This window comes from Trematomus bernacchii, unplaced genomic scaffold (assembly GCF_902827165.1).
Source record: "Trematomus bernacchii unplaced genomic scaffold, fTreBer1.1, whole genome shotgun sequence".
In the NCBI taxonomy this organism is placed as follows: Eukaryota; Metazoa; Chordata; class Actinopteri; order Perciformes; family Nototheniidae; genus Trematomus; species Trematomus bernacchii.
Window position 1 is genome coordinate 5,548,458 of NW_022988043.1, and position 109,181 is coordinate 5,657,638.

Below are 109,181 nucleotides of genomic sequence, written 5' to 3' on the forward strand. Positions count from 1 at the left end.
ATATCTAGTGTGTAACTGACTGCAGATGACAAAAGGGAAAAGTACACGACAAATCAGTAAACACACCTAGAAATAAAATGTTCATCGTCAATAGTTCCAGTAAAACACCCAAAGATTTAGGTATAAGGAACCAAGGTTTAAGGTTTTCCTTTGAGAAGTGATCTTTTTCTGGAGGCGTGTGGTGCAGTGGGTTGAGCGTTGGTGTTGGGATCAGGGGGTCACAGGTTCAAACCCCACTGCAGTCAGCATGTCGTTGTGTCCCTGGGCAAGACACTTCACCGCAAATTGCTCCTGTGGGGATTGCCCACAGTATTGAGTATGTAAGTCGCTTTGGATAAAAGCGTCTAACAAGTGACATGTAATGTAATGTAATCTTCTGTACTAATTCCCATGCTATTGTAAGGTTGCTGTAAATAAAGGATAGAGAAAAGAGGTCAAGGTTCCCTTTGGAGTTCAGTCTATTGCTGTAATATCAGGACTATTTTAGTCAAGTGGATACTCCTTTAATAAAAATACCCTGACAGTTTATGAAAGCAAAAGGGAGGTGGAAGAAACCTCACAGCTACATCGACTTTAACACAATTTGGGATATCCACACGAGTAAATCTGCTTTACGTTTACCCTTGTGGCTGAGATAAGATAAAAGGGCCTCAGTATAAAAATAATTTAGAGATGGATATGAGAGAGGGATCCCTCAGTATAAGTTCAGGTACAGATACTTGTTCCAAATCATTCTAACAAGCTACGTCTTCAGTGGGAACACAAGCAATTTAAAAGATACATAGACAAGTTAGTGGGAGAGGAAATGTGTGGAAGGGAAAACGTGTTTCTCAAAGTCTAAGTCTCTGAAAAACAAATAGAGGATGAATGAGGAATTTTGGTGAATTGTTCAAGGTCTGTATTGAAATACTTTGTACAGTCAGAGAAAGTATACACTCTCCCCTGTTACTTTAATTTAATTGGATCCATTCTAGTAAAGTAGCGTGTTGTTTGGTTTTGGGTGTGTGTGGTTATGCGTGTGTGTGAGAGAGTGCTCAGGCCAAAATTACTACAAAACCAGCAAAAAGATATTACCAAAATGGGTAATGTCAAAATTCCTTCTCCAATGTATTTTTTTACATCACCAACAGGAAAGGATGGTGCACATGCTTTTCAAAATGTACATTTTATTGTCAACTGCAGATGGTAAAAACTACAGCTCATACTTAGGGATCGCTATGCTGCCCGTCCAGTAAAGAACTAGATACAAAAAGTGTTAAAATCAGCTGAAATGATTCTATGCACATCTGTGCTGTGCTGTGAGAAAGCCAGCTTCCTCAGTATGAAAATACAGACACAAAAACGAAGTTAAAGGAATATTTAACAATTCAGAACAGTCCAATGCAACAGAACCACAGACTACAGTCTAAACACTAGTTTAGAGCTTTATGAACACTCTGGCAAAGTCAAAATTAAAGCAAAAAAAATAAAACTTATGGTGGGTGTATTGATATCGATTTCATTGCATTGCTCTCTTATTTTGCCCACCCTGTAACTGTTTACAATATGTTACTAGCAGACAAAAATGATGTTACACATTCAAATATTTATTTTTAATATAATGCTGACGCTTGTGTAAAATGTAAAATTGTTACTTGGGGTTGTTCAAAAGAAAGGAGCATGAAAATATTTTCTGGTTAATAATTATTTATTTTCTTCTAGTGACAGTTTTGTTGTTGTTGTGGAAGTTTGAGGCCAGAGAGGTTGCCAAATACATGACTGAAAGCTTCATTTGTAGAATACTAGTCATTGTGATGTATAATGATAGTTTTACCTTTACTGACTGAGATAACTCTTGAAGGCAACAGGCAGACACGCAGCAGCTTTGATCCATTAGTGCCCATTTTGCTCGCTCTTTTATGGGGAAACTGTTGTATTTTTCCTCTAAATAATTTCCCATTACACGAGTAAGGCTTACAGCGTCTGCAACACAGTCCTAAACTGGTTTAATTTTCCATTGAAAACAATAGGCCTCGCTAATTGATTTTAATTGCTCTCTCCGCGACGATGAGCCCCTTATGACTTGGAGAGAGGTCTTTAAGATTATTATTATTAGTATAATTGCCATTACCCCCACACTTTCCCTTTGCGAATGGGAGACAGAGAAACAATATCTTTGCCCTTAAGCTGAACAAATAATTATTAGAGACAGGAAACAAACAGACGACCGTCACTCACACGCACTCACACACGCACACACACATATAAACGCTCCACCTTGCATTAGACCCCCTCCTGGCGACCCTCATTCCCTCCGCCGCCCTCTTAGTGCAGCATGCCGCTTGTAATTTATGCAAAATTAATTGATACATCTTTTATAATTGATGTGCTGTAAACTTAATGAGTAATTTATGTAATTAGTCAATTAAGGATAATTCCAGCATATGTTCCGTATGCCCAGAAGGTGTGCTTTACAACTAGTTATTTGTCCAGGAGTTGGGTGCAGGCGAAGACTGCCATAGACTACCTAATTAATTTTGTTATGCAGATCAGCCACGGTGTCTATTTAACAGCCCCCTTTGTGAAAACAGATTTAATATTGATCTTTCCCGGGCGTTTAAAGAGGATGCTTTTACCCGCGTTGGCCTCTGAGGGCCTCAGAGTTTCAAAACGAATTTTTCAGGCGCCAGGAAAACAATTATGCAAAAAAAAACACAAGCAGAACAACGACTATCTTTATTTAGCTATGAATATATGTTCACTCTTTGTCAGGCAAAGTGGCAATAAAAAGAGCTTTTCATCACAATTACATGATCTCTTTAAAATATGCTCTCCGTCGACACAGTTGACCTTTTGAGTGGGCTTGAAGGACTGGGGCATAACGGGAGATACACCGGCTAATTAATTGACACAGTTTTGAATATTCATACCTATAACAGCAAGCTTGCCCTTAATTACATTGTTGGACTTCTCTCCTAGGAGGCTAAATCACGAAAGGCTTAATTATTGTAATGTATTCGGGGCCCCACCGGGGCACCAGGGAAGACAGGAGCCGTCAAGGACCCAGCCATGACACCTGGCTCGAGAAGAAAATATACTGGAAGGGGAGCAGCTTTTGTTGTTCTCCGCTGAACAGAATTCAGAGCAGGGGAGGAAGTTTGTTTACATCCTTGTAGGATTCACCGGAGAGTGTTTGAACAGACAGACAGCCGCCGGACTCCCCTCTCAGCAATTAATCAACAACAGCCCCTCCCTCCCTCTCTCTGTCTGTCTGTGTGTGTGTGTGTGTCTGTGTGTGTGTGTGTGTGTCTGTGTGTGTGTGTGTGTGTGTGTGTGTGTGTGTGTGTGTGTGTGTGTGTGTGTGTGTGTGTGTGCGCGCTTGTGTAATTGAGAGCAGAGGAGTAGCGCACTGATGATTGTGCGCAAAGGAAGACATGATTTATTGTTTGCAAAGTCTGAAAGTGCAGTCGAGCAAATTTAACAAAGAAGTTGTATTTATATATTCGCTTCTTTACTATATACAGTATTTCCTCAAGTAACATATGCTAAGTTGGCAATTAAAAGCCACATTGGTTGTGTCAATCATATCTCAACACAAGATATCTTGATGTTATTAATAGACAATATACTTTCTCAAATGTTTATGACACCGCAATCTAAGCAAAGCAAAGGAGCTCTCATCATAACATGCAGATCCCATTCAAATTGAAAATTGAATTGAGAGGTTTTGTAGACAGAGTTCAAAGGTCAGGAGCAGGCTTGTAGCTATACATTAAGCAACATGCTGAAAGATATTGAGTGGTCCCTTTAAACAAAGTTTAGGTTAAAATCAGTTACTCTCTGTCACAGTGATACGCAGGACTCGTTGATTGGCAAACAGGAGATTAGAAGCAAACGCGTCTTAAATGAACCACCCACTCCACCTCATTTTTATTCATCTCTCTCTAACACACACACACACACACACACACACACACACACACACACACACACACACACACACACACACACACACACACACACACACACACACACACACACACACACACACACACACACACACACACACACACACACACACACACACACACCCCTCTGCTCTCCCCTGACGTGTCCCCTAAGTGTCTGGATAACAGATAATAGAGCAAGCGACCTGCGGGGGTCTTACAAAAACGGCGCTTGGCGAGTGCGAGCATCGCACACGAGGAGAGGAGCACACACCGCACACTGGCAGCGGAGCAAACTGGCCCCTCACATCCTTCAAGGGAAGAGAAAACGGGAGGAAACTGAGAGGACCTCTTAACTTTTACGCACAGAGACTGACTTTTACGCACGACGACAAAAGCATAAATTGAAAGATAGTCTTTATAAGAAACTTTCCTGGGATGCAGGAGACTCTCACGGATCATACTTGACAGCAGCGGGCCTCGAGGCTACTGTATAGAAATAACAACAATTTACCAGCTTCTTATCGGATGGCACAGCACTTTGGATCAGATTCGTCAGATGGAGACTGAAATTAAAACTGTCAAATTAGCTACTTAAAATATAGCACTTCAAATATATCTTAAAGGCTGTTTTATTTAACAATTTAAACTTATAGAAAACAGTATCCAGTCATGCCTCGTCCTGGGAAGAACTCTTACAGCGACCAGAAGCCTCCATACTCCTACATATCACTGACAGCGATGGCTATCCAAAACTCATCCGAAAAGATGCTGCCACTGAGTGACATTTATAAGTTCATCATGGACCGGTTTCCTTATTATCGAGAGAATACTCAACGATGGCAGAATTCCCTGCGACACAACCTGTCCTTTAACGACTGCTTTATCAAGATCCCTCGGCGGCCCGATCAGCCCGGGAAAGGCAGCTTCTGGGCTCTCCACCCGGAGTGCGGTGACATGTTTGAGAACGGCAGCTTCCTGAGGAGACGAAAGCGCTTCAAGGTGCTTCGGGCTGAGCAAATGGCCTGCAAGAGCTCCCCGATGATGCATTACTTTCACCATCACCACCACCACCCGGGAAGCAAGCTGGGCACAGCATCCGGCCATCATGAGCACCCAGCCGGCCCGGCAAGCACCGTGGGTCGAATCCCCCACTTTCAGGGTTATGGGGGCATTACGTGCGCACAGTCCGGCGGGTTTAAACATCCATTCGCCATCGAGAACATTATAGGAAGGGACTACAAGGGTGTGATGGCCAGCGGGCTCCCCCTCACCTCTGTCATGCATCACCTGGGGTACCCGGTGCCCCCTCAACTCAGCAGCGTGGTCAACTCCATGTGGCCGCATGTCGGGATGCTGTCGGAGTCCATGGGTGGCGTGCACATCCCCGCATCATCTGAGTATGCACCCTTCAGTGTGTCAGCGAAGGGCCTGTACCACAATGCCAACGGGCAAACCCTTCCCGCCGTACCTCTGCCAATAAAACCCACCCCATCCCTGGGGCCCATTCCCAGTTTGACCGGGCTTCAGAGTGGCCCTTCCCAGCTTTGCTCAGCGGTCTCACTGATGGAGAAAAGCGACCTGCTTGAAGGGAAAGGACACCCGCTTCACCCGGCTCTCCTGCTGTCCTAACCGGGTAAATTGCGGGTCATTTTTGAAAAGTAACGCAAACAAGAAGGACATTGTTATTGCATAAAGTAAGACAGAATAGGCCTATCAGTGGTGCAGCTGTGGGAGAGTTGTACAAACTAAGTAACATTGTGCTGTGAAATGCATTTTTCATTAGACCCATGTTGATTGAAATCATAATTTATTTGCACAATTTGTGAGGGCATTTACCACATACTGTAATGTGGCACTGATAAATACAATCAGACAAAAGACGCTGAACCCAAAGAAGTCTTTGATTTAGGAGACAACAATCTAAAATGATTTACAATGCAAGCCAACAACTCTGTTTATATATCGTTTGCTCTTATTCTATTGATTCTATTTTAATCTGGCATGCCGATTGGTTGAAGACAAATAGCTCTTCGTGTTTTGTTTTTTTAAAGGCCTGTTGCACTTATTTTGTGTGTTATTTAATAGTAAATTGAAAATGTAATGCTTGTATTATAACAATATTTATCTGAGAATATTCATAAAGAACTTAAAAACAAATCTTTTTTGGTGTTGTAATTATTTAAATACTTGGATTAAGTGTCCACACGTTTTTCGGGGATCACTTTTCACGGATCGTAATTGAAGTCAGTCATAGATGTATTTCATTAAACGGGGGCTTTCTTTTATATTACATTGTGGTGAGATAATGTGATGTCAAAGAAACCACACAATTTCAAGTGCACTCAATAACAATTTGCAGAGTTAAGTATGTTATATATTTTATTTTAACACACACTTATTAATTATTGTATATTATGTATGTACTTAGTTGTGATAATTTTACATTCTACAACATTAAACAATAACAGCACAACCAGTTGCTCTCAGAAATTCATAATTGATGACTTTATAAGTTTACCTTAATTCATACCAGGAGTTTTTCAATACAACAACCATTTAATTAGGACCACTTATTATTTAAATGTAAACTATGCTTAGGCTGCAACAGCAAAGGGGTCATACAGTTATAAGAGGGAAGTCTGGGAGTAATTTTGCATTTTCAAAACATGAAAGTCCCTTGAGCTTTTAAGACTTTGAATTTACTATAACAATAGTTTCTCTTTTGAACATCTAACTATGAGTTGGAGGAAATGTACATTACATATTAAACAATTTAGCAAGAGGATGGAGTAAATGTTCATAATTTTAACATGAAATGTGATTCGACAAATTCAAGATAAAGAAAGTACCTGAGACAAACTTTACTCAAATAAATATTGAGACTAAAGTCAAGCTATCGTCTTCCACAATTAGTCATTAAGTATCCACATCATGACAGCGACACCTTGACATGAATCACATCTTGAATTGGCATTTGGGCTAATTCGTGAGGTGCATATGATCTTCATAAAATGCATATGAGCGGCTTGATAACTTCAAAAGCAAGCAGGGTTATCGGATCAAGTTATTCTCTTTTGTTTGCTCTGTTTAAAAGTAGCTTTGAAGCTTCTCCTCTACAGCCAGCACAAAGCACCAGGTCCAGCCCTCTAAAAATGACTTATATTAAACCTCCTGTCCCCTGTTTAGCATCCCAAAGGCTCCCAAAGCCGACACTATTGTCACACCAGCGTCTGAACAAATAATTGAGATGCACCAGTGGAGGAGAGGCGTGGGAGTGAGGAATTAATATTATTATTAACCTATTTTTGCCTCATTGCTAACAAGCAGGATACATAGTGATTACACATATCTTCTTCTCTCATCTTAATCATCCAGTTTTCTTCCTAATTTTCTCTACTTTTCCTCTATTGCGGCAAGATCTCTAGGTTATCTCTTCAAATCTATCACTTTCTTTTATCTACATACACACATTTTCGCACACACTTTCACTACAGGGTGCCTGTGATTCCTAGTTAAAAGGAACTATTTTTTTTTTGCGTCATGACAAAAGTGGTTGTAAAAAGTGTGTGTGTGTGTGTGTGTGTGTGTGTGTGTGTGTGTGTGTGTGTGTGTGTGTGTGTGTGTGTGTGTGTGTGTGTGTGTGTGTGTGTGTGCGTGCGTTGCTTTAATTCCCCAATCAGCAGGCCTCTATGTCTTTAATAGCCCTCACTGCATTAGTGTGTAATTAAATGCCACTAATTAAGACACAATAAGAGGAGTAATAATGCAGCCATTATTACCCTCCATGATCCTCTGTCCTCACAACACCGTAGTAAGATGCCTCTGGAATCAAAATATCACATGAGGTCTCCTAATGGGCACATGTGTTTATGCACATGCTAATAGGAGGTATATGTGCAGTTTTATTTTAATAAGGGTAGACACTGTGTTGGTTATGTCAAAGCATTTAACAGCATATGTTAAATGACTTTCAGGAAAATTAGATATAAGTGTAGATGCTCTTATTTTTTAAGGAGAAATATTATCGTGTTAAATCCATAGACTGTATATGTAAAAGTTAAATCCCACCCTGTGTCTGGATTTGTGTGCGTTGTATACAATATACAGATTTCGGGAGCATGTGTTCTTAAAACATTTGGATTAAACATAACTATTATTGAAAACAGCTGCATTTGGAAATGATTTGTACCATGAACAGGCATGCACACTTAAAAAAAAAATCTGATTCAAATGTAATCATCAGTTACTGTTATTTCTTATTAAAGGATCAAAACAATCTTAACTGAGTGGAAATAGGCCAGCTCAATAAAGCTTCACTTCACTTGAAATTAATCGGATCTGTAAATTGGATGCGCAAGACGTTTTTGTAGATATGAATTTGAATTAGGAGCTAAATGTCATGTCAAACTCATGTAAAGCATTTTAGAGGAATTACAGTAAATAGAAAAAATAATCAAAACTACAGAGCATTGTTCAGTGTCGTGTCTCACTCCAAAATTAATATCACTACTGGTTATCTACTTTAAAAAATATAAAGATTTAATATAAAATCACACAGACTTCTTAGACAATATTGAACACCACTTTTCAATCACCCGCTTGTGACTATTCTCTAAATATATTAAGATGTTAATGTACAAACGGAGGATCAGCACTTTTTTGGAACCCTTACATCAACACGATATTAGCTTTTACAATACATTCTAATGCACCCAAAAAAATCAGAAGCGAAGGCTTGTAAAAAACATTTACAAAACTAGTTTGGTTACTAAAGCAGGCATACAATAAACAATAACTACAAACTGATAGTGAAAAACATTGATGACTAATGAAAAATAGTTAAAAATGTGTCTTCTATGAGGCGTCAGTTATAAAGGCTGACAGTGATGATGTTTCATTTGAACAATACAAATATAATATTATTCTATATGAACTGTTAGCACTTACAAAACTGTACGGGATATTAATATGAAAACTGTTAATCATGTGAAATATGACTTTAAAATGAATAATAGGAGTCTTATGAATAATTGAAACATTTAGGTCAGAGGTGTTTCACTGTCGCCCTCCGAAACGAAACGTTATGTTCTTGAATAGGCGATGATACATTAGTGGTAATTACCCACACTTCATAGGGGCCAGGATGGCAAATTCTACATGCGTTTTTCTTAATGACCAGCAAGAGCAGGCCATCATAATGAGCAGCTTAATTCATTGATCTGATCCGCTCACTAAATCAAGCACACTGCACACTGCACACATTCACACACATGAACATGAGCAACCTTAAATATTATTCTTTGTTCCAGAGAGCAATCTTTTATTTAATATATTGGCGACATTAGAAAACAGAAGTGTGTTCTAATTTCTTTAAACCTATAATTGCTGTGCAAGGATTCCTTGTTCAGTGGAGCCATTTCAACAATTAATGGAGGCAATAAACTGCATTACAGCAACTACTAACTTTGTTTAACAGTTTTATCAGAGATCAGACATCTGCCGAATTAACTTCATAAAGCCCTTAATATTAAAAGTTTAAACGCATAAAATTGTTTCATCATTGGTTGAAAAGTCTGAATAGAGCGACGGAAGCAAATTAGAAAAAAACTCTCACTACTTGAAATGGGCTCAGGCTTCCTCACATTTCTAAAAGGAGGTAAAATAAGCAGAGACAGTCAAATAAAGAGGGTGAAAAAGAAAAGAAGAAAGAAAAGGAAAGGATGAAAGGACATTGTGAGAGAGAGAGATGTACGGCTATACAAGGTCATTAGCTCTTGATAACCTCTTTCAAAACTAATGAAACTGTAATATTCGTAAGAGGTTTTTCTTTTGTCTCAGATTACAAGATGACTGCTGACCTCCTACTGCAGTCTGACAAGATTTGTACACGAGGAAGAGGCAAAAAGACAGACAGAGACTTGAGAGAGACAAATTACCAAATGCGAATTTATTTGTATTTAATTGATTACGATGTGATGATAAATATAACATGAAAAGGGGTTGAAATTCCTCCCAGTCCAGCTATTCACATTTTCATGGACTGGATATCTCATTGTATTTTTATGTAATGACACTAGTTCAAACTCATAATTGATCTTTTCTTCTACTTTCCCTTTTTAATGTAGGAACTCACATTTTTACCATACAAACACTTATATTTTAGTGTTTCTAAAAATATCTAAAATAAATTACAAACTATATTCCTAATAAAGTAAGATCCAAGTAAGTTATTTGAACTAAGATCTCCCATTATGGGATGCAAATGGTAACACTTTATGGTAAGGGTACATGAATCATCATGAATTCATGCATGACTTAATGCATGAAAAAGCATGAATTCATTCATGTAGTACGTCATGAACTATCAGTAATGTACAAGGATTAATAGTATCTCATGCATGACTTAATGCAGGAACAATACCTTAATTAATGCATCAACTGGTATCTCAATCATCATGACTTCTGAGTTATTAATGATGTTCATGTCTTCTTCATATAGATCTGCAGTTAAAGTGACAGGCCAAAACACTGACCAGTCACAGCCATTCCAAGTGTTGTAATCATGATTAACTAAGCATTATTTTGTCATTACTTCATCATGTTTGTGCCCCTTCAAATAAAGTGGTGACCCGGTCTGTCGGTCACAGCAGTGCATGTATTCTGTTGAATTCAAAGTGTTGTAATCATGATTAACTACAAATCAATAATTTGGCGGCTTAGGGGAAACCGAACTGAGAAACTTTTGAAAGAACATCTTATAGAATGGACTTACTGGCTAGGAAACAGGCATAAGAAAGACCTCTCGGTCGTTGACTGAAGGACATTCAGGCCATGTTTCCCTGATTGAACAACCAAGAGCTCACTGACTTCAGATATGAAGAAGATGGACGTTTCAAGATAGCCCCTGTTCGTGCCTCACATCTATTATCATTACATACAGTATGAGTCAGGTGGTTTTTTCTGAAAGATAAATCCCTGATGATCTATACGCAAGTAATTTCAGTGCATTTTATCTGTTGTGGTCAAGTTAAAATCACAAATAATTCAACAATATAAATATGGTATGATTTACTATTAACTTACTATTGCCATGTATCTTGTGTCTTTGCCGAAAAATGTTATTGCTTTCTTATGTGACATGATATGTGAAAATGTGATCTTGTTGGCTTTGGATTATAAATTAAAGTAATCCTAACTAAATAATTGATAATTGAAATTAAGTCCAAAGTTATGATCTAATTTGCATTTGTAATATTGCCAAATACATGATGCCTAAATAGACATACTGTAAGGGCTGACTTTATTTGAGGGATCACAAAGATGATTGATGCATGAGCACCAAATGGTTAATAAAGGTGATTTCACATAGGCCATTAATCATATGTTATATATCAGTGTAAACGACGGAACAGGTCACCACTTTATTTGAAGGGGCACAAACATGATGAAGTAATGACAAAATAATGCTTAGTTAATCATGATTACAACACTTGGAATTGCTGTGACTGGTCAGTTTGTTGGCCTGTCACTTTAACTGCAGATCTATATGAAGAAGACATGAACATAATTAATAACTCAGAAGTCATGATGATTGAGATACCTTAGTTGATGCATTAATTAAGGTATTGTTCCTGCATTAAGTCATGCATGAGATACTATTAATCCTTGAACATTACTGATAGTTCATGAAGTACTACATTAATGAATTCATGCTTTTTCATGCATTAAGTCATGCATGAATTCATGATGATTCATGTACCCTTACCATAAAGTGTTACCATGCAAATAACTAAAATAAAGAGAGGATTTAAGAGTCTCTTCAAAATATAATCTTCTATCAGATGTCCCGTTGTTATGGAGTTATTGTGTGTGGTGAAAATGTTGTTGTTTGATGACCATATTCATGTGGAAAATAAGTTTGTCTATGACCATAGTTTATATATCGTTTTAGTTTAAATAATCAATATGTAGATCCATGTTTCACCTGCTGCTGCAATTATCTTATTTATGTGTGTCAATGAAATATTTATAGACTTGTTTCACTATATGTAATCAGTTTGTTGATAGAAATACATAAAACATAATGGAGAAATTGTGCTAAGTAAGTAATTATGCATTTTAGTAAACCATTAGCAAAAGTGTTACACAAGGACAATTAATGTGCTATTAATTATCCTATTATTCTGTCTTGAAATTATCATAAGGTTATTATCTCAAATGGCTCTGTATTTTGAAATTGTAATCTTTGTTAACCAATTTGCTAATGTGTCTGCAATTGATATTCCATAACACAAATAATTTGACTTTTGCATTCATACATTCACTTTCATCCAGTTTAATTAAGTTAATTTAAAGACCTGTAGTGTGCCGCACTAAATACTAAAGGTCAAACCCACCATGCAGTAACGCCAGATGCTATTGGTCAGCTAATTAGAGCTTTTTACTTATAACAAGAGATTATGAGCAGTTAGTGAAAGTTATGAATACTCAAAATGTAACTTTATACACCCCAAAAACAGTATGTCACTGGATTCCATTTTGGATTTTCATCAACCGTGTGAATATTGCATTAATTAAACACCAATCTTAAAATATAAATTGTATTTAAACTCATTATTTTAGTGTCACTTGCTGTTCTGATCTGATGGATGCTGAGCAGCTTTACTGGAGCCGTTGGGGGTTAAGCACTTTGCTCAGGGCACCTGGCTATATGAGGGAGAGGCTCTTCCTCCCAAAATGTGCGCATGCAGGTTTTTTTAAATATGGGAAATCAGGGTTAGTGAGCAGTAGAAAACTGTTAAATCTCTCTTTCCAATCTCAAACCAGAGTTAGTAATTGTTCTAACAGTTGAAAGATGGTTTTGATGAGTATTACTTTGTTTCTGTCAAGGTTAAATTAGGTTTTCTTACTATATTACTATTGTTTCTGTAAAAAGACTTTTCATCCAATGTACCACAATCAGCGAGCCCATTTAGCTATCCGTTTCCATCACTTGCTGGAGTTGGACATATATGACAACTGTACTAAGGAATGCTGAAAGTAACCTTTAAAGACAAAAGCCAGATATTAGTGTGTGTAAATGTTTTTTTTTGGCCAATAGGAAAGGGGCTTTATTGGTATGTTGTATTGTCGTGGTACATGTGACAACTTTTATCTGTATATATATGATTCAGTGTTAGCAGGCAGCTGGCATACGGCTACATCTGCTCTTATTTTCGTAATGGTCGCTTTGCCATAATCAGTGCTGTGGTCTTTAATAGTGGGATGAGGGGTCATCAGGGAGATTAACATATTGGCATCAGGCCTGGAGACAGAGAGAAGATGTCAGCGGAGCAAGTCCTACGACAGGTCACTTTGGACTACTGCACATTGCTGTAACTCTTCCTCTCTGTATTTTCTCCATTATGTACCAAATTCTCGTTTTCTGATTATAACTCAAAACATTCATTTTTCTCACTCCTTAATCTGAATCTTCCGCGTCTTCCCTGTCCTTCTGTTTGGTTTCCTCTCTCCCCTTACCTTCCTGTACCCTATCTTTTCAGCCAGTCTGCTCCCCCTTTCTCCTTAATAATTCGACAATGATTCACAGATCTTGGGTCAAATTTTATCAGCCGCCTCTGGCTGAAGTGAATTGTCTCTGCACTGTCCTCGAAGTAAGGTCTTCTCATATCATCTTTAATCTGCCATCTAACTTTATAGGCCCAAATTATTACACTTTATTAGCCTTTTTTACATTTTACTATCAAGTCAAAACAGGTCAATGGTTCAGCTATTCTGGCCTCCTTCCCAATATTTCTCCTTTCAGACTTCCCTGCTTTCTCACTTTCTCTTTTGGAGTTCAGACAAAGAAGTTATCTGGCCAAAAAACTTCAGCAATTTCATCAGAGGTTAAGTGCTTTGCCCATAGCCTCATGTGGCTGCTAAATAACAGTGATTAAAGTGAAATGGAAATGAACAAAGTGTGCCATCAGCTTTTCCACTGTTCAGAGTTTGTACTTGAATTTTAATTCTCATTTCACAATGTCAAAACATAATAATTGGCAGTCTTACAGAGAGAACCATATAACAAAGGTTTGGCTTCCTAAAACTGCTTTGGATCAATGTGGTTACATGAACGTATACAAAGTGACACACTGAGACTATGTGTGAAGAAGGGAATATAAACATGTGCTTTATATGTTTTTGACCAAACATTTAAGCAATCTAAAACACTTCAAATACATACAATTATATATAAGAGTAACTAGTTAGGTTTACATTTCACGTGATGTATGTTAAAGTAATATTGAATTTTGCATGTGACACATGAGGCATGTTCTTTTTCTTGTTTACGCTACTAACTCACAAGAGTGTATAATATATATATAGGCTTTCATTATACCCATTTCTGAGGCTTTTAATATATTGAAATACATTAAACTTCATAATCTTGACTAAAACTGTGTTCATCCTAAATAATGCATGTTTGTTTGGTTTCATAATATAGGTGTACAGTTTTGCCAATTATCTTTCTAAAAGATATTTGAACAAATCATTAGGAGAGTTTAAACACAGAAAGTTTGAAACTGATTTATCATTTGAAATTGGAGCTAGAGATGCTTTAAAGGAAGATTAACCTCATAGAATGACCAACAACTTGGTTTACTGATCTTTCCTGTACCATTCACCACTCAGAACTGAATGACCACACACAGTTAGGAGTAATTCTTCTAACCAAGAAAGAGTCAACTTCCATGAAAATAGAGACAACGTTTCCATTGTGCTTTCTTTGTTAAGGAAGGCTAAAAGTCATTTTTAGCTCTGGGCGGGTGGTTAGTTGGATGAAGTTACAGCCTGTACATCAATTATCATGTAGGCAAATGCAGAGGGAGGTGTGGTTTCATTTTAGGACCTTACTGCTTAAGATTTCTCATGAGACTGTTGCTTAAACTCAGCCACAAGTTGGTTGACCTGCTCCCTAAATAACGCATATCAGGCAAAGACTGTAAATATGTGTTTCAATGAATGTAATAATTATGCATGTAAGCAAGGGTGCAAGGGCTTGGTTGTTAAGTGTAACTATAAAGAAATAATTAAAAAGTCATGTGTTAGGTTTCGGAGTATCACTCTACCAAAATCTTCACTACAAGTTAGTTGAATAAAATACCATTCAATAAGACTTAGCATTTTGGTTGATTAGTTCACGTTTTTTTTTTTCTACACAAAAAATTAACAACAAAAAAAAGTCTTATTTTAAATGCAGAGATCCAGAACAAAAAGGTTTTAACACTAATTCACTTGACAGCGGTTAAGCGTTGGCGACAACGCTCTGTTCTCTTGTTAGCGCTAATTGCAGCTGTGACAGTGGTTAAAGGCAAAGGTCCTTCTCTGACTCCCAATCATTTATCTCTCCATTACAGAGAGCACTCTACTTTTTTATTGGTGTAATGAAGTCGATCTTCACTATCATGAAAAGCCTCCTGACCCTGTGGTGCTCTGGGGGCCCCGGACTCCTTATGAAAATATAACTTCGATGTCACACACACACTGCATGCAAACAGGCAAGCATTCAGGCAGGAATATTGTTTTTCTATTACAGTTTAATTAGAACAAAAGGAAAGGATAATTTCAATGAAGCAAGGAAAATGTGGACTTGGAACAATTTCACTTAAACTTAGATTTTCCTTTCTCTAAATTATTTTTTAGAAACTATAACATTAATAATGTACATACAATATGCAATTTCATAACTATTTCTCACTGATGTCTAAGGTTGCCTGACAGTTAATCTAATCCTTTTACGCCCTCTTGTGGTGGAAGTACTCACATTGTGTAAATGGCCTTCAAGTTCGGCAACCTGGCCTCAGCTGTGTAGAGTCGGAGTATAAAATGCCAGCGTTCGATAACATGAAATAAACCATTACTCACATAGTGAGGTTTAGAAAAAGTCTTACCAACATGACAGATGTTGTTGGATAGAACTGTCTTATGGATTAGTGGATTTTAGGCAATATAACTGAAACAACAAAATCATCTAGACTAGATAAAATTAATGTGGTAAGAATTATCAGAAATACATCATCATAATTTATCAGAACTTCCACATTAAACAAGATGAATGCAATTTAATGGATTCTGAATTCAATTTGGAAGACAATTTATCCACGAGTGCCAATAAAAGACAGTTACAATTTTTGCAGAAAGTAGTAACAAACAAAAACGTTTTGAGGTCACATTTCTTTCTGCTGGGTGTAAAGGAGCCAAGTATGCACGTCAATATAATATATTTACATCTGTCATGTTCAAATAATAATAAAAAGGTGTTTGTTAAACTAACTATAAATAGTATTGGTCTCATTAATACAAAATCACATGTTCCCTGAATTATTTGAAAATATGTGAAAGATTTTTTTACAATAACTTGTTGCCTGGTATAAACCACGTGAGTTATGTGTCCGGACGGCCAGCTGTTTTAAGGTCAATGGGTCTTTGAGGTGGGGGGTGTTCTCTGTGGGCCTGGCACGCTCCTGTCTTTGAACCGCCTTTGAACAAGAGGTCAGCTTCTTTAAAAGCAGATTATACTTCCGCTTCATGGTAACATCAAGTCACACTTCAATGTGTTTTAAGCTAAATAAATAAAAATAAGTAAAGGAAAGGAACGTATAATGTCATACTATTTAATCTTTTAGTGGTGTATTATTAATATTAAAACTTAAGATGTCCTTACATTTGGACTGCAGATGTAAAAATGTAATTATATCAAAGTTTTAACTTGCCAATATTCAAATAGTATTTTAAATGTGAATGCTGCATGTTAAAGTGGAATTTAAATAAGCACAACATTTGCTTTCTTTTCTTTGTGCTGTTTATTCAGTACAATAGGCACATTTCAGTGTTGACGTAAATTCTATCAATGGGAAAGATGCCACTACGTTCATGAAGCATGGCTAAATGCGTATCAATGCACCCGATTCTGATTTCCCACCCACCCACCCAGTCTCCAGCAGACACTGAGTGACTTGATACACTGTGTGTAGTTGTGTGTATGTACGTGTGGCTTGTTTTCTGACGCAGGCAGAGACAGCGAACCAGTGATGCAGAGCCTCACCCTCACCTTTAAAACCATCGTTGTCAAGTCACTGTCACAGACCCGTCACACGAATACAGATCTTTCTTCAAAGGTGGACACATCGAGACCACAGCAGGTAAGGAGATAATGTCATTTCACCATTTAAAATAAACTTTAACTTGTTCTAGTTCTGAAATATGTGTTCTGTTTTGTGCACTGTTTGGTTGATTTACCAAAATAATATGTTTCATTCTAGTTGCAAAAGGAAAACGGATTGGACGTCACTTCGTACGAAATCATCAGAAAATAAATATGTGGGTCTTTGAGAAGATAAGGGAGAGCATGGAGAGCATTCCTCTAGAGCTGAGCCGGTACATGGGGACGAGTGAGGAGGACATATTTCTCTCTTCTAAAGCCAGTCTCTCTCACAATCTGCACAACAACATCCTCACACCAGACAAAATCCCAGAGTTCTGCCTGCCCCCTAGGCTTTGCAAGAGAAGCAGCACCTTGTCACACTCTTCATATGTAAAGACAGAGGACCTGAGGAAGAAGAATATAGATGCATCAATGGCTTGGAGGAATATAAAGAAACCGTTGCCATTCTCTGCAGAGGGGTATGGTCTGACTGGAATATTTGAGAGCCCCAACACTCGAAGAAAGGAGTCTTTGTTCCACTCAAAGCGCCCTGTTTACTTGTTTGATAGAAGCCGTCCTACTGCACCACCCAGACTGGCAAAAGTGACAAACCTGCCAAAGAAAACGTTATTGGGATTTCTCCCTCTGTTCTCATCCAAGAGCCTCTCAGAGACAGGAAACACAGGAAGTGAAACACCTTCTTCCAGTGACTCCTCTCCCCTTAGTTCACCTTATAGTCCTAAATCCTCCCTCTACTTACCACCAGGCAGAGGCCATCTTAAAGGAGCAAAATCCTGCCCGTCGCTGATTAACAGCAGGGAGACCAGAGTGAGATTGAAGAGGGGGGGTTTAAGTTTAACAACATCACACAGCAGCCCTCCGAGCTTAGAGGGCAGCTCACTCACCTTAGCTCCACCTGCTCTCTTCCCGCTGGATGTCCTGCAGTGCCAGGAAAGACCTCAGCACGAACACGTCCTCACTTTGCAGGGCAGAGGAAGAGTGCACCTCTATGCTGAGCACACCACATTCTCCACCAACACGTTTTTATCCCTTTCCACCGTCAGAGTGCGTGTGGAGTCTGTGGAAGGCCTATGGGATGATAGTGACCGACGAACCCTGAACTGTGCAGTGAGTTTGTGTCTGATCCCAGGGAAGCTGCAGCAACAGGAGGGCGCCACCATCAGGAACTGCCGCAACCCTGTGTTTAAAGAAGATTTTTTCTTTACAGAGCTCAGAAGAGAGGATCTGCAGGAGCTGCAGCTCAGGTTGAAAGTAGTGGGTAAACCTGCAGCTGGTGCGATGAGGAGAGGAACAGTCATTGGAGCGGTAACAAAACCACTGTCTGAGTTACTTCCTCTTAAAAAACGCATAGATGAATAACTCATTTTGTGTAATTTGGAGAGTGGACAGCACATGATATAAATATGACACAGTGTACAAAGAAAGAGGTTAAAGAGAGGGACGTTAAACATAAAATAGTTTGTGAAGGTTGTATGAGCATTTCGCAGCTGTTGTGTTATAATTTCCAAGATAGTAAGGCTACCACAAGGGGAAAGTATTTGATAGTGTATACAGTATATAATGTATTTTTGGTATTAAACCATACATGTAAGTCAAACTGCAGTGTCAAATATAGCATGTTTATGTGAGGTTACCTTGTTTTAGATATCCGGTTTCACCTGTCTCCCTAGCAAGAGAAAATGTTCATAATGTTTGACAAATTAACATAATTATTAGACGTTTAAGTTCTTGTAGAAACTGTCCTGAAGGAAACATGTTGCTGTATTGCACAATGCTTGACATTAGTGGAATGTGTTATTGATATCACTGGTATGTCCTGTATGCCCATCTCCTTTTACTATTTTGCTTGTGTTGCTTTTATGTGTTCTGTGTTCTACACTAAGTATCGCTATGGTTCTAACATGTGAAATAGTTTTAACGTGAATGTGTATGCTGCCGTCTTGACCAGGACCAGAAGTGGGAAGTAACTAAGCACATTTACTCAAGTACTGTACTTAAGTACGATGTTGAGATACTTGTACCTTACTTGAGTATTTCCATTTTATGCTACTTCGTACTTCTACTCTAAAATTGTGTCCTTTTACTCCACTACATTTATTTGATACCTTTAGTTACTTTGCATATTTGGATGATTAATGTGAAATATTAACAACACTTATACAATACTTTAGTTACACCTGGAGTACATTTACAAGCTACCCTGCAGCATACAAAGTCATTAAAACTAGCTGAACTTTACCAGCTTTGATAACACTTTAATGCATCAACAATAATAATGAAAACATATCATATTATTCCGAAATGGACCAATTTGCCTAATAAGTACTTTCACTTTTGGTACTTTAAGTATATTTTGATGCTAATACATTTGTAGTTATACTTTTACTTGTAACAGAGTGTTCCTTCACTCTGGTAGGCTATTTCTACTTTTACAAAAGTACAAGATCTGAGTACTTCTCACCATGTAATGCCAGACGCTAACAGGACCTTTTGGCTTAATAAAGGATAAAGACCAAATAAAAGAAAAATACATGATTTATTTACTTACAGTTTATTTACCTCAGTTCCCTCTTTCCCAGTGTTGCAGGCAGCAGTGGGTGCATTTGCAAACGCTTACCGCGGGACATCCTGACGTAGCCTACGTTTTTTTTAAAAGAGTGGCATGGATAAGTAGGCTACACACAAAGTAAGAATTTTAAGAAAACTGGATACAGCAGCATAGGAGACAGTTTACCGTTCATTCCTTTAGCGTTTTTCATAAACCCCGCCTTATATTCATGCCTCTGCCAATCCGCCTCTTCCGGCAAACTAAAGCAAAATTAGTCTGGATTCAGCTATTACAACTTTTAGGACGGAATCATTTAAATAAGGGCTATTTAAGTGTTGTACTGGATGATGAATTTGAATATGACAAGTTAATTGTATGTGACACTGATTACTTATGCTGCATTATTGACCAGGACACCCTGGAGTGGAGAAGGACACCTTTTGAGTCAATGAGAACTTTCTGGCTAAATAAACAAAGGATAAACAAATACAAATGTATTTAAGGACTGCAACTGTGGAATAAAATCCCACATAAAGCCACTTAGCCTACTGCCTACTTATCCTCATGTCCCCTCTTTCCAAGAGTTGCATAAGGGAGTGATCTTTCTAGAAACCAATCGTATTGCAGGTACGGCATGACGTAAAAGTCCCGCCCACATCGGGACGTCCTAATCTGGCGACTGGGCAGTGTGCAAGCAAGCGTCTGACAGAATGTAAACATGGTTACAAGTAGATGAGAGAAACGCCAACATGGTCTTCGAAAGCTTGGTGGTTGATGTCCTCAACCGATTTTTAGGGGACTACGTTGTCAACCTTGACTGCTCACAGCTAAAGCTTGCCATATGGGGAGGTAAGTGGACTAGCTCGCTCGCCAAGCTAGCTAGCTAATGCTAACAGACGTTAGTCACCACTCTTGTGAGGCTTCCAGCTGTCAGCGTCAGTCTGGGTATTTATTTGTTAACTGTCCACTATGTACCGGTATATCAGTCAACAGTGTTCATTTGTGAATGCTACAATTACCTTTTTGATAACGTACCTTGTTTTCTACGACAAGGATGTTTGCTTAGTGGTAGTTTCAGAGAAGCAGTTCGGGGTCACACCCTTCCACAGAGCCAGGTGACAGTCTGTGGTTCAGACTGTGTTTCATACTGACTCCGTTTCAAAAGCTCAACCATCGAGTCTGATACTCCCAGCTCTGCACACTTTCCGAGCCAAAGCTAAACATGTACAAACTTGTAGCAACTAGTAGACCAGCTTAACCTCTGTGTATACTCTCGTTTTACCAAACCCTGCAATGAAAGGCTTTTACGTTTTCTGAGCGTTGAATTAAATCGATACTAAGGTCAAATACCGCTCTGTTGATCGGACTGTGTTTCTATGAGCCACAATTCAATACTAATCTGTGTGTTCATCAGAATGTACATAGTAACAATCAGTTAACAAATACTCCTTTGATCACAGGTGATGCTATTCTTAAAAATCTTGAAATAAAGGAAAATGCCCTGGTAAGTTGCTAATAAATGTGCAAAATGAATCTGTTATTTATTCATTATGTGTTATGTGCGTTAGTAAACTGTTTATTTTTGTTACAGAGTCAACTTGACATTCCTTTTAAAGTGAGAGCCGGTCATATAGGTGAGATTGTAGTTGGCGTCCCGATTTAAAACATTCCTTTCTATGGAGAAGAAGGTTTTCTCACTTTGTGTTTCTGTTAACAGGACGGCTTGAGCTAAAGATCCCATGGAAGAACCTGTACACACAGTCTGTAGAGGCAACACTGGATGGGGTCTATCTACTCATAGTCCCCACAGCAAGTAAGATGAATAGCATACATCAAATATGAGATTTAATTCATCATCATAGACATTATAGTGTACTGTGTATACTGATTATTACCACCATTTCAGTTGACCAATACAGTTCCTAAAGGATATTAACTGCTGTATGTCAATGTCAAAAGGAAAACACAGTAAACATATTTGCCTCTAAATGCATTTAAAATATCAGTCTCATCAATGTCAACCCTCCTGAATGACCCTTATGACTAGCACACACAACGCACTGTAGAACAGAAGTCAGACAAAGAGGGTCTCTGACTTATTCATGACCCTAAAGTACTTGTCAGGACAAACAGGAAACTCAAGCACCACCTTCTACTGATTCTATAATTTAGGGTGCATTTCACATCAACAAAACAGTACAAAGAAAGTGTTCTTTCTCAATAGAACAATCAGTGGTTCAAGTTAGTATATTCTTCAGTGTAACATATCCACTAGTTGCAAAGCTTAAACATCTTTTTATTTTATTTTATTTTAAGGGAAAGGATGTTTTCACTACTCAGTTTGTCAACTATGTTACGGACAAACTTGATGTCATTACAATCATTTGATTAAGTCCTGCACTTCAAGTAAAATCACATTTGAAAGGCTCTTGAGGCTATTCTACCATATATCCAAAGATTTTTTAAAGTTTAAAAAATAATTGTATTAAAGTTTTGTTTTTTCATGTGATATGTTCAGCACTGTCATTAAGTTTAGGGATATTTTGTATTATAAAACTACCATACAGGTCATTTTGATAGTTTTAAGAGATGTCATGTAAAACTCCAACCTGTGTAGATATACATTATACTATAAAGGATATCAGAAGCACTATTTTAGATATTTTAAATTTGAAAAAATGAGGTGCAACATAGTTGACAATGAAAGTCAAACATTTGACGCAAATAAAATAGTTGACTGGACACATTATTAACCATCAGCACTATGTTCATTTCAAGGCAGAAGTGCAAAATTCCATTGATAATGATGTGTAATGACGTCTACATGTCCTACAAATTGTCAACTAGGTTACCTGTCAACTAAGTTACTACAGTTATTACAGTACTGGGTAACTCAGTTGACAGGTAACTTAGTTGACAATTTCCCTATTTTGACCCATCATTTCAATGGTAGGCCTTGCTTGGATGACCACATGTCATTTTCTTGAACAGGTTAACATCACATTTGAACATATAATTGAATTAAAATCATTAAACAATTGTAAACCATAACAATGTACGTAACATTGTTGATTGTCAATGAGTATATTAATTGACCATGTGCTATTATACATAAAATATTGTAAAAAATTAGAGGACAATCACCACAGTGTGTTCAAAATGTCTGCCAAAGAGGAACATGGCATCATGTGATGCTGGTGACATGGTATTGGGACAAACCATTTTTGAGTTAAAGGGGGAAGTTCTCTTAGTAACATAGTTGACAGAACTTTTGCGGACATTCATATATTAAGATATTTAAATTATTTAAAGGAGGAAATCAATTAAAAAGATGTTATTATTCTTTAGTATTTAGACTTTTGAAATAAATGAATACTTTTTTTATTTACTTTAATGGTTTTTATTCATTATTTTGAAACCAAGACACCCTCAACTGAAAAACGGACAGAGCAAAAATTGACAATTTAAGAACATCATGACACATTTCAAGCTAAATAAAGCATAGGATACACATAATGTTTGTGTGATATTATAACATGCTTTCCAATAATAGGCAAAATATGATATTTTTGAAGAAAATACTTAGAATAATTATAATTATCATCAATGGACATCAATGGACATGGAATGTACCCTAAATTGTAGAATCACTCAGTTCATTGTTTCCAATGTGCAGATGGATAATTATTTCTATTCACCCAATTCTTTCCAGGCATAAAATATGATGCAGACAAGGAGGAGAAGCAGCTACAGGAGGCTCGTCAGAGGGAGCTACAGCGGATAGAGGAGACAAAGCAGAAGGCTGCTGAGCAAGGTGTGTGTTGGCGTGTGTGTGTGTGTTTTTTTTGTCAATGTGTAGGTGTTAACTTCTAAAAATAGAAGTTAACACCTACTTATGGTGAGATGACATGTTGTATTGAAAAGCATTGTTAGAAGGTTTTATATCATTATTGTGTTACATTGTTATCAGAGAGCATGAGGTCAGAGGTCTGTTTCCTAAAGTTAAGCTTCAGGTGCGTTGCAGGACTCGTTAAGGTCTCATATTGACATAACATTTGTTTCTGTTGGACAGAGAATCCAGATGTTGAAAAACAGGACACCTTTGTGGAGAAGCTGGTCACTCAGGTCATCAAAAACCTGCAAGTTAAGATCTCTAACATCCATGTGCGCTATGAAGATGATGTGAGTATTCAAACCTGAGTTACCTCACTTATGTGTATGACTGTACAGCGTTGCTCACGTTTGTTTTTGTAGGCAGTAATTGATAAGCACAGAGAGAAAGACGTAATCCCCAACGGTTTTCTTTTCCACAGGTCACCAATCCAAACCGCCCCTTGTCATTTGGAGTATCACTTAAAAACCTCAGTCTTCAGGTAATGTTTTTTAAGGTCCCTCCTTTTAGATTGTATCCTAATAACATTCAGTAATTAAGGCGTTACTAGTCGTGAATTTTTTGTTCAAACTTAAACATTATATAATACAATTTTAACACTGCTTGTTTGACTCCTCCAGACATGTGATGAGAAATGGAATCCCAGACTTTTGGATGAGAATTCCCGACTTTTCTTCAAGGTGAGAAATTCAACCACGTAATCAGATGAGCTATATCTGTACCCAAAAAATGTATGCAATTTAGAAACCGATCATATTTACTAATAACCCCACTTTTGGGTCCAAACCTTTGAAATCATTGTACACTGTCAGATATGTTTCTTCCTCATGGTAAGCATCTGAACTACTCTAATTGCCTTTTGTTTACCTTCTTCTCAGTTGGTTCAACTAGAGAACTTGTTTGCCTACTGGAATGTCGACTCTTTACTCTTCTCCAATCACAATGCAGAGGAAGCCTTGGTAAGTATCACAATTAACGCTGTGTTGTACATTGCCTACACAAGCCTGGCTTTAGTCAAGCCATAGTCTGTTTTATTCAGCATTATTGGAGGCATAAATAACACTCTTAACGGGCCAGTCGTCACTTTCAAGCAGCAGGATAGATTCAATGTAGCATTTTTTTTTTCTTAAATCCTTTGAAAGCCTTTGCTTTTAAATGTTCTTGGTAGAAATGTCAAAAGACTTCTGCAAATGCTTCTGAGTTTGATGCAGATTAAGTAAACCTTTCATCTAATGCACAAAGACTCTCCCTAGAATACGGCCAATGGTAATTATTGTTTTGTAGTGATGATTTAATTCTGGATGTTGTTAAGGCATTAACACATAGAGATTCAATGAGATTGAAGAATATGAGTAATGATAACATATGAAATGTAAATGAAGTTCCTTTACCTTTGTCTTTTTGTAGCAATGTCTGCAGAGCAGCATCGACGCACAGAACTCTCTTTCAATCAGCCATGACTTCAGTGAGTATCTAACTGTATCTAAATGTTTTCACTTTGTATACTGTTATTTAATATGCACACTTTGAAAATGTTGTATAGCCCACCTAATGAAGCCGCATTTGACTACGCACACATACATCAGTAGTTTTCTTGTAAAATGTGAAGTGGCTCTTGGGATGTAATGGCCTGCGCTTACACTGTGGGCCACCAACAATGTGTGAATCACACCATCAACACCAACATATTTGAGCACTTTTGAGTTTCTATTGCTGGCACAAGCTTTTGCATTTTTGAAGGTAGAACTTTGCAATTGAAAAAGTATTTTAAAAGTTTATATCCCACTAAAATACAGGTCCATAATTCAATGTACAAATGTAAAGTTGCTAAGAATATCGTTAATGTTAACAGTTTGCTTCTAATAATCATTTTGATGTTGCTGCTCCACAGTTTTTCATCCTATCTCAGCGGCCGCTAAACTGCGGATGAATCCCAGGTCAGATGTGGACTTTTCCTCTCCTAAAGTGGACCTGATGGTCCATCTCAGTGAGGTGGCCATTGAACTCAACAGACCCCAGGTAAGTTTGTGTGTAGTGTATAAACTTGTCTATGTAAAAGGCAAAGCCTGTTTTAAAAAAACGTTTTTTAGGGGAGAGAAAGGAAGAGAAATAGAGAGAAGTTAAGGAAAATAAAATGAATTCAAAATGTCAAGGGGTAAATCGTTAAAGAGCTGTTCAGTGATGATAACTGCATATCTGTCAGGACTCTTTGCACATGTGTAATGGCTACCGTCCTCTCTTTCCAGTACATTAGCATCCTGGAGCTGCTGGGCTCAGTGGATTTGATGTCTCGCAATCTCCCGTACAGGAAGTACAGACCCGAGGTCCAGGTTCACAGAAATGCCTGCATATGGTCAGAAAACACTTTTAACATTTGACTTTGGTTTTGAAATGCCAAATGACATGTGACATTTTACAACTTTAGTATTGTCGATTGTGAAGTTGACTTTATGCATCGATGTTCCCTTCTTGCAGGTGGAAGTACATGATCACTAGCGTCCTGGAGGTGGATGTAAAACCTCGTCTCCAGATGTGGTCCTGGCAGCACATTCGCATTCACCGGCAGACGATCAAGTGTTACAGAGAGCTGTACAAGGCCAAAATCACCTGCAAGAAACCCAGCGAGGACCTGCTCAAGGCACTCGAGGTGAGAGAGAGCTGAACAGATCTGACAGGGGGAGGAGGGGGAGATATCAAGTTCTCTATTTTTATCTCTTAATATCCTCATATTTGAAGCACTGACAGCCTCATATGATTTAAGGAGTATTTTTCTTTCAATGTTGCCAAGTTCTAGATAGAAAGTAGTTTCTCCCTCATCCAACCTCTTTTCATGCATCATGATGCATTGATTTCAGCAAGATACAATTATTACATTTCTTCCATAAACCAATCTTATTTCGTCTGTTTTTAATGTCTCTGCGTGTGTGTATACAGTACATCTTTTTTTTTTTTCGTGCTTTAAAAAGTCCTTATCTGTCATGCCACTAAGTATTTTTTAAATTTAAGAAATTTGAAATTAGTAATGGTGAGGTTAGAGGCCAAAGTAGGAAGAACATGTAATTGTAACTTGATTATATGTGTGACCTTGAATTATAAACCTATTTGGCTCTCTAAATGTATTTCTTTTGGGAAAATACTTCCTATTCAAGTTCAGACCTGCAGTTTCTGCCCAAGTGTACACTGACAATACTTACTTGGCTTCAGTGACCATCATTTATTGCCTGTATGAAAGGTACATGTAATATAATATGCAAGTAGTTAATTACAAGTATATTACCTTCTCAAAATCATTCAAGTGATGCATTGTTCTAGCCATAATGACCCACTTATCTGGTGTTCAACCCTTTTAGAAGGATTGATCGAATTGCATTTGAGGTTATGTACTGCAGAGAGATACATCTCTAAATCTAAATGTATTTTCCGCTGTCTCTTCTCTGCTCTGCAAGCATAATCTCCTCCTGATGTGATTAATAATGAACAATACGTAATCAATGCATTCCTGCATGAAGTAGCAAGAAGCTGCTAAAACCTAATGAGCGTGTCTTGTATCTATTCTCAGGGGCCTGAGAAGACCTTGGATATTTTTAACATCACGTTGGCCAGACAGCAGGCGGAGGTGGAGGTAAGCTCTGTTTCACCTTGTGAACTGTATTCTACTCTGTACTGTATCTGTAGCGTAAATTGTAATGTCTGCAGCACTGTAGCTAACAAATTATGCTAAACTGTTAAGATCCTTTCAACCGTTATACCCCCTATATTCTACTTTCCACAGATACAGAAAAACAGTGATGAATACATACATTTACAATCATGCTAATGGGTTACAAAAGACATATAAATTATACTCTGTACTATTAATTATTTAAAAGCAAGTTTCAACCATCATATGATCGAAGTGATGCAAGAAGCAGGCACGGCTGACAGTTATTGCCACTGGCATCTTGTGGTCTAAGCTTAGACTGAAGTGCTGAAGGATTATGCACTCAAGATGCACCTGTGAGTTTTACATAGTCTTAGCTTTACTGAACCTATTTTTGCTATAGACTGCAATTTTGCCACAGAATATTTCAAATACAAAATAGGTTAGGTAAGTTTGAGAAACCGGCTCGAGATACACTTTTTGTTATATTCTATGGAATGCTCTTAACATCCCGATAGCAATGAATATCTTAAGTGCTTTGACAAACAATCCATAAAAAAATGTCATCTGTGGAAGCCGTAATACTGTAAAAAGCACGACCAATCATTTTAGCCGGCCCGGCTAAAATAACTGGATGGCCTACCTGCCTGTCAGCCTTTCATCTGTGCACAAACTTATCTCGTGCCCTCATTGGTCATGTGCGCGTTCGTGTGTGTTGGAGGAGGGGCTCTGTAAGGAAGTGGCAGATTTTTTCCGGCTGTGTATTTTCAAATTCTAGAGCACTCGAGCTGGCTTCTCCAAAATTACCTACCCCACCTTTAATATGACTCATAATGCAATTTGTACTGCCAACATTTGAAGAAAAATAAATAAATATATATTATATTTAAAAATTGTTCAAGCTGTCAACTGTCTTTTTTTACTTTCCCAGGCAAGCAAAGCAGGTCTACGAATTTTCCGTCCAGGGCTTAAGATGGAGGAGGAGGAGTCTCAGGGCTGGTTGAACTGGATGTGGAATATGGGAGGAGAGGCCGAATCAGAAACAAAAGAGGTCAAGACTGGAGGTAACCCATTAAAAGAAAAACCAGCAAAACATTATAAAAGATAATAATAACAGAACCAAAGCAAAGTGCTCCAGTGTATTTTTGTAAAAGACTCTATGTTGTTGGCTTTTCTTACTCCTCACATTCTTTCTATTCCATGTATTCCCTCTTGCCCTTTCTCTCCGTTTAAGGTTTTGATGAGCTGTTAACCTACGCTGAGAAATCCAAACTCTACACTGCCATCGGATACAGTGACACCGCTGCAAATCCCAACCTGCCAAAGAACGTGAGTCTCTTCCCCCTGACACCCACCAGTCAACGAATAATACACTAAAGTCTGGCTCTCCAACCCACACAAACAAAGATCAAATAGCAGAAACTGTATCAGATACTTTAATTATGAACTATGTTGTTGTTTATTTATAGTTTGAGGACATGAAGGTCTATTTCCACATGGAGAAGCTGTCTGTGTCCATCACTGACAACAAGGACAAAGATGAGATCATCAGGCTGACTGTGGGAGAGCTCAAGTCCACATTCACTCAGAGACCTGGAGCGCAAGCCATCAAGTGGGTCCTTTTCTTTTGGGTGGGGGGGGGTGTCTTTCATAACATTGATTGCATTTGTACTTAATGTTTTAAAGAGCCTCCATTGAAAAACACCATATTAATTCGATTTTCAGTAAAAAAACATTCAGCACAAGCACCTTTTGTTTCTGTTTCAATACAAATAAAAACAAATATATATATTTAAAGGGCCGGTGTGTATGATTTATTGGGAGTGGGGATTTATTGGCAGGAATTGAATATATCATTTTCATAACTATGTATTCAGTCGTGTAGAACTATCTGGAACTAATAATCGTTGTGTTGTGGCCCTCACATGCAAAGGGCCACTGGCTCCCGAGCTCTCAGTTTTTACAGTAAATCTCATATTTAGGATCCTGATGTTGGTGAAATCGACATTTATTATCTTTTTCTTCATCAGACTCACAGCCCAGCTCAGTTTGTTTGAAGTCACCGGCCTGGCCAGTAACCGTCCCGCACCGACCCTCCTGTCGTCGAGGAAGGCCGCCACAGGAGAGGGGACCCCGCTGCTCTGCATCCTGTTTGAGACCAACCCGCTGGATGAGAGCGCCAACCAACGGCTTCATGTGGAATCGCAACCCTTGGAAATCATCTATGACGCTGTGAGTGGTGTCTGACGGCATGCATGTACCAGCATTATATAATAAAATAACATGAAAAGTTGTAAATATTATATATTTCTGGTGGGTTTTGTCTCTGTAGATAACGGTGAACAGCATGTCAGTGTTCTTCATGCCCCCCGATGACCTGCAGCTGGATGAGCTCACCAACGCAACCCTCATGAAACTGGAGCAGTTTAGAGATCGCACATCCACCGGTCAGTGGCACATACACACACATGAACAAACCTCAGGAACTGATCCTAAGCCTGGTCTCAACTCTGATGGGCAGATATGTCCATTCCTCGGCCCCTCTTTTAACTGGGTCATTTTCCTTTTCCCATATGCTTATCCATAGCCTGCGGGCCTCACCCTCTAAGTCAGTTGAATTGTGGTGTTCCTGTTTATTTCCTTGTTTCCTGAGATTGTTTGCTGAGATTTTAATCTTGTTTTGCTATTACAAATAAACAAAGCAAAGCTACCCTTCCTTTAAACAGTACAACTGTTAGAAATGTTGAAATGGGAATAAGTAATTAGGTTAAATATATTTAATGTATGTTGCAGAAACATACTGTACTCTAGCATATTTTACACATTATGCTGAGAATGAATGTTATCAAGATTTTTTTTATAACAAATCATTCTTGTTATGTCATGAAAGTCTTCTGTATTTGATCACCGAGCTGATCCCTTGTTTGGCTTTTCTTGCTACAATTAAGTTAACTTCTTGCTTTTGTTTTTAGGTCTGATGTATGTGATCGAAACACAGAAAGTTTTGGACCTGAAGGTGAACCTGATGGCCTCCTATGTCATCATTCCACAGACCGGCTTTTACAACGGCACTCAAAACATCCTACTTTTGGATCTTGGACATTTCCAGGTCAGAGAGTGTAAAACGTAACAGTGGGCTGAACGTGCAACCTGCACACAACTGTATAAAAGAGCCTTCTGAGGGTTTTTTCCAAATATTTAATTTTGAAGACTTTAGAGTACTAAAAGTTTAAACATTTCAATTGTGTTTTCTTTTCAGATGTCCAGTCAAAGCAAGAAGAATCTGCCTCAGCTGTCAGTGGGCACCAGCAACATTGAAGACATTATGTCCAGAGCATACGACAGCTTTGACATACAGCTTAGCAGCCTGCAGCTCCTTTATAGCAAACCAGGTACACACAGGAGGACATGCACCTTTCATGCATACTTTTGTGTATGATTGTGTGTAGTAGGTGATTAACTCTTGGAGCCTTGTTGGTTGTTGTAGCCTAGAAAACAGAGGGATGATTTTAGGACATTTAGTATTGAGCGATCATATATGAATGGAGGAAATAAAAGGAGAATAGGAAAAGTATGAATGCTCTGTTTTCAATTTTTCTGTGAAATATAAGGAAATGCTTATCATTTTCTGTGTTTGTATAGATTGGGACTGGAAAATGGCTCGTAAGCAGAAACAGTCACCGCTGCACATTCTGGAGCCGGTGGATCTAACGGTGGTTTTCAGCAGGGCGATGGTCGTCACAGACTCCCGCATGGCAAAGTCAGTTTGAAGTTTTTCCATAACATCCTGTTATTTCGTTTTCTGTGATGTAGGGCTAAAGATTCTGAGCACACTAAATCTTTTGTTCCGATGTCTGCATCTGTGTTCTAGGTTTAAGATGTCGGGCGAGCTCCACCTGCTGTCTCTTCGTATATCTGATGTTAAACTTCGAAATGTTCTGGAGCTAGTTTACAGTATCCCGCTGCCTGAGAGCATACCTGCGGCAAACGGCTCTGCTTCATCCTCCAAGGTAAGAACTGTCCAATTATCCCTAAATGGTTCTGTTCACATTTTGTGTTGATTAGATGAATTACCTAACAATAAGTAATGGTTTTGGGCAGAAAACATGATGTTTTGAGCTCAATTGTACACATGTTAAGTGTCAATGATAGCTATTATCGTTATAGTGAGACCATCTTCAGAGACAAAATTATTAAGAGGGATCTTTTGATCATTTATACAAATCCACCAGTGGAAGAAAATTATTAGATTTAGCATCAAATCTGAGACCTAATGCAGCATGGTCGTGTCCATCATATACTTCGATCATAATGTTCTAAGCCCTTTCAAACTTTAACTTACCTATTTCCATGGGCTCCTAACAAAAACACAACACAGTGTTTATTACAGATTTATGGACAGAAAAGCTTGACACACAGTGCTGATCTCCGTATCAAAGTATGTGTTTAGGTTTAGATGATGAACACCACCTCTATGGGGCAGGTACTGTCCTCTTTAATCTAATCTTGAAAGTTCACTGTCCCACACCCCTAACACTCTTGAAGGATGTAATGGTTATGACCTAATAATAACAAGTTGTAGAAAATGAAGTATGTCTCATGTTTTGGTGTTTTTTCCTCCTCAGCCGAAGCAGTCGTTCACCCCACAACTCACTCCCAGAAGACCTCTGAACTTAGCCGACCAGCGCTCCTCTCTCATGTTCGAGTCATGTGAAACCATCAGCATCACCTCGTTGGGTAAGACGCATTCTTTAGCCATTTCCTCCACGCTGTGCAACACGTGTAATCGTCGCACTACATTCTTTGAGTGTGTGTATTTCAGTATAGCAGATATGTCATTGTGTGGGTTTTTGGATTTGTCGCCCCTCAGGTTCAGAGGAAGATTTGTTTTACGATGCTCCCAGCTCTCCCGTCGGTGATCGACCATTCTTCCCAGATAATCCGATGCCGCTGCACTACGCAAAGTTTAACAGAAGTAAAAGTTCAGAAGCTCAGAAGAACATGACTGACCTCATCTTGAACTTTGAAATCAGTCAGGTATAGAGAGGTCTTGTTCAACAAAGTTACAAAAAAACATTGTCTTTCATGCTGTTTAAATTCTCTAATTGTCTTTCCATTATTCTAATAGTTATTTTTTCTTTGTCGCTCTGCATGTTCTTCTCCTCTGTCTCCTCTTTGTTCTTCTAGTTTTCTGTTCAGTTGTGTCGTCTTTCTGGAGATCAGGAGGTCGCGGTGCTTGACTTGGACATAGAGGGTCTGGGCACTGAACTGAAACTACGCACCTTTGACATGACTTCTAACACCTACCTACGGGAAATCTGCCTCAAGTGCCCTGAATACATGGGTCAGTAGATGCTTTCAGGACTGAGTGCCTCCTTAAACAGTTCAGGAGACATTATTTATAACTCAATTTGGGGGTTATGAGTCTTAGCTGCACTTTTTATTTGTCATGTGTTAATTGTTTCCTCTTTGTTTAGATTCTGAAGAGCAGCAGGTTCAACTGATCACCACTCTGGACAACTCAGAGGTTGACCTGCTCACCCTGGAGTACATTAAAGTAAGTTGCTAACCATTGTTGAAATTGATTATTTTTAGATATATTTATCTCCAGTTTACAAATTGTCAGTATTGGAATGTATGTCTTCCAAATGGTTGTAAATGGCTTTCTCATTATGGATTGTGTTTTTTTTTTTTAGGCTGATAGGAATGGCCCTGAGTTCAAGTCTCAGCACAACAATACAGAGCAGCTCATCAAGGTGAAGGAAATGTTAAATACATTATTTTCCACTGTATTGGAGTACATTCATTTCTTGCACCAAGTTTCACCATCAGCATTTTATGCTTGAAAAATTAGCAAAATACATAATTTAAAACCAAAATATGTTTAGACTGTTGCCAATAGAAGAACAAAAGCAATATTTGATGCAAAAAATAAAAGATGCCATTGTTTTTTTCTCCATTAAAATGTTGACGTTGCATTCCCATACAGGTGACCTTCTCATCCCTGGATGTTCATCTGCATACAGAGGCTCTACTCAACACCATGAACTTCCTCACCAACCTCCTTCCTCCATCCACCAAGAAAGAGGGAGTGCAGGAGGAGCTCCCCATCATTCATGAGGAAGAAGAGGCAGAGAAGGAGGGAGAGAAGAAGGAGGAAACTACTGTAACCAAGAAAAAAAGTACCTAATAAATCCTTTCAGAATTAAATTCAATGTTACTTTCCACAGCCGTCATTCTTCTGTGGTTGTCTTCATCAGTATTCAAAGACTCACCTTTTCTTTCTCACTTCCTCTTGAAGGTACAAAGCCTTCAAAGTTTGCAGATGTGGTGAACTTGCATATCAGAGCTGATCTCCGCTGTCTGAAGGTTTTCATTCGGGGACAGAAAGCCAGGATCTCTGAGATTAGTATTGAAGGTATGAAATGGCTGTGAAGCTCTCTTGCTTGACCCTGAAGATATTAAATTCAGCCCTTCTCCAATGCACTTTTGTGGATATTGATTATGTTATTGTTGCCACTTTTTAGTTATTTATCTGTCTTATTATGCAAGCTCTCTGAATTGGCATTTCATGGAAGTATACCATTAACTGAGAAATGAACACTTTCTTACTGACTCACTTTCTCAACCACCCAGGTCTGGTTTCTGAGGTTCTGATGAGGAAGAAGGGGATGGAGGTTCTGGCCAACCTGAAAAACATTGTGATCCTAGACTGCGACAAAGATGCTCTTTACAAGAAGGTACAATCAGCAAGTGACCCTAAAGGACTCAATGCTCATCTATCCCTATCGTGGCCTATGTCTCTTTGTCCAATACAAATCTGATTCTATGTCTATAGGGTCTATATTTATACTAGTCTTTATTTCATAAATGTGGACCACTATGCATGAGACGCTCTGTAAAGAAATAGAGGTGATTCTGATTTGTAATGGAGTAAGAGCTCGAACGCGATTGAATCGCCTCGTAAGGAATTGCAGGTTTGTCTTGTGCTCTCATAGAAGGGCAATAATAGACAAAGAGAGACATCAGATTTTAGGTCCAAGGTCAGGTGGCGAAACATTAGTGTGCTATTAAGTTTTTTGCCTTTAATCTGTGTGCTCTATTAAACTTTTGACCTAATATCTGTCCCTATAAATTATCTCCTTAATAATTTAGATGTGTTTGCTTATTGCTCTTTAATTCTTCTTGCCTTTCATTCATTTCTCAGGCTGTGTCTATAGCAGATAAGGAAGTGTTTGCCTTCCGCATGGTAAACTATACGGACGCAACAGAAGGAGACGCCTATCTGGACATGTCTAATGTTGACACTGCTGTCACGCTGACTGTGGGATGCATTCAGGTCATCTTCCTCAACAAGTTTGTCTCCTCCATACTGGTAAGTATCGCATATCTCTGTCACAATCCTACACTTGTAACAGTTGGGCTTTTCTAATCTGCGGGAAAAGGCTGATACAGCCCTGCATGCAAATGTATATATACTTCGAAAGCATGTGGGTCTCTACATTTATTGTATAAGGTAATGATAACATTTGAACTGTACATTTTGAAAGTGCCATGAATTTAAATTCAATATGGTGCCATAAAGCTACATATACAATGTAACACTTACTAACTCATTTAAAACTGTGGATAGATAGATATTGTCATTTTTAATACTTTTTTCCCTCCCAGGGATTCATCAATAACTTCCAGGAGGCTAAAGAGGCGCTGGCTGAGGTGACAGTCCAGGCTGCAGAAAAAGCAGCGTCTGGTGTGAAGGAGCTGGCCGAGCGCAGCACTCGTATCAATCTGAACGTCCACTTCAACGCACCCGTCATCTTCCTGCCTCAGTCCTCCTCTTCCTCCAATGTCATTGTAGCTGACCTTGGTCTGCTGTCCGTCAAGAACCACTTTGCCAAGCAGCCCTCTAAGAGTGATGCCACGATCCCGCCTGTTGTGGATATAATGACCGTGAGGCTGACTGACCTCAAGATGTACAGGTCAGAGAACGGCCATCTTTAGGAAATATGATTCAATGTTAACTTATCGAAAGAAGCTGTTTAGCAAAGCAGTAGATGATGTCACTGAATGCAATAATCACATATATTTTCCATAACTTTTCTCATTTTGTTTGTGTTGTTGCCGTCTTCTGTCTTCAGGACCACATATAAAGATGAAAGTTTTCAGGGAGAGACCCAGCTGTTAATGCCAGTCAGCTTGGACTTGGAAGTGCAAAGAAATCTTTCATCCAACTGGTACCACAGCATACCGGACATAGAGATCACCGCTCATCTGAAACCCATGAGTGTAAGTACATGGGAGGGAAATTACTGATTTATAGCAAATGTAGTTTTTCTTTAGACTACATTTGGGTTGGGTGATATGTCCAAAATCTTCTTTCCAAATATGTAGTCATTTTATATGTTAATAAAGATATATCAGAATAAATAGTCTAAATGAAATAACCACATGGTAAGGCCTATTGTGTACCTTTTGTGAAAGTACTGAGTATTTCCTCATATCTTTTATAGGCAATTTTCTGAAAATCTATGGTCAGTTTTAGCTTGTTATCAATTCAGACTATGTTATTGTGGATTGCAATATTGTGAAATATATGATTTTTTGCTTGTTTATGTTATTCCATTGTTTTGGTTTGAAGTTTGATGAATGACTACATAATAAACTGTTAGACTGTTAAATTATAATTGTGTTAGTGATAATCCCTTTAAGTCTGTCCAGTTAGAGAAATGGTGAAAATCAAAATATGAATCAATCCTGTGTCTGTCCCCTCCAGCTGATCCTCAGCCAGGATGACATGACGGTGGTCCTGAGGACTCTGAGTGAGAACCTGACAGAGAAGTCTGATGCTGTTCCACCTCCAGCTCTTCCTTCTCCCTCCACTGATCTATCCTCCGACACCGTATCCAACAAAGTGTCCATGGGCTCTGGAACCACCGGACCAGCCAGCAGTAAGCAGTCTTAGTTCAGCATCACAATGTATTTAGTAATTTAAAACATTTGAACATTGGAAGAAAATGCTCTATGGGCAGATAATTACATTTGTGTCAGTCCTCTAAATGAACATTTACAATTTTAGCTCAGAGTTTAAAGGGTTAAGGTGAGCCTTATACAAAACAATCCTAGAAAAGTTAAAGGTAGGGTAGGTACGTTTGAGAAACCGGCTCGAGATCGCTAGAATTTGAAAATACACAACCGGAGAAAATCTGCCACTTCCTTATAGAGCCCCTCCTCCAACACACACGAATGCGCACATGACCAATGAGGGCACGAGATAAGTTTGTGCACAGATGGAAGGCTGACAGGCAGGTAGGCCATCCAGTTATTTTAGCCGGGCCGGCTTTTTACAGTATTACGGCTTCCACAGATGACATTTTTTTTATGGATTTTTTGTCAAAGCACTTAAGATATTCATTGCTATCGGGATGTTAAGAGCATTCCATGGAATATAACAAAAAGTGTATCTCGAGCCGGTTTCTCAAACTTACCTACCCTACCTTTAATGACATTCAAAATGTTTTTTATACTTTAAAGGGGACATATAATGAAAATCTTACAGCTTCAGTGCTTGTGTACATACATTTTGAAAAAGAAATGTGGCCAGCCTAGGTAAAAAAAACAAGGGATAAACAAACATATTTCTCTTCCTTTCCTCTGTCAGATACAAGCTCTTTATAATAAAAATAATCTCCACTTACATCTTGACACCTTCCTTTGCAAAGGTTCACCTTATTTTTCTTGCAAGCCAATCAGACTGGACTTTTCTGAGGCTTAAAGAGACGGGTGCTAAAACAGAGTGATTATTCAGACAGAAAGTATGAGAGAAATAATGTGTTGGTTGTTTTTACATTAGAGAATCTAAACATGTTCTAGAATCTAGTAGAAACCCCAAAAAATATATAAAACTAAAACTGAAAATATAATGTGCCCTTGTTAAAAAATATCTAAAAACGAATCAACCTCTTTTTAAAAATGTTTGTTATTTGTGCTGTGTCATTTTTATAGGCAACACAGTGGTGACGGCTGCTGTTGTGGAGCCCAGAAAAAACAGCAAGCTGAAGAGCACACTGAAACTAGACTTCAAGTTCGACTCAATGACACTTGTCTTGTATAGCCCTAATGGGAATACGGTAATGCATACACATACACACACTTGCATGCACACACGCATGTATACATACCAAGTGATGTATGAAATGAGGCTTGTTTGACCTAATTTTACAAAACCTGCATAGCGAACTTGTTCTAACCAAAAGTTTATGTCACTATCTAGTTACTAACGCTAGATTCACATGATGAGCAGCTGAAGTTGGCAGAGTTTACTCTGGGCACCATCTCCACCTCCGTCCACATGTTCTCCGACAGCTCCATGAAGGCCTCAGTACGACTGGCTGCCTGCCTTCTAGATGACAAGAGAACCAGAATCAAAATGGTCACCCCGAGGTACTGGGAAACACACAACACAAAAAACACATCGCACACACACACATACAGTATCTCAGTATAGATAAAATGTTTTTTACATTGAGACAGAGCCTTTACCATCGCAGCCCCCTTCCTCTGGAATTCAGAGACGGCACTGACCTACCCACCTTCAAAACACTGACAAAAACTCACCATTTCAGACTGACCTTTCATGAGTGACTCATGTTGTGTCCTTCTGCTAAATTGAGAAGAAAATGCAATTATATTTCATTTGACTTTTTATCTTATTTCCTTTACCTCTGTAAAGTGTCTTTAGGCTCCAGATAAAGCGCTTGATAAATAAAATGTATTATTATTATGGTATATTTCATCATGCCTGTGAAATATTTAGTTACCATTTCACAATAATTGTAATAAAGTATTACACAATATTATAATAATAATAATAATAATTAAGACAATATAATATAATATCCTCGTTTGATTGATGAGATTTTATAGTTGTCGGTCCCGGGATGGTTTGTGTGATCTTATGAAGAAAACTTGTATACTGAATATAGAAAAACATGATAAGACGTCTGAGTCTGTAACACATGAATACCATGCCAAAGATATAATTTAGGTCAAATTAAATGTAACTTTGTTTATTCCTCTCGTACTTTGTTTTCTCTAGGATGATTGCAATGCGTCCTGGTGCAGAACAGAACATGATGGTGGAGGTGAACTATCGTCAGGGCCGTGAAGGCACCACTCTGGACACGCTGGTGCAGGACGTGTACCTGTGTGCCAGCATGGAGTTCCTTCACATCGTGGCAGACATCTTTCTCAATGCCACCCAGCAAGGGTTTGCTCAGGCGCCACAACCCAAGACCAGTACTGGACCGGGAGAGAGAAAGAATATAAACTCCTCTACAACCTCTAAAGAGTCCAGTGAGTTTACCATATCAGTTTTAATTAAGTTTAAGTTATTTTTCATTCAGCATCATTACTCTATCTGCAATGTATCAGATACAGCAAAGTGGTGAGCATGTGGATGAAATAATAACCTTTTTTTAAATAAGAATTTAAATAATCTGACTTACTTTTACCCAACTTGAACTGATGTGTACTCCATGATACTCTCTGCCGCTGTCAGCTGTCGCTCCAGCTGTGGTTTCAAAGACAGAGATCAATGTTATGGTGCGCAACCCGGAGATTGTGTTTGTGGCTGACCTGACGCGCGCCGACGCTACGGCTCTGGTGATGACCACGCAGTGCGAACTAGTGATGAAGAGTAGTGCAGAGGGATCACAGATGACTGCTGTTATCAAGGAACTCAAGGTTTGTATGAACATGTTTTATGTAAGCCGCAAAATGCAGGTTAAGTCTGAAGTGCTCTCGTATGCAATATAAATGTTATGGTTGTTACTGTAGGTGGTGGCGTGTCCGTTCTTGAGAGAGAAGAGGAAAAACAACGTAACGACAGTGCTGCAGCCGTGTCAGGTTTTCTTCCAGAGTTCTCAATCCCTAACCTCCCCTCAGGCTATGGAGGTCTCCATCAATGCTCTAACATTAAAGGTAATTATTTTATTAGTTAGGCTACCCCTTTCAGAATTATATTTGTGAAAGGTCTGTTGTTTAAATTATACTTTTAAAGTGTTTTTTTCAGTACGTTTCCGTCTAGACATTGTCGATAATAAATTACTTATTAGGAAATGAATTGCTTTTTCTTACATAGTAACTGACAGAAGTGAATAGATCCCTACCTTAACAGGAGATCAATTTGTTTCCCTTTTTATCCAACTACCTTGTATGCATTCATTTTATCAAAGAGCGCAGAAAGTCAACCAGTATGTCTGGCTACAACATCATAACATCGTTCAAGTTTCCTTTTCAAGTTATAGTACCATCTCCAGACAGTATTGTTTAAGGAGTAGCATAGAGTTTTAAAATTGGCATATTGTCTAATAATTGATGCAGGTTAGGCACGATACGTTTGTATCAGCCAACAGAGATGTAAATTGTGGCATCAAGTCAAAGAAAAGATTGAGGAAAAGAAAGTTGACATTTTGTATGATTAGAAACGTAGCTTTGAACTATGTACTTGGTATAAAACATGATGTGTCTGCTGTCTGAATCTCTGCCCAGGTATCTCCGATCATCATCAACACAGTGATGACCATCCAGTCTGCGCTGACTCCCACAGCGGAGACCCCCGAGGAGCTGGCCAGTCCGGTCCCTGTGGACCTGTGGAAGAAACGGGGCTGGAAGGAGCTTAAACTGTGGTTCCTAGAAGAAGAGGGGGATGAAGACACAAAGTCACTGGCCCCACTGATACCAACTGGAGAGTCATTACAGGTATGTGGCTGCATTGACGTAAATAATAATACCTTATAGTTGTATGCTATGATGTTTTTTTTGCAGTTTTTATTTCTTTCTAATTGTTTATTTCTACTCTTTTAATTTCTACTTATGTGCAATGCCTTGTTTTTTATGCTGCTGCAACACAAACATTTCCCAATTTGGGATCAATAGAGTACATATTTTCTAATCTGTGATCACAGTCATACCAAAAACTCTTGATCAGTGGTTTTTGAATCTGTACACTGAATAAGAGTTTGATGCATTATAACGGGTTATGTCATTTCATGGCTATCCCTGCAGGTGACCATCAAATCGATCTGTCTGACTCTGGAGGCTGGAGTGGGACACCGCACGATCCCCATGCTCCTGATCAAGTCCTCCTTCCATGGAGACGTGACAAACTGGTCCACACTTATTAACTTGCACAGCGTGCTCAACCTGGAGGTAAACCACACGGACACTATATTTCTTTAACCTTATCCCAAGACCTTATCATAATTCTAAAAGTAAAAAATAACTGTAAAATATGCTGTTGTTTTCTGTCTTTGGTTAGGTTCACTATTACAACGAGGTGCTGGGAGTGTGGGAACCGCTGCTGGAGCCCTTAGAAGATGAGAAGGATGGTTTTAGATCATGGACTCTTAAACTGAAGGTACTGATAGACTGTACATAAACACAAACAAACCCAATATATATATATTCAAACATGCGCACAGTGTTTAACATTTTTCTCTTTCCTATAACCAGATGAAGAAGGCGCCAGTGAACTACATAGGTTCAGATGAGGTGGATTTTCATGTCCCAGACTATAAGACAGTCATTGTCATCAGCAGTAAAGACCAGCTCAACATCACCCTCTCCAAATGTGGGCTGGCCATGTTGAGTAACTTGGGCATGGTAAGAGAAGGGATGTTAACATTTTAACAGGAAGTCAAAGGATAGGCGGTCCTCTTTAATGTGTTCTTGTCTCTCTCTCTCTCTCTCTCTCTCTCTCTCTCTCTCTCCAGGCATTTGCAGAAGCTGCCAAACAGACAGCTGACTGCTTCCAGAAGGATGAGGCTCCCTTCATAGTGAAGAACCGCCTCGGCCTGCCAGTGTCCGTCCGCCACAGTGAGATGTTTTGTCCCATCGGCCAGCAGGGCACCAACCGCACAGTTGAGTTGGAGGATGGGCAAACCCTCGGGTTGGACTATTTCACCACAACAGACACAGACCAGTTCTCAGCCATGATTTCCTTGAGTGGAAAAGAGTACTACATACAGCCCAGTAAGTTAACCCGTTTATGGAATTATACTGTAAAAAATATTTTAAAGTCAATCATTATTTGTTGCGATATCACCAGTTACACATTATTGCCAACAGTCTTTAGTTCTACATACTGATATACACCTCAACATCAGCAGGAGAGGACTCTTTAAAGTAGAGACACTTCATACTGATATACACCTGAACATCAGCAGGGGAGTACTCTTTAAAGTAGAGACACTACATACTGATATACACCTGAACATCAGCAGGGGAGTACTCTTTAAAGTAGAGACACTACATACTGATATACACCTGAACATCAGCAGGAGAGGACTCTTTAAAGTAGAGACACTACATACTGATATACACCTGAACATCAGCAGGGGAGTACTCTTTAAAATAGAGACACTACATACTGATATACACCTGAACATCAGCAGGAGAGGACTCTTTAAAGTAGAGACACTACATACTGATATACACCGGAACATCAGCAGGGGAATACTCTTTAAAGTAGAGACACTACATACTGCTATACACCTGAACATCAGCAGGATAGGGACTCTTTAAAGTAGAGACACTACATACTGATTTACGTCTCAACATCAGCAGGAGAGGACTCTTTAAAGTAGAGACACTACATACTGATATACACCTGAACATCAGCAGGGGAGTACTCTTTAAAGTAGAGACACTACATACTGATTTACGTCTCAACATCATCAGGAGAGGACTCTTTAAAGTAGAGACACTACATACTGATATACACCTGAACATCAGCAGGAGAGGACTCTTTAAAGTAGAGGGACTACATACTGATATACACCTGAACATCAGCAGGAGAGGACTCTTTAAAGTAGAGACACTACATACTGATATACACCTGAACATCAGCAGGAGAGGACTCTTTAAAGTAGAGACACTACATACTGATTTACGTCTCAACATCAGCAGGAGAGGACTCTTTAAAGTATACACAGACTAAACGGTGTTTCTCAGATTGGGGTCCAGGTCAGGGTCCAGTGTCACTTATAGTAATTATAGTTTATAGATTATATTTTATTCAAATCTAATAAATCTATAACTCTTAATGTACAATCTTCGACTTTTAAAGACCTGTCAAACATATTTGTAAAACATTTCTCTTTCTTTTTTCTTTTTCTATAACCAAGACTAGAGAGGTGTAAAAAGTATGCCTAATTCATTTATAACAAAGAAGAGGACTTGTATCTTGTAAGGGGTCTTTTCATTTTAAAATGATGACCTACTTAATTTCAGTTTTTATATTTGAAAATGATAATATTAGAAAAATGTCAAAATAATGCTTTAAAAGGTAAGCACTGATGAACTGCTCTTATTTCCTCTGCCCTCTCCAGCTCCGATGGGTCACACCTCAGCCAGCGTGATCCCCCTGATCAAGGTGGGCCAGGGGATGTACAGTGTGATGCACACAGACTCAGGAGTCACTCGTTTCCTGGTCTGTCAGATTTACACTGTGGAGGGCAGCAAGTACGTCAAGATCCGCTCTCCATTCCAGGTACTACACTGATGAACGTATACATATTCCCCTCAGTTTTATACTTATTATGTTTATCTCATCTGTAATAACTTCCCTGTTAACTTCATCATTGAAAATAACTGATTATAAGCAGCAGTCCCAGCCGAGGTTGAACTTTATGTATTAAAATAGCATAGGATTTAAATTGAAATACAAGAACATACATCTCCAAAGCCTAATTCTTTCTCTCCTCTTTATGCAGATCATCAATCATTTCTCAATCCCATTCAACGTTTTTGAGGGATCAACATGTCTGGGTAAAGCTCTCCCTACTGAAGAGTTCTGTGTGCCTTTGGACTCGTATAGGTGAGAGCAAACACTTCTCTTTCCCTCTGTCTCTCCTTATCCCACTCTCACTATCGTAGTACACACTCCCTCACCCACATCTGCTCTCTGCTGCCTCTCAGGTCTGAGCTGAGCCTTCGGCCGATAACAGAGGAGGACACTGATGATCAGGAGGAACAGTACGAGTGCTCAGAGGGTTTCAGCTACGAAGACTTCCACAATCATCAGCCCGACACATGCCTGCAGCAGACCTGCCGTCGGCGTGGAGATCAGGGTGGTGTTCTGATGGTCAACATGGTGCCATCGAGAGACGCTGTGACATTCAAACACACTGGAGGTGTTGGGGAGAACTTCGATGCTCCCTTTGTGCTTCATCTGTGGCCTTCCATCCTGCTGCGCAACCTGCTGCCTTACCCCATCTCTTACAAACTGAAGGTATGATGTGTCTGGTAGTGACCTCTCCAGTGGGCCATTGGAGATGGAAAAGGACTATATGGCTTGTATGTTTTAGCACAGTCCAACATTTTACAAACTATACAGATTTTATGTATTGGTATTAATGCAAGTATAGTATACAAATGTTGGATGTCCGATCCAAGGCCGGGTCATTTTATATTAAGTATCTGCTGATATCGAGCCCCGACTTCTATTTTCCTCATCATACAGCTGAACGCTGCACACATCAATTATTGTCCAATATACTCTGTACAGTATATGCTTGACAACTGAGTAACTCTGCATTCCATTTAAAACTTAGCAATACATTAAGCATCAATGAATGCACCAACAAGGAAGTCCTTATAAACTGCTTGCAATTGCATTGATGCATGGTAGTTAGAAAACCCTAAAAGTCTGAAAACAGGCAATGCTTTCAAAAATGAATGGTAGTAATGTGTCCACACTTTGAAAGCAAGATTTGCAAATGTAATACAAAGGCTACACATGATTAAAATATATATAGTTAATATTTATCTTCGGATTTGTCTACCTACCATCATGTGTTGTTTACAGACTCAAAACAGAATGAATGCTGAGCTTTTTGGCCAATGATCTTACTAAAGTCCGTTACCTCAGATTCACGGTTGATTTCTTTGTTGTTTTCTGCCTGCTGCTCAACAGGACAGTGGTGTCTCTGCCCCTGAGGCCACTCTGAACCAGGGCCACTCTGCCCAGCTTCACACTGCGGTCATCAACCAATCAAGTCTCGATCTGTGCCTACTGAACTACTTGGATCAGGACTGGTCTTCTGAGTACAGGTTGGACTTTGATGTCATTCATTGTTGAAGTTTTTTCCCATCGTTATTTTTGAAATGTGATTATGTTCATGGAAAGGCCATACTGTAGCTCCCAGAGTAGTATGTATTTAAAGTCCACAACACAGGCTACCTTATCTATTAACATACAAAGTATAAAAGACAAGTCAATAACGTCTAGATTTCTGCAGCATAATTTCCCCTCGGGTTAGGCAAGGCAAGGCAAGGCAAGGCAAGGCAAGGCAAGGCAAGTTTATTTATATAGCACCTTATATAACACAAGGCAATTCAAAGTGCTTTTAAACACATTATCCTGTCATTTAGTCTCCACAGTGACCAGGAGGAGATTACCTTCATCGTGTTCCAGTCTCTACGAGAGTATGACGAAGAGGATGGTGAGGATACGGAGAGGAAGAGACCTGAGTTGGACATAGCAGTGCATGTTGAATATAACCAGGGACAAACGGTGGTGGCTATCCACTCTCCATATTGGATGGTGAACAAGACAGGCAGGTTGCTGCAGTACAAGGCCGACGACATCCACCGGAAACACCCGCTGGACTACGACATGCCCCTGCTCTTCTCCTTCAAGCCTCGCTACTTCCTGAAAAACAATAAGGTAAAGGGGTTCATATATTAAACATTTTATAACATTATAAAAGCAAATAGTTTATGTGATATCTTAAGATTTTTTTGTAATGGTGAAGTGTCCTAAAATGATAAGACAGATTATAGTAATGAATGTAATATCTCTCAGAAACAAAGATCAAAAGAAATTCTTATTAATACTCGCAGTGAAGAAGTCTATTGCTTATTTTTAGCAGGTTGTCCGTGTTTAAAAGAACTGTATATACGCTTTAATTTCAGTTGAGAATGAGTATTATTACATAATATTGTGGTCATTCTTTTCATCCCTCAGGTCCGTCTCATGATATCAGACAGTGACCTCTCCGATGATTTCTCCCTGGATACAGTTGGTAGCCATGGAGATGTGAAATGCAAAGGCCGATACAAAGACTACTTGGTAAGATTTCCCACATAAGAGTAAGATTTATTAGAATTTGAAATGACTTTGGTCTGTAACTCTTATTGGAAATGTACATGAGTGTCATCTGTGTATTTGTGTGACCTCAGGTTGGTGTGAAGATTGACACAAGCAGTTTCAGTCTGACCCGCATCGTGACCTTCGTGCCATTTTACATGCTGGTCAACAGAACCAAGCACAGCGTGTTCATTTGTGAAGAGCGGCAGGACAACTGGACCGAAGCTAAGCCCCTACAGGTCAGAGCCAAACCCATCATTGTTTGCGTCTGTGTTTCCCTGCACATGCTTTTTTATGGTGTGAATAATACTACTTAAATGCTAATTACACAATGAGAGACTTTAGCTTAACTGACTAATGTCCAGTACATTTAAACCCATGTTAATATCCTCAGGGATCATAAAACTGCTGTTACTTATTGCAATTTACTTTTCTTTTACATTTATTTACCCTCCCTTTATTTATATTTAGCCTATATGTGTTTTATATTTTGCTTACAGTTCGTTGTTACTGTACTTTGTAACTTGCAACTTGTATATTATTCTTTTGTTGTGCCTGTGGAAAACCAACCTCTTTCCTCTATCTACTGTACTCTCCTGTCTATAGATGAATGCCTCTCTTAAACATGTTTTAGTTTTATATCAAAGGTCTAGATTAGTAAGCTACATCAATGATTACAGATCTAAAGGTTAGGTTTTTTTTAAACTGAATGATTTACTGTGTATACATTTCAGGTGAAGCCCACACTATACATGTTATTAAATATTTTTGTTTTATTCCGTATTTAGTCAGCCATTCCCTTTTGGCCTGAGAACGACACCAAGCGGCTGAAGATCAAAGTGCAAGGTTGTTTGTTGCCTCCTCGGACGATTGACTTCACACAACCAGAAAACTGCCTACTTCTGCACCTGGACAACTCTGTAAGCACTCACTCACACAAATGCACAGTTATAACTTATTTTCTTCTTACAGAGCATTTTGAAAATACCTTGTACTTTATTCTAGTATGTCAATTATGATTTTCTTTCCTGCAGGTGGGTGGCATCACTGTAAATGTGAACTTGTCCGAGCACTCGGCCACGATCCGCTTCTCTGAGTATCACGACGGCGCAGCCCCTTTCCTCATCATCAACAACACAAAGGACCAGACACTGCAGTTTTATCAGAGGTGAGACAATAGGAGAAAAGGCAGGGAAATAAACGTAACATTTTATACCGTGCAGTTTTGTTTCAGCAGTAAGTGTGGGATATATTTGGAAAAAGGTTGAGAAGTTAAATATTATAATCAGGATGGATGAAGCTTGTGACTACGGATCATCATGGGATCACTGGGCTCTTAAACTACCACAGAAATACAAAATGTACAGTAGGTTAGGACTGTTTGGATGTAGAACATTTATTGTAAGACATTTCCTACTGCTTTATCTTATAATATTTCAGTACTTTGTTGGTATAAGTGTTGTCTATAAATGTGCTTTCATAGTGCTCCAACTTGAATCATCTTGTGGATGCATCACACTCGCCCTAATAAGTGTAAGTGTGAAGTACACAGTGTGAAGTGCACAATGAAGTGTAAACTGAAAATCTCTCAAAACCCAAAGTAGGATGTTTGCCGTGACAATGATTCAGCCTTTGTGTTTTATTTTTGGTTCTGAATGAAGTCTTTTCATATAACTCACTTTGTGATCAGCAGGTCAAAGTTTTAACAAAGTGGGATTTATTCATGTTCAACATCTACATTTCATTGTTATGTACTTTGCATATGTGTTTAATGACGCTCTTTTCTCTTGTTACAGCAGTTTTAAACAGCTAAGTCTATGATAACTAACAGCGTGTTGCTGATAGCCATTTGTGTTTTTGTGTTGTGGGTCACGCAGCGCTCTGACAGATTCCCATTGGGTGGCTGACGAGCTACTCGACCTCTCCTTCTCAAAGGAGGAGGAGGACAGGTAGAAAAATATGGAAAAGGAAAAACTCTTCTGACACACTTTGAACTCAGAAAAATACACATGATTAAAAATAGGGGGAAAAGAACAGCCTCAGATAGCTAGTATAACAGCTCTCTTGAGCAAATGGGGAAGGAAGGAGGCTGTCACTATTTGGTAAAACTATATATGAAATGAAAACACAACTCCAAAGGTCCATAAACAATTAATGGGGCAGGAAAGAGGGCACAAACAAAGACACACAGTTGATGCAGCCCCTCAATATGATTTGGTATAACATTACAAAAATGCTAGTCATTTTAATTTGAGTTCAACAGTGGAGTGCAAAGTGTGTTCAGATCAAGAGTGCAGGTAAAGATATGTGGAAGAAGAATACAGCTTTGGTTCTGGTTTGTCTGTGTAATCTGCTCCTCACCTTTACCAATGACAGATACATATCATCCAGGCCTTGTCCAACATTTTATCATCAGAAATCATTTTGCTGTCATCATTAGACTAGAATTTAATCTAAATATTTTACACACAACTATTTACACAGGGATTCAACTTTGTTTGAAAACTGGATTTCATTTTTTGACAATGTTTCCAACATTATTTATTTAAGAGGCAAGGCAAGTTTATTGATATAGCACCTTTCAGCACAAGGCAATTCAAAGTGCTTTACCAAAATGAAAGGCATTAAGAAATAGTGTATCAGAAACATATTATAAAATGGCATTTAAAAACACTCAGCGTTGCTTAAATACACACCTTTCTATTAACGCTAGAAATGCACACTGATAGACCATTGGGCCAGAGTTAATGGAGCAGGTTAGACGTCAAAACCCATTCTCGTGTATTACTATGTTTCTTTGATCTAAGCGTTAAATCATCCCTACTTGTAGACATACTAGTTTTGAATGCTGCCGTCTGGATGGGATTCTGCCGGTGGAATCACACCTCCTGCTTCTTCCAGTAGTTCTGTTGCTGACTCTTGTTTTCCATCCCCATCTGTAGACTTTGGCTTTTTCCATTGTCTAATGTCTGCTTTGTCTCGTCCGAATCGAGATCAGAGTGATCATGCATATATAAACTCTATCTCTCCAGCTGAGGTATTGGGGGCTCTTTCTGTGTTTGGCCGTCCTTCCGTCATGCTGTCATGTTTCTGTCCGTTGATGGGAGTACTTTGTAATGTCGGTATATTCTTGGTGGCTGGGCTCTGTTATATTGTCCTCTGGTTTACTGTGCTGTAGTCTTGCATATCTTCATTTCTATCATCTCAAATGAGTAGAATATTATTTCCTAATTTTAGTTGTTATCAGTAATGTTATTGACGTATACGGTATGTGTGTGTCTGGGTGTGTGCAGCTCTCAGAAGGAGGCAGAGCACGAGGGGCTGGAGGCTGGGAGAGCGGTGCATTACACCTGGACCGAACCCACCGGGTCCCGAGAGCTCTGCTGGAAGTGCGGTGCTTACAGTGGGAAGCTGAAGAGTGAGGAGGTACTGTGAGACATAAGACTGTTTGTGGTTGAGGAATAATACAGTATGTATACCTTTATTTATAACAGTAGTTCCACATATTTGTAGGTGATACCAGCATAATACTGTCGGTGCATGCCATTGCTAAATTGACTAAATGCCAAAATGTGTATGTTGGGTGATAATACTGAGACGTATTAAAAAAAGAGTTGTTGGTTGATAATACATTTTATAAATACAATTTACAATGTCATAATAAACTGGGGCACAGTCTTTGTTGTGTTTAACAAAATGATGTTACTTTTAAACAACACGTGTTTGTCTGCTCTTCCATCTTTAGGACCTGCGGGTGGACATGAACAATGAGGGGAAACTATTTGTGATGTCCTTCTATGAAGGTAAAGTACAAATAGTTTAAAACACAGATCTCTTAAATGGATTCTGCCAGAAAAGCTGCATTTCTGGACAGCTCATCTCTACAACTCTAGTTCAGTTTGATTACGCTGCCCTCTCCTGGTATTTCTGATTATCACAACACTTCAGAAGCAAACTTCAAAAGGCTAAAATAAATAGATTAGACTATTAAAAGTTATCATACCCAGCTTACAAGAGGTAAGAGGTTTGTACAGCTTTTTGATTAAATAGCTTAATCGTTAAGCATGTAATTAGTACATCAGTACAAAGTAACAAAGCATATTTCAATTAATTGTTTTAACGTTTTATATTTAAGATAATAAGAGCATGTAGACACAGCTACCAACATTTCTGTCTTGGTTTGCTTTATCTTGTGGTGTGATAAGTGTTTATTGTTGATCCAAAGGTCTCCAGCGAGTTGTGCTCTTCACTGAGGAGCTACGCATTTACGATCTGCTCTGTGAGAGCGAAAAGGCTCAGCTGGCCGAACAGGAAATCATCCTGTCGCTGCAGAACGTGGGCGTGTCTCTGGTCAACAACAGCAGCGGCCAGGAGATCTCCTTCATTGGGATCACAAGGTACAGCAACATACACATGCGCATATACTGTAAACTAAACATGTCTGCATTTTGGCTTTTTAATGCCTGTGTGAAGTTGTATTTGAATGCCCTTTTGTGCTGTGTTTCCTTTCCATTTTGTTTTGATGGTTGTTTCAAAGCTCTTTGAATCGCCTTGTGGCTTAAATGTGCTATTTAAAACCAACTTTCTTTGCATTTCCTAATGACCTTACACTCTGCGTTGTTCTTTGTTGCCTCAGCTCTGATGTGGTGTGGGAGTTAAAGCCCAAGAAGAAGAATCGGTGGAAGTCTATGAGCGCTAAAGAAGCTGAGATGCTGGAGAGCAGATTCAAAGAGTACATGGAGTCTGGCCCCGTAGACAACGCCATCGCAGACCTGGATAACAACTTCCAGGTTAGAGACTACATTTATTTGTTTATTAAGCTTCTCTTATTTGAACCCGGGTCAAGGGAATGATAAAGTGACTAAAGTTGTCCATTTCATGTGACTTAGAGTGTATACTCATAAAATGTAATTTAAAAAAAGTTGCAGCTGCAGGTGGTTGATTATTGAAAATTATCCTTTGTCGCTGGCCTTCTTGTTCAATAATTTAACACAAATGTAAATCTCCTCCAGGTGTCCTTTACTCCCAATGGCCAGGGTATGCAGATGTTCCAGCCGTGTGATGCTCCTCTCAGGAGGCACTTCCTGCCTGCAGTGAAGGTGGAGTACAGCGTCTCTCCACGACAGAGTGCCTACCGTGTCCAGATCCACCGCATTCAGGTACAGCCACATATAATCAAAATGTACTCTTAATATCAAGTGTATATGTGTATGTCCTAATTACAGGCGTACAACTCATCCAAATGCCTTCCTCAGCATTTGTTCATCAATACATTTTGATTATTATTTATTAGCTTTAAGTATGCATCCTTTCCTCCTGCAGATCCAGAACCAGCTGCCCGGAGCCATCTTCCCGTATGTGTTTTACCCTGTGAAACTGCCAAAGTCTATCACCATGGATGCAGGTCTGCTATTCCTCTTGTACGTCATGTTTAGTATTATGTGCTGTTTGTATGCAGTGTTTCAATTTGTAACATTATTTTATTTTTATTTTGATTACAGAACCCAAACCTCTAACTGACATCAGCATTGTTACCAGAACAGCAGGGCACTCTGATATCTTACGCATCAAGTAATTTTGACTTTTAATGATTTTCTGACTCCTCCCACCTCTTCAAGTGTCTTTCCCCTGTCCTTTATACCGTTTCTGTGCACAGTCTTACTCCTTACTCCCATACTCTCTAATATTTCATTGATCTCAAAACTATTTTCTTTTAAATATTTTCCTGGAATAACTGTTTTCTTTAATTCAACTTAAAAACTGTGATGGAAATGTTTGTCCACCTCAGGTACTTCAAGGTGTTGATCCAAGAGATGGACCTGAAGCTCGATCTGGGCTTCCTGTACGCCATCCTGGACCTGTTCACTCCTGAGAACACCAGCATCATGAGCTCACAACAGGAGGTCAGATACTCTCATATGAAGAGTCTTTTGTCCAGAATCTGGGACACACAAGTTACATCTAAAGAGTCATACATTCTGACTTTTGTTGTCTATGCCAGTATAATAATGCTTGTTTTATTCCACTAGGTGGAACTGTTCGAGAAGGACATAGAGTACATAAAGACAGAACTGAACCATGTCTCTGCTGCTGACACCTCTCCCATCAGCCTCTACGAGTACTTCCACATCTCCCCCATCAAGGTTTGTAAATTGTATACTACAGTATAGTTAGGAAATGCAAAAACACCACTGTTCCACCACAAGTGATGGAAAAGTCAAATGAAATAAATCCTTATCAAACATGAATACAACTGCATCAACATCTACAAGACTGCAACAAATTCCACAAGACCCAGCTACATAACGTGTTTCTGTTGTGACTTAACCTCCATAAACAGCCAGGCTTAGTCATGTTTTGTTCTTTTTTTTGCAGCTGCACTTGAGTTTATCTCTGAGTACGGGAGGGGAAGACGGCATGAAGGAGAAGAGAGACAAGGAACTCATCCCTGTCCAGTCCCTGAACCTGCTGCTGAAGAGTATCGGTGCCACGCTCACAGATGTGCAGGACGTCGTCTTCAAGTAAGAATCATTTGAAGGCCCAAATAAGAATACACATAAATCACGTTTTGTTTTTGTGTGATTTGTTGCTGAAGGAGTCTTAATATTTGATTTCAGGCTGGCCTTCTTTGAGTTGACCTTCCGGTTTTGTACCACCCAGCAGCTACAATGGGAGGTCATCAGGCATTATTCCAAGCAGGTAACACACATTCACTCATGCACAAGGACAAAAGCCAAGATTATAAAATGTTTTCAGATTGAATTTATTTTTAAGTTCCTCAAGGTTTTATTGAATAACATGATTAAAGACCAGATCCTGGCTACCATTGAGCTTACCAGTTTTTATCTTTGCTTATTTCAGGCTATTAAGCAGATGTATGTGCTGGTGCTGGGCCTGGATGTACTTGGAAATCCTTTCGGGCTGATCAGAGGACTGTCGGAGGGCGTGGAAGCCTTCTTCTATGAGCCGTATCAGGTAGGAATGTAATGCTAAAATAGGCTATCAATGTTGAGGCATTCAAAACCAAAAGCTTACTTTGAATTCTTATTATTTAAGGGGAACATTTACACAATACTCTAACTTTGAATATATGACTCTGGAGATTGTAAGCAGCTATTAAAAACCTATTGAATATTTAAGATGTGGAATGTGGAAAAAAATGTGGTTTATGTTAACATTTCCAAAAGTGTGGCTGCTTAAAGCCCCAGCAGGGGAGATATTGTCTTTAAGTCTTCTTCATGTATAACTGTTATCTGGGGTTCTTCAGGGAGCCATCCAGGGGCCCGAGGAGTTTGTTGAAGGAATGGCTCTGGGGGTGAAGGCTCTGGTGGGAGGAGCTGTAGGTAAGTACGGCGCGCTTATAAAAAAAGTATTTTGAACGCTTTAGCAGAAATCTGAAATGGATATCTGCGGTAAATAAAGGGATATTTAAACACGTTATTCCTCCTTTTGTCAGGAATTATTCAATGTTTTTGTGTAGGCAAATTACACATTTTGTACCGGTACTTTTGTTATTCGAACGAATATGAGATGTATGATCTCTCACTACTGTCTACATTCAAAAGTTAGCTTAACATGTTTCTTTTTTTCCTCAGGCTTATGATTAATTATTGTGTGTTTGTGCTACTTTGGGATGGGTTAGCCAGGTTTCACGTCTCATTCCTGCAGCACTCTTGAATGTTGACCTGTTAAGAAATGTGCTATTTAAATTAAATTCCCTTGCCATATGAACAGAAGATGAAGGGACAGTGAAAGAAGAAAATAGTAACGATATCTCCCACAAGAGATGTTCAAGAAAAAACAGACATATAAAAGAAATAATAACTATAAACACTATTCTGTGCCTTCCAGGGGGAATAGCAGGTGCAGCCTCCAGGATCACAGGAGCCATGGCGAAGGGTGTCGCTGCCATAACGATGGACGAGGAGTACCAGCAGAAAAGACGAGAAACTATGAACAAACAACCCAGTGGCCTGAGAGAGGGGCTGGCCAGGGGAGGAAAGGGATTAGTGTCTGTACGTACTCAAACTTGTGTTAATGAACCAGAAATATACCTTTTGACGTGAGAAAATGTAAAGTAATGAATGATCTGCTGCCACTTGGTAATTGTGTTTTGTTTCCCCCTTCAGGGTTTTGTCAGTGGCATCACGGGCATTGTCACCAAACCTATCAAAGGTATGTTGAGTTTAACCGAGATCCTACGGCACCTGCTGATATGAAAACGTATTAGCTGAAATGACATAACATCTAAATATTGTTGTTGTGGATTCTGTACTTTTACTGGAACAGTGTACCAGCTGTGTTTATGTCAGGATATCTTTATATCAGTTTCCATGAACTTGATGATGTCTGATGATGTGTTATTTTTCAGGAGCACAGAAGGAGGGTGCAGCAGGCTTTTTCAAGGGTGTTGGGAAAGGTCTGGTTGGTGCTGTAGCCAGACCTACCGGAGGCATTATTGACTTGGCCAGCAGTACTTTCCAAGGGATCAAGAGGTATGTTGAACACTATAATGTTTTTTTAAGGTCATCAACATGTCAACTTGCACTATAAAAAGATAAATGTTCTTATTCCACTGCGTATTTTGGGTATGTTTAAGAAAAAAAAGTATGCCTAACATTTGTGTTCAGTTCAATGTTCAATAAGATAATGTTCAAATGTATTTCCTTTTAATTGTTTTATTCAACACGCATTGTTTTGTATTCAAGCAGTTGACTGAAAGCTGCAGATAGGCACAACTGAGTACATTTTATAATTTGTACATGTTTTTATCGCATTTTAGATCGTTGTAGCAATAATCAACAAAATTATCGCAATTGTTCCTGGTATAGTGCAGCCCTAGTTCATTACTGTGTGTATTTATTCAAATGGATGTGCTACAGTATTCATGTTTTTACAACACCAGTGTTTGCATATTTGCACGTACATTGGACATGTGGATCTGTGCTAAACTCACAAAAGAGTTTAACACCAAAACATGTAAGAAGATAATTATTTGAGCCTTGCTTGTTTCCAGAAATAAACCATGCTCAGTAGTTGTACAAACAAAAACAGCTTCATTACAGCTGCTCATTGGGCCATGGCAGGAGCTCTTTAGGTGTGTGTGCACATCTAAATGTTTGCCATAGCCATTGTGTGTGTTTGCAGTTATGTAGTATATATATCCAGGATTTATGAGTTCATAAGACAGTTGTTTCTCTTTTTCAGGGCAGCAGAGACTTCACAAGATATCGCCTCTTTGCGACCGCCGCGTTTCATTCACGAGGATGGAGTCATACGCCCATATAAGGAGAGGGAGGGGCTCGGCAGCCAGATGCTGCAGGTAGGACACAACCTCATCCTGTCCTCAGTCAGACCTGGGCAAATAACATGGAGCTAATATTTGTATTTCATTAAGATTAGGAAAAGCTCTGTGACAATCATTTTAATACAACGGAATTTTGTAAATGTATTCAATGACAGGGAACTACATCATAAATGTGTTGCACACCCACCCACACTCACACACACACAAATTGCCTAGGTCGGCTAGTGGGTGTGAGCGTTAATGAAGGCACAGAGATTGATTGATTTCTTTTTTTTTTTAACCATGACCCTTTTTGTGTAAGATCTTTAAACTTAATGTAGCTCATATATCCTAATATAGCTCAGTTATCATTGATTCATTCACCTTTGTGCCTCTGTTATGTGTTTTTAAGAAGGTCAAATTACACATGTTCAACCAAAGTAAATAAGCATGAGCAACAATAGAGAGACATTTCACAACTATTTCAGTTCCAAGGCCAAGATTTACTGAGATTTACTGAAATATGTTTTGTATTTTACTGCAGCAAAGCCTCTGTGCAGTGTATCTACCTGTTCTTTCTCCATATTATTATTGTTGTTAGTGTTTTGACATTAGACTTATTTTGTTTGGCAAATGATGCTTCATTTGGATGCCCTTGCTGTCCTCAAGGTTTAAACAAAGTACCTGAAGCAGCCATCTGGCTAACCATATTGTTGACGGCACTGAACAGCTGAATGTGGTTGGGAGCTGCTGTTTCCGTACAATGGGTCTCGTGTTTGGACATTTTAGTGAAGCTTTGAGGTGTTTCAGTTCTGCTCCATTAAGCTATATTTAAATTGTGGCTTACTTCTTTTGTGCTGACTTCATGTAGCGGTCGAGCTGGATGGAGTGGGTGGAAGTTTGTGAATATGAGTTTCAGGTCAGAGCTACACTGTTTGGCGTATAGCTTTACAGAAAGGTGACAAATTAAAGAGCCTTGGTGAAGTTTAGGGTCACAGCTAGCCTCCACAACATGTATGTTGGTATGTTGGATGATGATAGTGGAGAGTCCAAGACTTCAGTTTGGTAGAGGTCTATGAGAGACAATAGCCGTGTTCACACCGCAGTACTTTTCCCACTTTAGTTCCGATATAGTTCCGAAATGTCGCGTTCACACCAAAAAGAGCTGGAACTAAAATTAGTTCATCAGAACTTTTTTTACCCCCTTTTCCGTCAGTTTTCCGTCCCTGCTAGAGAGCAGGTACTTTCGTGGGAGAAAAAGGTTCCTATGTCTGATTGGCTGGGCGGAATGCAAACCACGCCCCGTAAAACTCCAAAAACGTTTTGTGAAGACGCCATTTTATTATCCTCGCATTAGCATTATTAGCATTAGCATTAGCCCAGCGCACAAACGCAGAGAGACTAACTTATGGCAACACAAAATAAAACATGGGAGCGGTGGAGATGAGGAGGTGTCGGCGTTCTGGCGATTTACTCCCCAACTCCGGGGACTTCCGGCCGGGGACTTCGGGTGGCAGTATGCGCCGTGAAGTTGTTTGCGGCCTGCCAGTAAACCCAAAGCAGAAGAAGAAGAAGTGACGTCACGGTGTGAACGCGATCTGTACTTAGTTCATGAGAACTTAGTTCATGAGAACTTAGTTCTCATTAACCTTTGCGGTGTGAATGCGCCTATAGTGTTTGATTCACATCATTTTCATTCTCATGACACCATTCAGTGACCATTGACCTCAATCATTCATACAGGTTTTTCCCTTTAATTTGTCGCCCATCTGTATCACCATCTTTAGACCTAGCCTAGGTTTGTTAAGCTTGTTAGTAATGTGCTAGAAACAGGTTTCATGCTTATGTTTCTGTTGTAGATAGGCTCAAAATAGTTTTTGCCTGAGTTTTATACTGATATACTGTATTTTGGGTGAGAAAGTCTTTACAACAAAGCAGTTGGAAAGAAGCAAACATTTGGTATTTACACCAAAAAAAAAAATAGATGATATTTACAACAGAATAACTATTTGATAGAAGAGAGACAAATGCACACACTCACACCTCGGTCTGAGTGGTGTTCTGCCTTTAATCTGCTGTGACAGCTGTCTGTGTGTAGCTGCGAGTAGAAACTGTTGTTCTCTGACCTTCACTCTTCTCTCTCGTCGTGTCCACAGCGGAGTCTGGCCTACTGGGAATGGTATAGAGCTGGTGATGAGGAAGAGGAAGACTAGCTAGAAGATAGCTGTAGTGTAGCATTAGTGTACATAGTACAAGTTTGATTCAAGTTAATTAACCAATGAAGAGCCTCTCAGTAATTGAAGAATATGTGTTTTATATATTTAGTTGTTTATTAAATGGATGTGAGATTTCTTCATATTTGAGTGTCTTTATCTTTTATCATTTAAAACCCATTCTTTTCATTCATGATTTTCTCACAAGCTACAAAACAAACCCTCTTCTGTTCATAGATGTATTCAACACATTATCATTTTGTTTTAATGTGTCTTTTTCCTTATTTCTTTATGTTGGTTTTATCATTCTGTCTTTCATTGCCCTCTTGTTCTCAATAAAATGTTCACATTACAACTTCTCCCTGCCATTGTCTTTGTCTTTGTTTCATCCCATTTTTCCTCGTCACCCCTCAACATTTTCATTCATTGAGCAGAGGACCAGAGTAGCTCATGCTTATTTACAGTATGCAGTTGTTTGGAACACACTTTTATACATTTCCACTGAGCACAGATATCTTGGAATCTATGTTTCAGTATAATTCAGATTCAGTTGTTCTTTGGTCTTGCTGTTTGCTAATATACATTCTCACTTTTTTCTCTTTTTCTCCAGAAAATTGAGAATGGACGTTTTGCCAAGTACAGATACTTTGCTCATGCCAAGGTCAATGATTCAGACTTCTTCATGATCACCAAGAGGTGAGTGTGTTTCTGCATCCTGGTGAGAAGAATAATTTCCGGCTGCTTTCTCATATCAGGTTGTTCTAAGATAACGTTTTATTTTCCTCTCGCTTTCACAAACATCCCAGATCATCTTCACTGGATGTTTTGATACAGTGTAAACCTCGATGTGTGATATACGTTGCTTTGTCCAACCCTTTTTATGTGCTTTCTTTTCCAGGGGAATATTTTTTGTGACCAAAGGCACGTTTGGCCAGCTGACCTGTGAGTGGCAGTATCTGTTTGAAGAGTTCACCAAGGATCCGATGATTGTTGAGGACCGCCGACTTCGCATTGAGGCCAAGGTACAAAAGCAAACACGATATTGAAATCCACATCAGAAGCTTGATGCTCCTCCATAGGAAACCTTTGTTTATACTGATTCATAGCTAGTTTTAAACAATTATTATAGCACTAAATGTGTTGTCTTGTGCACTTCAGGAGAGAGTGAAGTCTGTCTTCCACGCTAAGGAGTTTGGGAAGATCATAAACTTCAAAACTCCTGAGATCGCTACTGTAAGTTGACAACTCGTACTATAATGCTCGTGTATGTATATATATATATAAATATATCCATCAGCCTGAAGTCACAGTAAAGGATTGTACAAAATGTATTCCCAACTTTGGTTTGCTTTGATTTTCAGTGGGTTCTGGCCAGATTGGACGATGCAAGAGAGAGTTTGCATAAATACTGACCAACGAAGAAGAGCGAGAAATGATAAAGAAAAAAAGAGCACACAAAGTCTGTGTGTGTCAGTGCCTTTGTTCTTCACCGCATGCTCATGTTGTTTACCTCCCTGTGTGAGTCCAATTACACGAGGCTGTATGTTGGTGTGTGTCGGGACGAGTGACTGCGTGATAGTGTGTATGTGTGCATGCTTACAAAAGTGCTATATAGACGGCTGACGTACATTTATTTACCACAGAAGCTCTGAACTCACTCCACTGTCTTCGCTCTGATCACACTCATTTTGCTCAGCTGATCTTTAATGATTTATTTTATTAAAACTGACGCACATTTAAAAATACAGCTTATCTGCTTGGGCCTGAATAGCTGTTGAAATGTGGAAGATTTTCATAGTTTGCCATTCTCAATCAAACACATTCAGTTAGTAATTTCCTTAGCTCTCAGTTTTATTAAACATATTAAAGATGTCTTGTACATGGTAGGAAACAGCCTAAATGACATTGAAGCCAAATCAACCACAGTTGTAGCCCATTTAATGTTATATGCTGTTTTTTTTTTTACTGGATTATATATAAGGGAAACTAATATACATTTGAGATTGGCTCTGTAACACATATAATTCAAATTGTGCTCAAATTACTGTTTTATTTTACTCTAACACTCTCCATTTTCCTCGTTTTTTATACAAGATGAAGACTGCTCAGTGTATGATTGAGAGCCGCATGCTATTTTTATATTCTTGTGTATCAATCTGCTGTATATTAATCTCATATGGTATCTACTGTATATACTCATCCTCACACACTAGTCTGTATTATGGCGTTACAGATTGTACTTTTGTGATTTTTATGTTTTTATACCACACATATGCAATGCCAACTATGTTGATGAATTATGCAGAGAAAAGTATATTTAAAAGAAATGAATGCTAATTATTAACAGCTGATGTTTACTCTGGTGTATATTTGAAAGGATTGCTTTGGGTTTGGGTTGTATCGCAATTTAGTTAAATATTAACAGACTTAATATTTCTTTTGCCATTAATGTGTGTTATTTTGAGCATCAACTGTTCACTGCAGTGGTTCCATTTTTCCCCCATATGTTCCAAAAAAATAAAATATGTGTTTCAAATGTATCTCTTGTACCAAGGAAATGTCCACTTGCACTCTTTATTAATATCTTTAATTGTTTATTGAAAATGTCCATAAATATATCCATTTCTCTTGAAAAGTAACATGTGAGTAGAGTCCTCCAAAGCACAACTTGGATTATTTACATCTAAACAAACTCATTGTTTGTTTGACTGTCCTGAGTAAATAAGGCACTTTTGAGCAACAGCCGACACATGTGGCTCAGTGTTAGAAAAAAGATTCCACATCATATTAAATCAAAGACTTTAGGACTAAAGGGACTCACAGCGATTGCGTGAACATAAATGATTTACTTGGATCCCTTTTCTGAAAATATATAAAAACTAATAAAATAAGTAGCCCACACAATAGGTCAAAGATATTAATTCACACTCATTTTCATATATAAACTTAGTACAACACATTTCTATAAAGGCTCCAATTGAAACTACAGTACACAAGAAAACAAACAATGCATTTCAGACACTAAGCTACCGAGACATTAGTTTAGGTATGTCTGTTAAATGTTCATATTCTCTTAGGCTGGCACAAAAGATTATTTTTAAACCTTTGGATTAAAGAACCATTCATCGATCAGTGTATCTAACTGTTAAGAAAGCCAAGACAATTGACTGTGAAGTTTTGTTTTAATGTAATTCTCTTCTATCATGTGTCGTCCTGCCGCTCTACACCAGATTGAACTCCTTCAGGTTGTGTCTGAGGATGGTGTCTTTGACGGCGACGAAGACGAAGCGGATGTTCTCTGTGTCCGTGGCGCAGGTGAAGTGAGGGTACAGCGGCTTGCCCTTGTCCGGGTTTTGTTCTTGGTACATTTTCAGGATGAAATCTTGAGCTGCTGATTGATCCTGCTTAGCTCCTGTAATTCAAGGTCGGTAATATTTCATTATGTTTTCAGAAAAGTCGACAATTATTTGTTTAAGATTTAAAAATAAATAGACCAACCTAATCTAAAATATGTAACAAAACAAGAGACCAAAATTAAATGGATGCTGGTCTTCAGATTTTTCTCTGTGCACAGGGTGTGTACCCTCCTGTTGTGTTCGGGTCAAATCTGACCGATTTACTACTTTCATCAATCATAACTTTATTGTTTTACATTCGATTGCATTAAGGCTTTATGATATCCTTCACAGTAGACATTTGAACATATAAAATTGCTGATCTCCACTTTCATTGAATTTTGGATGATTTAGTCAACTTTGTAACACCCATGGTGTTCCCGGTCAAAAATTACCGCCATAAAGAAAAGGAATTAGTAACCATCCGGATCAGATAAAACACACACACAAACACCCACACACACACACATACTCTAGATGTGTTTTCCCCACTTATGTGCCCATCCCCCCATGTGAATTACACTTGGCACAAACACACACACACACACACACACAGAACAATTTGATACATTTCCTGCTCTTATGTGCCCATCCCCCCCACATGGATCACACCTGGCACACGCAATACATGTTCAGTGTCTATTCTTTGTATATTTACTGCAGTTTTTCATGTATACCAGTAGTCTAATAGGTACACCCAGCTGAAACTACCAGTCTAAAATAAAAATGCAGATCTATCTTTATGAAGGTTACAATGTTAAGTTTTTGTTTAACATTTTTTTTTAAAGGATGTGATTTTTGGTGCTGTTGTGCTTCATCATACAGAGAGGTTGTGCAGCCTTCCCTCATTGATATACATGGAGAGAATACATGATATAATCAGACAAATAATAGTAGGCCTAATCATACTCAGTATACTGTAGTACTTTTGTATTAGACTGCATTCATTTCAGCTACGTGTGCCAATAAAGTGGCTAAAAACTAACTCACCTGTGAATTCCGGGAAGTAGTCGCCTATGTGAGAGTGCAAGATTTTCTCCTTGAGGATGTCAGTCTTGTTGAGGAAAAGTATGACGGAGGAGCGCTGGAACCAGGGGTAAGTTATGATGGTTTTGAACAGGGCCTTGCTCTCCTCCATACGGTTCTGAGATGAACATTGCAGCATAGAAAGAAAGAAAAAGGACCACACATTTAAAATGTTTAAAGTCTGGAACTTGATCTGCCAATCACTGAGCTGAATTCTCACCTCGTTGTCGCACTCAGCCAGGACCTGGTCGTACTCGCTGAGCGCCACCAGGAAGATGATGGAGGTGACGTTCTCAAAGCAGTGGATCCACTTCCTCCTCTCTGACCTCTGACCTCCCACATCCACCATCCTGCCATAACAACAACAGAAAAGGTACGCAACGCCTTTAATGCTTATTGTTCCAATGCATCGTGTTTAGCCGTTACCTGTTTTTAATGGAGTGTTATATCTCACCTGAAGATGACATTCTCCATGTCAAAGGGGTATTCAATGATACCCGTGGTGGGCACTCGGACTCTGAGGATATCCTGCAGGTCAGGCAGATAAGAGGGTTGAGAAATCCGATCCAGGTCCGTGAGATAGCTGAAAAATGAGAAGAGAATGAGATCAAGGAGAGGATGAAATATGGATAATACCTGACATGAAGGGGATTTTGTGACTATTAAAACAGGTAAAAGGGGCATGAGAAAAAACCTGATTGATCTTATCACATCAAGTGGTGGGATTGGTGGAACAAGTGTAGTTAGGGAAAGTGGAAACCATTCGAAAAATAGTTTTGCTTTAAGAGAGAAGTACAACGATGTAGTATTTTAGTTCACAGTGCATTTACATAGTTAAAAATAGCATCCAGAAGCTAAAAACAGTTACTTTTCTTATGCCTTTTTATCTAAAATATCAAAGCTTCACAAAGCTCTGAATTATTTGTTATGTTAATTTGTGTTCCATTACGAGCAGGTACATCTCTTTGTGCTCAGAAGGGACACCTCCTGTATTATAGTCAAATAGAAAAGAGCAAGGTACAGATAAATACCAATATTAAGATCTAAATGCCCAAAGCCTTCAAGGAATACGTGAAGAAATACACAATCCTTGTTTTCTTTACTTATTTGTGTTGGTCTTAATGTAGTCAAATGGCAATATTCTAAATCGATGTACTGTATGCATTAATAGCATAAACAATATCCAAGTGTGAATGAGTGTCTAATTCTCACTATTTGGTGGAGTCGGACAGCTGGTACTCCCTGCGCCGGTCATAGCATTTCTGTATCCCGCCATCGTCCCACAGACATCTGACGGCCGCTGCAAGGTCTTGATCAAACTCCTCCAGCTTGTCCACCTCCACCTCAAGGACTAGGTTGGCATGGCTCTATAGACACAAAGACAGAGGGGATTTGACTAAAACACGGTAAACGGCTCAAATGTTGAAAAAGAACATTATTTTTCATAAACTGTCTGTCAGAATATACCTGTATTTTCCCGCATCATTAAAAGGTGCTAAACACATTTAAACAAAAGAAAATCCATATCAATTTGGCCAAAATCAACCCCAGACTTTGACGTTAATAATAAGTTCTCACTGATTTCAAAAGTTGAAGAGCCAGTTTTAGTCTGTCAGCAGTACCTGATTATTGGGATCAGCTAAATGTATCCCAAGCGCCTCCATGGCTCGGGTCATGGTCTGCATGGAGGTGAGGATGTTCTGGAAGACCAGTTTGGCGTAGCTCCTCTTGTCCTCCTCTGTGTATCCTCCTCCATGGATAATCCTCATCTGTTTGATAAAGGTACTCTTCCCACTCTCTCCAGTGCCTGTCGGATACAGTGAAGATTAAATCAAGTTGAAAAAAAATGAATGTCTTATATTTATTCAAACATGCCATGGAGCAACAGCGCAGTGTGCGTTTCCACACACTTTAATGGAAACGCCGGTCATTTACTTATGATGAAATAAATTATAAATGCACTAACTCATATGTATTAACTGTCTTAACACACACCCACACATTCCTCTTTAAAACACAAAGTCCAAATTTCTCATTCAGACCACATGATGCAGAATACATTTGTTTAACAAATGTGTGTTTGTGTTTGTTACCAGACAAATTATTGAAAGTTTCCGTGTGTGTGTGTCTGTGTGACTGTGTGTCAGCGAAGTGGGTTAGAGCTACATTGTGTGATGACTTTGAGTGGTGCCTGCAGTGTTCTGGTTTCCTGGCTGTTTTGCATGACATCACGAATACTTGAGTCTTTCCATCTTAGCAAACAAGGCTTAGACAAATGTCTATATTTGAATGCATCTTGTTTACAAGTCAAGTTTCTTGAAAATGAGGGGGGTTAGAGCAAGACAGATAGGTAAACTCTGAGAAGGAGGCAAATGATCCCGCACATCTCCTGTGTCCGACTTGTTTTAAGAGAATCAGCTTTAAATGAGAGGCCTCACTTTTTTTAACATCTGTGCCTCCTGGTGTTAAAGTCCCTAGAAGGAGTCATGTGAGGTTATTTAGTTATTCTTCTGAGACATTAATGTGGAATTGTATGTAGTTATTTCAATGGCTCAGATCAGACTCAGCATATGCCATGTTATAGTATCAAAACAGAATGACATACATGGTCTCCAGTATTTCTCGCTTTGTCAATATTATTTACTTATTTGTTGATTTACAGTTGATTTATTAACTTCCTTATGCTGTAAAACACATACAGAAGTCATACAAAAAGTGTGCAGCAACAAGCATACAAGTGTTTTGAGCACACATTTCTAAACTAATATTATCAGTAAATAGTTATACCTCAGTGGACACAAGCAATCAAATTGAAGGAATATAAAACATATATAGTTTATGTCTAGTCTTTGATCAGGGACATCTTAGTTTGAGTTTGGAAAGACTCAGTGAGAAAGATAATGTGTGGTACTATGGGTAAGTAAAACACAAAATACATTACATTTTTATGCTCTATTTTGGTGGTAGGTCAAATGTTTATGTACATGAATACTGTACGTGTTAATTTGCCTACATATGTATCTCTGTGTATGTCTGCATCTAAATGTGATTCTATTTCAAAAGTGGTGCACTGTGGTGATTTACAGTTGGATGAATGCTGACCACCACAGATATATCTACACACACACACACACACACACACACACACACACACACACACACACACACACACACACACACACACACACACACACACACACAGAAAAAAGAGAGTCACTACATAACACACAAACACAATTAAACATAAACACAAGCTCACACCGACACAAACTTCCTCGTCACGACGCTGACTCTGTGAATTAATGTGGTGTTAATGTTGTCGAGATAAGAACTACTATAACTTGTCATGCTCTGTCAGATCACTTTTTTTAAGTTAAACTAACATGGCAGGGGAGGATTGACGGAAATTAATGGTACAAAATAAATCACTAAACTACAACAAACTGAATTTCATCACACAAAACCTTCCCTGTTATATGCCAGGCATATACTGTACATACATTTTGTCAATGTACTTGTTTAGCATGGTCTATATTTATATCTTACAGCTATAGTATACGTTTATATTCCATTTACTCTTTCTCTTCTGTTTCAGTAAAAAAACAATTCAATCACAATAAAGACTTACAGCAAATAACATGTTTTTACAAATGTGTTGCCATAATTTGAGAGAATGATGACTTTTCTGTCCCTAGAAAAAGTCCTGGATCTTTTTTTTTAAACTTGTGTAAAACGGGAGCCAAAGCAAAAGTGTATTTTTTGTGACTGCATGGTTGTTAGTCTGTAACCAAATAACCAATACTGTATGTATAGAGTATTGTTGACTTGTCCTACAGGCTTTTATGTCAGATTACTGAACGGACAGAAGAGGCCGAATGTGTTCGTGTTGATCTTTCATTCTGCTTCACTCCCACTCATCCTCTCCGGGGGCCCAAGTGTGACCATCTAATGACCCCCACTGAGACCCCTGTGTCCAGGTAAATACATGTTATTGTTTAATTACTTTCAGAAGGCTGCACATCAGTTCAGGAGGTTCTACATAGTGTGTTAGCATGTCGAAAATCAAAAGTGACAATGAATACTGAGCTTTGATGACTGAGTTGCTGGACACATGATACATTTGTTCCTGCTCATCAGACAGCTAAGCCCCTGTTCATAATTTCACCAGCCTGTTGACTTGTTTCTGTGTTCTCTCACTACACACACATTTCTCAGATTTCCCCAGCAACTCTTTTAAGTATCTGTGTCATCATTGGCAGCAGTGAACTTAAGCAGCGTGCACTGTACCAGAATCTTCCTGATGCTAAGGCCTGCCTCTTTTTCAGACGTTAGGGATTTGTCATTCATCTCACTTTTAGTAAAGATTCATTTTCAAAGCAAGTTCAATCAGATTTATAATACATTCAATGGAGCCCTTTCTAAGAGAGCAGTGGAGGCAAACCTGCTGTACGGCTCACGTCCTTCTCTGGGCTGGATTTGCATGACTTTTGCATGAGGCGCACCCGCAGCAGCTAGTTATGGCTTTCTAACACACCACTGACCGAGGGCCTTATTGTTCTCCCACACTGCTGCTGGGATATAGGTGGTGTCAGAGCACTGTTGGAGGCATGGATGCTGTGCGATGCCAGGTCAAAACCCCCTGCTCCGTCAACTGTCCCCAAAGACATGCAGTTAATAAACACTATATCATATAGCACTGAAAGAACAAAAATGGGGCTCAAGCTTTAAGCCATTTCTCAACCAACATCAGACCTTCTGTAGTCAGTGAACTCATACCAGGAAGTGATGTGTGTGACAAAAATGAAAAACTTTTACGAGCATCCGAAGCTTTAGATTATTACCATCTCCATAAAGGCTCCCATAATGTTCAAACATCACTTTCATGACACTCCCATAAGTAAAGGGCAGTTGGGTTACTCACACTGTCCATCACATTCATATTTCCCTCTAACAATTGTCCTTTACTATCTTTTTTCCAAATAAAAAATAAATAAGGTTAGAGTAAATGCCAATATTAGAAGAGAAAACGCCCACACTGATCCACTCCACCATGGAGCAAATACTCCGACGGTTTCTATAGAAATTTAAGCTAGAATCGAGCTATCGTCCAAAAACACAATATCATTTTAAATTGTCAAATCTTTCTTTGCGTGTGACTGTTTTCAGTATTTCGTAGGCAGATGGGTATTAAATTATTCCGGTAGACTCGACGAATCAAGGTTGAAAACTCTCCACAGTGCGTAAAATCAATGAATGGCACGGCTATGGCGCGCAGCTGCTCGGTGGGAAGCCGGAGCGCACTGCACCCCATCCGTAGACCAGAAAGAGCAATGAGGAGAAAGGAAATGTAGAGAAAAGTTAGATATGAAAGTTGTGCCTCCCCATGAATTAGATCCTTGATGGCAGTCACAAATATTCAAGCCATCAAGAGCCTCAAAATATAGAGAATAAATGCCCCGTATATAAAGTGGCTGTTTATTCCTGCATTATATTATCATTTAAATTCAGTTTAATGGACAAGCTGTTGGGTGCTGCTCCACCTGTCATGATAATTGCATGTCCAGGAGTGATCAGGAAATACTCCATCAGAGGATCATTTTTTAGAACTTTGAAATATTATTGAATGACATGTTGGCCGGAAATGTGGCATAGTAGAGATGAGGATGGAGTTTCCCTTTTAGGAACACATTTTCCGGTCTATTATTTACCCCAGAATTGTACTAACTTTGGGTTAAGGGACAGCTAGTTTGTGTGAGAGGTATTATAGACAATCAGAGGTATTGTTAACCCCTCCAGGTTTGATCCCTGCTCAGAGTTTCTCACCTAACAGCAGCAGCTTCAGCTCCCTGCGAGAGTCCTTCTTGTCTCTGCGTAGCTGCTTCTCGATCTCCTCGTTGATCCTCTGGTTCTCTTTGTCCTCCCCAGACACACAGCATCCAGCCATCGTTCACACTGACCTGCTGCCTCTCCAATAAGCCCTCTGCTGTCGACGTGAAAATCCTGAAGGCTGTGGAGTTGTCTTCTCCCTTTGGCTTCACAAGATCAGTGGGAAAACACGCAGAGCATCTTTAAAATGTCCCTTTATGAATTACAAAAAATTATGCTATAGAGTTTTTTCTATAATTTGAAGAATCCGCGTTTATTAACAAAGAATCCTTCTTAAAATAAAAAGTCCAGATATAAGAATACAACGCGCTGACCCTCGTTGGAAAGGTGCTGCGGTTGGTCTAAAGCAGGAGGACACTTGTTGAACTTTATCCAGCCTGCTCAGAAGGGCGTGGCTGGCTGCAAATAGAAAGGGATAAAATGGTAACATCAAGAGCAGGCACACTGTGATGTCTGTACCGCACAGAGATGACACTGACATGATATTCAAACTTTAGTAGACTTTTGGGTAGAGGTACGGGGTACGATTAGATCAAAGAAAGCTGCAAAATAAATAAAATAAAAAAGCCAAAAAAAGTAACTAATGACATACAGTAAAACTAGTGCTGATGACATGTTTTCCAGCTTTAAATAGATTTGTTTGCAAATGTAATTAGCCTATATGTATGAAAAGGGGACGGGTTAAGGACGTGAAACACGCTACGGGGAACGGGGAAGTGAAGTATCCTGCTTCAGTGCATCCTGTGACGGCCACCAGGGGTCAGGAAAACCAACTGTTAGTGCATGAATGAATGAGTGTTTGAGTCATAACCAAAATAAATGTATCCTTACACATCTCAGTGACCACATGTCTATTGCCTCAGAAATAGGGAGGCCCAACACTTCTGGAGATCTATGGGAATTTTAAATTCATCAATGCCAGACTTTTACATGATGTTACTTGCTTTTAAAAAGCCAAATGGCATTGTTGCTCTTGAAATATACCAAACTGTTTTTAAATATGATTGAGCTGAGCTGTTACCGGCCTCTGAAAATCAATTTAGAGTGGTTCTTTTTAATGGTCATATTCAAAGTCAGCCATCTTCAGCCTTCAGCCAATATTTTCCTTTCGTAACTTTGGGTGTAAAAAATGATTCCAATGTAACCTCTGTTCAGTGTACCTATAGAAGGAAACAAGTACACTTTTAAAGGGCTTGATTTATGAAAGACTTTGCAGGAATTCTTAATTTCTACTTAATTCCCAGTAAAAAAATGTTATCATGTATTTACATTTAAATGTTTGCATTTTTATTGAACAGAGTAGCATTATAACAAAGAAACCTTAAAGCCCATGTCAGTATGTCATAGGGCTTACAAGTGAAAGATTAACATCAAAACATTTAGAGCAGGGGTATGCTGCAGGATTTCCACCCCGTGTAGCGAGTTTTTCTGGGTAAATGAAATGCACAACATTCATTGAGTGCATTTTTGACTTCTGATCAATTTGCTGGGAGAAATGTTTCAAAACATGGAAACTTCGTCTGAAAATGCTGATTCATGTTGTGTTATCCAATAATACACACAAGTTCAACTGTATATTTTATGTGACTCTTTATTTGGTTGGGCACGTTGAAAATATCACAGAGCTACCATGCTGGCATACCTGTCGTACCTGGGTGACGACACTGCACCGCGCCCATAGGGCTTCATACTATTGGCTATTTCACAGTAACACACACAATTACACCACAACCCTTTTTGGAATCAATGGGTTGACTGCCATAGATTCAACAGACCTTTTAGGATTATTCTGCCTCTATAGCTGGAAGGTCTGTTCCTATCTGAACAATCTGAAATATATATATAAGTTATTACACGGCTTAGTTGTATACTCGATTCTGATTGGTCAATTCAGAACATGTGAGAGGTTGTTAATACAGTAGTACAGACACTGTCAAGAACTGTAATGACCGTTGCTAAGGAGGATCAAGGGAGATAACTCCATGAAATAATTTCAATTAATATTGGGAGTCAAGTCGTTAGTTTCTTAGTATCTGGCCGTGTAATTCGCGTCGGGCTCCGTGATCCCCTTTTGGTGTTTTTTTCCCCCATAATGACCGCGTGCTGCACATTATTCCTTTACTTAACACCACATCTCCCCTTTTTAGAATCAATGGGTAGACTGCCATTGATTCAACAGACCTTAGAGGATTATTCTGCCTCTATAGCTGGAAGGTCTGTTCCTATGTGAACCTTATTATATATGTATATAGTTATTACACAGCTTAGTTGTATACTCGATTCTGATTGGTCAATTCAGAACATGTGACAGGTTGTTAATACAGTAGTACAGACTGCTGTCAAGGACTGTAATGGCCGTTGCTAAGGAGGATCAAGGGTCAAGTTGTGCACATTATCCCTTACTCATCTCCCCTATTTAGAATCAATGGGTAGACTGCCATTGATTCATCCGACCTTAGAGGATTATTCTGCCTCTATAGCTGGAAGGTCTGTTCCTATCTGAACCTGAGATAATAAAATAACATTTGACCTTCATGAGCCATTATGTAACCTTGGGATATTTCTGTGTTAATACACCATGCTAATGGCTCACATGGAACTGTAAACGATTTTCCTTCTAATGAACAACACTTTTTTCTCCTAATAAACTCTCTAAATTGTCACTTAAATTGTATAAGACAACGTAGTCTTTCCTGCAGTACTTTGCTCTTGAACCCATCTTCTGATGAGGAGTCCATGGGGGTGAGATGACGGCGAGTTGGTCTGATTTCCCATTGGTCCCTCTACGATGCAGAGCTACAGCTTCACTGTTGGGAAGAGCAGGATCCAGCAAGGTCGGTAATGTTGGCACCATCGTGCAAAGCCTTCTCCCCATGAGAAGTTGAGCTGGACTGTACCCGTTCTATAGTTGGGTGGCTCTACATAACCTGTATAACATTATTTTGCATTTATCCCTGACGTAACACCACATCTCCCCTTTTTAGAATCAATGGGTAGACTGCCATTGATTCAACAAACCTTAGAGGATTATTCTGCCTCTATAGCTGGAAGGTCTGTTCCTATCTGAACCTTATTATATATATATATATATATAAGTTATTACACGGCTTAGTTGTATACTCGATTCTGATTGGTCAATTCAGAACATGTGACCGGTTGTTAATACAGTAGTACAGACCGCTGTCAAGGACTGTAAGGACCGTTGCTAAGGAGGATCAAAGGAGAGAAAGGAAAAGAGGTTAAAAGACGGAGCGCTGGACGTCAGTTAAATGAACAGAAGAAGGAAGACAGGAAGTCAACACTAACAGGAACACGGTATGGGCTCTGGAGTGTTTAAGGACTTGTTAGTGGATCAGAAACTGTGAACAGACTTGGACAGTGCTGCCGTACAGTTGTTGTCGCAGTTCCAGCCGTTGGTGCGCCATGGAACAGAGTTTTTAGTTTCTTAGCGGAAGAAATACGATTGTTTTTAAGTCATTAAAATAATTTCAATTAATATTGGGAGTCAAGTCGTGCACATTATCATTTACGTAACACCAGATCTCCCCTTTTTAGAATCAATGGGTAGACTGCCATTGATTCAACAGACCTTAGAGGATTATTCTGCCTCTATAGCTGGAAGGTCTGTTCCTATCTGAACCTTATTATATATATACATATATATATATATAGTTATTACACGGCTTAGTTTTATACTCGATTCTGATTGGTCAATTCAGAACATGTGCCAGGTTGTTAATACAGTAGTACAGACTGCTGTCAAGGACTGTAATGGCCGTTGCTAAGGAGGATCAAGGGTCAAGTCGTGCACATTAGCCCTTACTCATCTCCCCTATTTAGAATCAATGGGTAGACTGCCATTGATTCATCCGACCTTAGAGGATTATTCTGCCTCTATAGCTGGAAGGTCTGTTCCTATCTGAACCTGAGATAATAAAATAACATTTGACCTTTATGAGCCATTATGTAACCTTAGGATATTTCTGTGTTAATACACCATGATAATGGCTCACATGGAACTGTAAACGATTTTCCTTCTAATGAACAACACTTTTTTCTCCTAATAAACTCTCTAAATTGTCACTTAAATTGTATAAGACAACGTAGTCTTTCCTGCAGTACTCTGCTCTTGAACCCATCTTCTGATGAGGAGTCCACGGGGGTGAGATGACGGCGAGTTGTTCTGATTTCCCATTGGTCCCTCTACGATGCAGAGCTACAGCTTCACTGTTGGGAAGAGCAGGATCCAGCAAGGTCGGTAATGTTGGCACCATCGTGCAAAGCCTTCTCCCCATGAGAAGTTGAGCTGGACTGTACCCGTTCTATAGTTGGGTGGCTCTACATCAGCGACGTGCAGTCAGTGGAGGCAGGGGAGGCAGAGCCTCACCTGTCATACTCCAATGTAACGGAAAAACAATTAAAGAAAAACTAAATAATAATAATAATAAAATGTCTCCACTGATCTTGTGTAAATGTGATAAATGTGTAAATATGATTCCAATCGCATTTTATAGTCAAAATCAGCAAATTTGCCGAGCTCCGCTACGGGAGCGATGAGAAGTGAGGCAAGCACGAGCATTGCCTCACGTAAGCCCGCAGTAACTTGCTGGAGCGCGGGCACTAATTTAGCGGGGCCACTTATTTTGTGAGCGCGCTCAAGCCATTTACTGTGGGGTGACGCATTCTGAGGAGAGGCACAGATGAGCTCTGCCTCAATTCAGAATGCATCACCCCACAGAAACTGGCTGGAAAGCGGGCCCTAAGCGCATGCCTGTTACCATCTCACTGTAGGTCACCAATGTGATGTTTGTAGATCCCTTTATTACATTTATCCTCGCCATCCATAGTCTCTAAATAACTTATTTCACGTATATATCATATTTAGGCTCGCTGGTCTTATTATACAACGGCAATGAAACAATTACATGGGGAGGCAGCCATAACCTCTGCCGCACTGAAGGGGGCGCACGTGAGCCCACAGGTTCTTGTTGCTACTGTTATTCTACCGCAAACAACAAACAAAACTTTTGAAACTACAGGAAGATACGGAGGACTTTTACAAAACAGTAATAGAGATTGTTGTCCAGAAGGATAGCATGGACTTCATCTTCAAGTCAAGGTAAGACCACAACTGTAATTAAAATGGGATCTTACTTAGAAAGAACAATCCAATATTTAGATTTTGGGTATCCTTTTGTTGATCGGTCTGTTTAAAATTAATCATAGCATCAGACTAAAAAAGCTTTTGAAAATAACAGAATATTTCGATTAAGGTCAAAATAGGCTATAATATTTGTAAATCTGACTGAAAGAGTCAGTGCCTCACCAGCCATGAACCTCACCGCACGTCACTGCTCTACATAACCTGTATAACATTATTTTGCATTAATCCCTGACGTAACACCACATCTCCCCTTTTTAGAATCAATGGGTAGACTGCCATTGATTCAACAAACCTTAGAGGATTATTCTGCCTCTATAGCTGGAAGGTCTGTTCCTATCTGAACCTTATTATATATATATATATATATATATATAAGTTATTACACGGCTTAGTTGTATACTCGATTCTGATTGGTCAATTCAGAACATGTGACATGTTGTTAATACAGTAGTACAGACTGCTGTCAAGGACTGTAAGGACCGTTACTAAGGAGGATCAAGGGTCAAGTTGTGCACATTATCCCTTACTCATCTCCCCTATTTAGAATCAATGGGTAGACTGCCATTGATTCATCCGACCTCAGAGGATTATTCTGCCTCTATAGCTGGAAGGTCTGTTCCTATCTGAACCTGAGATAATAAAATAACATTTGACCTTTATGAGCCATTATGTAACCTTAGGATATTTCTGTGTTAATACACCATGCTAATGGCTCACATGGAACTGTAAACGATTTTCCTTCTAATGAACAACACTTTTTTTTCCTAATAAACTCTCTAAATTGTCACTTAAATTGTATAAGACAACGTAGTCTTTCCTGCAGTACTCTGCTCTTGAACCCATCTTCTGATGAGGAGTCCATGGGGGTGAGATGACGGCGAGTTGGTCTGATTTCCCATTGGTCCCTCTACGATGCAGAGCTACAGCTTCACTGTTGGGAAGAGCAGGATCCAGCAAGGTCGGTAATGTTGGCACCATCGTGCAAAGCCTTCTCCCCATGAGAAGTTGAGCTGGACTGTACCCGTTCTATAGTTGGGTGGCTCTACATAACCTGTATAACATTATTTTGCATTTATCCCTGACGTAACACCACATCTCCCCTTTTTAGAATCAATGGGTAGACTGCCATTGATTCAACAAACCTTAGAGGATTATTATTCTGCCTCTATAGCTGGAAGGTCTGTTCCTATCTGCACCTTATTATATATATATATATATATATATATATATAAGTTATTACACGGCTTAGTTGTATACTCGATTCTGATTGGTCAATTCAGAACATGTGACAGGTTGTTAATACAGTAGTACAGACTGCTGTCAAGGACTGTAATGGCCGTTGCTAAGGAGGATCAAGGGAGAGAAAGGAAAAGAGGTTAAAAGACGGAGCGCTGGACGTCAGTTAAATGAACAGAAGAAGGAAGACAGGAAGTCAACACTAACAGGAACACGGTATGGGCTCTGTAGTGTTTAAGGACTTGTTAGTGGATCAGAAACTGAACAGACTTGGACAGTGCTGCCGTACAGTTGTTGTTGTTGTCGCAGTTCCAGCCGTTGTTGCGCCATGGAACAGAGTTTTTAGTTTCTTAGCGGAAGAAATACGATTGTTTTTAAGTCATTAAAATCATTTCAATTAATATTGGGAGTCAAGTCGTGCACATTATCATTTACGTAACACCAGATCTCCCCTTTTTAGAATCAATGGGTAGACTGCCATTGATTCAACAGACCTTAGAGGATTATTCTGCCTCTATAGCTGGAAGGTCTGTTCCTATCTGAACCTTATTATATATATATATATATATATATATATATAGTTATTACACGGCTTAGTTTTATACTCGATTCTGATTGGTCAATTCAGAACATGTGCCAGGTTGTTAATACAGTAGTACAGACTGCTGTCAAGGAATGTAATGGCCGTTGCTAAGGAGGATCAAGGGTCAAGTCGTGCACATTAGCCCTTACTCATCTCCCCTATTTAGAATCAATGGGTAGACTGCCATTGATTCATCCGACCTTAGAGGATTATTCTGCCTCTATAGCTGGAAGGTCTGTTCCTATCTGAACCTGAGATAATAAAATAACATTTGACCTTTATGAGCCATTATGTAACCTTAGGATATTTCTGTGTTAATACACCATGCTAATGGCTCACATGGAACTGTAAACGATTTTCCTTCTAATGAACAACACTTTTTTCTCCTAATAAACTCTCTAAATTGTCACTTAAATTGTATAAGACAACGTAGTCTTTCCTGCAGTACTCTGCTCTTGAACCCATCTTCTGATGAGGAGTCCATGGGGGTGAGATGACGGCGAGTTGGTCTGATTTCCCATTGGTCCCTCTACGATGCAGAGCTACAGCTTCACTGTTGGGAAGAGCAGGATCCAGCAAGGTCGGTAATGTTGGCACCATCGTGCAAAGCCTTCTCCCCATGAGAAGTTGAGCTGGACTGTACCCGTTCTATAGTTGGGTGGCTCTACATAACCTGTATAACATTATTTTGCATTAATCCCTGACGTAACACCACATCTCCCCTTTTTAGAATCAATGGGTAGACTGCCATTGATTCAACAAACCTTAGAGGATTATTCTGCCTCTATAGCTGGAAGGTCTGTTCCTATCTGCACCTTATTATATATATATATAAGTTATTACACGGCTTAGTTGTATACTCGATTCTGATTGGTCAATTCAGAACATGTGACCGGTTGTTAATACAGTAGTACAGACCGCTGTCAAGGACTGTAAGGACCGTTGCTAAGGAGGATCAAAGGAGAGAAAGGAAAAGAGGTTAAAAGACGGAGCGCTGGACGTCAGTTAAATGAACAGAAGAAGGAAGACAGGAAGTCAACACTAACAGGAACACGGTATGGGCTCTGGAGTGTTTAAGGACTTGTTAGTGGATCAGAAACTGTGAACAGACTTGGACAGTGCTGCCGTATAGTTGTTGTCGCAGTTCCAGCCGTTGGTGCGCAATGGAACAGAGTTTTCAGTTTCTTAGCGGAAGAAATACGATTGTTTTTAAGTCATTAAAATAATTTCAATTAATATTGGGAGTCAAGTCGTGCACATTATCATTTACGTAACACCAGATCTCCCCTTTTTAGAATCAATGGGTAGACTGCCATTGATTCAACAGACCTTAGAGGATTATTCTGCCTCTATAGCTGGAAGGTCTGTTCCTATCTGAACCTTATTATATATATATATATATATATATATATATATATATATATATATATATATATAGTTATTACACGGCTTAGTTTTATACTCGATTCTGATTGGTCAATTCAGAACATGTGCCAGGTTGTTAATACAGTAGTACAGACTGCTGTCAAGGACTGTAATGGCCGTTGCTAAGGAGGATCAAGGGTCAAGTCGTGCACATTAGCCCTTACTCATCTCCCCTATTTAGAATCAATGGGTAGACTGCCATTGATTCATCCGACCTTAGAGGATTATTCTGCCTCTATAGCTGGAAGGTCTGTTCCTATCTGAACCTGAGATAATAAAATAACATTTGACCTTTATGAGCCATTATGTAACCTTAGGATATTTCTGTGTTAATACACCATGCTAATGGCTCACATGGAACTGTAAACGATTTTCCTTCTAATGAACAACACTTTTTTCTCCTAATAAACTCTCTAAATTGTCACTTAAATTGTATAAGACAACGTAGTCTTTCCTGCAGTACTCTGCTCTTGAACCCATCTTCTGATGAGGAGTCCATGGGGGTGAGATGACGGCGAGTTGGTCTGATTTCCCATTGGTCCCTCTACGATGCAGAGCTACAGCTTCACTGTTGGGAAGAGCAGGATCCAGCAAGGTCGGTAATGTTGGCACCATCGTGCAAAGCCTTCTCCCCATGAGAAGTTGAGCTGGACTGTACCCGTTCTATAGTTGGGTGGCTCTACATAACCTGTATAACATTATTTTGCATTTATCCCTGACGTAACACCACATCTCCCCTTTTTAGAATCAATGGGTAGACTGCCATTGATTCAACAAACCTTAGAGGATTATTCTGCCTCTATAGCTGGAAGGTCTGTTCCTATCTGAACCTTATTATATATATATATATATATAAGTTATTACACGGCTTAGTTGTATACTCGATTCTGATTGGTCAATTCAGAACATGTGACAGGTTGTTAATACAGTAGTACAGACCGCTGTCAAGGACTGTAAGGACCGTTGCTAAGGAGGATCAAGGGAGAGAAAGGAAAAGAGGTTAAAGACGGAGCGCTGGACGTCAGTTAAATGAACAGAAGAAGGAAGACAGGAAGTCAACACTAACAGGAACACGGTATGGGCTCTGTAGTGTTTAAGGACTTGTTAGTGGATCAGAAACTGAACAGACTTGGACAGTGCTGCCGTTCAGTTGTTGTTGTTTGTCGCAGTTCCAGCCGTTGGTGCGCCATGGAACAGAGTTTTTAGTTTCTTAGCGGAAGAAATACGATTGTTTTTAAGTCATTAAAATAATTTCAATTAATATTGGGAGTCAAGTCGTGCACATTATCATTTACGTAACACCAGATCTCCCCTTTTTAGAATCAATGGGTAGACTGCCATTGATTCAACAGACCTTAGAGGATTATTCTGCCTCTATAGCTGGAAGGTCTGTTCCTATCTGAACCTTATTATATATATATATATATATATATATAAGTTATTACACGGCTTAGTTGTATACTCGATTCTGATTGGTCAATTCAGAACATGTGACCGGTTGTTAATACAGTAGTACAGACCGCTGTCAAGGACTGTAAGGACTGTTGCTAAGGAGGATCAAAGGAGAGAAAGGAAAAGAGGTTAAAAGACGGAGCGCTGGACGTCAGTTAAATGAACAGAAGAAGGAAGACAGGAAGTCAACACTAACAGGAACACGGTATGGGCTCTGGAGTGTTTAAGGACTTGTTAGTGGATCAGAAACTGTGAACAGACTTGGACAGTGCTGCCGTACAGTTGTTGTCGCAGTTCCAGCCGTTGGTGCGCCATGGAACAGAGTTTTTAGTTTCTTAGTGGAAGAAATACGATCGTTTTTAAGTCCATAAAATCATTTCAATTAATATTGGGAGTCAAGTCGTGCACATTATCATTTACGTAACACCAGATCTCCCCTTTTTAGAATCAATGGGTAGACTGCCATTGATTCAACAGACCTTAGAGGATTATTCTGCCTCTATAGCTGGAAGGTCTGTTCCTATCTAAGAGCAGGATCCAGACAGGTCGGTAATGTTGGCACCATCGTGCGAAGCCTTCTCCCCATGAGAAGTTGGGTGGCTCTACATAACCTGTATAACATTATTTTGCATTTATCCCTGACGTAACACCACATCTCCCCTTTTTAGAATCAATGGGTAGACTGCCATTGATTCAACAAACCTTAGAGGATTATTCTGCCTCTATAGCTGGAAGGTCTGTTCCTATCTGCACCTTATTATATATATATATATATATATAAGTTATTACACGGCTTAGTTGTATACTCGATTCTGATTGGTCAATTCAGAACATGTGACAGGTTGTTAATACAGTAGTACAGACCGCTGTCAAGGACTGTAAGGACCGTTGCTAAGGAGGATCAAAGGAGAGAAAGGAAAAGAGGTTAAAAGACGGAGCGCTGGACGTCAGTTAAATGAACAGAAGAAGGAAGACAGGAAGTCAACACTAACAGGAACACGGTATGGGCTCTGGAGTGTTTAAGGACTTGTTAGTGGATCAGAAACTGTGAACAGACTTGGACAGTGCTGCCGTACAGTTGTTGTTGTTGTCGCAGTTCCAGCCGTTGGTGCGCCATGGAACAGAGTTTTTAGTTTCTTAGCGGAAGAAATACGATTGTTTTTAAGTCATTAAAATAATTTCAATTAATATTGGGAGTCAAGTCGTGCACATTATCATTTACGTAACACCAGATCTCCCCATTTTAGAATCAATGGGTAGACTGCCATTGATTCAACAGACCTTAGAGGATTATTCTGCCTCTATAGCTGGAAGGTCTGTTCCTATCTGAACCTTATTATATATATATATATATATATATATATATATATAGTTATTATACGGCTTAGTTTTATACTCGATTCTGATTGGTCAATTCAGAACATGTGCCAGGTTGTTAATACAGTAGTACAGACTGCTGTCAAGGACTGTAATGGCCGTTGCTAAGGAGGATCAAGGGTCAAGTCGTGCACATTATCCCTTACTCATCTCCCCTATTTAGAATCAATGGGTAGACTGCCATTGATTCATCCGACCTTAGAGGATTATTCTGCCTCTATAGCTGGAAGGTCTGTTCCTATCTGAACCTGAGATAATAAAATAACATTTGACCTTTATGAGCCATTGTGTAACCTTAGGATATTTCTGTGTTAATACACCATGCTAATGGCTCACATGGAACTGTAAACGATTTTCCTTCTAATGAACAACACTTTTTTCTCCTAATAAACTCTCTAAATTGTCACTTAAATTGTATAAGACAACGTAGTCTTTCCTGCAGTACTCTGCTCTTGAACCCATCTTCTGATGAGGAGTCCATGGGGGTGAGATGACGGCGAGTTGGTCTGATTTCCCATTGGTCCCTCTACGATGCAGAGCTACAGCTTCACTGTTGGGAAGAGCAGGATCCAGCAAGGTCGGTAATGTTGGCACCATCGTGCAAAGCCTTCTCCCATGAGAAGTTGAGCTGGACTGTACCCGTTCTATAGTTGGGTGGCTCTACATAACCTGTATAACATTATTTTGCATTTATCCCTGACGTAACACCACATCTCCCCTTTTTAGAATCAATGGGTAGACTGCCATTGATTCAACAAACCTTAGAGGATTATTCTGCCTCTATAGCTGGAAGGTCTGTTCCTATCTGAACCTTATTATATATATATATATATATATAAGTTATTACACGGCTTAGTTGTATACTCGATTCTGATTGGTCAATTCAGAACATGTGACCGGTTGTTAATACAGTAGTACAGACCGCTGTCAAGGACTGTAAGGACCGTTGCTAAGGAGGATCAAAGGAGAGAAAGGAAAAGAGGTTAAAAGACGGAGCGCTGGACGTCAGTTAAATGAACAGAAGAAGGCTGACAGGAAGTCAACACTAACAGGAACACGGTATGGGCTCTGGAGTGTTTAAGGACTTGTTAGTGGATCAGAAACTGTGAACAGACTTGGACAGTGCTGCCGTACAGTTGTTTGTCGCAGTTCCAGCCGTTGGTGCGCCATGGAACAGAGTTTTTAGTTTCTTAGCGGAAGAAATACGATTGTTTTTAAGTCATTAAAATAATTTCAATTAATATTGGGAGTCAAGTCGTGCACATTATCATTTACGTAACACCAGATCTCCCCTTTTTAGAATCAATGGGTAGACTGCCATTGATTCAACAGACCTTAGAGGATTATTCTGCCTCTATAGCTGGAAGGTCTGTTCCTATCTGAACCTTATTATTAATATATATATATATATATATATATATAGTTATTACACGGCTTAGTTTTATACTCGATTCTGATTGGTCAATTCAGAACATGTGACAGGTTGTTAATACAGTAGTACAGACTGCTGTCAAGGACTGTAAGGACCGTTGCTAAGGAGGATCAAGGGTCAAGTTGTGCACATTATCCCTTACTCATCTCCCCTATTTAGAATCAATGGGTAGACTGCCATTGATTCAACAAACCTTAGAGGATTATTCTGCCTCTATAGCTGGAAGGTCTGTTCCTATCTGCACCTTATTATATATATATATATATATAAGTTATTACACGGCTTAGTTGTATACTCGATTCTGATTGGTCAATTCAGAACATGTGACCGTTTGTTAATACAGTAGCACAGACCGCTGTCAAGGACTGTAAGGACCGTTGCTAAGGAGGATCAAAGGAGAGAAAGGAAAAGAGGTTAAAAGACGGAGCGCTGGACGTCAGTTAAATGAACAGAAGAAGGAAGACAGGAAGTCAACACTAACAGGAACACGGTATGGGCTCTGGAGTGTTTAAGGACTTGTTAGTGGATCAGAAACTGTGAACAGACTTGGACAGTGCAGCCGTACAGTTGTTGTCGCAGTTCCAGCCGTTGGTGCGCCATGGAACAGAGTTTTTAGTTTCTTAGTGGAAGAAATACGATCGTTTTTAAGTCCATAAAGTCATTTCAATTAATATTGGGAGTCAAGTCGTGCACATTATCATTTACGTAACACCAGATCTCCCCTTTTTAGAATCAATGGGTAGACTGCCATTGATTCAACAGACCTTAGAGGATTATTCTGCCTCTATAGCTGGAAGGTCTGTTCCTATCTAAGAGCAGGATCCAGACAGGTCGGTAATGTTGGCACCATCGTGCGAAGCCTTCTCCCCATGAGAAGTTGGGTGGCTCTACATAACCTGTATAACATTATTTTGCATTTATCCCTGACGTAACACCAGATCTCCCCTTTTTAGAATCAATGGGTAGACTGCCATTGATTCAACAAACCTTAGAGGATTATTCTGCCTCTATAGCTGGAAGGTCTGTTCCTATCTGAACCTTATTATATATATATATATATATATATAAGTTATTACACGGCTTAGTTGCATACTCGATTCTGATTGGTCAATTCAGAACATGTGACAGGTTGTTAATACAGTAGTACAGACTGCTGTCAAGGACTGTAAGGACCGTTACTAAGGAGGATCAAGGGTCAAGTTGTGCACATTATCCCTTACTCATCTCCCCTATTTAGAATCAATGGGTAGACTGCCATTGATTCATCAGACCTCAGAGGATTATTCTGCCTCTATAGCTGGAAGGTCTGTTCCTATCTGAACCTGAGATAATAAAATAACATTTGACCTTTATGAGCCATTATGTAACCTTAGGATATTTCTGTGTTAATACACCATGCTAATGGCTCACATGGAACTGTAAACGATTTTCCTTCTAATGAACAAACACTTTTTTTTCCTAATAAACTCTCTAAATTGTCACTTAAATTGTATAAGACAACGTAGTCTTTCCTGCAGTACTCTGCTCTTGAACCCATCTTCTGATGAGGAGTCCATGGGGGTGAGATGACGGCGAGTTGGTCTGATTTCCCATTGGTCCCTCTACGATGCAGAGCTACAGCTTCACTGTTGGGAAGAGCAGGATCCAGCAAGGTCGGTAATGTTGGCACCATCGTGCAAAGCCTTCTCCCCATGAGAAGTTGAGCTGGACTGTACCCGTTCTATAGTTGGGTGGCTCTACATAACCTGTATAACATTATTTTGCATTTATCCCTGACGTAACACCACATCTCCCCTTTTTAGAATCAATGGGTAGACTGCCATTGATTCAACAAACCTTAGAGGATTATTCTGCCTCTATAGCTGGAAGGTCTGTTCCTATCTGCACCTTATTATATATATATATATATATATATATATAAGTTATTACACGGCTTACTTGTATACTCGATTCTGATTGGTCAATTCAGAACATGTGACAGGTTGTTAATACAGTAGTACAGACTGCTGTCAAGGACTGTAATGGCCGTTGCTAAGGAGGATCAAGGGAGAGAAAGGAAAAGAGGTTAAAAGACGGAGCGCTGGACGTCAGTTAAATGAACAGAAGAAGGAAGACAGGAAGTCAACACTAACAGGAACACGGTATGGGCTCTGTAGTGTTTAAGGACTTGTTAGTGGATCAGAAACTGAACAGACTTGGACAGTGCTGCCGTACAGTTGTTGTTGTTGTTGTCGCAGTTCCAGCCGTTGGTGCGCCATGGAACAGAGTTTTTAGTTTCTTAGCGGAAGAAATACGATTGTTTTTAAGTCATTAAAATAATTTCAATTAATATTGGGAGTCAAGTCGTGCACATTATCATTTACGTAACACCAGATCTCCCCTTTTTAGAATCAATGGGTAGACTGCCATTGATTCAACAGACCTTAGAGGATTATTCTGCCTCTATAGCTGGAAGGTCTGTTCCTATCTGAACCTTATTATATAAAACTAAGCCGTGTAATAACTATATATATATATAGTTATTACACGGCTTAGTTTTATACTCGATTCTGATTGGTCAATTCAGAACATGTGCCAGGTTGTTAATACAGTAGTACAGACTGCTGTCAAGGAATGTAATGGCCGTTGCTAAGGAGGATCAAGGGTCAAGTCGTGCACATTAGCCCTTACTCATCTCCCCTATTTAGAATCAATGGGTAGACTGCCATTGATTCATCCGACCTTAGAGGATTATTCTGCCTCTATAGCTGGAAGGTCTGTTCCTATCTGAACCTGAGATAATAAAATAACATTTGACCTTTATGAGCCATTATGTAACCTTAGGATATTTCTGTGTTAATACACCATGCTAATGGCTCACATGGAACTGTAAACGATTTTCCTTCTAATGAACAACACTTTTTTCTCCTAATAAACTCTCTAAATTGTCACTTAAATTGTATAAGACAACGTAGTCTTTCCTGCAGTACTCTGCTCTTGAACCCATCTTCTGATGAGGAGTCCATGGGGGTGAGATGACGGCGAGTTGTTCTGATTTCCCATTGGTCCCTCTACGATGCAGAGCTACAGCTTCACTGTTGGGAAGAGCAGGATCCAGCAAGGTCGGTAATGTTGGCACCATCGTGCAAAGCCTTCTCCCCATGAGAAGTTGAGCTGGACTGTACCCGTTCTATAGTTGGGTGGCTCTACATAACCTGTATAACATTATTTTGCATTAATCCCTGACGTAACACAACATCTCCCCTTTTTAGAATCAATGGGTAGACTGCCATTGATTCAACAAACCTTAGAGGATTATTCTGCCTCTATAGCTGGAAGGTCTGTTCCTATCTGCACCTTATTATATATATATATAAGTTATTACACGGCTTAGTTGTATACTCGATTCTGATTGGTCAATTCAGAACATGTGACCGGTTGTTAATACAGTAGTACAGACCGCTGTCAAGGACTGTAAGGACCGTTGCTAAGGAGGATCAAAGGAGAGAAAGGAAAAGAGGTTAAAAGACGGAGCGCTGGACGTCAGTTAAATGAACAGAAGAAGGAAGACAGGAAGTCAACACTAACAGGAACACGGTATGGGCTCTGTAGTGTTTAAGGACTTGTTAGTGGATCAGAAACTGTGAACAGACTTGGACAGTGCTGCCGTACAGTTGTTGTCGCAGTTCCAGCCGTTGGTGCGCAATGGAAAAGAGTTTTCAGTTTCTTAGCGGAAGAAATACGATTGTTTTTAAGTCATTAAAATAATTTCAATTAATATTGGGAGTCAAGTCGTGCACATTATCATTTACGTAACACCAGATCTCCCCTTTTTAGAATCAATGGGTAGACTGCCATTGATTACACAGACCTTAGAGGATTATTCTGCCTCTATAGCTGGAAGGTCTGTTCCTATCTGAACCTTATTATATATATATATATATATATATATATATATATATATATATATATATATATATATATATATATATATATATATATATATATATATATATATATATATATATATATATATATATATATAGTTATTACACGGCTTAGTTTTATACTCGATTCTGATTGGTCAATTCAGAACATGTGCCAGGTTGTTAATACAGTAGTACAGACTGCTGTCAAGGACTGTAATGGCCGTTGCTAAGGAGGATCAAGGGTCAAGTCGTGCACATTATCCCTTACTCATCTCCCCTATTTAGAATCAATGGGTAGACTGCCATTGATTCAACAAACCTTAGAGGATTATTCTGCCTCTATAGCTGGAAGGTCTGTTCCTATCTGAACCTTATTATATATATATATATATATAAGTTATTACACGGCTTAGTTGTATACTCGATTCTGATTGGTCAATTCAGAACATGTGACCGGTTGTTAATACAGTAGTACAGACCGCTGTCAAGGACTGTAAGGACCGTTGCTAAGGAGGATCAAAGGAGAGAAAGGAAAAGAGGTTAAAAGACGGAGCGCTGGACGTCAGTTAAATGAACAGAAGAAGGAAGACAGGAAGTCAACACTAACAGGAACACGGTATGGGCTCTGGAGTGTTTAAGGACTTGTTAGTGGATCAGAAACTGTGAACAGACTTGGACAGTGCTGCCGTACAGTTGTTGTCGCAGTTCCAGCCGTTGGTGCGCCATGGAACAGAGTTTTTAGTTTCTTAGCGGAAGAAATACGATTGTTTTTAAGTCATTAAAATAATTTCAATTAATATTGGGAGTCAAGTCGTGCACATTATCATTTACGTAACACCAGATCTCCCCTTTTTAGAATCAATGGGTAGACTGCCATTGATTCAACAGACCTTAGAGGATTATTCTGCCTCTATAGCTGGAAGGTCTGTTCCTATCTGAACCTTATTATATATATACATATATATATATATAGTTATTACACGGCTTAGTTTTATACTCGATTCTGATTGGTCAATTCAGAACATGTGCCAGGTTGTTAATACAGTAGTACAGACTGCTGTCAAGGACTGTAATGGCCGTTGCTAAGGAGGATCAAGGGTCAAGTCGTGCACATTAGCCCTTACTCATCTCCCCTATTTAGAATCAATGGGTAGACTGCCATTGATTCATCCGACCTTAGAGGATTATTCTGCCTCTATAGCTGGAAGGTCTGTTCCTATCTGAACCTGAGATAATAAAATAACATTTGACCTTTATGAGCCATTATGTAACCTTAGGATATTTCTGTGTTAATACACCATGCTAATGGCTCACATGGAACTGTAAACGATTTTCCTTCTAATGAACAACACTTTTTTCTCCTAATAAACTCTCTAAATTGTCACTTAAATTGTATAAGACAACGTAGTCTTTCCTGCAGTACTCTGCTCTTGAACCCATCTTCTGATGAGGAGTCCATGGGGGTGAGATGACGGCGAGTTGGTCTGATTTCCCATTGGTCCCTCTACGATGCAGAGCTACAGCTTCACTGTTGGGAAGAGCAGGATCCAGCAAGGTCGGTAATGTTGGCACCATCGTGCAAAGCCTTCTCCCCATGAGAAGTTGAGCTGGACTGTACCCGTTCTATAGTTGGGTGGCTCTACATAACCTGTATAACATTATTTTGCATTTATCCCTGACGTAACACCACATCTCCCCTTTTTAGAATCAATGGGTAGACTGCCATTGATTCAACAAACCTTAGAGGATTATTCTGCCTCTATAGCTGGAAGGTCTGTTCCTATCTGCACCTTATTATATATATATATATATATAAGTTATTACACGGCTTAGTTGTATACTCGATTCTGATTGGTCAATTCAGAACATGTGACAGGTTGTTAATACAGTAGTACAGACCGCTGTCAAGGACTGTAAGGACCGTTGCTAAGGAGGATCAAGGGAGAGAAAGGAAAAGAGGTTAAAAGACGGAGCGCTGGACGTCAGTTAAATGAACAGAAGAAGGAAGACAGGAAGTCAACACTAACAGGAACACGGTATGGGCTCTGTAGTGTTTAAGGACTTGTTAGTGGATCAGAAACTGAACAGACTTGGACAGTGCTGCCGTTCAGTTGTTGTTGTTGTCGCAGTTCCAGCCGTTGGTGCGCCATGGAACAGAGTTTTTAGTTTCTTAGCGGAAGAAATACGATTGTTTTTAAGTCATTAAAATAATTTCAATTAATATTGGGAGTCAAGTCGTGCACATTATCATTTACGTAACACCAGATCTCCCCTTTTTAGAATCAATGGGTAGACTGCCATTGATTCAACAGACCTTAGAGGATTATTCTGCCTCTATAGCTGGAAGGTCTGTTCCTATCTGAACCTTATTATATATATATATATATATATATATAAGTTATTACACGGCTTAGTTGTATACTCGATTCTGATTGGTCAATTCAGAACATGTGACCGGTTGTTAATACAGTAGTACAGACCGCTGTCAAGGACTGTAAGGACTGTTGCTAAGGAGGATCAAAGGAGAGAAAGGAAAAGAGGTTAAAAGACGGAGCGCTGGACGTCAGTTAAATGAACAGAAGAAGGCTGACAGGAAGTCAACACTAACAGGAACACGGTATGGGCTCTGGAGTGTTTAAGGACTTGTTAGTGGATCAGAAACTGTGAACAGACTTGGACAGTGCTGCCGTACAGTTGTTGTCGCAGTTCCAGCCGTTGGTGCGCCATGGAACAGAGTTTTTAGTTTCTTAGTGGAAGAAATACGATCGTTTTTAAGTCCATAAAATCATTTCAATTAATATTGGGAGTCAAGTCGTGCACATTATCATTTACGTAACACCAGATCTCCCCTTTTTAGAATCAATGGGTAGACTGCCATTGATTCAACAGACCTTAGAGGATTATTCTGCCTCTATAGCTGGAAGGTCTGTTCCTATCTAAGAGCAGGATCCAGACAGGTCGGTAATGTTGGCACCATCGTGCGAAGCCTTCTCCCCATGAGAAGTTGGGTGGCTCTACATAACCTGTATAACATTATTTTGCATTTATCCCTGACGTAACACCACATCTCCCCTTTTTAGAATCAATGGGTAGACTGCCATTGATTCAACAAACCTTAGAGGATTATTCTGCCTCTATAGCTGGAAGGTCTGTTCCTATCTGCACCTTATTATATATATATATATATATATATAGTTATTACACGGCTTAGTTTTATACTCGATTCTGATTGGTCAATTCAGAACATGTGACAGGTTGTTAATACAGTAGTACAGACTGCTGTCAAGGACTGTAAGGACCGTTGCTAAGGAGGATCAAGGGTCAAGTTGTGCACATTATCCCTTACTCATCTCCCCTATTTAGAATCAATGGGTAGACTGCCATTGATTCAACAAACCTTAGAGGATTATTCTGCCTCTATAGCTGGAAGGTCTGTTCCTATCTGAACCTTATTATATATATATATATATATATATATATATATATATATAGTTATTACACGGCTTAGTTTTATACTCGATTCTGATTGGTCAATTCAGAACATGTGACAGGTTGTTAATACAGTAGTACAGACTGCTGTCAAGGACTGTAAGGACCGTTGCTAAGGAGGATCAAGGGTCAAGTTGTGCACATTATCCCTTACTCATCTCCCCTATTTAGAATCAATGGGTAGACTGCCATTGATTCATCCGACCTTAGAGGATTATTCTGCCTCTATAGCTGGAAGGTCTGTTCCTATCTGAACCTGAGATAATAAAATAACATTTGACCTTTATGAGCCATTATGTAACCTTAGGATATTTCTGTGTTAATACACCATGATAATGGCTCACATGGAACTGTAAACGATTTTCCTTCTAATGAACAACACTTTTTTCTCCTAATAAACTCTCTAAATTGTCACTTAAATTGTATAAGACAACGTAGTCTTTCCTGCAGTACTCTGCTCTTGAACCCATCTTCTGATGAGGAGTCCATGGGGGTGAGATGACGGCGAGTTGGTCTGATTTCCCATTGGTCCCTCTACGATGCAGAGCTACAGCTTCACTGTTGGGAAGAGCAGGATCCAGCAAGGTCGGTAATGTTGGCACCATCGTGCAAAGCCTTCTCCCCATGAGAAGTTGAGCTGGACTGTACCCGTTCTATAGTTGGGTGGCTCTACATAACCTGTATAACATTATTTTGCATTTATCCCTGACGTAACACCACATCTCCCCTTTTTAGAATCAATGGGTAGACTGCCATTGATTCAACAAACCTTAGAGGATTATTCTGCCTCTATAGCTGGAAGGTCTGTTCCTATCTGCACCTTATTATATATATATATATATATAAGTTATTACACGGCTTAGTTGTATACTCGATTCTGATTGGTCAATTCAGAACATGTGACAGGTTGTTAATACAGTAGTACAGACCGCTGTCAAGGACTGTAAGGACCGTTGCTAAGGAGGATCAAGGGAGAGAAAGGAAAAGAGGTTAAAAGACGGAGCGCTGGACGTCAGTTAAATGAACAGAAGAAGGAAGACAGGAAGTCAACACTAACAGGAACACGGTATGGGCTCTGTAGTGTTTAAGGACTTGTTAGTGGATCAGAAACTGAACAGACTTGGACAGTGCTGCCGTTCAGTTGTTGTTGTTGTCGCAGTTCCAGCCGTTGGTGCGCCATGGAACAGAGTTTTTAGTTTCTTAGCGGAAGAAATACGATTGTTTTTAAGTCATTAAAATAATTTCAATTAATATTGGGAGTCAAGTCGTGCACATTATCATTTACGTAACACCAGATCTCCCCTTTTTAGAATCAATGGGTAGACTGCCATTGATTCAACAGACCTTAGAGGATTATTCTGCCTCTATAGCTGGAAGGTCTGTTCCTATCTGAACCTTATTATATATATATATATATATATATATAAGTTATTACACGGCTTAGTTGTATACTCGATTCTGATTGGTCAATTCAGAACATGTGACCGGTTGTTAATACAGTAGTACAGACCGCTGTCAAGGACTGTAAGGACTGTTGCTAAGGAGGATCAAAGGAGAGAAAGGAAAAGAGGTTAAAAGACGGAGCGCTGGACGTCAGTAAAATGAACAGAAGAAGGAAGACAGGAAGTCAACACTAACAGGAACACGGTATGGGCTCTGGAGTGTTTAAGGACTTGTTAGTGGATCAGAAACTGTGAACAGACTTGGACAGTGCTGCCGTACAGTTGTTGTCGCAGTTCCAGCCGTTGGTGCGCCATGGAACAGAGTTTTTAGTTTCTTAGTGGAAGAAATACGATCGTTTTTAAGTCCATAAAATCATTTCAATTAATATTGGGAGTCAAGTCGTGCACATTATCATTTACGTAACACCAGATCTCCCCTTTTTAGAATCAATGGGTAGACTGCCATTGATTCAACAGACCTTAGAGGATTATTCTGCCTCTATAGCTGGAAGGTCTGTTCCTATCTAAGAGCAGGATCCAGACAGGTCGGTAATGTTGGCACCATCGTGCGAAGCCTCCTCCCCATGAGAAGTTGGGTGGCTCTACATAACCTGTATAACATTATTTTGCATTTATCCCTGACGTAACACCACATCTCCCCTTTTTAGAATCAATGGGTAGACTGCCATTGATTCAACAAACCTTAGAGGATTATTCTGCCTCTATAGCTGGAAGGTCTGTTCCTATCTGCACCTTATTATATATATATATATATATATATATAGTTATTACACGGCTTAGTTGTATACTCGATTCTGATTGGTCAATTCAGAACATGTGACAGGTTGTTAATACAGTAGTACAGACTGCTGTCAAGGACTGTAAGGACCGTTGCTAAGGAGGATCAAGGGTCAAGTTGTGCACATTATCCCTTACTCATCTCCCCTATTTAGAATCAATGGGTAGACTGCCATTGATTCAACAAACCTTAGAGGATTATTCTGCCTCTATAGCTGGAAGGTCTGTTCCTATCTGAACCTTATTATATATATATATATATATATATATATAGTTATTACACGGCTTAGTTTTATACTCGATTCTGATTGGTCAATTCAGAACATGTGACAGGTTGTTAATACAGTAGTACAGACTGCTGTCAAGGACTGTAAGGACCGTTGCTAAGGAGGATCAAGGGTCAAGTTGTGCACATTATCCCTTACTCATCTCCCCTATTTAGAATCAATGGGTAGACTGCCATTGATTCATCCGACCTTAGAGGATTATTCTGCCTCTATAGCTGGAAGGTCTGTTCCTATCTGAACCTGAGATAATAAAATAACATTTGACCTTTATGAGCCATTATGTAACCTTAGGATATTTCTGTGTTAATACACCATGATAATGGCTCACATGGAACTGTAAACGATTTTCCTTCTAATGAACAACACTTTTTTCTCCTAATAAACTCTCTAAATTGTCACTTAAATTGTATAAGACAACGTAGTCTTTCCTGCAGTACTCTGCTCTTGAACCCATCTTCTGATGAGGAGTCCATGGGGGTGAGATGACGGCGAGTTGGTCTGATTTCCCATTGGTCCCTCTACGATGCAGAGCTACAGCTTCACTGTTGGGAAGAGCAGGATCCAGCAAGGTCGGTAATGTTGGCACCATCGTGCAAAGCCTTCTCCCCATGAGAAGTTGAGCTGGACTGTACCCGTTCTATAGTTGGGTGGCTCTACATAACCTGTATAACATTATTTTGCATTTATCCCTGACGTAACACCACATCTCCCCTTTTTAGAATCAATGGGTAGACTGCCATTGATTCAACAAACCTTAGAGGATTATTCTGCCTCTATAGCTGGAAGGTCTGTTCCTATCTGCACCTTATTATATATATATATATATATATAAGTTATTACACGGCTTAGTTGTATACTCGATTCTGATTGGTCAATTCAGAACATGTGACCGGTTGTTAATACAGTAGCACAGACCGCTGTCAAGGACTGTAAGGACCGTTGCTAAGGAGGATCAAAGGAGAGAAAGGAAAAGAGGTTAAAAGACGGAGCGCTGGACGTCAGTTAAATGAACAGAAGAAGGAAGACAGGAAGTCAACACTAACAGGAACACGGTATGGGCTCTGGAGTGTTTAAGGACTTGTTAGTGGATCAGAAACTGTGAACAGACTTGGACAGTGCTGCCATACAGTTGTTGTCGCAGTTCCAGCCGTTGGTGCGCCATGGAACAGAGTTTTTAGTTTCTTAGTGGAAGAAATACGATCGTTTTTAAGTCCATAAAATCATTTCAATTAATATTGGGAGTCAAGTCGTGCACATTATCATTTACGTAACACCAGATCTCCCCTTTTTAGAATCAATGGGTAGACTGCCATTGATTCAACAGACCTTAGAGGATTATTCTGCCTCTATAGCTGGAAGGTCTGTTCCTATCTGAACCTTATTATATATATATATATATATATATATATATATATATATAGTTATTACACGGCTTAGTTTTATACTCGATTCTGATTGGTCAATTCAGAACATGTGCCAGGTTGTTAATACAGTAGTACAGACTGCTGTCAAGGACTGTAATGGCCGTTGCTAAGGAGGATCAAGGGTCAAGTCGTGCACATTAGCCCTTACTCATCTCCCCTATTTAGAATCAATGGGTAGACTGCCATTGATTCATCCGACCTTAGAGGATTATTCTGCCTCTATAGCTGGAAGGTTTGTTCCTATCTGAACCTGAGATAATAAAATAACATTTGACCTTTATGAGCCATTATGTAACCTTAGGATATTTCTGTGTTAATACACCATGATAATGGCTCACATGGAACTGTAAACGATTTTCCTTCTAATGAACAACACTTTTTTCTCCTAATAAACTCTCTAAATTGTCACTTAAATTGTATAAGACAACGTAGTCTTTCCTGCAGTACTCTGCTCTTGAACCCATCTTCTGATGAGGAGTCCATGGGGGTGAGATGACGGCGAGTTGGTCTGATTTCCCATTGGTCCCTCTACGATGCAGAGCTACAGCTTCACTGTTGGGTAGAGCAGGATCCAGCAAGGTCGGTAATGTTGGCACCATCGTGCAAAGCCTTCTCCCCATGAGAAGTTGAGCTGGACTGTACCCGTTCTATAGTTGGGTGGCTCTACATAACCTGTATAACATTATTTTGCATTTATCCCTGACGTAACACCACATCTCCCCTTTTTAGAATCAATGGGTAGACTGCCATTGATTCAACAAACCTTAGAGGATTATTCTGCCTCTATAGCTGGAAGGTCTGTTCCTATCTGAACCTTATTATATATATATATATATATATATAAGTTATTACACGGCTTAGTTGTATACTCGATTCTGATTGGTCAATTCAGAACATGTGACAGGTTGTTAATACAGTAGTACAGACTGCTGTCAAGGACTGTAAGGACCGTTGCTAAGGAGGATCAAGGGTCAAGTTGTGCACATTATCCCTTACTCATCTCCCCTATTTAGAATCAATGGGTAGACTGCCATTGATTCATCAGACCTTAGAGGATTATTCTGCCTCTATAGCTGGAAGGTCTGTTCCTATCTGAACCTTATTATATATATATATATATATATATATATAAGTTATTACACGGCTTAGTTGTATACTCGATTCTGATTGGTCAATTCAGAACATGTGACCGGTTGTTAATACAGTAGTACAGACCGCTGTCAAGGACTGTAAGGACCGTTGCTAAGGAGGATCAAAGGAGAGAAAGGAAAAGAGGTTAAAAGACGGAGCGCTGGACGTCAGTTAAATGAACAGAAGAAGGAAGACAGGAAGTCAACACTAACAGGAACACGGTATGGGCTCTGGAGTGTTTAAGGACTTGTTAGTGGATCAGAAACTGTGAACAGACTTGGACAGTGCTGCCGTACAGTTGTTGTCGCAGTTCCAGCCGTTGGTGCGCCATGGAACAGAGTTTTTAGTTTCTTAGCGGAAGAAATACGATTGTTTTTAAGTCATTAAAATAATTTCAATTAATATTGGGAGTCAAGTCGTGCACATTATCATTTACGTAACACCAGATCTCCCCTTTTTAGAATCAATGGGTAGACTGCCATTGATTCAACAGACCTTAGAGGATTATTCTGCCTCTATAGCTGGAAGGTCTGTTCCTATCTGAACCTTATTATATATATATATATATATATATATATATATATATATATATATATATATATATATAGTTATTACACGGCTTAGTTTTATACTCGATTCTGATTGGTCAATTCAGAACATGTGCCAGGTTGTTAATACAGTAGTACAGACTGCTGTCAAGGACTGTAATGGCCGTTGCTAAGGAGGATCAAGGGTCAAGTCGTGCACATTAGCCCTTACTCATCTCCCCTATTTAGAATCAATGGGTAGACTGCCATTGATTCATCCGACCTTAGAGGATTATTCTGCCTCTATAGCTGGAAGGTCTGTTCCTATCTGAACCTGAGATAATAAAATAACATTTGACCTTTATGAGCCATTATGTAACCTTAGGATATTTCTGTGTTAATACACCATGCTAATGGCTCACATGGAACTGTAAACGATTTTCCTTCTAATGAACAACACTTTTTCTCCTAATAAACTCTCTAAATTGTCACTTAAATTGTATAAGACAACGTAGTCTTTCCTGCAGTACTCTGCTCTTGAACCCATCTTCTGATGAGGAGTCCATGGGGGTGAGATGACGGCGAGTTGGTCTGATTTCCCATTGGTCCCTCTACGATGCAGAGCTACAGCTTCACTGTTGGGAAGAGCAGGATCCAGCAAGGTCGGTAATGTTGGCACCATCGTGCAAAGCCTTCTCCCCATGAGAAGTTGAGCTGGACTGTACCCGTTCTATAGTTGGGTGGCTCTACATAACCTGTATAACATTATTTTGCATTTATCCCTGACGTAACACCACATCTGCCCTTTTTAGAATCAATGGGTAGACTGCCATTGATTCAACAAACCTTAGAGGATTATTCTGCCTCTATAGCTGGAAGGTCTGTTCCTATCTGAACCTTATTATATATATATATATATATAAGTTATTACACGGCTTAGTTGTATACTCGATTCTGATTGGTCAATTCAGAACATGTGACAGGTTGTTAATACAGTAGTACAGACTGCTGTCAAGGACTGTAAGGACCGTTGCTAAGGAGGATCAAAGGAGAGAAAGGAAAAGAGGTTAAAAGACGGAGCGCTGGACGTCAGTTAAATGAACAGAAGAAGGCTGACAGGAAGTCAACACTAACAGGAACACGGTATGGGCTCTGGAGTGTTTAAGGACTTGTTAGTGGATCAGAAACTGTGAACAGACTTGGACGGTGCTGCCGTTCAGTTGTTGTTGTTGTCGCAGTTCCAGCCGTTGGTGCGCCATGGAACAGAGTTTTTAGTTTCTTAGCGGAAGAAATACGATTGTTTTTAAGTCATTAAAATAATTTCAATTAATATTGGGAGTCAAGTCGTGCACATTATCATTTACGTAACACCAGATCTCCCCTTTTTAGAATCAATGGGTAGACTGCCATTGATTCAACAGACCTTAGAGGATTATTCTGCCTCTATAGCTGGAAGGTCTGTTCCTATCTAAGAGCAGGATCCAGACAGGTCGGTAATGTTGGCACCATCGTGCGAAGCCTTCTCCCCATGAGAAGTTGGGTGGCTCTACATAACCTGTATAACATTATTTTGCATTTATCCCTGACGTAACACCACATCTCCCCTTTTTAGAATCAATGGGTAGACTGCCATTGATTCAACAAACCTTAGAGGATTATTCTGCCTCTATAGCTGGAAGGTCTGTTCCTATCTGCACCTTATTATATATATATATATATATATAAGTTATTACACGGCTTAGTTGTATACTCGATTCTGATTGGTCAATTCAGAACATGTGACCGGTTGTTAATACAGTAGTACAGACCGCTGTAAAGGACTGTAAGGACCGTTGCTAAGGAGGATCAAAGGAGAGAAAGAAAAAGAGGTTAAAAGACGGAGCGCTGGACGTCAGTTAAATGAACAGAAGAAGGCTGACAGGAAGTCAACACTAACAGGAACACGGTATGGGCTCTGGAGTGTTTAAGGACTTGTTAGTGGATCAGAAACTGTGAACAGACTTGGACAGTGCTGCCGTACAGTTGTTGTTGTTGTTGTCACAGTTCCAGCCGTTGGTGCGCCGTGGAACGGAGTTGGGTTTTTTAGTGGAAGAAATACGATCGTTTTTAAGTCCATAAAATCATTTCAATTAATATTGGGAGTCAAGTCGTGCACATTATCATTTACGTAACACCAGATCTCCCCTTTTTAGAATCAATGGGTAGACTGCCATTGATTCAACAGACCTTAGAGGATTATTCTGCCTCTATAGCTGGAAGGTCTGTTCCTATCTGAACCTTATTATATATATATATAGTTATTACACGGCTTAGTTTTATACTCGATTCTGATTGGTCAATTCAGAACATGTGCCAGGTTGTTAATACAGTAGTACAGACTGCTGTCAAGGACTGTAAGGACCGTTGCTAAGGAGGATCAAAGGTCAAGTCGTGCACATTATCCCTTACTCATCTCCCCTATTTAAAATCAATGGGTAGACTGCCATTGATTCATCCGACCTTAGAGGATTATTCTGCCTCTATAGCTGGAAGGTCTGTTCCTATCTGAACTTGAGATAATAAAATAACATTTGACCTTCATGAGCCATTCTGTAACCTTGGGATATTTCTGTGTTAATACACCATGCTAATGCCTCACATGGAACTGTAAACGATTTTCCTTCTAATGAACAACACTTTTTTCTCCTAATAAACTCTCTAAATTGTCACTTAAATTGTATAAGACAACGTAGTCTTTCCTGCAGTACTCTGCTCTTGAACCCATCTTCTGATGAGGAGTCCATGGGGGTGAGATGACGGCGAGTTGGTCTGATTTCCCATTGGTCCCTCTACGATGCAGAGCTACAGCTTCACTGTTGGGAAGAGCAGGATCCAGCAAGGTCGGTAATGTTGGCACCATCGTGCAAAGCCTTCTCCCCATGAGAAGTCGAGCTGGGCTGTACCCGTTCTATAGTTGGGTGGCTCTACATAACCTGTATAACATTATTTTGCATTTATCCCTGACGTAACACCACATCTCCCCTTTTTAGAATCAATGGGTAGACTGCCATTGATTCAACAAACCTTAGAGGATTATTCTGCCTCTATAGCTGGAAGGTCTGTTCCTATCTGCACCTTATTATATATATATATATATATATATATATAGTTATTACACGGCTTAGTTTTATACTCGATTCTGATTGGTCAATTCAGAACATGTGCCAGGTTGTTAATACAGTAGTACAGACTGCTATCAAGGACTGTAATTACTGTAATGACTGTTGCTAAGGAGGATCAAGGGAGAGAAAGGAAAAGAGGTTAAAAGACGGAGCGCTGGACGTCAGTTAAATGAACAGAAGAAGGAAGACAGGAAGTCAACACTAACAGGAACACAGTATGGGCTCTGTAGTGTTTAAGGACTTGTTAGTGGATCAGAAACTGAACAGACTTGGACAGTGCTGCCGTTCAGTTGTTGTTGTTGTCGCAGTTCCAGCCGTTGGTGCGCCATGGAACAGAGTTTTTAGTTTCTTAGCGGAAGAAATACGATTGTTTTTAAGTCATTAAAATAATTTCAATTAATATTGGGAGTCAAGTCGTGCACATTATCATTTACGTAACACCAGATCTCCCCTTTTTAGAATCAATGGGTAGACTGCCATTGATTCAACAGACCTTAGAGGATTATTCTGCCTCTATAGCTGGAAGGTCTGTTCCTATCTGAACCTTATTATATATATATATATATATATATATATATATATATATATATATATATATATATATATATATATATATATATATATATATATATATATATATATATATAGTTATTACACAGCTTAGTTTTATACTCGATTCTGATTGGTCAATTCAGAACATGTGCCAGGTTGTTAATACAGTAGTACAGACTGCTGTCAAGGACTGTAATGGCCGTTGCTAAGGAGGATCAAGGGTCAAGTCGTGCACATTAGCCCTTACTCATCTCCCCTATTTAGAATCAATGGGTAGACTGCCATTGATTCATCCGACCTTAGAGGATTATTCTGCCTCTATAGCTGGAAGGTCTGTTCCTATCTGAACCTGAGATAATAAAATAACATTTGACCTTCATGAGCCATTGTGTAACCTTAGGATATTTCTGTGTTAATACACCATGCTAATGGCTCACATGGAACTGTAAACGATTTTCCTTCTAATGAACAACACTTTTTTCTACTAATAAACTCTCTAAATTGTCACTTAAATTGTATAAGACAACGTAGTCTTTCCTGCAGTACTTTGCTCTTGAACCCATCTTCTGATGAGGAGTCCATGGGGGTGAGATGACGGCGAGTTGGTCTGATTTCCCATTGGTCCCTCTACGATGCAGAGCTACAGCTTCACTGTTGGGAAGAGCAGGATCCAGCAAGGTCGGTAATGTTGGCACCATCGTGAAAAGCCTTCTCCCCATGAGAAGTCGAGCTGGGCTGTACCCGTTCTATAGTTGGGTGGCTCTACATAACCTGTATAACATTATTTTGCATTTATCCCTGACGTAACACCACATCTCCCCTTTTTAGAATCAATGGGTAGACTGCCATTGATTCAACAAACCTTAGAGGATTATTCTGCCTCTATAGCTGGAAGGTCTGTTCCTATCTGCACCTTATTATATATATATATATATAAGTTATTACACGGCTTAGTTGTATACTCGATTCTGATTGGTCAATTCAGAACATGTGACAGGTTGTTAATACAGTAGTACAGACCGCTGTCAAGGACTGTAAGGACCGTTGCTAAGGAGGATCAAGGGAGAGAAAGGAAAAGAGGTTAAAAGACGGAGCGCTGGACGTCAGTTAAATGAACAGAAGAAGGAAGACAGGAAGTCAACACTAACAGGAACACGGTATGGGCTCTGTAGTGTTTAAGGACTTGTTAGTGGATCAGAAACTGAACAGACTTGGACAGTGCTGCCGTTCAGTTGTTGTTGTTGTTTCAGTTCCAGCCGTTGGTGCGCCATGGAACAGAGTTTTTAGTTTCTTAGCGGAAGAAATACGATTGTTTTTAAGTCATTAAAATAATTTCAATTAATATTGGGAGTCAAGTCGTGCACATTATCATTTACGTAACACCAGATCTCCCCTTTTTAGAATCAATGGGTAGACTGCCATTGATTCAACAGACCTTAGAGGATTATTCTGCCTCTATAGCTGGAAGGTCTGTTCCTATCTGAACCTTATTATATATATATATATATATATATATATATATATATATATATATATATATATAGTTATTACACGGCTTAGTTTTATACTCGATTCTGATTGGTCAATTCAGAACATGTGCCAGGTTGTTAATACAGTAGTACAGACTGCTGTCAAGGACTGTAATGGCCGTTGCTAAGGAGGATCAAGGGTCAAGTCGTGCACATTATCCCTTACTCATCTCCCCTATTTAGAATCAATGGGTAGACTGCCATTGATTCATCCGACCTTAGAGGATTATTCTGCCTCTATAGCTGGAAGGTCTGTTCCTATCTGAACTTGAGATAATAAAATAACATTTGACCTTCATGAGCCATTCTGTAACCTTGGGATATTTCTGTGTTAATACACCATGCTAATGGCTCACATGGAACTGTAAACGATTTTCCTTCTAATGAACAACACTTTTTTCTCCTAATAAACTCTCTAAATTGTCACTTAAATTGTATAAGACAACGTAGTCTTTCCTGCAGTACTCTGCTCTTGAACCCATCTTCTGATGAGGAGTCCATGGGGGTGAGATGACGGCGAGTTGGTCTGATTTCCCATTGGTCCCTCTACGATGCAGAGCTACAGCTTCACTGTTGGGAAGAGCAGGATCCAGCAAGGTCGGTAATGTTGGCACCATCGTGAAAAGCCTTCTCCCCATGAGAAGTTGAGCTGGACTGTACCCGTTCTATAGTTGGGTGGCTCTACATAACCTGTATAACATTATTTTGCATTTATCCCTGACGTAACACCACATCTCCCCTTTTTAGAATCAATGGGTAGACTGCCATTGATTCAACAAACCTTAGAGGATTATTCTGCCTCTATAGCTGGAAGGTCTGTTCCTATCTGAACCTTATTATATATGTATATAGTTATTACACAGCTTAGTTTTATACTCGATTCTGATTGGTCAATTCAGAACATGTGCCAGGTTGTTAATACAGTAGTACAGACTGCTGTCAAGGACTGTAATGGCCGTTGCTAAGGAGGATCAAGGGTCAAGTCGTGCACATTATCCCTTACTCATCTCCCCTATTTAGAATCAATGGGTAGACTGCCATTGATTCAACAGACCTTAGAGGATTATTCTGCCTCTATAGCTGGAAGGTCTGTTCCTATCTGAACCTGAGATAATAAAATAACATTTGACCTTTTTGAGCCATTATGTAACCTTAGGATATTTCTGTGTTAATACACCATGCTAATGGCTCACATGGAGCTGTAAACGATTTTCCTTCTAATGAACAACACTTTTTTCTCCTAATAAACTCTCTAAACTGTCACTTAAATTGTATAAGACAACGTAGTCTTTCCTGCAGTACTTTGCTCTTGAACCCATCTTCTGATGAGGAGTCCATGGGGGTGAGATGACGGCGAGTTGATCTGATTTCCCATTGGTCCCTCTACGATGCAGAGCTACAGCTTCACTGTTGGGAAGAGCAGGATCCAGACAGGTCGGTAATGTTGGCACCATCGTGCAAAGCCTTCTCCCCATGAGAAGTCGAGCTGGGCTGTACCCGTTCTATAGTTGGGTGGCTCTACATAACCTGTATAACATTATTTTGCATTTATCCCTGACGTAACACCACATCTCCCCTTTTTAGAATCAATGGGTAGACTGCCATTGATTCAACAAACCTTAGAGGATTATTCTGCCTCTATAGCTGGAAGGTCTGTTCCTATCTGAACCTTATTATATATATATATAGTTATTACACGGCTTAGTTTTATACTCGATTCTGATTGGTCAATTCAGAACATGTGCCAGGTTGTTAATACAGTAGTACAGACTGCTGTCAAGGACTGTAATGGCCGTTGCTAAGGAGGATCAAAGGTCAAGTCGTGCACATTATCCCTTACTCATCTCCCCTATTTAAAATCAATGGGTAGACTGCCATTGATTCATCCGACCTTAGAGGATTATTCTGCCTCTATAGCTGGAAGGTCTGTTCCTATCTGAACTTGAGATAATAAAATGACATTTGACCTTCATGAGCCATTCTGTAACCTTGGGATATTTCTGTGTTAATACACCATGCTAATGGCTCACATGGAACTGTAAACGATTTTCCTTCTAATGAACAACACTTTTTTCTCCTAATAAACTCTCTAAATTGTCACTTAAATTGTATAAGACAATGTAGTCTTTCCTGCAGTACTCTGCTCTTGAACCCATCTTCTGATGAGGAGTCCATGGGGGTGAGATGACGGCGAGTTGGTCTGATTTCCCATTGGTCCCTCTACGATGCAGAGCTACAGCTTCACTGTTGGGAAGAGCAGGATCCAGCAAGGTCGGTAATGTTGGCACCATCGTGCAAAGCCTTCTCCCCATGAGAAGTTGAGCTGGACTGTACCCGTTCTATAGTTGGGTGGCTCTACATAACCTGTATAACATTATTTTGCATTTATCCCTGACGTAACACCACATCTCCCCTTTTTAGAATCAATGGGTAGACTGCCATTGATTCAACAAACCTTAGAGGATTATTCTGCCTCTATAGCTGGAAGGTCTGTTCCTATCTGCACCTTATTATATATATATATATAAGTTATTACACGGCTTAGTTGTATACTCGATTCTGATTGGTCAATTCAGAACATGTGACAGGTTGTTAATACAGTAGTACAGACCGCTGTCAAGGACTGTAAGGACCGTTGCTAAGGAGGATCAAGGGAGAGAAAGGAAAAGAGGTTAAAAGACGGAGCGCTGGACGTCAGTTAAATGAACAGAAGAAGGAAGACAGGAAGTCAACACTAACAGGAACACGGTATGGGCTCTGTAGTGTTTAAGGACTTGTTAGTGGATCAGAAACTGAACAGACTTGGACAGTGCTGCCGTTCAGTTGTTGTTGTTGTCGCAGTTCCAGCCGTTGGTGCGCCATGGAACAGAGTTTTTAGTTTCTTAGCGGAAGAAATACGATTGTTTTTAAGTCATTAAAATAATTTCAATTAATATTGGGAGTCAAGTCGTGCACATTATCATTTACGTAACACCAGATCTCCCCTTTTTAGAATCAATGGGTAGACTGCCATTGATTCAACAGACCTTAGAGGATTATTCTGCCTCTATAGCTGGAAGGTCTGTTCCTATCTGAACCTTATTATATATATATATATATATATATATATATATATATATATATATATATATATATATATATATATAGTTATTACACGGCTTATTTTTATACTCGATTCTGATTGGTCAATTCAGAACATGTGCCAGGTTGTTAATACAGTAGTACAGACTGCTGTCAAGGACTGTAATGGCCGTTGCTAAGGAGGATCAAGGGTCAAGTCGTGCACATTATCCCTTACTCATCTCCCCTATTTAGAATCAATGGGTAGACTGCCATTGATTCATCCGACCTTAGAGGATTATTCTGCCTCTATAGCTGGAAGGTCTGTTCCTATCTGAACTTGAGATAATAAAATAACATTTGACCTTCATGAGCCATTCTGTAACCTTGGGATATTTCTGTGTTAATACACCATGCTAATGGCTCACATGGAACTGTAAACGATTTTCCTTCTAATGAACAACACTTTTTTCTCCTAATAAACTCTCTAAATTGTCACTTAAATTGTATAAGACAACGTAGTCTTTCCTGCAGTACTCTGCTCTTGAACCCATCTTCTGATGAGGAGTCCATGGGGGTGAGATGACGGCGAGTTGGTCTGATTTCCCATTGGTCCCTCTACGATGCAGAGCTACAGCTTCACTGTTGGGAAGAGCAGGATCCAGCAAGGTCGGTAATGTTGGCACCATCGTGCAAAGCCTTCTCCCCATGAGAAGTTGAGCTGGACTGTACCCGTTCTATAGTTGGGTGGCTCTACATAACCTGTATAACATTATTTTGCATTTATCCCTGACGTAACACCACATCTCCCCTTTTTAGAATCAATGGGTAGACTGCCATTGATTCAACAAACCTTAGAGGATTATTCTGCCTCTATAGCTGGAAGGTCTGTTCCTATCTGAACCTTATTATATATGTATATAGTTATTACACAGCTTAGTTTTATACTCGATTCTGATTGGTCAATTCAGAACATGTGCCAGGTTGTTAATACAGTAGTACAGACTGCTGTCAAGGACTGTAATGGCCGTTGCTAAGGAGGATCAAGGGTCAGGTTGTGCACATTATCCCTTACTCATCTCCCCTATTTAGAATCAATGGGTAGACTGCCATTGATTCAACAGACCTTAGAGGATTATTCTGCCTCTATAGCTGGAAGGTCTGTTCCTATCTGAACTTGAGATAATAAAATGACATTTGACCTTCATGAGCCATTCTGTAACCTTGGGATATTTCTGTGTTAATACACCATGCTAATGGCTCACATGGAACTGTAAACGATTTTCCTTCTAATGAACAACACTTTTTTCTCCTAATAAACTCTCTAAATTGTCACTTAAATTGTATAAGACAATGTAGTCTTTCCTGCAGTACTCTGCTCTTGAACCCATCTTCTGATGAGGAGTCCATGGGGGTGAGATGACGGCGAGTTGGTCTGATTTCCCATTGGTCCCTCTACGATGCAGAGCTACAGCTTCACTGTTGGGAAGAGCAGGATCCAGCAAGGTCGGTAATGTTGGCACCATCGTGAAAAGCCTTCTCCCCATGAGAAGTTGAGCTGGACTGTACCCGTTCTATAGTTGGGTGGCTCTACATAACCTGTATAACATTATTTTGCATTTATCCCTGACGTAACACCACATCTCCCCTTTTTAGAATCAATGGGTAGACTGCCATTGATTCAACAAACCTTAGAGGATTATTCTGCCTCTATAGCTGGAAGGTCTGTTCCTATCTGAACCTTATTATATATATATATATAAGTTATTACACGGCTTAGTTGTATACTCGATTCTGATTGGTCAATTCAGAACATGTGACAGGTTGTTAATACAGTAGTACAGACCGCTGTCAAGGACTGTAAGGACCGTTGCTAAGGAGGATCAAGGGAGAGAAAGGAAAAGAGGTTAAAAGACGGAGCGCTGGACGTCAGTTAAATGAACAGAAGAAGGAAGACAGGAAGTCAACACTAACAGGAACACGGTATGGGCTCTGTAGTGTTTAAGGACTTGTTAGTGGATCAGAAACTGAACAGACTTGGACAGTGCTGCCGTTCAGTTGTTGTTGTTGTCGCAGTTCCAGCCGTTGGTGCGCCATGGAACAGAGTTTTTAGTTTCTTAGCGGAAGAAATACGATTGTTTTTAAGTCATTAAAATAATTTCAATTAATATTGGGAGTCAAGTCGTGCACATTATCATTTACGTAACACCAGATCTCCCCTTTTTAGAATCAATGGGTAGACTGCCATTGATTCAACAGACCTTAGAGGATTATTCTGCCTCTATAGCTGGAAGGTCTGTTCCTATCTGAACCTTATTATATATATATATATATATATATATATATATATATATATATATATATATATATATATATATATAGTTATTACACGGCTTAGTTTTATACTCGATTCTGATTGGTCAATTCAGAACATGTGCCAGGTTGTTAATACAGTAGTACAGACTGCTGTCAAGGACTGTAATGGCCGTTGCTAAGGAGGATCAAGGGTCAAGTCGTGCACATTATCCCTTACTCATCTCCCCTATTTAGAATCAATGGGTAGACTGCCATTGATTCATCCGACCTTAGAGGATTATTCTGCCTCTATAGCTGGAAGGTCTGTTCCTATCTGAACTTGAGATAATAAAATAACATTTGACCTTCATGAGCCATTCTGTAACCTTGGATATTTCTGTGTTAATACACCATGCTAATGGCTCACATGGAACTGTAAACGATTTTCCTTCTAATGAACAACACTTTTTTCTCCTAATAAACTCTCTAAATTGTCACTTAAATTGTATAAGACAACGTAGTCTTTCCTGCAGTACTCTGCTCTTGAACCCATCTTCTGATGAGGAGTCCATGGGGGTGAGATGACGGCGAGTTGGTCTGATTTCCCATTGGTCCCTCTACGATGCAGAGCTACAGCTTCACTGTTGGGAAGAGCAGGATCCAGCAAGGTCGGTAATGTTGGCACCATCGTGCAAAGCCTTCTCCCCATGAGAAGTTGAGCTGGACTGTACCCGTTCTATAGTTGGGTGGCTCTACATAACCTGTATAACATTATTTTGCATTTATCCCTGACGTAACACCACATCTCCCCTTTTTAGAATCAATGGGTAGACTGCCATTGATTCAACAAACCTTAGAGGATTATTCTGCCTCTATAGCTGGAAGGTCTGTTCCTATCTGAACCTTATTATATATGTATATAGTTATTACACAGCTTAGTTTTATACTCGATTCTGATTGGTCAATTCAGAACATGTGCCAGGTTGTTAATACAGTAGTACAGACTGCTGTCAAGGACTGTAATGGCCGTTGCTAAGGAGGATCAAGGGTCAGGTTGTGCACATTATCCCTTACTCATCTCCCCTATTTAGAATCAATGGGTAGACTGCCATTGATTCAACAGACCTTAGAGGATTATTCTGCCTCTATAGCTGGAAGGTCTGTTCCTATCTGAACCTGAGATAATAAAATAACATTTGACCTTTTTGAGCCATTATGTAACCTTAGGATATTTCTGTGTTAATACACCATGCTAATGGCTCACATGGAGCTGTAAACGATTTTCCTTCTAATGAACAACACTTTTTTCTCCTAATAAACTCTCTAAACTATCACTTAAATTGTATAAGACAACGTAGTCTTTCCTGCAGTACTTTGCTCTTGAACCCATCTTCTGATGAGGAGTCCATGGGGGTGAGATGACGGCGAGTTGATCTGATTTCCCATTGGTCCCTCTACGATGCAGAGCTACAGCTTCACTGTTGGGAAGAGCAGGATCCAGACAGGTCGGTGATGTTGGCACCATCGTGCAAAGCCTTCTCCCCATGATACGTTGAGCTCGACTGTACCCGTTCTGTAGTTGGGTGGCTCTACATAACCTGTATATCTTTTTGAATTTATTTTAATAATTATTTGATGTGGGGAAACCAGAACATCTGGAGGAAACCCATACGTCGGGGCAGGGAGAACATGAATGTCTGTGGACACATTTTTGCGACTTATTTTCATAGAGCAAGTCAAAGAGGAGCTTCTTTCTTAAAAACGTCTGATAAGGGAAACGACTCCCCTTTTCAATCGCTGAAAACATTTGAGCTTCTTTGGTAAACATGCCCATGTTGTGTCGTCATCGCCCTGATCAGTAGGTGTGATTGCAGCTGCAGCACCATCGTTGGAATTAGGTGTGGCCTCGTTGTGTGTTGTGTCAATATTGGACCTCTCTTGATTAGAAGTATCAGCAATGGAAGACCTGGGTTGCTCTTTCTGTAAGCTTTTCCTGCAAGATGTAGTTGGGGGATCTAGACAGAAACCCTTTGGCCGTGCGTCTGCATTACTGGCATTTTCAGTTTTGGAGACTACGTACCTCGCATCAGTTGACTTCATGTCAGTTTCATTGTTATTGAGAGGAACATCTGATGCCTCTGAATGATCCAGGGTGCAAATATTCATCAACCTACTAGCTTCTTTAAAAAAAGAGCTGCAGCCCAGGTCCTCTGACTTCTCTAGATTTGAATTGTCGGCAATCAAAGTCTTGGGTGTGATTAGAGGATCTTGACAGAAAACATTCGGCTGTGTGTCTGCATTACTGGAGCTTTCAGTTTCTGAGACTTCTTCAATCGCGCCAGTTGACTTCATGAAATTATTGACAGGAACATCTGATGCATCAGAATGGTGGGTGCAGATGCTCATCATCGAAACAGTTTCTGGTAAATAAGAGCTGCAGCCCAGGTCCTCTTTCAGGTGACCCATTGTTACAAAGCTGTGAGTCAGGGCTTGCTCGGGCGTGATTCGCGAGTTACCATCCAAGTCAAGTAACTGTTTAAGCAGTTGTAAAAATGCCATCCTGTCCTCATACTCAACTTTGTCATTTTTCTTTGAGTGCTTTTCGACTGCTGCATCCAAACTTTTGAGCTTGTCAAAAGGTCTCTTTATAATTGTGCTCGAGACACCGCTTGACTTCTTGTACTCCTGTGGCGTCTTCAGTCTCCATCTTGTATGGTTGAATTTGTTTACCATTTTGAAACACTCGGAGCTCTTCTTCCCAGCATTTAGCAGGTGGTCTCCTGGCTGACCGATCAGACGGCAAATGGCTTTCATCACTTGGTATGACGTTCTTCCACAGAAGAGCCTGTTACCAAGATACATTTCTCCTAAAACACATCCCAGTGACCACATGTCGATGGCCTCAGAAATGGGGAGGCCCAAGTAAACCTCTGGAGATCGGTACGGACCAGCTTGCATTCTAGTTCCTACTTTTGCTTCGGAAGCTGGGATGGACAAGCCGAAGTCGATTAATTTAATCCTTAAAGGCTGAATCCGTTGGTCCACAAGCATGATGTTGTCTAATTTAAGGTCTGAATGAATGATGCCAATGCTCTTCAGGGCCTCAAATGCAACAAGTAGCTGCTGTGAGATGGGGCGGATCTCATTAAGCGATAATGGCTTGTCTCTCTGTGCAATAAAGTCGAAAATGTTCCTGTCCAGCTTTTCAAATGCGAGGCAAGGAAAGTCTCCGCAGATGAATTTTTCAATAAATCTTACCAAGTTGTTCTTCTCTGGGTCAAGTTTCCTGACCTTTTCTAACATTCTAACTTCAGTAACATAATGTTTTATGTCTTTGTGAATCTTAATGGCTATAGTCTTGGATGATTTTATGTTGCGACATTTTGCAACTCTGCCAAAACTACCTTCTCCAATAAAATCCAAAATTAGGTAGTTTGCAGAACTGCTGGACAGTATGTCATTCTTTTTCACCTGGATTCGTTGACTCATTGTTGCTGTAAAATGTTGCAAATGCTCTCTGAGTTGAGTCAAAGTGGATTCCTAAATCTTCTGAATGTTAATCACATTTGCAAGATTTTTGAAAATGGAATGTGACATCACGATTACATCATTCTGTTCAAAAGATGAGAGCAAGCAGCATTCTAAATGTATTTAAATGACAACATCATGATGGCGTCATAATGATGACATCACCATGAGAACAAAGAACATGTTTTACTTATTTTTTAGATGTTGCAATCATAACTCTGTTTTTTTCAATGTAAACTTAAAATAAAGGTTATTCACTTCCAAATCCTCAGCTTGATCAAATCACTTTTGGTTTCCGTCATGTTTACTTTGCAGAATAAGTGTAAAGGCTTCTTCTCTTCTGTATCCGAGCCATGATTCATTTAAAAATTAAATAAACACTGTCACAAAATCTGCTTTTTGTCTTTGCACAAAGGGGCTGTTTTTCTTTAAACTGTGTATATGGAAACAGAAGTTAGCACATAAATGACAGATTTTAATGTTGTTTATTTTTAACAAAACCAAATAAACTTTTTTTAATTTATTTTTTACTAAATGTTAAGATTTCTGAATTAATTAGTAATAAAATAAAATAAATATATTTGAATCATCCAGAAAGCTTGATGAAAGTGAATGTAGGTGTCTTTAAGGAATTCAAAAAAATGTTTTATAAAATGAATGTGTCAATCTGTTATTATGCTATTTTGTGCGAGATCAGTCGATTTAACCATGAGAAAAAGGATTACAGAGGTTATGAGTTCAATAATTAGTATTGCCCTCGAAGGATGTTGCAACAATTGAAATGGCCCTTGATAGGAAAGACTCCAGCCCAAGTTGTGTATGAGCAACTTTGCATTTTCAACACATGTAATCTTGTGGGAGACGACAGTGAAGTATTCACAGTTTTTGTTTTGGGTCAAAGCAAGAGCAGTAATGTACAGTATGTGTACAGTATGTAACAAAACTCAAATTAATTCATGAAAATACAAATAAGTTACAGGTTCACATGTACTTGTTAAGTGAATGTTTGACCATGTCCTTTTGTTGCTCTGTTTATGTTTTTAATGTTTCATGTGGAACCTACTTGAGCAGGTCTCCCTTGAAAAAGAGATCAATGATCTCAATGGGATACAACCTGGATAAATAAAGGTTTGAAATGAAATGAAATGAAATGTAGGAATATAGTGTGTGTGTGTGTGTGTGTGTGTGTGTGTGTGTGTGTGTGTGTGTGTGTGTGTGTGTGTGTGTGTGTGTGTGTGTGTGTGTGTGTGTGTGTGTGTGTGTGTGTGTGTGTGTGTGTGTGTGTGTGTGTGTGTGTGTGTGTGTGTGTGTTTGTTTCACAATTCGAACTATTTAAATGAATTGTGGTGTTGAGTATTGGAACAGATAACCTTATAATACCAAATATAAGGTTATACCAAATAACCACAAGCAGTCTTTAGGCTTTTTTGTGCAATGTACTCTCTGTTTATCCACACTTGTGTCCTCTTTTGCAACAACTTTCTCAATACATACATTTTAGAGAAGTCCAGTCCACTCTGTATCATCATGATTGCTTTGCAACAAGAACATTTACAAAACCAGAAAGACTGAACATGTTATTATCAGCGGGAACAGTAAAGTACAAAGATTTCACTTTTCTATTGAGTCCATTAGGAAGGGTCTATGGGCTGCTGTATTTCCTTCAATGCGCTTGTCAAACCAATACTTGAACTTCCAATTTTCAGTGAATCTGACTAATGACTATTTGTTTTGTGAGAGAAACATTTAGTATATACACATCAAATATTTGAGGATTTAAAAAGCAGTAGATTTTACGAATTGTGATCAATCTTCTTGGAGTTGTTGAAAAATGTACAGTCAAAAGTTTTTAACATTACTTATGGTCGTGTTAAGTGTTTCAAACCAGGAAGTAATCACAGGTTCCTGCAAGGCAACTTCACCTATCTTTCTAAGTATTTTGTTGTTATTCTTATCTGCTTTTGACTATTTCCAAATGTGCAAATTACCTCCGAAAACTGGTGGAAGAGAGACAATTTAACTCTAAGGGGCAAACATTGTATTAAACTTTATAGATGATATGATTCTGCAAATTAAGTACCACAACTGTTTTCCCTTTAATTACATTTTCAGTGCTTGACAGAGGTTTGTAATACAAATTAAAGTTCAAATACAACTTAACTTAGGACATCTGGCATTATGGTATGATATCGATTTAAAGGCATTTTA

At 39.4% G+C, this 109,181-nt stretch overlaps 4 protein-coding genes across 6 annotated transcripts; 3 read left to right on the plus strand and 1 right to left on the minus strand.

The window, feature by feature from the left end:
• The first annotated feature begins 4,598 nt into the window (after nt 1-4,598).
• On the plus strand, nt 4,599-5,558 carry foxb2 (forkhead box B2). Its single transcript, XM_034118653.1, has one exon. The coding sequence runs from the start codon at nt 4,599-4,601 to the stop codon at nt 5,556-5,558; it is 960 nt and encodes a 319-aa protein (XP_033974544.1).
• Nucleotides 5,559-17,289: 11,731 nt separating this feature from the next.
• On the plus strand, nt 17,290-18,495 carry LOC117472559 (C2 calcium-dependent domain-containing protein 4C). Its single transcript, XM_034117823.1, has one exon. The coding sequence runs from the start codon at nt 17,290-17,292 to the stop codon at nt 18,493-18,495; it is 1,206 nt and encodes a 401-aa protein (XP_033973714.1).
• A 1,865-nt stretch (nt 18,496-20,360) lies between these two features.
• On the plus strand, nt 20,361-59,406 carry vps13a (vacuolar protein sorting 13 homolog A). 3 transcript variants are annotated; one of them, XM_034118762.1, is made up of 76 exons: nt 20,361-20,533; nt 21,145-21,188; nt 21,276-21,318; nt 21,402-21,497; nt 23,397-23,498; nt 23,757-23,866; nt 23,998-24,057; nt 24,197-24,256; nt 24,455-24,535; nt 24,984-25,041; nt 25,468-25,595; nt 25,823-25,929; nt 26,052-26,223; nt 27,136-27,198; nt 28,148-28,280; nt 28,451-28,545; nt 28,686-28,828; nt 29,247-29,448; nt 29,549-29,663; nt 30,189-30,325; nt 30,476-30,608; nt 30,859-30,976; nt 31,088-31,226; nt 31,842-31,953; nt 32,087-32,253; nt 32,404-32,560; nt 32,694-32,773; nt 32,913-32,972; nt 33,206-33,398; nt 33,518-33,634; nt 33,853-33,956; nt 34,424-34,591; nt 34,888-35,195; nt 35,355-35,502; nt 35,990-36,164; nt 37,219-37,343; nt 37,487-37,656; nt 38,312-38,568; nt 38,774-38,958; nt 39,052-39,195; nt 39,766-39,975; nt 40,282-40,425; nt 40,535-40,633; nt 40,729-40,878; nt 40,989-41,247; nt 42,606-42,766; nt 42,990-43,093; nt 43,195-43,507; nt 44,192-44,328; nt 44,650-44,944; nt 45,245-45,349; nt 45,460-45,606; nt 46,156-46,287; nt 46,402-46,535; nt 47,245-47,316; nt 48,661-48,793; nt 49,113-49,170; nt 49,593-49,764; nt 50,004-50,157; nt 50,380-50,526; nt 50,690-50,771; nt 50,869-50,938; nt 51,156-51,270; nt 51,397-51,510; nt 51,743-51,888; nt 51,985-52,066; nt 52,229-52,342; nt 52,635-52,710; nt 53,219-53,382; nt 53,497-53,542; nt 53,739-53,862; nt 54,575-54,689; nt 57,477-57,562; nt 57,765-57,888; nt 58,025-58,099; nt 58,228-59,406. In XM_034118762.1, the coding sequence occupies exons 1-76, from the start codon at nt 20,434-20,436 to the stop codon at nt 58,276-58,278; spliced, it is 9,819 nt and encodes a 3,272-aa protein (XP_033974653.1). In that variant the 5' UTR covers nt 20,361-20,433; the 3' UTR covers nt 58,279-59,406. The 3 variants fall into 3 exon arrangements, with proteins under 3 accessions (XP_033974653.1, XP_033974654.1, XP_033974655.1); XM_034118763.1 differs by lacking the exon at nt 47,245-47,316; XM_034118764.1 differs by lacking the exons at nt 57,477-57,562; nt 57,765-57,888; nt 58,025-58,099; nt 58,228-59,406 and adding an exon at nt 56,810-57,209.
• Nucleotides 58,820-67,552, minus strand: gna14a (guanine nucleotide binding protein (G protein), alpha 14a). The gene is made up of 7 exons (XM_034118765.1): nt 67,111-67,552; nt 62,910-63,094; nt 62,500-62,654; nt 61,742-61,870; nt 61,508-61,637; nt 61,252-61,405; nt 58,820-60,278 (listed from the first exon to the last, which is right to left on the minus strand). The coding sequence occupies exons 1-7, from the start codon at nt 67,229-67,231 to the stop codon at nt 60,088-60,090; spliced, it is 1,065 nt and encodes a 354-aa protein (XP_033974656.1). The 5' UTR covers nt 67,232-67,552; the 3' UTR covers nt 58,820-60,087.
• Nucleotides 67,553-109,181: the final 41,629 nt, after the last annotated feature.

Coding starts and splice junctions, on each gene's coding strand:
- gna14a (XM_034118765.1), bottom strand. CDS start 67,231: ATGGCTGGATGCTGTGTGTCTGGGGAGGACAAAGAGAACCAGAGGATC. Junction 63,095..67,110: donor GCTGAAGCTGCTGCTGTTAG/GTGAGAAACTCT, acceptor TGTATCCGACAG/GCACTGGAGAGAGTGGGAAG. Junction 61,406..61,507: donor TGGCTGAGTGCGACAACGAG/GTGAGAATTCAG, acceptor TGTTCATCTCAG/AACCGTATGGAGGAGAGCAA.
- foxb2 (XM_034118653.1), top strand. CDS start 4,599: ATGCCTCGTCCTGGGAAGAACTCTTACAGCGACCAGAAGCCTCCATAC.
- vps13a (XM_034118762.1), top strand. CDS start 20,434: ATGGTCTTCGAAAGCTTGGTGGTTGATGTCCTCAACCGATTTTTAGGG. Junction 28,546..28,685: donor ATCCCAACCTGCCAAAGAAC/GTGAGTCTCTTC, acceptor GTTTATTTATAG/TTTGAGGACATGAAGGTCTA. Junction 29,664..30,188: donor TAGAGATCGCACATCCACCG/GTCAGTGGCACA, acceptor TTTTGTTTTTAG/GTCTGATGTATGTGATCGAA.
- LOC117472559 (XM_034117823.1), top strand. CDS start 17,290: ATGTGGGTCTTTGAGAAGATAAGGGAGAGCATGGAGAGCATTCCTCTA.